The sequence below is a fragment of the Sapajus apella genome, unplaced genomic scaffold (genome assembly GCF_009761245.1).
Source record: "Sapajus apella isolate SASKATOON/1434 unplaced genomic scaffold, GSC_monkey_1.0 scaffold36, whole genome shotgun sequence".
In the NCBI taxonomy this organism is placed as follows: domain Eukaryota; kingdom Metazoa; phylum Chordata; class Mammalia; order Primates; family Cebidae; genus Sapajus; species Sapajus apella.
Window position 1 is genome coordinate 12,791,969 of NW_022436976.1, and position 144,179 is coordinate 12,936,147.

A 144,179-nucleotide genomic window follows, 5' to 3' on the forward strand; every position below is an offset into this window, starting at 1 on the left:
GCTTCATCTCAGCAAGGTATTGTTATCCCAGTGTTATACAGAAGCAAACTGAGTTGCAGAGAAGTTCTCTTCCTCTGAATTTCAAAGATTTTTATCTTCTGCTATGATATACCATGTGGATTTCAAAATCTTTAGCCACAGGTCTTTCCTTTATAACAATGACAAATAAAAACCAAAATCCAACATTAAATTAGATTGTAAAATTATCAGAACATTGTTAAATTCTTTGCATTTACTTTATATCCCAGCATGATAAAAAGAAAATAATTTGAGCATTGGAAAGAAAGTCCATGGTATGAAGATTACACTTGCTAATTGTTATCACTATTAATAATTTTTAGTGTTGCCTTGAGCAAGGTCCTTAATATCTTGATTTTATTTTCTATAACATTGTGCTAATAATATTTTGCAAAGGTGACCTACATATTTTGGAGAACTATGGTGCAATTAAAACACTGACTACATGGTAGACATCATATTCAGCATTCATTCATTACATCTTTAACAAATATTTACTGAGCAGTTCAATATTTCAGCTGCTAGGTGATGAATTTCATATTAGCGAACAAGACAGATAAATGTCTAACACTCAAGAAGCTTATATTTAGTTTGGAAAAAGCTATTTCAATATGAGAAATAAATATGTACAATATCAAGTTGTTTTGAGGGCTAAGGAAGCAATGAAGTATTAAAGACATTTGAAGAGAGGGAAGACACCTCAGAAGGGAGACTATCTGAACAGAGACATGAAGGATTTGAGCAAATGAGAAAATAGGGTACGTGGGCGAAGATGTTTCTAGGTCGAGGGAATAGCAAATGCCAAATTTCTGAGATAAAGGAGTGTGTTCAGGGAATGGGGGGAGGCTCATGTGGGTGGAAACCAGAGCCATGAAAATACAGTGGGAGAAGAGGTCAGAGAGGCAACATAACTAGATGACGTAATGCCTTTGCTATGGACTGAATATGTCCCACAGAATTTTACATGGCAAGGTCCTCATGTTATCCTCAATCCCCAGTGGGATGATAGTTTGAGATGTGAGGCTTTGGGAAGTAATTAGGTCCTTAGGATGGAGCCCTCATGATGGGATTAATGCCCTTATAAGAAAAGAAAAGAGAAATGACATGAGAACACAGCAAGAATATGGTTATCTGCAAGCCAGGAAGGGTACTTTCAAAAAACTGAATCAGCCAGCATCTATTTTTTTTTTTTTTTGAGACAATCTCTCTCTATGACCCAGTCACTATCTCTGGGCTCACTGAAGCCTCTGCTTCCTGGGTTCAAGTGATTCTTATGCCTCAGTCTCCTGAGTAGTTGGGATTACAGGCATGACCCACCACACCCAGCTACTTTTTGTATTTTTAGTAGAGACAGGGTTTCACCATGTCAGCCAGGCTGATCTCAAACTCCTGACCTCAAATGATTCGCCCACCTTTGCCTCCCAAAATGCTGGGATTACAGGCATGAGCCACCATGCCAGCCAGCCAGCATCTTGATTTGTGGCTTCCAAACCTGCATAGCTGTGAGAAATAAATGTCATTTGTTTAAGCCACTTAGTGTGTGGTATTCTTTTCCAACAGCCTGAGCTGACTAAGACAGCCTGATAAACCACCTTAAGGAATTTGACTTTTACTCTGAGATGGAAAATTTTTATAGGGCGTAAAGAGAAGAACGACATGATCAAATTGAACTTTTAAAAGGATAATTCTGGCTATTGTATTGAAAACTAAAATAGGAAGGCAAAGGTAAGGGCAGATAGTTAAGATGTGAATATCCCTTATCCTGGAGTAGAGATGTGAATGTTAAATCCATTGTTTTGAATATTCTTTGTTATTCTCCTAGACTGACTGCCACAAAGATCTGTGAGTATGACTAGAATACATTTACATATACCACACGACCTTCTCTATTGTGGTTCTCAGTAACATGACTCTAACTACTTAGCATTTAATTTAGCAATTGTTTTATTTTATTTTTTATTTTTTAATTTTTTTTTAGAATTTTTTTGAGATGGAGTCTTGCTGTGTTGTCTGGGCTGGAGTGCAGTGGTGTGATCTCTGCTCACTGCAACCTCTGCCTCCTGGGTTCAAGCAATCCTCCTGCCTCAGCCTCCTGAGTAGCTTGGATTACAGGTTCCTGCCACCAAACCCAACTAATTTTTGTACTTTCAGTAGAGACAGGGTTTCACCATGTTGGCCAGGCTGGTCTCAAACTCTTGAACTCAAGTGATCTGTCCGCCCCAGCCTCCCAAAGTGCTGGGATTACAGTTGTGAGCTACCCACCAGATAATTTAGCAATTGTTTATGAAATGTCAGCCTTTGACTACATTGCTATATTAGGTGGTATGGCAGAAAGAACTAAATAAATATCCAAAAAAGCTTTTCTCCTTAAAATGCCTGTACTTTCATTCAAGTTAACAATATTATTGAATGTCTAATATGTATATCTGTGTTCAACATCAGGGTAGATGCAAAAGGCCTGCTCCCAGTCATCAAGCAGCCGTATAAAATGAACTTTATGAAAAAGAAGTAGCATGAAATATATTTCAAATTCAATATGATGTGAAAACTGATCACAACTGTGTAAAACAGCCCTTAGGGAGGAAAAGATACTAGGATGAAAAAAGGAAAAAATAATAATGCTATATTTAAGTAATGGGAACGTGAGAGTATTGGTGGATTCCATTTATCTTTCATTTTTATTTATTTTTGAAAATAAAAATGTCACTCTCTAAATGCATTATTTTAAAATAAAAACACCTATATTGAGGGGAAATATGCTAGGTAACGTTATTCAAATCAAATATTCTGCTGGGAAAAATGAAACTGTAGTACACATTAGGAAAACACAACCTTAAGAATTTTTAAACTTTTCTTTTTTGTGCTGGAAATCTTAAGCAAAGCAGAAAACTGGATACATAATTGAGAATTGAACAGTTAAACACTTATTTTGTTCCGAGAGAATTTTCCAGTTTTAGGTAACATAAAATTTACGTTTGAGGACCTTTCAGGAAAAGAGAAGTAGAAATCAAAGCCCAGTGGCTTTTAAGTTAGGGAATTTAACAAAGTGACTCTTCTAACATTTATTTAGGAAATTCAAGTGGGAAAGACTGAGGTAAAAGATGTCTTCAACTCAATTTTTTTTTTTTCAGGTATGCAAGTCTGATTCAATGTTAGAAAGTCAATCAGAGTAGTACAACTAATCTACTTCTCAGACAGGTAAAAAAGAAGTATCATAATGATACAGAAAAGCTTTTGAAAAAATTCAACACCCTTCCATGATAATAATTCTTAGCAAATTAAGACTCAAAGGGGAAATCTTTAACTTCATAAAGAAAATCTACAAAAAAAAAAAAAAAGGTATACATAATACCATACTTAATCATGAAAGGCTGGATATATTCCCCCTAAGATGAGAAACAAGGCAAAAATACTCTATCTCACCATTCCTATACAAGGAAGTCCTAGCAAGTTCACTAACATTAAAACCAAACTGTATATAGACTGATCCTGAAGAAATAAAATTGTCTTCATTCAGAGATTATATCACTGTCTGCAGAGTCGATCCAAAAGATTCTACAAAAATTTCTGGAGGTAATGAGTGTTTATAGGAAGGTCATAGAAGGTAAAATCAGTTCACTGTAGTCAAATTTTGCCTTATATACAAGCCCAAAATAATCAGAATTTGAAATAAAAATTATTATTTTATAATATTACACAAAAATGTAATACTTAAGTATAAATCTAACAAAATATGTGCAATATCTGTATCAGAAAACTATAAAACATGATTAAAATTTATTTTAAAATTAAATAACTAGAAATATATTTTATGTTCATGAATTGTACAACACTGTTAACATGTCAATTATTCATGTTTGTCTATAGGTTCAACACAATCTCTATCAAAAGCCCAGCAAACTATTTTGTAGATATCAATAAACTGATTTTAAAATTTATATTAAAGAGACAAAAAACTAGGAGAGCCAGCACAATACTGAAGAACAAAGTTAAATGACTGACTCTACTAGATTTCAAGACTTACCATAAAACTGCCGTAAACAGGACAGCATGGTATTGATGAAAGAATAGCCGTTCCTGAAAGAGCAAAAAGCCTGGAAACAGACCCACCAGACCCATACAAATGTAGTCAACTGATTTTTGACAAAGGCTCCGTTGAATTTAAATGTGGAAATGCTAGTCTTGATAAGGTGCTAGAAAATGGTGTTAGAAAAAATCAGACATTTGCATGTAAAGAAGAAGGAGAAATAGAAGGAGGAGGAGGAAGAGAAGTAGAAGGAATAAGAGGAGAAAAAAACAGGAGAAGAAGAAGGGGAAGAAAGCAAAGAAGGAGAGGAAAAGAAGAGGAAGAGAAGAGGAAGAAGAAGAGGAGGAGGAGAAGAGAGAAGGGTAAGAAGGAGAAGAAGAGGACAAAAAACAGCAACAATACACCTACTCACAGAGTTTTCACCCTACACAAAATTTAAGTCAAAATAGAACATACACATAAATGGAAGATACAAAACTACAAGACTCCTCAAAAATAGCATACGGGAAAATCTAAGTGACCTTAATTATGTTGATGACTTTTTAGATACAGCACCAAAAAACCTGGTCCATGACAGAAGAAATTTGATAAATTGGACTTATTTTTAAAACTTCTAATTTCTACCTGGTAGCATGTACCTGTCATCCCAGCTTCTGGGGAGACTGAGGCAGGAGGATCACTTGAGGTCGGGAGTTCCAGGCTGTAATGCACAATGAGCATGCCTATTAATATCAATTGATCTCCAGCCTGGGCAACATGGGGGAACCTATCTCAAAACAAAACAAAACGAAATTTTTTTAAAAAGAGCATAGATTGGGAGAAAAATCTTTGTAAATTAAATATCTGATAAAGGACTAGTATCCAAAATATACAAAGAACCCTTAAACTGCAGTTGAGGAACATTCTACAAAATACAATATGCCTCATAAAACTGTCAAGGTCATCAAAATAACAGATTTCTGAGAAACTGTCAGAGCCAAAAGGAACCTAATGAGTCCTCATGATCAAATTTAATGTGATGTCATGAATGGGATCTTGATATAAGAAAAGAATGTTATATGAAAACTAAATAAATTAATAAATTATGAAGTTTAGTTGATAATGATATAGCAATATTGTAACAAATATATCAATCTAAGTTGTAATAATGTGAGAAATTGGATATAAGGTGCTATGGACTGAATTTTGTTTCCTCAAAATTCATATGTTGATGCTTTAATTTTCAATTCAATGGCATTTGGAGGTCGGGCCTCTACGAGGCAAATAGATTTAAATGAGGTCATGAGGGTGAATTCTCCAGAAGAGAGAAGTAGCACTCCTATAAGAAGAGATCAGGGAGCTTGCCATCCCTTCACATATTGCCACTATGTGAAGATAGAAAAAGAAAGAGGTTATGGCAAACCGAAAGAGGACCCACATCAGAGAGTGATTCTGTGGATACCTTGATCTTAGACTTCTGAGCCTCCAGAACTGTGAGAAATAGATACATATTGGCCATAACAATTCCTTCTTCTCAGACAAAATTCTATGTAAAATTTAATTTCTCTCATACGTTCACTAAATTACTATAAAATGTTGAGTTAAGCTCTAATGATATCTGTTTTTCAAAAATAAACATATGATTCAGTAAAAAGGGCACAGATCTTATGGTTATAGATCTTATAGCTGTAGTTGCAAAATTTAGAATTTGAATTATCAAACACCTGGTTCAAAGATGTCACTCAGAAGAGGCAACCAGGAAAAGCAGAAACCACTTATTGCTTGCTACATGCATGTTTAATCTCATTCAACAATTTGATTGAGTAAGTAAGCAATTAAGTCAAGGATTCTGAAAGAGTGGTACCTACAGCAACAATACCAGCATTACCTGGAAATGTAGAATTGTAAATCCTCAGGCCCCACTCAGACCTACCATATCAGAAACTGGAATTGGGACCCAGAAGATGGTGTTTAAACAAATCCTCCAGGTGATTCTGATACTTGCTCAAGTTTAAGAACTACTGAATTAGAGCAGTAAATGAGCATGTGAACTAACAACAACAAAAAAGGTATTCACTTGCCCTGAAGATTTGGTCAGTCGCTTCCTGTCTCTGCCTTTTGCTGACATTGACTCCAAGCCAAAATGTCTGTTGACCTTTTTCTCACTAATATCCTTTACACTCTAAGAAGATCAAGAAGGTCATAGTAATCATCAGCCCTATGCAGAATGATTTGTAGACACCTCAGTATACTAAAAAAGCACTCTGAGAGATGGATGTTGTTTGCAAATAGACACATCTTACATTCTTTTGGTTTTGTATTGTATCATCCTTATTGGTGAATTTATTCAAAAAATGTCACTTATTTATCAAAAAGTGGACAGATTGGAAGAAACAGAAAAACACAACAGGTAAATGTTTAAATGTTCACGTTATGTTTCACATAAACATGTTTAACACTTCAAGTTATTTAAATAAAGATGATATACACAATGCTGTTTATCTCTAAACAAAACAGCCTGTCTTTGAGCAAAGCAGCACAGTGATCCAGCAAACATATTTAGAAATTTTAGGAAAAAATATGCTTGCCATTGTAGTAGTGTCCCCAATAAATTGAGGATCGGGCTGCTTATTCTCGTGGCCCAATAACAAGATGCAGGTGAACCGGGAAAAAAGGAAGTTTATTTCTGTACCCAGGTACAAGGAGAAGGCATGGAAATTATCACCAGACCAACTCCAAATTACGTTTACCAGAGCATATATACCTACTAAGCTATATGTCTACATATTAAGTGTGCATTCATCTAAATACATAAGTGATTAAATTCTTCTAATTTATAACTAAGATACAGGTCCCGAAGTCCTTCCCCAGTAAATTTGCTTAATCTAAATGGTTCCAGATGCTTGAGTGATTATCCTTATCTTGTCTCCTACAAAATCATGAAGGTCTTGGGAGTTCCTTCAGACCCACAGTAAATGTATTTAATCCCAAACGGGTCCTGTTAAGAATTCCTTCATTATCTTGTAATGCTTCAAGGGCCAGGAAAGGCCTGGGAAAAACTCTTGTTGGGCTTTTGTTACATCCCAGTGTTTGTAAAAGGGGACTGGCTCTATCAACTTTTAACATTTAACTTAACCACTCAGTGCTGAAACAGTTTTTAGGGAGGCCTGTGTTAGTGAGACTTGGCCTGCTACAGCAGGTCACCAAAAAGCACTGAAGCAAAAAACTCAAGGAGATATCCTTTACATGATCTATAAATTACACATGTCATACTATATTTCCAAACTGGTCAGATTGCCTAAGCCAATGTCTCATTCTCCTCATCTGCCAAATGGAAATGTTAATAATTACTCTATTATTTAGCATTGATAAGAGACTTATATATAAAAGTGCTAGATACATTGTAAATAATAAATATTTAAAGGATATAATACCAGTTCCAACTCTACCACCAAATTTCGAAGTGATTATGGAAAATTAGTTAATCTTGTGCTTTAATTGACTTAAAAAATTAGTGGGTGGATGTGATAATCCTTAGGACCATTTCTGTAGAACTTTATTTGTGATACTTCAATTAAATAAATTACAGATGCTCCCTGATTTACAATAGGCTTACATTCAGATAAACACATTGTAAGTTGAAAATATCATGTTGAAAATGTGTCTAATACACCCAGCATACTAAACATCATAGCTTAGCCTAGGCTTTGTAAAACAGGCCTGGAACACTTAACTAGTCTGCAGTTGAACAAAATTATGAAACACAAAAATTTTATAATTGTTAAAAATCTCATGTAATTTACTGATATTTATTGAAAGTGAAAAATAGAATTTTTTTTTTTGGTGCTTGAAATATGGTTCTTACTGAAAGTGCATTGCTTTCACACAATACTAGAGCCAAAAAAATCATAAGCGGAACCAATGGAAGTTGGAGACTGTACTAAAATCATTTCTCCTACATTGCTTTGCATTTTACCAATGGCATGTCTTAAAGAAATACACCAAAATTATTTCTAATCAATATTTGCAGGTTTCAAAGGATGATTAGTGACATCTTAGTTAATGAAGGTGTATATAATGGACAGTAATTTCCAGAAGACAATTCCTAAAACTTTGAAATGTGCAAATTTGAGAGCATTTAAAAGTGTCCGATTATTCAGTTCACCAAGACATTAAAAATAAAGAACAACCTTTTGACATGTTCTATAGAAAGAATTAAGATATCTGTTTCTTCTTGTTTTTTCTTTTTTGTGGCATGAGTCTGTATTGGAAAGGTTTTAGAACATTTGCCATTGAAAACTACATTTAAGAATTTAGGAGGTTTCAGCTCAGAACGCACTGATCAGGCTGTTATTTCAGAGCTGAAAAGCATTTAAGATTTTATACAATCTTCACTATGACACTGACATGTAACAGCTATGTTTATTTTATATTTGAAGTAAGGATGAGGGGCAATGAGGCTATTGTGGTAAGGGTGGACAGATTGGTAGAAAAACACAATGAGTAATATCTACCATGTTCATATTTAATATTTTTTCATTCTGAAAAAGTCATGGTAGAAGACATCTTATTAAATATACATGCTTCTGTCCCAAGATTTTTTAAAATTCATGTTCTGTTCTATTCGTTTGGGTTATTTTGACATAGCAAAGCTGTATAGTTTCCCCAAGTTGACAATTACACTTTAATGAAGTGTAGTCTTCATTATATTTCAAGAGAAAGAATATTGCCTTTACCCTGAGAACTCAACACTTTGTCATGTTGCGTTCTGTTTCTCAGATAGATTTCATAAGCAAATCTTACATGATATCACAGAATGCTAGTATTCAGGAGACAGTGCATAATATTGCTTAAAAGGTCTATTACTACATTTTCAGTTGCTTTATCATATCATTTTTGAACATTTTTATATACTCAAGTTATACTCTGCAGGGGAATTTATTATTGTATAAGGGACTGCAAGAGATTTTAAAGAGACATACAATCAATTCTTTTGCCTTTAGGCAACAAAGCGCCTGGTTGTCTTCTTCCTTTTAAGCTTATATTACTGAGTATTTAAATTTTTCTCCATAATGTTTGTAAAATATTCATTATGTCTTAGAATATATGGCTATATTCCAATAACCCATGTAGAATTTGTTTAAATCTATATTATTTAGGGTTAAAAACTACTATAATGTTATTTTGAATAAATTTCTCCTATATAACTTTATTTAAAAATTACCATTTTTTAAGTTTGTCTGGAAAAATATTCAAAAATAGCAGATATTATCTTAGCTGACACAATCATAAAATAGAAAAAAGTGGTGATATGGTTTGGCTGTGTCCCCCATCCAAATCTCAACTTGAATTGTATCTCTCAGAATGCCCACGTGTTGTAGGAGGGAAGATGCGGGAGGTAACTGAATCATTGGTGCCGGTATTTACCAGGCTATTCTCTTGATAGTGAGATAGTGATAGATCTGATGGGTTTATCAGGGGTTTCCACGTTTGCTTCCTCCTCATTTTTCACTTCCTGCCAACATGTAAGATGTGCCTTTCTCCTCCAACCGTGATTCTGAGGCCTCCTGAGCCATGTGGAACTGTTAAGTCCAATTAAACCTGTTTTTCTTCCCAGTCTCAGGTATGTCTTTATCAGTAGTGTGAAAACGGACTAATAAAGGTAGTTCGTTTGAAAATCTTAAGATTGGAAATCAGCATATTTAGGTTCTAATCTGGATTTTGACAATAAGTAGGGCTTGAACGAGTCACTTTAATAACATGAGGTCACAATATCCTGTGTTAAGTGTGACAGTGGTCCCTTATCAGGGTTTTCCTGAATACAAATTGTTGAGCCCCATTTCATCTTTACATATATTTATAAATAAGATTGGCCTACAGTTTTTAAAAAGATTATTCCATCTTACTGGTTTGATGTTTGTAGCAGTGTTACACTAGCCTCATTAATTAAAATGTAAATAAAAAACAAAGGCATATGAAGCTTCCTTCTCTTTTATCTGGAAAAATTTCTGTTAGATTATAATTTTTTTTTCAATTTTTGATACAAATTGCTGTAGAAACAACCTGTCTGAATCTTCCGTATTATAAAGAAAATGTGGCCTCATAGTTTTGAGTTTATATTTTGTACAGTTAATTTTATTTTGCATGTCCAGTAAGTTCTCCATTAATGTTGTCTTGGAAACTGCCATGTTAAGCAAAACAACTACGATGAAACCAATTCACCATAGGGTAACTGATATAAACAAGAGTTAACTTCCTATGGCATGTATCTGATCACAAATGGTCACCAAACTTTTACATAAGGATAAAAACACTTCTGATATTAAATGTTTGAATAAATGTGAGCTGTACATATATTTAACAAAGATTAATAAAAACAAGCAAGGTATTTACTTACCTAAGCATTCCAGAGTCTCAGATTGCCAAAGCTCATTCCAACAGCTTGGGAAATCAGGTGGGAACACACGCCAGACAAGCTGCCATTCCACCTCAGGGTGTACTCACACACACTCCACGTTCACTCACATTGGGATCCTTTAGACGTGCCAATTCAGCTGTCATTCACAGCTTTGAAGTGCCCCGAGAAAACCCACGTAGACATGAGGTGAATGTGTAAACTCTACACAAGACAGTGGGCCTACTGGGTATCATTTTTTTTCTCATCAACGTTACAAGGAAATGACGTTGAACCAAAACATGGTTATTGAAGATCTGACTGTACAGTAGTTGCCCTTACCCAAGAAAGGTTTCACTTTCTGAGGTTTTGGAATATTACATGAAAAATTCCAGGAATAAACGTTTCATAAGTTTTAAATTATACACACTCTGGATAGCATGATGAAATCTCACCTGGGCCATGCATCATTCCTTTGTCCAGCATCTCCACACTGCCTACAGCTCTCCACGCATTAGTTCTTACTAGCCATATTGGTTATCAGATTCACTGTGGCAGTATTGCAAGGCTTGTGCTCAAGTAACCCTTAATTTACTCAATAATGGTCTCAAAGCTCAAGAGCAGTGATGATGGCAACTCAGATATGCCAAAGAGAAGCCATAAAGTGCTCCTTTAAGTGAAAAGGTGAAAGTTTTCTTAATATAGAAAGAAAAAGAATCGTATACTGAGGTTGCTAAGATTTGCTTCAGGAAGAAATCTTCTCTTTGTGAAATTGCGAAAGGAAAAAGACATTCGTGCTAGTTTTGCTATCACATCACAAACTGAAAAAGTTACTGCCACAGGTGCATCATAAGTGCTTAGTTAAGATGGAAAAATTGTGGGTGGAATACACGAACAAAAACGTGTTCTGATTGACTGCAATTGGTTTGCTACTAGCAGCATTCCTTGGGGATTTTGGAAGATCCTTGTGGATAAGAACTACTGTACAATAAGGTAAAAAACATAAAAAATGTGTCTTTGGCTGGGCACGGTGGCTCATGCCTATAATGCCAGCATTTTGGAAGGCCAAGGTGGGTGGATCACCTGAGGACAGAGGTTCAAGACCTGCCTGGCCAACATGATGAAACCCTGCCTCTACTAAAAATACAAAAATTAGCTGAGTGTGGTGGTGTTTACCTGTAATCCCAGCTATTTGAGAGGCTGAGGTGGAAGAATTGCTTAAACCCTGCGAAACAGAGGTTACAGTGAGCTGAGATCATGCCACTGCACTTCAGCCTGGATGACAGAGTGAGACTTTGTCTGAAAAAAAAAAAAAAACACAAAAAAAAAAAGAAGTGTGTCTTAATTGACACTCTAACATTAGATTTAAATCTACCATTTATATGACTATTTGGACACAGTAACAAAAGCAAAATATGTAGGTAGTTAGTTGTTTATATCATAGAATATTGATGAAGTCTATTTTTACTGTATGCAAGATAAATAAACACTTTTTGGCATCACTGGAACTAAAAAGAGCTAAAACAAGCTCATTTGAATATGCAAAGAATATACCTCTGTCCCCTACATCAATGAACATAGATACACCTCTATCTGTAGGGAGAAAATACCCATTGGTTGATAGTTTCAGTGGCAGGATAAGAAATCACTTAAGTGAGGCTGCATTACTCTCCTCAGTCTCTAAGCTGCTCAACAGCAAGGGAATACCTTGGGTTATGTTAGATTTCAACGGGTCATAGTAATGAATCCCATTATTCATCTCCTGAGCAATTCACTTTCATCCCCAAGGGCACTCCAAAGCTAAAATGTACTTTAGGTTAAATTTTCCAGTTTTCAAAATATATCTGTGTGTATTCAAGTTCCTTTATATAACTACCACTGCTGCTGACAGGAGAAACCCTTGAGATGACAAACAGAACCAAACTTTACCAATAGAATAAAAAGGAATGTTTTTCTCCTATGATGATATCAGTGCCCTTAAAAATAAAAGATTCTTTAAACTCCATCACAATCCTTTGGTACTATCTTGTTGCAATAGAACTCCTATCTTCAACATGTTACCTATTTTTTTCTTGTGGAAAACTCTACCCTCTTCCATTATGTCTTGGTCACCGTGAAAGGCTGTATAAGTTTCCCGGAGTCTGGTCCCAAGCACTTTTCCCAACCTCCTGTTTCTCCAATCTCCACGAAACCAAACTCAGATGCACACCTGATCTCAGTGTTGTACCACCTGGGCAAAGCCATCATTAATGTTTTCTGTGTTCCTCCATCACTTGTAGCCCACAGTCTTTTTCTTTCCTTGTAAAATCCCCACCTGAATGTAAGGTAAGGGTTCTGGAGTCTACTCTTGAATGTTTATTTCCCCATTTCAATGTCACCTTTTATGTGTGGGCTCTGTATGATTTAAATTACTTTCCATGTTTCCCTACATAGTTTTTGGAGTCTGTAAGAGTGGTTCATTTTTCAACAGTTAGCATTATTTTATCAGAGCCTGGGTGGGTTGGAGGCGGGCAAATTTCAAGTCATGCGAACCATAAGAAGTTTTGCATTACAGGAGGGAAACAATCATACTATGAGGTCAGTTATAATTTTGGCTTACTCTGGTCACTATTCACATGGACTCCCCAAAGCATTTATGCCCACAAGCAAATTAACATCAAGGTAAATAATTAGCCTGAATAGTCCCTTTATCTTAGTGCAGGATTTTTGTAATTTTCTATAAGAACATGTAAATTGAACTCAAGGCTTAAGCAAAGCACCTTTTCCCCCATTTTCTTCCAATGTTGCTACAAGTTTGTCACTTGAAGGAAGTGTCACTTGGCACATGTAAGTGAAAAAACAACAACAACAAATACAATCCAGGAGTTATCCAGGGCACACAGGACATGGAAAATAAAAAAGGGAGGACCACGTGTGTGTCAATGATCTTTTAGAATAGTGATTTACATGTGCCATTAGTGTCTTGAAATCTGAGTATTAGTGTTAATTTCTCCACTGATCTGAGGAGGAAAACATAGAAATAGAATATTCCAATAAGAGCATCTACGTCCTCCTCTACAGGCAGTGAAGCATGGCATTTGTCATGCTGAGGTTTCTCAATACTTGTTTGTTAAGTTAACAAAAAAATTAATGAATGGAAAGTAAATGTTGGTAACCTCATACTTCATTTTACCACCTTTTAGAAACATGTATTGAATACCAAAACAATAATTCTCAAGCAGGGTTAATATAACTGTGCTAGTCAGTTTTTGTTCTTGTATAAAGAAGTATCTGAGGCTGAGTAATTGAGAAAGAAGTGAGGTTTAATTGGCTCACAGTTCAGCAGGTTGCGCAGGAAGCATGGTATTTGCTTGTGGTGAAGGCCTCAGGAAGTTTATAATCATGGTGGAAGATGAAGACGGTGTAAGCATATCACATGGTGAGAGAGAGAGCAAGAGAGCAAGGTGGGGATGTCCCAGACCTTTAAAAAGCCAGAACTCACTTGAACTAACTGAGCGAGAAATCACTTATTACCTGGGAGATGGTGCTAAACCATTCATGAGAGATCTGTCCTCATGATCCAATCACCTCCCTCCAGTTCAACCTCCGACATTTGGGAATCACATTTCAACATGAGATTTGGAGGGGACAAACACCCAAACCATATCCATAACCTATTAGCCAACAGTTTCATATGTGTGAACTTGTTTTGGGCTGTCTGGTAACTGGAGACCAGAGATGTTAGGATGTTGTGGTCAAGGACAATACACACTGTGCAGTGTGTGAGACAGTCTTTTACAGGAAAGATTTATCTCACCTAAAATGCCAGAAGTGCTCTCATTAACAGATACTAATACCGACATATAGGGTACGGTCTGTACTGGGAGGCAATGACATTACCAAGACAATAAAATGTATCCTTATTTCAGGGACCAAAAGTATGAAATTAAAGTGTAGTATGCATCATTATCCTGATTTTAACACTGGGACCTCCGAGGACCAAAGGAATTAATTGTGGAAAATGAAAAGCATGAATAAAAGAAAGTTGCTCTTATGCCACTCCTCCCCAGGAGTTAAATTTCTTACAAATCACACCCCTGCCACAAAGGGTGCTTTGAGATTCCTGCCTGTTTATGTCACTAAAGACATTATCTGTTTCAAGTCATACTTCAGAGGGGCATGACTCAGGTCAATATCCTGACTGTAATTATCCCATTTAACATAGCACCATCATACCCTCTGTGGAAGGCAGAATGAAGATCCCCCAAATATATCCTTAGAACTTAATTCTTGGAACTGTTATCCTACACTGCAAAAGGTAGTTTGCATACACAACAATTGAGTAGGGAAATCACTCTGTATTATCCAGGTAGGCATAATCTATATACATACATTCTCAAAGAAAGAGAATCTTCCCAGGTTCTAGTCAGGGAGATGTGAAATGAAAGATAATTTACTTGCCATTACTGATTATGAATAGAGGTTGTGATCACTATCCACAGAATGCAATTGAAACTTAAAACCCAGAATGATGGTGTCTTGAGGATAGGGCTGAATCATTAAGTTTTGGTCAGGTTCTCATCTGAGTGAGAACCTGACCAAAAGGGGATAATTGTTAAGCAAAATTTGTAGGAGGCCATTGTTTCAGGCTAGGCTTCTGCATTGGTTTCCCACAGATCAGATCAAACCAGAATGGAGTCACTCATGCTAGGTGCCACATAATCAAACTAAACTTTGAAATGCTGCTAGTTTTCACAAAAGATGCTGGTGAAGTTGAAGAGAAAATGGAATGCTTTTACACTGTTTGTGGGAATTTAAATTAGTTCAACTATTGTGGAAGACTGTGTGGAGATGCCTCAAAGACCTAGAGGCAGAAATGCCATTTGACCCAGAAATTCCATTGCTGGGTACATACGCAAGGAATGGAAATCATTCCATTATAAGGTTACATGCATGTGTATGTTCACTGCAGCACTATTCACAATAGCAAAGACATGGAATCACCCTAAAGGTCCATCAATGATAGACTGGATCAAGCAAATGTGGTACGTATATACCATGGAATACTCTGCAGCCATAAAAAGGAACAATATCATGTCCTTTGCAGGGACATGGATGGAGCTGGAAGCCATTATCCTCAGCAGACTAACAGAAGAACAGTAAACCAAATACTGTTCTCATTTAAAAGTGAGAGCTGAATACTGAGAGCACATGGACACATGAGGGAATACAATAGACACTAGGGCCTATCAAAGGATGGGGGATGGGAGGGGGATACCATCAAGAAGAATAGCACATGGATGGTAGGCTTAATACCTAAGTGATGGGTTGATCTGTGTAGCAAACCACCATGCCACACATTTACCTATGTAACAAACCTACACATCCTGCGCATGTATGCCTGATTAAAAGTTGGAAATGAAAAAGAAGAAAGAAATGGGACAGTTTTCCAACAAAACAAAACAAGAAAACAAAAACAGGAGTTTCACAGCAACCAGACATAAGGAGACCAGTTTTCCTGAGTTGGCATGATAAGAAAGTCCCCTCTCTTTTAACACTATAAGGAAGGAAAATAACTTTGAAAGGGCCTATCACTTTTTATTCTATTCTACTTTCTTCAGCCTTTTTCTCCCTATGAAGCCAAACTTCTATGCTCAGCTCATTGGAACACCCATTCTATTTTATAGAATGTCACCCAATTCTAGAATCACTAATAAAAGCCAATTAGATCTTTAAACTAAATTTGCTATAATTTTGTCTTTTGACAGTGTAAATTACGCAATAGCTCATAGCCTTCTCAAGGCTAAAAAAACAATGAGACTTTGGGTTATTTGTGTGCCTTAAAACTTTCCATTCTTCCAATTAGATATAGTTATCCAAATTATAAAGTGCTTTTTAGAAGGCTGCACACATTTATACTTGGAATTGGATTGTTGTACCATGTTAAACATAGGGTATAACAATTCCTACTGAATTTGTTTATGTATAAACAGGAAATAAATGCCAATAATAAAAAACAGAGAATGTTGAGAGGCATATATGAGCCTTAACAGCATATGATTCTTATTTGGAGGGCTCTGGCTGCTTATGATTTGAGCTGAGCAAACGCATGTTATATTTTTAGTGTCTGTTATCACCAAGTACTAGCATCATACAGCAAATACTGTGAGAAAATTCCTACTTCCTATAGCTAAAACTACAGATAGGAACAGAGACAATATATTTTGAGAAAGCTTTTCAGCACAGATTGCAGTAGCAGGAGTGTTTTATCTTGTCATTTTATGTAACAAGATATGTTAATGATACCATAAATTAAAAGAAATAAAAATTATTTACATTTTACTGTAAAAATTTAATATAAAGGAAACAAGCTGCTTTTCAATACATAGTAGAGGGCAATTTATTTGTCATTAAGGGATATTTATCAAAATGAATCTCAATTATTCTCATAAAATTGACAGTTTAAAACACTAGTAATTGAGACAATAATCTTTTGATGTTATTTTTAAAAGTTAAGGATTTGAAAAAACTTTCTAGCAAGGTCTTCAAATGAAGAGTATTTTTGGCTCTTCTGCCCGGGAACAATTATCAAATATTATAAATATGCATCTTAATTGCCAATTTAGATAAACTTTGAGATTTGTGAAATGTGATAAAAGCAACATGAAAAAGCATAATCTCTAGTGGAAAGCTACATAATTGTAGTCACTCCAACTAGTCCACCATTAATGCCCACATACACTGGCCAAAGCCAAAGCATTTGGCAGCAAAATGTAACAAAAGTCCAAGAAAGTATGGGCTTAATCCTAAAGGTTACCATTTCTGTCATTAATAGTGACAGGTTACTTACCATCTGATTGATTTTACACCTAGCTCAATTTCTTTCACATCCAGAGGCTGCAGGTTTCTACTAATCTGCATGCTGATTATCAGTCCCTTTAATTCCAATTGAGCGTTATTAGCACTTAGCATTTGTTACTCAATAGTGCTCTCTACCATATCTGTGAATAGTTTTCTATTAAACAATTATGCAAACACCAGTAAATGAGTAAAGATAGGGTTAAGAGAAAGTGAGTGAAAAGGTGAAAGAGAGGAAAATCAGAGAGAAAGGAGCAGAGGAGCAATAAGGAGAAGATATAGGGAAAGCAGTATTATTTGAGGTGAAGGAAGACATTAATTTATTACAATAAGTAGAGTAAATAACACCAAGTTCCATGGAGGAAAGTGTTTGGGTGCATCACTAAATGTTTTCTCTATAACAATATTGTTTTAATGTTTGCTAATTTAACACTTAATATGTGCCAGATATTCAACTATGAATATTATCATAGTTTGCTAATTTAATACTTAATATGTGCCAGATACTCAACTATGAATAATATTTGTTTCTTATCTTAAGAGACTTAGACTTTTCCCTGCACCCAGTGGAAAGCCATTTAAAATATGAAGTTAGTGAGATGATCAGTTCAAATTTATGATTTTAAGAAGATAATTTTTCAATATGGACATTAGATGATTGGAGAACAAAGGCAAATTGGGAGAGATCAAGAAGATTGCTGTCAATACTAACAAAGAAAGAGGTTATTTAAATACATAACTAAATTCCTGCCACCTCTTTCTTTGTCAGTATTGACAGTAGACTTCTTGATCTCTCCAATTTGCCTATGTTCTCCAATAATTTAATGTTCATACTGAAAAATTATCTTCCTAAAATCATAAATTTGAACTGACCATCTGACTAATTTAATATTTCAAGCCAGGTGTGGTGGCTCACCCCTGTAATCCTAGCACTTTGGGAGGCTGAGGTGGGTGGATCACCTGAGATTGGGAGTTGGAGACCAGGATGACCAACAGGGAGAAACCCAGTCTCTACTAAAAATACAAAAAATTAGCCGGACATGGAGGTGCATGCCTGCAATCCCAGCAACTCGGGAGGCTGAGGCAGGAGAATCGCTTAAACCCAGGAGGTGGAGGTTGCAGTGAGCCGAGATGGGGCTATTGCACTCCAGCCTACGCAACAAGAGCAAAACTCCGTCTCGAAAAAAAAAAAAAAAAGAATAGAGAAGAGGCAAATGTAACTGTGGTAGAGAGAGTTAGAGAGAGGATCATAGTAGGATGTAATGTGAGAAAAGAAATAGGGGAGGAGCAGGTTATCTAGGGCAATGTAGGCTAATATAAGGTTTTTGTTTTGTTTGTAACATGGAATGTGATCGATGGTTTTCTGTGGAAGAGTGTTATGATCTGACATATATTTAAAGAGGATTACTAGGTATGATATGAGGATAAAAGTTCGTAGGGTTAATATATTAGTCCATTTTCATGCTGCTGATAAAGACATAGTCGAGAATGGGCAAGTTACAAAAAAAAAAAAAAAAAGAGGCTTAGTAGACTTACACTTCCATGTTTCTGGGAAGGCCTCACAATCAGGATGGAAGGTGAAAGTCACATCTCACATGGCAGCAGACAAGAGAAGAGAGAGAACTTGTGCAGAGGATCTGCCCTTTTTAAAAACCATCAGATCTTGTGAGACTCACTCACCATCTCGAGAACAGCATAAAAAAGACCCACCCCCATGATTCAATTGCCACCCCCAGGTCTCTCCCAGGACATGTGGAAATTGTGGGAGCTACAATTCAAGTTAAGATATGGGTGGGGACACAGCCTGACCATATCAATTAAGGAAAGACAAAAGCCACCTAGGAAGCTATTGCCCTTAAGCCTGGAAAAGAAACTTCTGCGCTGAATTCTACTCTTGCTCCTTTCTCCATGAGAAATCCGTGAAGCATAAAAGATACACCCCCACCAACCCAGGTCCCACCACTCCTCTTCCATTCTCTAGTAAGCTTGAGCCCTGGATCTTGATCCATCATGACTCAGCTCCAGGTTTGCCTCTCCAAGAGCAGAATACATGTAGTATATACCAGGCTGGCTTTATGGGCACACATCCTTGTAGTCACATAGGACCCCAAACTGAGAAGCTAACCCAGTTGGCTTAATGCATTCATCATCATTTTAATAATTTTATATTTGAACTTCTGCCTTGTGATGAAGTTCAGTGAAGTCCAATCAAACTTATGCATAAGCAGAGGAGATATAGGCAAGATGTGTGTAAATCACTTCTTGGTACTCATAGAAAAGTAGTTTGTGATGCCCATGAACATAGAATTTCATACACACACACACACGCATGCGCGCATGCACACACACATATATTTATTTAAATATATTTGTCATTCTGATAAGTGTGTAGAATGGCATTAAATAGCCAATAAAAAACATCATGACAAGGAAAAAGACCACAGAAGAAAGGAAATGTGTTTATATTTAGTAACTTTATAGGTATTCTTTTTTACTTTGTCTTTTAAACAAAGCATTCTGTTTTAATTTTGCACTGGGCTCCACAAATTATTTAACCACCTCTGGGTGTGTGTAGCGAAGTCCAAGGCGTGGTCAAAAACAGGTTGTTGTCAGAGGTTTGGAACTAAACTTGAATGTGCAAGCTAAATGGCATGTAATTGTATGAGAAACCTGATGTATGATGGGGGTAGGGAGTAGTTGGTAAGAGAAGGACACAGGCTACAAACAGACACCTGGTGCCCAAGGTCAACACCTGGCTCTTTCTTTGCTGCCAAATTTTAACCATTTTTGGAATGTTTACATTTTTTCATATTCAGATATTTGGTAAATGGCTTCCATTTCTACTCTTACCATTGCCTGATAAATTTTCAGGATTGGATTAATTGCTATAGTCCAGATAAGAGATGATGGTAGAATAAACTAGAGATGGGAAGAAGAGCCTAGATGTATTTTCAATGTAAAACTATGGCCTTTGTTTAGAAGTCAAATGCATAATGCCCAAGAAAAAATGGTGTCAACCAAGATTTTAGCTTGAAGCATGGAAGTGCAAAGGCCTATGAATATACCAATTTGTTTATAGACATTTAGGCTATTTCAAATTTTTGGTGATTATGATTAATGCTGCTATAACCAGTCACATAATTTTTGTAAATTTTTAAAAAAATTTTATTGGTAAATTAGGAGTGAAATTGCTGGGTTATATAGTAAGTATACTTTTAACTCTATAAGAAATTGCCATATTTCAAATAGAGCTGCATTTTTTTTTTTTTTTGAGACTGAGTCTCACTCTCCCACCCAGACTGGAGTGCAATGGTGCCATCTTGGCTCACTGCAACCTCCACCTCCCAGGTTCAAGCCTATTCTCTTGCTTCAGCCTCCTGAGTAGCTGGGATTGCAGGTGCATGCCACAGCGTCCAGCTAATTATTGTATTTTTAGTAGAGAAGGGGTTTCAACATCTTTTCCAGGCTGGTCTTGAACTCCTGAGCTCATGATCCACCCTCCTTGGCCTCCCAAAGTGCTGGGATCACAGGCGTGAGCCATCGCGCCCGGTGGGGCTGCATTATTTTATAGTCTCACCAGCAAAATATAAGGGTTCTAATTGTTCAACATTATTTGTAGCACTTGGTAATATTCAGCTTTTTATTTTTTTTTAATTGTTTTGTCATTGTAATAGGCATGAAGTGGTACTTCACAACGGTTTTAGTATTCTGTTACCTAATAACTAATATAATTGAGTGTATTTTTATGTGTTTATTATCCAGATATAATATATTATTTGGTAAAATGTCTGCCCAAATATGTTGCCTATGTTTTATTGCTTTTTATTTCTGATACTGACTTCTGTTTGAGAGTCCTTAATATATTTAGAATGCAAATTCATTGTCATAAATAAACAAATGTGATGTTGCTTTATCTTCTATTTTATAGGTTATCGTTTCGTTCTCTCTTATGTGATCTATCAAAGACCAAAAGTTTTAAATTGTGAGGAAGTCTAATTGTTTAACCTGTTCATTTATGGATAGTGTTTTGGTTTCATATGAAAGATTAGAACTGCAGATACTACTTGAGAATAGTGAACATAAAGATTGCTGTAAAACTATAAAATTAGATGAAATTACTTAGGAAATGAGCAGGAATAAAGAGTAGAGATCTGTCATTCCCTAGAATACTACAAATTTTACCATTGAGAAAGATGGGAGGTATCCAGCAGAGAGACTAGAATGGAGCAGCCTGTGAGACAGGAACATAACTAGGAGAACATGATGAAACCCAATTGGTGGGATTATTTCAGAGAGAAGGGAATGATCACCCGTGTCAGATCTCATCAAAAGTCAAGTGAGCTGAAGCCTAAGAGGTGACATTAGAATAGCAATGGGGTGACCACTGGTGAGTTTCAATAAAAGTAAGTTTGTATAATAACTGAAAAAAAAGAAAGTCCTGGTTAAGGATTAATTTAAGAAGGCAGTCCAGAAAGGCAAAGGATAGTCAACACACCTGAATTTTTTTCTTTTATTAAATTGACAAAAATGCTTAGGAAAGAGATTGTAAGTTGAATGGGATTGAAGAAAGTTTTGTTGTTGTTTAGTTTAAGATGGAAGACATTGTATTATGCTCATACGCTGATAGGGATGTTATAGTAGAAAGAGAGAAATACAGTAAATTAGATAAAATTTTGAGGAGATTCTGAAAACAAAGTCAGCAGGAAATAGGATCTATACATAAGTAGAGAGTTTGATTTTTTTTTCCATAAAACAGAACAAGATTATATTTCATATTTCAATATAAGACTTCTGCATAACCAAAAAATAAACCACCACAGTAAAATGAATGAGAAAAAACATATTTGCAATTCTAGACAAAATATTAACACTGTTAATCATAAATGAACTCTTCGGATATCAGTATAAAGAGACTAACATTACAAGGGAAGTGAAAATAAAAGCAACAGAGGAAAATGGAATAGCACAAATGAGTTATAGGCTATATGAAGATGATACAGTTAACAAAACAGCTGAGAAAGTAATGTCATTATAAATTACATTATCGATCCTTACAAATATTGATTACCTGTTGTTTGTACAGCTTTAGGATATGAAGAATTTGCAAATACACAGGAAACTTACTCTAGTCATGGGAAGTTTACTCAAAAATATAGATTTTTGCATAAACTTGGCCCCAGCAATTCCAAACCACAGGAATCACTCCAACAAAGTAGTTAAATACACACCCTCACACATACACATACATGTATACTACATCGAAAATGTGTAAGTAATATATCATCCCCCAAGGAACCACTTATGTATCAACTAGTTTATAAAATAATAGACTGGGGGGTAGAAACAGAAAAAAGGCATTTAAGTAAAAGTACTATATTTCACACAATGACTATGTCCTGTGAATTTTTATAATCTTAGAAATGAGGGGACCAGTTCACTCATTGAAATATGAGAGGAAGCAGAGAATGTGGCCATAGATACACAGATAAATTGGTGGATTTATTGGTAGAGAAGCCTGTGAACAAGTTCATGTAATTTCTAGTTTCTTTTGTTTTTCAGTAAAATGAACAGAAAGTAATACATTAAATACTCTCCTTTTAATGACTACTATTACCATACCATTATGTACCCATGTAGACAAGTCCCCCTTTTTTGATATACTCTTTCTTAAAATCTTCAAATAGATGAGTGTTGTGTTTTTAAATATTTTACTGTTAAGAAAAGTGTCTATCATTTCCATGTGTAGTTTGGGTCTTAAATCATTCCTGAGGCTACTTCAGGGATTATCTGGGTCCTAACTGTGCTTATTTAAAAGTAAAATAACTTAGTTTGCCCAGTCCATTCTCACCCCCCTAGTAGATTCATTGTATGAAACTCATAAAATTCCCCCTCCCTGGTTATATCACTGTTCCTGTTCTAACAACAAAATTGCCACTTTTCAGGAGTTATAAGCAATAGAAAATAGTGGTGCCAATCTTCAATACCATCACTCTGTACTAGTTTTGTCATTGTTCTGACATTGCAGTATACAGAAATCAATCACTGCCACTAGGATGCAGGCAAACCAAATCTGGAACTTCCAGATGGAATTAACTTTCTGTCTATTCCCTGGACCACACCCCTTCAATTGCCTTGGAAGAGTAATGACTAATACAGCAATATAGTACTTATATTTATCTGAATATAAAACAGGTTAAGAAAACTTTTGTTTCATAAAAATTTGTTCAAATAAAAAAAGGTATGACTGTGAAAACAAGATAACGTCACTGAAAATTAATGCTATCTGCCATGCACTTTAGTTCATGGCTACTTGGAATATTGTTGCTATTTAAATAGTTGCTAAATGAAATAAGTTCATCATATGAAAGATGAATTGTTAATACAAAACCCCAAATTTTTATTCGAAATACCTGAGAAGTTTTTTTTTTTTCATTTCTTCTAGCAAAATCATATTATTCTAATGAATTCAATGGAGGACACAAAAAACATAAAAGGTTTGTTTTTTTTTTAAGTTTTAAAAAGTTCAATTTCTCAGTTCTTTGGGATTTGCTTTATGCCATGTCCCTATCTGGGAAATTCACAAGTCTTAGAAATAGATTAAAGTTACCAATAAGCTTTTTAGGAAAGAAACTTATTTGATTTGTTAACTAAGGCCTACTCAAGCTAATTAGACTTTCTTTTTCATACATATATATATATATATATATATATATATATATATATTTATGAATAGGAGATTTTTGGCTACATATTACAGTTGCTGATATAAAATTGCCAATTTTATAGGACCAGTTAAATATTTTAAGTTTAGAACTTTCTATCTATCTTAACAGTATCTTAACTATCTGTTCATATTTAAATGGCCTAAACTGGAAGCAAAACATATAGTCATCATTTACACACAATCCATAGAATCAAAGTTGTCAATCTAAATTAGAGTGCTATTCAACTATATAGCTATGGAAAAGGAAATATTTTTAAAAGCTTTTGAGGAAGTTAATGCATTATAAGAATCTTTAAAGACTAAATGGAGTAAACTTTATAGCTAAAACCAAAACAATACTAGGGCTTTGCCATTTGTGATGAAAATAGACAAAAATAACAAATTGAATTGTCCCATCTAGAACTTGTCAAATATAAAACATGAGGCAGAAAATATAGAGAAGATGTGAAGTGTTTTTTTTACCAATAAACTTGGTGGCACCCCAAAATAGCACCTTTCCCTCTTCAGTGCTGCAGAGCCAGTACATGAAACTGAAAGGGAGCATCAAGCACAGCAAGTTCTGCTCCGTGACCAGGGGTTGGAGAGTGGGAGCATGACTTGCAAATCAACTTTTTGACTAGTGAGAGGTCAGAGAGTTAAAATACAGGGTTTCTCTAATGAAGGGATTGGACATTAAAAGTGAGGGGAGGAATTCTTCAAGTCTTTTCTGGAAATGAGTGGTGAACTCCTCTCAACTGATAGTGCCCCCTTCCTTTTTGTTCTTTAATGATTTCTTCCAGTCAGTATCAGGGCAATTCTTAACTGTCATGGTGCTCATGGGAGTGTCCTCTAGTGTGGAAATGAGATTCTAATGAAGCCTGAGGTTTTTATTAAGCTTTATGTTGGCTATCTTCGTTCTAACCAGTCTCAGCTGGTCTGACTATAAAGGGAAGTTCTTATAGCAGGCATTTTATTTCTTAAAGATAAGCAGAATTCGAGTGGGTAGAAGTTCAGCTATGTCATATAGGCATTACATTTGGTAACATTTTTATAATACGTGATATCATGTGACACAGGGGAAGCAGGCAGTAGAACTGGGTTCATCTCCCACTGCACTTCATAAAGTCTTCCTGGAAAACAAAGACTGTATTTGTGAACCAACACAGTAGTGTCTTGCTCTCCTCTTACTTTAAACTTTTAAGAACCTAATTCTTTGAAATTATCAGAGATTGACATGTTCCTATTAGATGAGGCTCTGGCATATTTTCTGGAAATACATTAAAGTTATACATTGATGCCAAGTTATACAATGATGCCAAAGAAATATACACATAGTAGAACACGATGTCCAAATAATAAGAAGAAAGCTACAGTTGTTGAAGTGTTCCTTTTGAAATAGAACTAACAGTAATCAAGCGATTTGGAACGCTTAATATAAAATGAAAATGAGAACACTGATTGCCTCTCTATATTGAGCGAGTGGTGGGAAAATAAAGAGACAGGAATGAAAGAAGATAAAGCAGCAGAGGCAACAAACTTTTCTTATTTAGAATGTTATCTGGGCCTGATAGGACCCACTCTCCCTTCCATTAAATATACCACTGTTCAATCTGGAATATAATCATAATCTAATAAAACTAAAGTCATCAAACACACATTTGAGAAATGAAGATTGTTTCAAGGCTTTCGAATATCCTTTCTGATTTAAACTTTGAATTTTACTCAGATTGACACTGGATGTGGCATACAAAAGAGAGTAATATTAAGGACAGAAAAGAAATATTGACTTATGTAATCAGAAAAGTAGTGTTCCAATTTATGTAAAAGTAATACAGAACATAATCAAGATTTTCTTTTTGTTTGTGTTTTTTTTAGTCAAAGTAGATTGTGATGAGCAACAAAAATTTTGTAAGTTAACATCTAAAATCTTAACATAGATTTCAGGTCAAATTCCTCTAATTACAGAATGAATTTTTTTGTAAATTAGATGAATAGATTTAATATACTTTTTATAGTTAATATTTTTTACTTCTTTTTATAGATAAAAACACATATTTACAGGCACTACTGAAAACTGTAATATCAATAGAGAAACCAACTTTGCAACAGTGAGAGTCTTCTACAACAGAAGGTAACATCTTCACACAGATGTTAGATCTCTCCTGGTTGTGAGAACTTCAAAACTGAATAAACTCACAAAGAGTGGAATGTGGCATCAGCAAAGTCATTCAACTGCTAGGCATACTGTATATCTTCTTACAAAATAGAGATTATGTACCAGGCAATGCAGCACAAAACCTTGAAGGGCTTCATTATTGCTTTTGATTTTGCTGATTGCTTATTAACTGGCTCTCTTCAGCCACCTGGTTGTTCTAAATGAAAAGAATCCACTTGTATTCTAAATGATTATTGGCATAGTGATTGAAAAAGGGAATCATTCCAAGAACATGTTTAGTATGCCCTTGACCATGTGAGAAGCAACCAATAAAGAAAATAGCTTGCTGAATAGAGCCCATTACACATGATACATCTGCAAATAACTGCAAATTGAAAGATTGCAAACTAATACAATGACTACAAGGACACACTAATGAAGCATTTCTAATGTTAACTTCTCATTGGACATAAATATGGAGAACGCGCTATAGTTGACAGCTGTCACATTTTTTAGATTAAGATTTCTATACCACTTAAAATGATTTCAGCTCTAGTAGAATACAGTTAAGTAATCACTGAAAAACAAAAATATTTTTGCTTCCAGTAACATACCTAAACTTAAACTAGCATGACTAAACTAAGACATTTTAAGTATCCTAGTGTTTCTGACAGAATTCATCCTTTTAATATTTAAATCGTTTTCAAACAAATATTTGGATACAATAAATAATAGTCGAGTGATTTATTGGATATCCTTATTTCAGCAGCACCACTGGGTCCTTCATATGTGCTCTTGCTATTTAGTTAAACACCTGGTTTGTTAAAAATTTCTCCATACCTACCTTTTACCTATGAGGAAATACAGTCAGACTATTGCTAGGGCACCATCAAGTCCATGTATCTTAACTTAAACCACTCAAATGGCTTGCTTCCTGCCAAAATTTTTCATGTAGTGAAGCAGAGAAGAATGCAAGTGTTAAGATAGGAGTTTGTAACATAGTTAATTGCATGGTAATCTCTACATAGTCCATTATAATTGCCCTACCCTCCTCTGGTGAAACAAGTACCTATTTATATGTAGGTCCTCAATCCTCTTTTCTAGGTTCGTGGTCCTTGGTAAATGTTAAAAGTTAATAGTCTCACTATCGAAAACTATATCAATGAATCATCTCAATTTCAATAGGTCAGCTATGACTATATGCTGTTGCATTATCTACAAAAGCAGGTTTAATATTGCCAAAATGGCAGTCTTCCCAAAAGAGTACACTCTGCCTACAGAGAGAAATGCCAAGCCAATGACCATGTTCCCTTTCTTACATAACCTTTAACTTTTAATTTAAGTGTTAGTCATCCTGTTTTCTAGTGAGAAAATGGCCTTAAAATGAAATAAATAAATAAATAAAAGGAAAGATTTAAAGAGGGCAAATGATCTTTAGATTCTTCTTATTTTGTGTTCCTTTCTGTTGTGGAGGCTTGCAATTTTTAACAAGTTGTCAGAGGTGGCACGTAAGTTCTAGTGTAAAATAAAAATCTCAAGAGAAAACGGTAAGGTAAGTTTAACCATATATCTTTCAGAGAGTACAATGTTTAAAATACAGATAGCATTCACTCAAACAGTATTGTTATTTTACAGGCTTGGCAGTAAAAGGCTATAAAAGAATGTAAAACTGCAGGTCTCAAAGTGTGATTGAAGTAAAATATGATGGATTATTTCTACCAGGATACTGGAATCTATATTTATTTTTAGTGAATGCATATTCTTAAAGTCTGGCAATCAGACTTCCATAAACTTCGGTGTTCAAAGGTGGACACAGTTCGGCTGAGAGCAATGATTTCGCATCATCTGTCTTTAGCCACAAAATATTTAAGAGTTATTCTTCAGTTAAGTGACTACAAATGTCAGGGAAACCAAATCTTAGTTGTCTTCAAAGAGTTATGCAAGTGTTGCAATTGGTATGTTAGGGAAATTTGGTCATGTGATATCTTAATTTTCCTCTGGAGTTTCTCATGTTTTACTTGGAATTAAGTGTGATGCTATTAAGATATGATTAAGTTGATGCTATTAACATTTGTAATTTTATCTTTTCAAAGATAGTATAAAACACATGGTTGATCTTTCCTCTTTATTTTCAGTAAACACTACCTTAAAGCTACAGTATAAGAAAAATCAATTGAGTATTTAGGTTCTATACAAAGTAATGGATTGAGAAGGTGGGTTAAGGAACTAATTTGTTATGGAAGATACTTATGTAAGGAAAGAAAGTGAAAGAAGTTTCAAATACATAGATTACAACCTGTCTAGCCAAGAAATGAACATTCAACATGTTTTAATATGGAAATTTAACTATGTTCTCTTTCCACCTTTACCTGTATTGTATAATCATTCATTCATTCATAAATTCAACAAATATTTATTGAGTTACTACTACCTGTCAGAAACTTCTAGGCACTGAGGATTCATTGTAATAGGCATTATAATTAAATGAACAGTTAAACTCATTGTAGAAGGGACATCTTCTCACATAGATTACATTTCCAGCATGGATTGTATCATTATCTCTCATTACCCCAAGGAGGAGTTTGAAGATTCAGCATAACAGAATCACCTGTTTTTCAGGTGCTAATGTTTGGGATTTTTTATAGTGAAAGAAAATGAGAATAGAACCTCTGAGGGGTCAAGGAAAAAAACCTGGGGTAGAAAAATGTAAATGAAAGGAATATTGGAGTCAAGGAAGAAGAAACCCCAGTAAATCAGGGTCAGTTGGAAGTTCCAGGGTGTGACCTTGGCTCCAGGACCTTATTTGCCTACCAGTAACAGCTTTGGCCTATGCCCAGGACTTTCATCTGAAAATGGTGGTAAGACCAGTTATAATATTCTGTGTTGCTAACATGCCCTCATGTGTTATTGGATAGAGCTGGGCAGAATAATTTTATGACTCCTGAGTTGTAACAGTAGTTAATAATGCTTCTATTATACTTTCAATAGAGGATAACTGTTAAGTTGTGAGGCTGAATTTATGGCCCTGGAGATGTTTGCTGAGCTACTTAACATCCCAGTTCTTCAGTTACCAGCTGAGATGTTTGGTGAATTACTTAACATCCTAGTTCTTCAGTTTACTCTAGTGTAAAGTGGAGATAATAAAATTGTCTTGCTATTGGGTTGTCTGTTGCAAAGAATAAACGTGTTGTTGTGTATACAGCACTTCCAATGGCATCGGTGCCATAGTAAAATCCAGTAGATATTAGCATTATCTTCATGCTTTCAAATACGTATACTGATAAAAGCATTGATTTCCAGATGCTAATGTTTTTATTAAAGTTCTTACGTTCATTATGCATTTCTTTCCTCCAAGCTTCTCCATCTAATCCATCACTGAGATTTTAAGTCTTTTTAACATTTCTAACACCAGAATTGGTGATAACAGAACTGTGGAGTGAGCCATTCAGCAGTAAGTTGGAAGTATAATAGAAGGGGCAAAATTATGATTGACCATTCTCACAGATCAAAAAGAACTCCACACTTGTATTAATAGTGTCTTCTTAAAATCTTTTCTGGAATGTTTTCACATAAGGACATAATTTGCAAAGCCCAGTAATTGGGTTATTTTGAGACAGAATTTCCGCATTATGTTTCATTATTCATGCAGATTTTTAGGACTCAAAGACTGATCATTACATGCTACTCTTTATGTATCAGGTGTATGTCCCAGAATACGATAAAACTCTTAATTGATGATAATGCATAGGTGATACAGATGCCATTAAAATTACTTACATTTTAAGTGTTATTTTAATTATTTGCAATTAAAAGTAGAAGTCTAAAATAATAATATTTGCAACCTGCAGTATTTCTCATTTATGTGGCCAGTTCTGTTATTTATGTACATTGGCTTTGGAAGCTATATCTAGATGAAGCTGCACGATTGTATGTGTTCAGAGGTAGCATAAATAAATGTTTACAAAATACATTGCCATCTAATGGTTTTATATTAAAATGCATTCTTCTATTTGTTATTGTAGTCAATCTCCTAAAATATACTGAGCAATGAAATTTGTTATTTTAAAAATGAAAAACTCAATTTGTTACTTATTGGTGGTAATATATGATGAAAGCTGCAATATTATGGTTTATTTCATGAGACTTATTTATTCTATAAAACTGAGGGTCTAAAAAACTTTTATTTTAAATATCTCTTCCAGTCATGAGGAAATAAGATGGTTTAGAATTATCCTCCCACTATAAACAGTTGGACAAGTTGACAAGATACCTAAAATAAGAATTTTCAAACATTAGAAAATAGGCAGAACAGGACTGTGATTCCTGAGGGGGAGTCCTAAAATCTTCCAGGCTTTCTGCCTAGGAGCAATTTCTGGACCACAGTTCAGGGAAGAGACTGCAAATGGAACCAAGAACAGTTCATGGCTTGAGGAGACACAGATCAGAGTTTAGGGAGACGAAGGCACCTAGATTTTGTAGGGCAGACTAAACTAAAGGAGCATACAGAGAAAGAGCCCTAGAAATTTGCATAGATTTTTAGATTTTTCCTAAGGTCTCTGACCAAATACCAATCTGCATAAACATGAAGTGAATATCCAGGAGGCCAGGCAAAAACAATCTTGACTCATCAAGCTTCCCAGAGTAAAAAGACCTAATTGAGGCCAGAAGATACTCAGTAAAGACAACAGAAAGATTCTTGAGGTTCTTGCTTTTGCAGATGTATAGTTTTCACTTGATAAATCTGTATCCATTTTTCATATTTGTTTCTATTCCTCTTCTTTCTCTCTTCCTGGAATTTCAAACATAACTATGTATAAATTGCTTGATGCTGTCACTCTGTTCAATAAGGCCAAGTTTTTTTTTCTTTTTCTTTTTTAGCCATATTTCACTCTGTGCTTCACTTTGCATAATTTTATTTCTATGTAAAATGTAATTTAAAAGAAACAAAAGCAGCCGGGCGCGGTGGCTCACGCCTGTAATCCCAGCACTTTGGGAGGCCGAGGCGGGTGGATCACGAGGTCAAGAGATCGAGACCATCCTGGTCAACATGGTGGAACCCCGTCTCTACTAAAAATACAAAAATTAGCTGGGCATGGTGGCGCATGCCTGTAATCCCAGCTACTCAGGAGGCTGAGGCAGGAGAATTGCCGGGACCCAGGAGGTGGAGGTTGCGGTGAGCCGAGATCGCGCCATTGCACTCCAGCCTGCGGAACAAGAGCGAAACTCCATCTCAAAAAAAAAAAAAAAAAAAAAAAAAAAAAAAAAAAGAAAAGAAACAAAAGCAAAATAATAATATAGCAAAAGAATGAAGATTTTCCCAGGTAATGTATGGTGAAAACAAACATAATTTATTAATATAATTCATGTATTAACCAATTAAAAACCATATAGTCATGGCAATGGCAATCAACATAATGGAAGCATAAAAATGATTTAGTATATATTAGTAAACATTCCATTTTAAATCCTAGCAAGATAGGTAACAAGGGAGCACTTACTATACGCAGGCTTTCATTTACTCACTATTGAACCAAATCGAAAAAGACAGAGCAAGCCAAACGGAAAGAAAAGCAGGAAGACTAAATTAAAAGAAAAAAGTTAAGTAACACACATAAGGAAAGAAAGAAAGAAAGAGAGAGAGAGGGAGGGAGGGAGGGAAAAAGAAATAAAGCAAGAAAGTAAAGCAGAAAAAATGGAGAAGGAAAGAAGTAAAGAAAAAAGGAAAGAAGAGAAAAAATAGACGAATTCTTGATATGAGCAATAATGTGGATAAATCTTAAATTAATCATTTGAGCAAAAAAAGCTAGATCTCCCAGAAATGTACCTACTGCATTTTCAGTATAATTAATTTGAGATTTATCCATGTTGTTGCTCATATCAAGACACTAATATAAACTGGCAGGAAAGAAAATCAGTGGTTGTCCTGAGGATGAGGGGTTAAGTGGGTTGGACAGGGTTACAATAACGAATAAGAAAACTTATTGCTGGGCAACGTTCCATTACAGATTATAGATCTATACTAAAATTTGTTCATGCATTCACCTCTTGACTAATATTTAAGTTGTTTCTAATTTTGTGCTATTGCATGTAAACCTGCGATGAACCTTAATGTGCAACATTTTGTATGCATATTTGCTTTCAGTTCCCTTATGCAGTAAAAACCTAGAAGCAGAATTATTGGGTCATATGGTAGCTACATATTTAATATTTTAAGAATATAAGAGTTTTCAAACCATAGCATTTTATAAGCCCACAAGCAGTTCTTCCACATCCTTGCAACACTTGTTTTTAAATTTTAGACAAACTAATAAGCATGTAGTTGTATAACTTTGTAGTTATAATTTGCATTACTCTAATGAATCATGATGTTTAGCATATGTTCATTGCTTATTTGCCGTCTATATATCTTCTTGGTGAAGCATCCATTAAAATAGTTTGTTCATTTTGGGGAGCTGGATTTTTTAAATAACTGAGTCTTGAGTGTTTTATATATATTCCAGATAGAAATTATTTATTAAACTCTTAGTTTTTCAATATTTTTTCAATTGTAAGCTTGTCTTTTCACTCTTTTAACAGTATCTTTTGCAGATCATAAAATATTAATTTTAACAAATTCTAATTTATCAATTTTTTGTTTTATTTTGCTCTTTGCATCATATCAAAGAGAGCTTTGCCTAACTCAGGTTATAGATAACTTATTTTATATTTTTTCTAGAATTTTTGTGGTTTTAGGTTTTACATTTAGGTCTATGATGTATTTTTTGTTAATATTCTTATATGGTGCGAAGCATAGATTAAGTCTTATATTGCTGGATATTCAACTCAATCACCATCTGTTTAAAAGATTATCATGCTTCCACTGACTTAGCACCTATATTAATCAGAATTCTCCAGAGTTTTCCAAGAAACAAAAACAATAGTGTGTGTGTGTGTGTGTGTGTGTGTGTGTGTGTTTGTGTCTGTGTGTATGTGTGTATGTAGATTTACTATAAAGAATTGGTTCATGTAATTATGAAGGCCAGTAAGTTCAAAATGTTTAGGGTAAGCCAGCAGGCGAGAGACCCAGGAAAGCCAAAGTTTTAGTTTGAGTCTGATAATGCTCTGCTGCAGAATTCTCTCTTCCTCAAGGAAGACTGGTCTTTTTGTTCTATTCACGTCTTCAACTGCTTGAATGAGACCCATCTGCATCAGTGAGAGGAAACTGCTTTACTCAATGTTCATCAATTTAAGTGTTAATCTTATCCCAAAACACCCTTGCAGAAACATCCAGAAGAATGCTTGATCAAATATAGTTTAGTCAAATATTTTGACCAAAATAATATTTGACCAACTTGGGCCCTCAGTGGCAACAGCCAAGTTGAAAGGTAAAATTAACCATCACAACTCCTTTGTTAAAAATCAAATTACCATATATGTGTCTGTCTATTACTAGACTCTCAGTTTTTTTCCATGAGCCTAGTAGTCTATCCCTACTTCATGATGCATGATGGCTTAGCTTTATAGTAATTATTGGTATCCAAGCTTGTTTTTTTTCTTCAAAGTTGTTTTTGGTGATTCTAGGTCCTCTTATTGCCATAATAATTTTAGACTAAGACTTGATAAATTCTACCAAAAAGCATATGAGCTTTTGATTGGTATTATATTGAATACAAAAATATCTTCATGTCAGATTTATTTCTAACTTTTTTTATTTTTAATGTCATTATAAATCATATTTTAATTTAAAATTTAAAATGTTAGTTTATGAGAATTGGCGCTGATACATGGAAATACTTTGATCCTTTTTTGTCTATCTTGAATTCTGCATTCTTGATAAACTAAAAAATATTTGGAAATTTTCCAGAGGGTTTTTTTTTTTTTTTTTTTTTTTGAGACAGAGTCTCCCTTTGTCACCAGACTGGAGTGCAGTGGCAGTGGCGTGATCTTGGCTCACTGCCACCTCTGTCTCCTGGGTTCAAGTGATTCTCCTGCTTCAGCATCCCGAGTAGCTGGGACAAGAGGTAAGCCACCACACCCAGCTAATTTTTTGTATTTTTAGTAGAGACAGAGTTTCACCATGGTAGCCAGGATGTTCTGGATTTTTTGACCTTGTAATCTCCCCACTTCAGTCTCCCAAAATGCTGGATTACAGGTGTGAGCCACAGCGTCAGGCTGAGATTTTCTGTAATTGATTTCCAGAGATCTTGTAGTATTAATTTCTCATTAATTCTAATTTTCTCAGGTAACATAGAGACTTGTTTCATGGCCAAGATGATGATCAATTTTTGCTAAATGTTTTACATGTATCTGAAATAAACACACTGAGACAAAAAATAAAAAACCTGCTATTGGGCAGAATATTCTATAAACATCAATTAGATCAATTTGGTTGGTAGTATAATTCACTTCCCTTATGAGTTCTATCATTTAAAAAAATATTTGCTACTTTTCTATCAATTATTAAGAGGTAAATTTTGAAATTTCATGTGAATTCATCTATTTTTTCATGCAATTCTTTTCTTTGCACTTTATGTATTATAATACTGCACACTCATTGATCCTCTATACGTCTTTTCTCTCATTCGTTTTAGAGATTCTCTTCTAGCTCTTCGCCAACCTTTACTTTTCATTGATGAATCTGCTGTTAATCCCATCCAGTGTATTTTTTATCTCAGACATTGCAGTTATCATCTATGGAAGTTAAATTGTGCCTCTTTTAAAATATCCTCCATGTGTCTACTAACCATGCTCCATATTTCTTCTACTTTTTTAGCCTATTGAGTACCTAATAATGGCTGCTCTTACTAATTGCCTCACTGGTGTCATTTCTGGTTCAGTTTTGATTGGTTGTTTTTCATCCTTATATGGGGTATATTTTTCAGCTTTTTTTCCCATAAGTGGTAACTTTTTATTAGATATAGCCATGCTTGGTTCCTGTTGATTTTTTTTTTTAATTTTTATAAATACTCTTTAGTTATTTTCTTGAGCAGTCTGTTGATTGAAAACATTGATACTTTCAGTTCTTGCTTTTAAATTTTCTCAGGAGAGTTCATAGCAGCCTTTAGTCTATGGAGGATTTTCTTCCATTACTGAGGCAAAATAATTCAGAGTACCTTACTTCATATGTCATGACTTAAGTGGTTTTCCATTCTGGCTGTTGAGATCAGGAATTACTTCTCCTAGCCCTGTGTGAGTTCTAAGAATTGTTTTCACAATTTTTCTCTGTGTTTTTGTTCGTAGACATGGTAGTTTCCTCACATAAATACACTGAACAGAACTCAGCTGAAGGCTTCAGGACTACTTTCTGCATGACACTGGGTATTATCTCTGTCTCTTTTTCTCTCTCACTCAATCTCACTCTCCCTCTCTGTCTCTTTCTCGGTCTCTCTCTGTTTCCCTTGGTAGCACTAATGTCTCTGGTGAATTTCCTATAAACCCTAGCCAACTTGGCCTTTCTCTCCTAGACTCTCAGCCTCATTTTCTCCACTTAGAGAAACTTCTGGGTTCTGTCAAGATTCCCATTCTCCACACCACATTCTGAGAACTCTAACCTGGTGGTAGCTAAGAAAACTATAGAACTTGCCTCTTTCATTTTCAATTTCTCAGGTATCAATGTCCTTCACTACTTGTTGTCTAACATCTTTAAAACTGTGGTTTCATTTTTCATGCTTTATACTTTAGCTGTTTAGGGGGACTGGAAAAATTGTTCCTGTTATTTCATCTTTTTCAAAAGCCAAAATCCTCTAACTTTTCTTAATAATTTTTGATGTAGATATTGATTTTGGCTTTAGATTTGCTCAATAGTATAATGTAGTTTGATTTCTAATGAAATCAAACTATTTTTTAAGGTAAAAGTATAGAGCATTTTAGATGTTCAATCTATGTAGAAATGAAAGTCACTTACTTAGGATGTAAGATAAATGCACATGGAAAACATTAAAACATGACTTTTTTGGGTGAATACTCTGCTCTGCCCTAATGATAGGACTCTCACAAATGTCTACTTAAGCTTTACTCATGTTATACAGGGGAGTGTACAATAGTAGATGGTATGGATTTGAAAAAGAATGACCAAAGGTCTCTAAGCTGCACAAAACAATACTATAGTTCTTCAGCATGACAAAATGTACAGGAGAATAACAAGAAATTGTCCTTTGTCCTTCTAAGGTCTTATTTTACATTTTAGAGAGAGAGAAGGAAACAACTTGTTTCTAGTTGTGAGAAACACACATTCACCTAGCCAAACCCAAAGAATGGACTGGGAGACACAAAGAACAGAGGAAGGGAGACTTTTAATGGCAGTCTTGCAAGATCAAGTGTCTGGTAGGCAGGCACACGTGTGGCAGTTACAGCAGCTAATTTACTTCCTATCACACAAGCCCCTCCCCCAGTTCCTCATTGGTTGAGTACTATGTGGTTACAATCTTCCCGGATGTTGCCTAAGTTTCATTATCTGCCTTATAAGGTTATACCCCGCCCCCTTCCCTGCTTAAGTTTCGATTTCCCAATTAAAAAAAATTTCTTCCCTTTTATGGACTGAGCCCTCCTCTACATTCTGTTCACTTATCATGACTTTCTAGGAGCCTGAGCCCTGTGGTTTGTTACATCTGCAGGTTAGCTGGCTGCCAGTGCTGAGATTTATCATGCCTTGAAGATAGATCATTTAAAATGTTTTCTCACACAGTTAAGATGTAATAAATAAAAATATTCAAGCTCATAGTGAAAGAGATAAAATTGTATCCATCAATATCAGATGGAAAATGAGAGAGACAAGAGTTTTTTTACCTGACTTTATCTATCTGTTTAAAGTCAAGCATGTGATAACCCCTGTGCCCTCTACCGCTGAGTATCTTCCTATATTCATGGAGTCATTCATCCTCCTGTATTATTCACTTAACACAGACTGCCAGCTAAATAAATACTGGGGCAATCGGAGCAATTTATTAGTTTACTATTCATTTTTTATTTTATTCATTCATTGACTTATCTATACAGTATGTATTTATTTAGCACTAATGTGCCAATCATTGTGAGAAAATGCTCCATATATTTCTTAATATATCATAAAATAACCCAAATGAAGAATAATGAATTTATAGGTTTAGAAAGGTTAGGCAATTCCTCCAAACCACCCTCCCCCAACATGATATGTGCTAGAGGTAAACTTTGAATACATTTTTGTCTAATATTAAGCTTGACTACTTAACAACTCAATACTGGCCTTTACAGAAATTGCCTGTGAAAAGTAATCTGAAGTCTAGAACAAGCTTATTAATTAGCACGTGACAATTTACCAAGTGGATGATCCTGGCAAATTCTTCCCCTTTACAAACTATTATACATTGTGTTATGACATCTTTGACTATATGATGGAAACATATTAATTTCCATTACAATTAGAAAGCTGACAAATTTGAATTTGAAGAAATGACACTATATGTAATAAATGTTTTATAAAATTCAGTAAGGTATAATTTATATGCTGTAAAACACATTTTCATTATATGTGAATTTAACAATTGTATACATATATACACCTGTACACCTAACACTACAAAGGAGATATAGAATATTTCCACCACTCCAAAAGTTTTCCTTCTCAATAACCATAACACCCAGAACCAGACAATCACTGCTTTGCTTTATGTCAATATATATTTGCTATATGTTGTCCTTATGGTCTGTTATTAGGTTACATGTATATCATATTGGATTACATATACATCTGAAATCATATCACATATTCTCTGTTTTGTTTGGATTCTTTCACTTAGCATAATGGTTTGAGATGCATTCATGTTATCATATGCATCTATAATTCATCACTTTTTATTGTGAAATAGAACTTTGTTGTATGAATATATCACATTTGTTTACCCACTTTCCTTTTTTTTTCATTATACTTTAAGTTCTAGGGTAAATGTGCAAAATGTGTACGATTGTTACGTAGCTTTTTGGTAAATAAAAGTGTATTTCTCATATTTTATAGTAATCAGACGTTAAAGACTTTAAGAAATTGTCAAACTTTTGCAAATTGGTTGTACCACTTTACATTCCCAAGAGCCACACAGCTGAAAGAGAGTTCAATTACTCCACATTCCCATCAATACTTCAGTATGGTGAAACTTTTAAATTTTAACCATTATAATGAATATGCAATGATATCTTCTTGTGATTTTACTTAGAATCTCCTTGATGACTAACAATGTTGACCATCTTTTCATGCACTTGCTGACGATCTGTATATCGTCATGAAGTATTGTTTTAAATCTCCCATCTTTTTTATATCGTAATGTCATGTTTTTGAGATAACATTATTTTTCATAAACTGTGTTTTTCATTCATGTTTAACCAAACACACAGTAAATGCACACTTTTGTGTACAGTTATTTAAATTTTTTCTAATGCATGCACTCAAATAATTATCACAATCAAGGTATGGAAAAGTCCTATTGTATTAATTTGCTTGGACTACCCTAATCAAGAACCACATACTAGGTGGTTAACCCTAATCCTAACCCTAATACAACAAAAATGTATTATATCATGGCTTTTGAAAATAGAAGTTCAGAATCAAAGTGACAGCAGGATTGATTCCTTCTGAAGCCCCAGGAATAATATGTTCCAGGCCTCTCTCGCTGGCTTGTATCTGGCCATCTCCTCCCTGTGTCTCTGTATCTTGTCTTCCCTCTCTGCATATTCCACTGACCAAATTTCTCTTTTTATCAGATTAGATCCGCAGTTATGTTGTTAATATGGTTTGGCTGTGTCTCTACCCAAATCTCACATTGAATTGTAGCTCCCACAATTCCCACATGTCATGGGAGAGGGAGACCTGATGGGGGGTAACTGAATCATGGGGGCAAGTCTTTCCAATGCTGTTCCTGTGATAGTGATTAAGTCTCATGAGCTCTGATGGTTTTACAAAGGAAAGTTCCACTATACATGCTCTCTTGTCTGCCGCCCTGTAGGATATGACTGTGCTCCTCATTCACTTTCTGCCATGAGAGTGAGGCCTCCCCAGCCGTGTGTAACTGTGAGTCAATTAAACCTCTTTCATTTATAAATTACCCAGTCTTGGGTATGTCTTTATTAGCAATGTGAGAACAGACTAATACGATTGTATTAGAGCCCAACTTAAGGACCATACTTTAACTTGATTACTTCTATAATCAAAAGACCCCATCTCCAAATAAGGTCACAATATAAGTACTGAGGATTAAGACTTGACATATGATTTTTTTTAGTAAGAGGGGCACAATTAAATCTATAACATCTGTTAAATTAAAAAATTTCCTTGTACTGCTACTGTGTAGCCAATACCCTTTACAACCTCCAGCCCTTTCTAACTATTGATTTCTTTCCTTTCCTTAAGGTTTTGTCTTTTTCAGGATGTCATTTATGAGAATCATAAAGTATGTGATCTCTTGAGTTTGGCTCCTTTCATCTATCACAATGCTATGAACATTCATCCATTTTGCTTCATGCATCTGTATATTTTTCCTTTTTATCATTGAATAGTATTGTATAGATAGAACAGTTCATTTATTCAATAAGCAGTTGAAAGGTATTTGGATTTTTTTTACAGGTGTTTTGTGATAAAAATTAAATTATTAAAAATTTAGTAATGTTTGATACTGAGTAAAATATCCCATTCTTATGAGTCTGGTATAATAATAAAATATTTTCTGTTATCTCACTGTAGTTGTTTGTAATTTGATGATGTATTAAGTTCCAATGAAACAATCACTTACATGGAAACTAGATTTTTAAGAAAAACTTCCTTTTGTTGCCTGGCCCTCTACTATTGTATGCTTTGGCTTTCCACAATCCAAAGGCACTACTATATCAGATGATCATCTCCTTGAGTAAACAGAACATTCCAACATTCTGAAGTCATCCCACTACTTACTGCACAAGGCATGTGATTTGCATCCCAAGATACAGCATATGTCAAATGGAATGCCTGCCCCGCTATTGTAAAACAAGACTCATCAACTTTCTAGCCTATAGCGGCAGTGTTCTCATTTCCTAATATACCCTACCCCTTACATTTCCAATTCTACCTTTTAGGTTCTGTTTTGTGCACAATTCCAGGTCCACATAACTTATAAAACTGTGCATTGTATAAGTTAACAGTATACTTGCCTACCAAAATAGAAACACTGAAAAATATTTTAAACACCTAAAGGTTATTTATTTCATGCAATAAAATATCTGCTAGTAGTTTAGGGCTCAAAAATGCCATTAAGAAACCAAGATCCTTATATAATTTATCTTCGTTATCCTTAGAATAAAGTCTTGATGCCAAGATGGTCACTTCTTCAAGATTTCAGTTTATATTGTAAGCCTGAATCAAGAGAAAAAATTGTTTTTGATACACAGCACCAGCATATTTCTGCTAAATCTTATTAATTAGAACCATGTAATACAAACATCATTACCTACTAGAGAAACTAATGAATTGAGTTCTTTGCTCTTATAGCCTCTATGTTTCAGGCAGAAAAATAAGAATGGGTGTGAATGACTTTCATGTAGGCACTCAAGTGATTTCCATAATAATAAATAACTAATAATCTATTCTCTAAATTCTTACATAATCTAAAATAGTTTTCCTTGTTCTTAGCAAGGAATGAATTCTTGACTGAGTGTGGTTTTTGTGTTGCTGTTTAGTGTTCTGCCGAAGGTATTCCACCATCTTCTAGCTTCCAGTGGCACAGATGAAAAGTCCATTATCAATTTGATTATAATCTGAGAGATAACTTGTTCCTTTTGGCTGGAAACATATAAGAACTTTTTGTTTGTCAGAAGAGTTCAATAATTCACCGATGTGTGAGCACAGAAGGGTAGGCATTAGTTTTATCTCATATGACACATGATAAATTAGTTATTTTTCCCTCTGCATACTTTGTCTCCAAATCAACAAGGTATGTTCTATCAGGGTTAAAGTATTACCACTTTTCCTTCTATTTCATTTCTCCCTGGAATAGCTGTTGTTTATGTAATTGGTCTCTTGATCACTCTTCAAAATCTATTATCTTTTGCCTTTGATTCTCCTATATTTATGTTATCCTGTATTTCAAAGTGATTCTCATTCACCAGAGATTTTATAGGTTACAAAACCGAGCCTCAATAGCAACAGTTCTCTTCCTTTAATTCTTCTATAATTATTTTTGTGAATTTTTCTCCTGAATTTCAGAAAATACACATACTATTATTATTTGTTCATAATGTCTTTTCCATTCCTCTGCAGCTTTATTTCACAATTTCCAATTTCTCTTTTTCTCTCTCTCTTTCATCTTTGCTCTTCTCTATGATTGCAGGCTTTGTGCTTTTTTGGATCCAGATTGGTTATTAAAGTATAACAAATGATGAAAAGCAAAACAATATCTGCTATCACAGGCTGGGACATAGTGCCTGGCCCTTAAAACAAGCAACTCTGCTCCAAAATTGTATTTTTCAAGCTTCAGTTGCATGGAAGACTCAATGTATCTTTCTAGCTCTTTCTTAGACTCTAGAAGTCTAGGGAGATGTAAAGTTCATTCACATATTATTCCAGAGCTCCAAACACCTCTGGGTACCAAGTCCTCGAGGACTTGATACTTTCTGATCTTCTCCTAGGCTCATAACTAACTAAGCTGGACTGTAGTCTCCCTCGGAGTGGTTGGAGGTGGTAGAATTAAGTAGGGAATAAGAGGGTAGGAGGGCCAAACGGGAAAATCTGGAGACAAAAACCTTAATTATATTTTTCTATTGGAAACCCATTAGGGATTAGCAACTCTCTTGAACTTACATGCCTATTGTCTCATATCCTACTTGGCTCATAAAGACTGTTAGCTTGGAGTTGTGATAGGAACTGGGAGCTGTGTTTGGATTGACACGTTTCTAGCGCACACCATTTCTACAACATCCTTATTTTAAGACCATTCTTATCTTCTTCTATTGTGCTGATTAGACTGAAATCAGATTACATCTTAAAGTTTTTTGTTGTCATCCTTCTTAGTTTTGGCTTGTCTCTTGCAATTTGAATTTTAATTCATTAATAGTGTAATGTTCAGTGGGAGCTTGTGTTATTTTTGTTATTTTTGTTTGTTTCTTCTTGTTCTCCTTCTCTACACTCCCCCATGCTACTTTCAAGGTGAATGTTCTGTCCTTGAGGCTCCCCTGTCTCCCAGTCCAGAACCAAATATGTGACAGCAACTAAAATTCTTATCCTACAGTGATACTGTTGATCTCATAGATATCCCTCCTAAGAAAAAGTGGTATTTTCTGGATTTCTTTCAAATGTTTTCTACTTACTGTTGTTTACTTCTTTTCAAATAATTGTATGTGTACCAACAGAAAAAAATTCATTTTTTTCATTTCCTAATATGCATATGTATATATTAGGAAAAGAAACCTTTAAGAACAAAACACGTGCAGGTTTACTTGTGATGCACTGTAATATTCTTTATTACATTCTAATTTATTTTTATAAAAAATACTTGTTGTGTCATTCTAGGTGATTTCAAATCTGATAATGGTTGCAACTTGTAGTTTGAAAAATACTGATCCACCTTCTCCGAGTATAAAGCTTTATTAAAACTAAGCTCTTAAGACCAGGCACAGTGGCTCAAACCTGTAATCCCAGCACTTTGGGAGGCTGAGGTGGACAGATCACAAGGTCAGCAGTTGAAGACCACTGGTCAACATGATAAAGCCCGTCTCCACTAAAAATACAAAAATTGCTCGGCATGGTGACAGTCGCCTGTAATCTCATCTATTCAGGAGGCTGAGGCAGGAGAATCATTTGAACCTAGGAGGTGGAAGTTGCAGTGAGCCACAGTCATGCCATTGCTGTCCAGCCTGGGCAACAGGGTGAAATTCCATCTCAAAAAAACAAACAACAACAACAACAACAACAAAACCTTATCTCCTCCTGAGAGTGTTTCGCCAGTTTTAATCAAATTATTTTTATGACAGTAGAACCTTACAAAATTTTCTGATGTCAGTCAATAAATGTGGTTCTGGTACTTTGCTTCTCAAAGGATATATGACTGTATACTAGACACATCTGGAGTCTCAAAAGTTGGAAGCAGCATCACCTGCTACTAGCATATTTTTCTATTCTGCAATGTCCCATAAAAACCTTTGCCTGGTTTTTGAATGTGAACATCTCATTATTTTTTTTTATTTGTGCTGTGTGTTTACAGATCAGAGGGATAGTCACAGTATAAACTTAGGATATCTATCATGATCAGAAATAATGAATACGATTTATTTATAAAGACTTGAGAAGCCCAGATATCAATGATTATAGTATGAAATTTATACATAATTATAAACATGTAAAATGCTGACTACAAAAGCAATGTATTATGGAAAATATATATTTATATAATAGAGCAAGAGGTACATAAACAAAAATTAAACACACAGTTCAGTGCTGGAAAAAAAATCTGCCACCTTAAATTTGTAAAATAATTTTTTACTGTATTTCTAAAGTAAGATAACTATGTTAGTCCTTTTTTGTATTGATAAATATCTTTCTTCTCTTTTGATTATCTGCCTTGCTCCCTTGTCTATATTTTACATCTATTACTGTTACAGGTACTTGTATAACACACAAGAATGTCATCAAAAGATGAATACTATCAGTGTTGTAAAATACTTCCAGCACAGCAGAATAAATGTATTATGTAAATATAGCATATGATTACCTTTAGCTTTATTGTTTTCCATTAGAAGGCCAAATGTACTTTATCTAAAAGCTAGGTAAATGAATGACTCTTTAAAAAGTCGTTTAATGTTTTACTTAGGCAGGCATGAAATAAAGTTGCTCATACATATTTTTTTTAACTATGAAATATGTGAACACCTCAGATTTTTACTTGTCTTTTCTTATCATAAAATGCTTCCATGCTCATTTCTCTCCTTGTATATAATGACCTAATATGTGTATTTATAAGGGTTTTCCTTTATCAAGTGTTGTGCAATCATTTATTTTAAATGTAATGTTTCTTTAACATACACAATCATTTACTCAGTACATGTCAACAAGCTTTATTTGTAAGATAGTGGAATCACAGTCCTTTTCTTAGCTTACTTATAAATATACAAAATCACAAGGAAAATAAGTTAGTTATTGGAGATTGCACAGTTGGCGACAGAGCTGAATTAGCACTCAGATTTCTAGCTTTCATCTTTTGCACCAGTGCTTTTTAAACTTGGAATTTGGAAACCGTGCTGGGAAATTTTTTATGCCTTAGAACTTCAACTTTTGTGGTGGTATTGAGACATAGTCTAAGGTGACAGATCAGAAATAAATTAAATATGAAGATGGTGATCACACTTTCTTCCCTGAAAACCAAAGAAATGCCTCACAGAGTCCTAATGTTCTTTCGAACATGGTTTGAAAATGATTGTTCTAAGCCAGTATATCTGAAAGCGTGCTGTGGGCAAAATTTGAGACTACTTAAAATAAAATTTTATTGGCATGAAGATAAAAAAGAAATTCAGACATATTTTTTAAGTTTTTGTTTGTTTTGTTAAGTGAAGGAAATCACAGAGACTGTGCTATGCTCATTTGCAATAGGACTATGCAGAAGGTGATTTGGGTCTGTGGTATTTCCTCAAAATCTTTTGCCATAGAATTATTTCATCAAAATTACATCTATTTTACACAAATGACTGTCAGAACACAGCTTAAACTAAAGATTGATAAATATCATGTAAAATATTTGTAAGGTACCAAATATATATTTCATTTAGAGTACGTTCTAACATAAAGTTATAAGAAATAAAGTTGCATTTGTCAATTGTTGCATTTATTATTTTAAAAATTAAATATTCACGTTCTCTTATTTTTTTAGAAAAAACAAAGTGAATGTGTTTAGAAGTACGATGGTTTCTGATATCCATGCCCATAATCCATTTAACTGACAGTGATCAGCAAAGATTCAAAGAGAGCAATCCTTTCACACATTATTTAATATCTTATTTGACTGGTTGTTCCCAAACACAGACAGTGCAACAGAATCATCTACAGATCTACTAAAGGTAATATCTTCTGATCTAGTATTAATAGAACCTAGAACAGAACCTAGAAATTTCTTTTTTAAAAAACAAATGCCCAAGTAATTCCATTGAATGTAAAAAAATGCAACATTTAAAATTAAAAAAAAATCTCTGTCAAATATTACCAAGTAGAAAGCCAGACAACAGATGTTCTGCTCTCTTCTTCTGTCCCTTCTCTTCCATCACCCTGAAGTACTTGAAGGTTAGATGCAGAAGCAAGTCAAAGAGTTGGATCATTTTCACTTTTAAAACCAGCTCTTCTTTCTACAACTCTTCATCGATCAGAAAGTCTTTCTTTAACTGTCTGGAAAATACTGCCTATATTATCTCTATTTTTTGTGTGATAGTGTTAGCCCTCCTGTCTCTTTATAGAGTCATAATATAAAAATGGTTGCCAGAAATGTGACTTGCACTACAGAAATGAAAATCTATAAGATTCATGTTTGAAATATTGTTTTCTTTACACCTTAATTTTGTTCCCATATTTCTTGAAAACTTACTAAGTTTTTTGCTTAATTCTAGATACAATGAGGGCAAATAGATCTTCCCTTAAAAATTTAGGTCCAAGAAAATAGTCATAAATCCATTCTAAGGCCTAAAAAATAATTCACTTATCATGAGACTTTGACTTGTTTCAGTAGATCAAATGCAGTTGCCTAGATGTTTCTACTACAATAGAAATCATTTTATTTTTTTTTAAAAAAACTAGGTTTTAAAAGTACTACCCATATTTTATGATGTTCTTTGGGTATTTTTGTACTTTATAACTGAATAAAATATCTAAGAGATGTTGTTTAGATTAAGGTACTAATTTGCATAATAATAGGACCTATGATTATTTTTTGAAGGAAGGAATAAAGAAACTAATATTCAGTATGTTCAGGTTTTAATAACATAAAATTTGGTTATCATTGTATCTCTCTCTTTCCCTCCCTCTTTCTGCACACACACACACACACACACACACACACACTCACACACACATGCGTGTGCATGCACGTCTTTCAATCCTAATTTTAATCAGCTCTTTCACAGAGGATATAGAATTATCTCCTTCTTGATACCTGCTTCCATTTTACAATGCTTGCTTCATACTTTTAGCATGGAATATTACTAACCAAATAAAATTCCAAACATTAAGGAAACATTCCAAACATGGTTTGGAAAACATAGAAAGATGTTTTTCTTCTGATATAATAACAAAAAATAATAGCATGAACTCAGATTTATATACTGTTACCCATGTGCCAAGTGCAGCACTAAAAGTTTTATATTCTTTTTCCATATAACCCTTAAAACAATCCCATAATACAGATGAGGAAACTGTTTTACATAACAATTACAGAACTAGTTCAATGTCTCATACTTACTGTGTTACAAAGCCTGAAGCCTATATTCAAATGAGTTCTATGGGGTCACAGAATCTGCATCTTAAACATGAGACTAAAAGTCTCTTTAAAAAAATCATCAGTTAAATATGCTTTGTTTTTAACTCTTGAAAAAAATAAGGCACTTCAGTTATGCAGAATACACCCTGGTGCCATAAGTGCATGTGTGTGTTTGTACATGCGTGCCTGTGTGTGGGTGTGTGTGTGATTTTCAAACCACAATGTGAAATAAGAAGTTTCTAGAAGAGACCAACAGGGAAATGTATCTTTCTCTGAAAATATAAAATATAATCAGGAAGAGTTATATTTTTCTCCTCCAACTTTTAAAAGAGTAGCCAGTCTTCGCTATAAAACAAATTCAATGTCCTCTGCAAAGCCTTCCATAATCACTCTGGATATGAGTAAGTCTTCATTTCCTTTGGAACCTGATAGCAAGCTGTATTTTGTTTTACCCCACATTTCATCCTCTGTAGCTATGTCACTAAATACATGTTGAGAATCTAATCTGTATCTGTACTTATTTTTTTTACCTAGTTTGATATGATGTATAATAGTTTTTATACATATCAACCACAAGAACAGATGCAAATCATTCTACTTTTAAGTGACAGTGAATGAAATTATAATATCTCTTTTAGTTTGTCTCCTTGTATCTATCCCATCCCATACAACTACAAATAAGTCAACTTTTTGTAGGTCTTTGTGTACCCAGTACTTCAAACCCAACATTGTGTACATTGGTCTGAGCCTTCGCTGAACATCCTGAACAAAGAGAATCAAAATTTTTATTGCGTTTGTTGCCACAGTTTCTCTTATTGAATTCCACTTGGCTTTTCTGCTTAAAGAGATTTTCTGTGTAACATCACAAGACCATGACTGACATGGTTAGAAAGATAGAACATTGAGACTTAACACATATTCAGCTTAATCTCTGACTAATTAATATTAAAGTCTTCACACTCAATCTCAAGATATTGAAATTCAAATAAAAACAATTATGCGGTTTTTAAGTATATGAAGCATCAGCATTTGTAAATGTTGAAAAATATATATTCAAGTAACATGCTAAAAGGAAATGCAATGTAAATTCTTACTTATAACAATATGGTAATTTACTATTTATATATATTTGATTTGCTCCATATTCTGTGTATCTAGCCCTTACATGTATAAGTATAAGTCCTTACATGTCTGCTCTTTACAGGGCTTTAACAGGTACAGAAAGATTCTGGGGTGATAGAGAATGTGGTTTATTGATCTAAAATATACAATGCATGAAATTTTCTTCAGTGAATCTTCATAATAGTTATGATTTATAATTTTATTTTGTGAGAATTTATTTTTTTATGAAGGGAAAAATCCAGTACAAACATTTACTAGGTTCTAAGTTAAAATGACGGTAATTTTCTGTTACATGTTTTTTGTATGTTCCGCTTCTGAAACAGGACTTACCTCATTTTACAAATGAGAAAAGGAGGTAGATAAAACTTTTCAAGTAGACAATTGATGAAAGATTGCAAACTAGGCCAGCCAGGACATAATGCTACCTATGCACTACATTGTTCCATTCAGTGCACGTATTATTTAGTACATGGCCAGCCACGATGCAAAAAGGCCAGCCAGGATACAAAACCTACATACTGCATTGTACCATTCCATGCAGGTACTACTTAATACATGGCCAGCCAGAATACAAAAAAGGCAGCCAGGATACAAAACCTACATGCTGTATTGTACCACCCAGTGCATGGAACTAAAATGTACATGCACTGGATGTTACAAGTACCATTCTAAAAAATTTATGTAATAAAAGATCTATATAATATTTTGATATCTTTCTTTCTCATATATTTACATATTATTTACTCAATCATCTATTCTGCTATTATATCATGAATTCAATCATCCAATGTAGTGGATTCTCTGCTCATGAACTAAATAAATAGGCATTTATCTTTCCATATATTTTTCATGAACCAAGGTTAAAGCAAATTTGCTCAACTGGCAAATTTTCATACCAATGTTTCCTGGGATATTAGAGAGAGCTTGTATCACTTCACATGTAAGAAGGGTGAAAAAGATATCTCTAAAATGGAACATAACAACCACACATGATGCTATTCTTGCACAGTGTTTCAATCAGTGATGCAATTGGTTAGAAGCCATAATGAAAAAAGCTGTAAACTTTTACAAGTTTTTTCTTTTTCTTTTTCTCACATATCAAGCAATTTTAAGAAAATGAGGTCAGGTCTGTGGTAACTCAAATTTATTATAAAACACCAAGACCTCTGCCTGTGTTCTACATGTTTAGGTGTTATCTTTTGACTCATTGTAAAATGGCTTGAAGCTTGTAATACTGAAATTGTTTAAGTCAGGGCTGAAGAAAACAGCAGTCCTATCAAGAGTAATCATCAACTGTATTTCAATTATAAAGTCTAGGCATTTCACAACAATTTATTCGGAAGAAAATCAATGAAATAAGCAAGTTGTGGGTTTGCCCTATGTTTTTTCAGGCTAATACAAAGATGATTTGGGATAATTTTTCTTCAAGACTTATAAATTGCTTTTACTTGTATGCAAAAATCAATTTTTTCTTTATTTGGATTTTTTAATACTTCTAAAATTTGTCCATTTTTTATATGATTACCAAAAATTATAACCTTAGAGGCTTTAATTTAGTTGGTAGTTGCCTTAAATTTTCCTGAAGGCTAGCTTTCCCTATGACTCCTGACCAGTGGTAACAGTCAGCCATTGCTACTTTCCACTCGGCCCCCAATATTGATATTTAAAGACTTGTTCTTTTCTTTCTTTCTTTTATTTTTTAAATGTACTATTAAAGTGTAATTTTTGACTGTCTATCCAGATATAGATATTGAGACGTATGTGCTATAGTAACTTAATTAAACTTTTCATTTTCCTTTAAGTACGGAAGCATGAAGCAGATACTTTGCATATGTTTTCTCAAACTTTTTCCTCAGTGTCTAGTTCTGTGCCTGTCTCTTAGTAGGAGTTTAATAAATATTAATTGAATACATGATTATATTTTTCTTTTGATTTTTTTCTTCATGTACTTTTATAAAAAGCAAATTCCATCCTGAAGCCAAGATGGTTTCCTATGTTTCATTTAATTTATACTTACAAAGAAAATATGCTGTTTTTTTATATCAGTCTTAATTTATTTAAAAACTCACATTTAGGATATGTTTCTGTAAATTTTGAGAAGCATGTAGTTAAATTCCTCTTCCATTTGAAATGAAATACCAGGTTTGCCAGTATCATGAATTAGTACTTAAAAAAAGTGATATTTGTTTGTGTAACTATTTGAATAATAAGATGAACATTTTTGGTTTACTGAAAACAGCTACATCTTCTCAGTTATAGACAAAATACTCACATATTTAGAAACATGAGTGAACGTCTGATATTCACATGCTCTAAAAGTGGGTAACAAGGAAATAACTTGAAATAATGACTAGCTTTTTCTATCTCAGTTTTTATAAGTAATCTTGGTATAATTGATAAAAGTAAATACATTAGGTTAATATAAATGAGATAAATTTTATAAATAAGCTTTGCATGCAATTTGAAATTTTAAAGTTATGTAAGTGGTAGATACTAAAATGTCTGGGTTATTTTCAGATAAGAAAAAACATTGAAACACTAATGAATATGAACATATGTTTGTTTTTGGCTTCTTAAGTTTTACAGAAGAGTAAATATGTTTGGGTCTATTGACACACATAAATCATGGTAGGGCAAATGATGTTTCTAAAAATTAAAAACACCTACAAGATTACCATGTAGAAAATACCAGTTTGTGGTAAATCAGTTTAAAATTTCTTTTTTTCTAGGTTATCACTAGAAAGTAAGGTTACTAAGAGTTAAAAAGCATATAATTCTGTATTAGAAGAGTACCAAAAATTAAGATATACTTTAATAAGAAAAACTATAAGAAAGGCATAAAAATGTGTTCTCTATTAAAATAATTTTTTAAAAATTCTAAATTTGAGATTATTTGTATTAGTCTATTTTCATGCTGCTGATAAAAGCATACCCAAGACTGGGCAATTTACAAAAGAAAGAGGTTTAATTGCACCTACAGTGCCATGTGGCTGAGGAAGCCCATTGATCATTGTGGAAGGCAAGGAAGAGCAGTAACATTTTCATGAACGGTGGCAGGAAAAGAGAGGACCACTTGCGCAGGCCACCTCCACTTTTTATAATCATCATATCTCATGAGACTTATTCACTGTCACGAGAACAGCATGTGAAATACCTGCCCCCATGATTCAATTACCTACCCCAGGTCCCTCTCACAACACATGGGAATTCAAGATCAGATTTGGGTGGGGACACAGAGTCAAACCATGTCATGCATCCCCTGGACCCCTCAAAATCTCATGTCCTCACATTTCATAACCAGTTATGTGTTCCCAAAAGTCCCCCAATGTCTTAGCTGACTTACTCATTTAGCATTAACTCAAAAGTCAACAGTCCAAAGTCTCATTCAAGACATGGCAAGTCCCTTTTGCCTATAAGCCTGATCAAAAGCAGGTTAGTTACTTTGTAGATACAGTTCAGGTATAGGCATTGGGTAAATACAGCCATTCCATATGGGAAAATTTGGCCAAAACAAAGGGGCTTACAGGCCCCGTCCAAGTCTAAAGTCTAACAGGGCAGTCATATCCTAAAGTTCCAAAATGATCTCCTTTGACTCCATGTCTCAAATCCAGGTCATGCTGATACAAGAGATAGTTTCCCATGGTCTTGGACAGCTATGCCCCTATGGGTTTGCAGAGTAGAGCCTCCCTCCTGGCTGCTTTCACAGGCTGGCGTTTAGTGTCTGTGACTTTTCCAGGTGCATGGTGCAACGTGTCAGTGGATCTACCATTTGGAAGTCTGGAGGATGATGGCTCTCTTCTCACAGCTTCACTACATCATGCCCCAGTAGGGACTCTTTTGGGGTTCTGACCCTATATTTCCCTCTGCCGTAGCAGAGGTTCTCCATGAGAGCCCACCCTTGCAGCAAACTTCTGCCTGGACATCCAGGCATTTCCATACGTCCTCTGAAATCTTGGCAGAGGTTCCCAAACCTCAATTATTGACTCTGTATACCTTCAGATTCAATCACATTTGGAAGCTTTTGAGGCTTGAGGCTTGTATCCTCTGAAGTCATGGCTCAAGCTCTATGTTGCCCCCTTTCAGACATGGCTGGAGTGGCTGGGAGGCAGAGCACCAAGTCCCTAGGGTGCACACAGCAGGGGGGCCCTGGGCCTGACCTACAAAAATACGTTTTCCTCCTAGGTGTCTGTGCCTGTGATGGGAGGGGCTACCATGAAGACCTTTGAGGTGTCTTGGAGACATTTTTCCCATTGTCTTTGGTATTAACATTCAGTTCCCCATTACTTATGCAAATTTCTGTCACTGGCTTGAATTTCTCAGAAAATGGGATTTTTTTTCAATTCCATTGTCAGGCTGCAAATTTTCCAAACTTTTACGCGATGCTTCCCTCTAAATCTGAATTCCTTTAACAGTACAAAAGTCACCTCTTGAATACTTTGCTGCTTAGAAATTTCTTCTGCCAGATATCCTAAATCATCTCTCTCAAGTTCAAAGTTCCACAAATCTCTAGAGAAAGAGCAAAATGCCTCCAGCCTCTTTGGCAAAATATAACAAGAGTCACCTGTGTTTCAGTTCCCAGCAAGTCCTTCATTTCCATCTAAGACAACCTCAACCTGGACTTTATTGTCCATATTGCTATCAGGCTTTTGGTTAAAGCCATTCAACAAGTCTCTAGGAAGTTCCAAACTTTCCCATATTTTCCTATCTTCTTCTGAGCCCTCCAAAATGTTCCAACCTCTGCTTGCTACCCACTTCTAAAATTACCTTCACATATTTGGGTATCTTTTCAGCAGTGCCCCACTGTATTGGTAACAATTTATTTCACTGGTCCATTTTCATGCTGCTGATAACAACACACCTGAGCTTGGGCAATTTGCAAAAGGAAGAAATTTAATTGGACTTACAGCTTCACTTGGATGGGGAAGCCTCAAAATCATGGTAGAAGGCAAGGAGGAGAAAGTCACATCTTACATGGATGGCAGCAGGCAAAAAGAGAAGCACTTGTGCAGGCAAACTCCCTTTTTTATAACCATTATGTCTCCTGAGACTTATTCACTATCACAAGAATAGCATGGGAGAGGCCTGCCCCCATGATTCAGTTACCTCCCACTGGGTCCCTACCACAACATGAGAGAAAATCAAGATGAAATTTCAGTGGGGACACACCTAAAGCATATCATTATTTAAAAGCCATTTCAAAAAGTAAACTTATAAAATAAATAGAAACAAGATAGAAATAACTTACTTTATATATAACTTTCTCTCTCTCTCTCTCTCTCTCTCTCTCGAGAGAAAGTTATAAGTATGAAGATGCATTTGGTTTAATGAAAGTTAAAAAGGAAAGAGCAAAAAGTAAAAAGTAAAATCTATTTTCCTTTTTTCTTGAAATGATAAGGGAAAAAGAAAGTACATTTTGTTCAAATGCAAAATGACTGGTTATTAAAGAAAGAGGAAATATAGGACAAAGCATAAGATCCAAGTATGTTGTGAAAGGATAAATTTCGGAAAAAATGTTGTGTTTGATCAAGTTGAATATGATTAGAAGGGAAGTCTATAAGTTTTTTTTTAAATATTGAGCTTTAATGTTAGGAATACGCTAATATAAAACTGGAGTTTTGTGTTAGAACAACAAGGTTTCCTTGAGTTATAGATTTGCTCTTAGTAAATTTTGCAAGAGGTTTTGATTTAATTCTGAAATCAGTTTCTTTAATTGTTCAACCATCTTCTAAACCAGCATTATTTTTTCTTCTCTTTTACAGTCTCCATTTAGTCTCCCCAATTCCTGGTCAGAAGTGTTATTTTCTTCATTTAGAATGATGATTTTGTTTATCAAGGTAAGGTTTTGCTCTTGAAACTTCTCAGCTTCATATCTTAGAAGTTCAACCTTTGTCATGTCTCACAGCATGTAACTTGTCAGTCATCATTGTCTCAAGTCCTCCTCTCCTCAAGGGTATACATATTTTCTTCATTTGGAGTGATGTTTTAACTTTTTGGTTTTTGTTTTATTGTCAGCTACTGTAACTATTTTCTTTAGTTCCAACTCTGTAGTTAGGACCTGACACTAAAATGTTCTTTTTCAATGTACTGGAAAAAATTTTTCCTTCAGGATAATTTAATTTTTTACTCTTGACTTTTCTTGATTTGTTGTTCCATGTAACTAGAAATCTTCCTCTGGTGTTATAAAAGCTATGTATTCCTCTGTTCAAGGTACTAGTTTTTGTGTTTACATTCATTCTTCTATTATATTATGGACACTCATAATGTTGGACACAAACTGTTCCTGGGTCTTGATTAAATTCAAGTACATTTCGTCAAGTTTGACTTCCAGGTGATCTAAATGGACTTTTCATTAGGAGAAACAATTACACTTCCGAAAGTTTTCCTTTACATTTTTTGTAACTAGTCAAGGATACAGATATTTTACATTTTATACAGGTAATTTCTTCTTTTCTTTATTAGAATTTTTGATTACTTAGAAAAAAAATAAGCTTTTAAAGAAGTAAACTTTGTAGGGACATGGATGAACCTGGAAACCATCATTCTCAGCAAACTGACACAAGAACAGAAAATCAAACACCACATATTCTCACTCATAGGTGGGTGTTGAACAGTTAGAACATATGGACACAGGGAGGGGAGCATCACACACTGCAGTCTGTTCGGGGGATATAAGGGAGGGACAGCAGGGGGTGGGGAGTTGGGGAGAGATAGCATGGAGAGAAATGCCAGATATAGGTGATGGGAAGGAAGGCAGCAAATCGCACTGCCATGTGTATACCTATGCAATAATCTTGCATGTTCTTCTCATGTACCCACAAACCTAAAATGCAATTAAAAAGAAAAAGAAAAAAAACCTATAAATCCTTAAAAAAAAAGAATTAAACTTTTGTGTTTTTTTGTTTGTTTGTTACATCTATGTAGCATATTATTCTTTTTGAAGTCTTTGATTATCACTCTGGTTAACAGTATAACTATTATATCACAGTGACCTGTGATCCTATTTTGATCATGTGTTTTGAACTCTTTGACATATTTAGTGAAATTCCTCAGAATAAAATTCTCAATTAAGTATTCTTGACCTTAAAGTAACTTTGGGATTTTTTTCCCAAAAGGAAAATCCAGGAAGCCTTGGACCTTCTCAAAGTTTTCTAAAATAGAGCTACTCTGCTAAAATAGGCTTATTTTAGGCTGGCGTGGTGGCTCACACCTTTAATCTCAGCACTTTGTGAGGCCAAAGCAGGCGGATTACGAGGTCAGGAGTTCAAGATGAGCCTGGCCAACAGGGTGAAAACCCATCCCTCCTAAAAATACAAAACTTAGCCCAGTATGGTGGTGGGCACCTGTAATCTCAGCTACTCAGGAGGCTGAGGTAGGAGAATAGCTTGCACCTGGGAGGCGGAGGTTGCAGTGAGCTGAGATCTTGCAACTACACTCCAGCCTGGTGACAGAGCAAGACTCCCTTCAGAAAAACAAAACAAAACAAAACAAAAATGGCTTATTTTAGATGTTGAGTAATATGTAAATCATTGTCAAGTAATAGATGATGTTAGGTCTTTCACTTACATTTATGGGTAAGTTAAAAATGAATGTTCAAAAATTGCATAAAATTTCTAAAAATCTTATAGTTACCAGTCATAGTTTTGTTCACTATTTTTTATGGCACAAAAATAGTCAAATTTCCTTGTCAGTTTTTGGATATAATAAACTTTTATCGCATTCTTAACTATGACTATTCTGTCTCTGTCACATACTCTTTTGATAGTTCTTTTAAAGCACTTGCAACCAAATTCATGGAAAAAGACTCTAAGAAGTGCTCTTAAAAATGCAGGTTTCTACAACTTTAATATTAATGAACTAAATAAACATGTTTCAGGACTCTAATGATGAAACCGATGAATTCATTAAATTACTAATCAAGATAGAACAGGGCAAAAATTAATCACAAGATATTAAGTATCTAATAAAAACAATGTTTCATGACTTTCATTAGAAAAATTATGGTTGTTCACTTAGATGCTTTATTTTCCACATTTAGGAAATAAGAGACATTTTCTTTTAAGCTTTCCATAGCTTAGCAATTTGGTAAACTAAACTTTTATGAGCAAATGGGAAAACATGTACATTTTACTTTATTTCTCCCCAATCTGGAAACTATTCATGAGTATTCTTTATTTTAATGGCAATTTAGTTGTTTGCATATGTTCAATAAAAATTTACCTTTCTTTATGATAGAATAAAATTGAAAACATTGGTTATATTACCAAAGCTTCGATACGTATATCACATTTGAGAATGTTCATAGAAACACTTTTATATTTCACAGCCTTATAGTAAGCAATTATCACTTCCTAGCAGGTACAGAATCCCCACAATGGTGGGCAAAATCTGAATCCTGTCTTGGTGTTGCTGCCTATCCTCCAGGAGATTTTAACTAAAATTATGATGTGGCGAATTGCTATTCTGGCTGCACTTATGTAAATAATAGGAAAAAAACTGATGAGACTAAACTAATTTTACAAACAAATTTGTCTTACTCTGATTATCTCTGGTAGCAATCAGGACGACTATGGAGAAAAAAATATGTTTCTAAAGAAAAGTTATAACACCTGTTATCTGCCTGCCAACTGGATTAGATCCTGAATTCTTCTACATTCCACCAATCCAAGTTTCTTTCATGAAATTACTAAGAATGGGAACCTCTCTGTTCCTAAAGATATATATGCTAAAACTAGATAAATTTATATTATATAAATTCATATTTATATTTTGTTAAATTTATACTACTATATTTCCTGTCTAGTCTGCAGACCAGTGAACCAATTAAACTATTTTTAATATAAATTACTGAGTTTCAGTTATTTCTTTATAGCAACACAAGAACAGCCTATCATAGGAACTGAAAAATCTCAATAGCAAGAAAAAAATTTGAAAAATGGCAAAAAATCTGAACAGACATTTTTCAAAAGAAGGCAAATAGTTACATAAAAAAGTGCTCTGCATCAGTAATCATTCGGGAAATGCAAACTAAATTCACAAGATATAACTTCATACCTGTTAGAATGGCGGTTATCCAAAAGATGAAAGATAACAAATATTGGAGAGGATATGAGAAAAACTCTCATATATTGTTGGTGACAATATAAATGAATACAGTCATTATGAAAAATGATATGAAGCATTCTAAAAAAAGTGAAAACAAAAGTACCCTAAGACCCAGTAATCCCATTTTTGAACACCTATCTAAAGGAACTGAAATCTTACATTGAAGGTATATCTGATTTCCCATGTTCATTACAGAATTATTCACATGACACAAAATATAGAATCAACTTAAGTGTCCATCAATGAATAAATGGATTAAAAATGTGATGCATGGATCAGATGCAGTGGCTCACACCTGTAATCCCAGCACTTTGGGAGGCCGAGGCAGGCAGATCACGAGGTCAAGAGATGGAGACCATCCTGACCAACACGGTGAAACCCCGTCACTACTAAAATACAGAAATTAGCTGGATGTGGTGGCGCATGCCTGTAGTTCCAGCTACTCAGGAGGCTGAGGCAGGAGAATTGCTTGAACCCAGGAAGCGGAGGTTGCAGTGAGCCGAGATTGCACCACTGCACTCCAGCCTGGTGCCTGGCGACAGACCAAGACTGTCTCAAAAAAAAAAAAAAAAAAATACATGATGCATATACATGCTAGGATACTATTCAGCCTTAAGAAAGGGAAATATTCTAACATTTGGGATGAAATGAAAGAATCTAGAGGACATTATGCTAAGTGTAAGATAAGAAGAGAAAGACAAATATTGCATAAACTCATTTATTTGTGGAATCAAGTTAAACTCATACAAGTATAAAGTAGAATGATTGTTAGCCAAGGCTGGGGGATTATCGATAAAGGAAGAGAAGTTGTTGAAAAAAAGGTGTAACAGGTGAAACAGATTTTGAGATACATTTCACAGCAGAGTACTATAGTGTACTATAATAATGTACTATATATTTCAAAATAACCCAGAGTAAATTTCAAATGTCTCACCATAAATAAGTCAAAGGTAAACAAAGTGACATATGTGTTGGCTAGCTTGATTTATTCATTCCATGTTGCATACATGTAGTAAAATCACATTTTATCCCATTAATGTATATAATCATAATTTGTCAGTCAAAAACAATTTTTTTTGAGACAGAGTTTTGCTCTTGTTGCCCAGGCTGGAGTGTAATGGCACGATCTTGGCTCACCACAATCTCCGCCTCCCGGGGTCAAGGGATTCTCCTACCTTAGCCTCTTAGCAGCTGGGATTACAGGCAGGTGCCACCACTCCCAGCTAATTTTTTGTATTTTTAGTAGAGATGGGGTTTCTCCATGTTGGTCAGGCTGGTCTCAAACTCCTGACCTCAGGTGATATGCCGGTCTCAGCCTCCCAGAGTGCTGGGATTACAGGCATGAGATACCACACCCTGCCAAAAAATATTATTTCTAATTATTTAAAAGAAATAATATGCATCACTTGGAATTATTTAAAAATAAAGTAATTTAATTTTAGAAATTATTGGCAATTTGATAAACATCTGCTAATGTACACATTTCAATTTAGACTTTCTTTTAATATCTTTCTTTACCATCACATTAAATCTGTTAGTAAAAACTGATGGTATATTCAAATTAGTGTGAAGAGCAGGACTTTTTTTTTTTTTTTTTTTTAGATGGAATTTTGCTCTTGTTACCCAGGCTAGAGTGCAGTGCCATGATCTTTGCTCACCACAACCTGCACCTCCTGGGTTCAAGCAATTCTCCTGCCTCAACCTCCTGAGTAGCTGGGACCAAAGGTGTAAGCCACCATGCCCAGCTAATTTTTCTATTTTTAGTAGAGACAGGGTTTCACCGTGTTGACCAGGATGGTCTCAATCTCTTGACCTCGTGATCCACCCACCTCAACCTCCCAAAGTGCTGGGATTACAGGCATGAGCAGGACATTTTTAAGCAGGTTTCCTACCATTTATTTGATCTCAATTTTGCTATAGACAAAATAGTTTGTATAGACAAATGATTGCTAACATGCTTTATTGTCTTTAAATGGCCAAAATCTAAAAGACGTCTATTTAAATTTCAGATTTGTGATCATCATAGATTGTAAGAGAGCATAAAAATATTGATTCCCAGAATACAGTACATTTATTTAAAACACAGGAAAGCGAAGGGAAAATACTCAATATTAGAAAATTAACACTAGTACTGAATGTGTTATATCGTGTATAAAATGTAGTATATTCAGTAACAAAAACACAAGACTAGCCAGTAAGATGTCGAAAATAGAGAATTTATATCTTGTTAGTGAAGCTTTCAAAAGGGAGTGGGAAAAATTTATTCAGAGCCAACCACGTAGAGCAACTCTTTATCACATAAAGTTTCCTTGAGCCTTTTCCAAAATCATCGATATTGTTGGCAAAGTTGAAATGGAAAGGCAATAGTGTTAATTGGCACTTAAAAATATATAAATAAGAGTGTATTTTAATCACAGAAGTGGTGTTTTGTTAAAAATTTAGCTGCAGTTTTACTACATTTTTTTCTGATTTTTCACTGTATTTAGAAAAAGAAATGGGATACAAATTGAAACAGGACTGAAAAAAGAAAAAATATAACAGGACTGAAAACCTTCAGGAAAAGAGTAATTGAGAATATAGTCATTTCAGAACCATTAAAACTAAGATTATGGCATTATTGAATATACAGTTTTAACCGTATATGTATTAAAATTATTCTGCACTTAAAACAATGCATATTGATGATTCATTCTGTTTTCATTTTTTCTTTATGTATCTCTTTTTAGGGACTAATGTGGAGCATACCTAAGGATGTATACATTAAAAGTTTTTAGTTGATATATTTCTACAAAGTCAACATTTATTTACATAATACCCAGCTCAAGAAATAGAACATTATCAGCATTTCAAAAGCCCCACTAAATTTCTTTTCCAGTAATCCCTTCCACTCACCAAATGTAACCATCATCCTAACTTTCTGTATCCATTTTTTTATTTCTGTGCAATAAATTACAATAAACTAATTGATGTTAAGTAAGACAAGTTTATGATCTCATAATCACTGTATGTTTGGAGTTTGGATATACTTTGATCTGCTACTGTCAATCTCACCAGGCTACAATCAAGATTTTAATCATACTGAATTCCATCTGCAGATCAGAGTCACCTTTCATGTGTTTGTAGGACTAAAGTTATGTTTATTGACTGGCTGACCAATGGATATCACTCTTACTTTCTGGAGGCCTCCTTCAGGTCCTTTTACCATGGCCTCTGTCATAGGGAGTTCACAATATTGTTACTTGTTTCTTCTAGGGCATCTGAAGAAACTCTACTTTCAAATCTTTCTCTACAGGAAATGTCTGGATTTTGTTTTAAAGGGCTCATCTGATTAAGTTTACCCAGTATAATCTCCTTTTTGATGAATTCAAACACAATCTATTAGGAACATTAATTTCATTTTAAAAAGACTTTACTGTTACCATTTGATGTAACCTAATCACTGGAGAGAAATCAAATCATAGTCCCAAGTCCCAGTCACATTCAAAGGGTAAGGATTACTCAAGCACACAAATCTAAACTAGTGAAACCCTTAAACTAGTACAACACTTATTGTTCTGCAGAAGCCAGAGGTGATCCCCAGGCAAGCAGGGTCTGGAGTGGACCTCCAGCAGTCCTATAGCAGAGGATCCAGACTGTTAGAAGGAAAACTAAAAAACAGAAAGAAATAATTTCAACATCAACAAAAAGGATGTCTACTCAGAGACCCCATCTGAAAGTCCCCAACTACAAAGACCACAGGTAGATAAATCCACAAAAATGGGAAGAAACCAGCACAAAAAGGATAAAAACATCTAAAACCAGAACCCCTCTCCTCCTGAAAGAATCACAACTCCACACCAGCAAGATAACAAAGCTGGATGGAGAATAAGTCTGATGAATTGACAGAAACAGGCTTCAGAAAGCAGGTAATAACAAACTTCCCTGAGCTAAAAGAACATGTTCTAACCCAATGCAAAGAAACTAAGAACCTTGAAAAAAGGTTAGACAAAATAGTAATGAGAATAAACAGCTTAAAGAAGAATATAAATGACTTGACAGAGCTGAAAAACACAACACGAAAACTTTGTGAAGCATATACAAGTTTCAATAGCCAAATCAACCAAGCAGAAGAGAGGATATCAGAGATTGATGATCAACTCAATGAAATAAAATGAGAAGGGAAGAATAGAGAAAAAAGAGTGAAAAGAAATGAACAAAGCCTCCAAGAAATATAGGATTACATGAAAAGACCTAATCTACGTTTGATAGCTGTGGCTAAATATGATAGAGATAATGAATTCAAGCTGGAAAACACTCTTCAGGATATTATCCAGGAAAACTTCCCCAATCTAGCAAGGCACGCCAACATTCAACTACAGAAAATACAAAGAACACCACAAAGATATTCCTCCAGAAGGCCAAACCTAAGACACATAATCGTGAGATTTCACCAGCGTTGAAATGAAGGAAAAAATGCTAAGGGCAGACAGAGAGAAAGGTGGAGTTACCCACAAAGGGAAACCCATCAGACTCACAGTGGACCTCTTGGCAGAAACCCTACAAGTCAGAAGAGGGTGGGGGCCAATGATCAATATCCTAAAAGAAAAGAACTTTCAATCCAGAATTTCGTATCCAGCCAAACTAAGCCTCATAAGTGAAGGAGAAAGAAAATCCTTTACAAACAAGCATTTGCTGAGATATTTCATCACCACCAGGCCTACGTTATAAGAGCTTCTGAAAGAAGCACTAAACATAGAAAGAAACAACCAGTACCAGCCACTCCAAAAACATACCAAGTGGTAAAGACCATTGACACAATGAAGAAACTGTGTCAACTAATGGCCAAAACAACCAGCTAGCATCAAACTGGCAGGATCAAATTCACACATAACAATATTAATCTTAAATAATTTGTCTAAGTTATTTGTAGATTCTGGATATTAGCCCTTTGTCAAATGGGTAGATTGCAGACATTTTCTCCCATTCTGTAGGTTGCCTGTTCACTCTGATGATAGTTTCTTTTGCTGTGCAAAAGCTCTTTAGTTTAATTAGATCCCATTTGTCAATTTTGGCTTTTGTTGTCATTGCTTTTGGTGTTTTAGTCATGAAGTCTTTGCCCATGCCCATGTGCTGAATGGTATTGCCTAGGTTTTCTTCCAGGGTTTTTATGGTTTTAGGTCTTATGTTTAAATCTTTAATCCATCTTGAGTTAATTTTTGTATAAGGTGTAAGGAAGGGGTCCAGTTTCTGCTTTCTGGACATTGCTAGCTAGTTTTCCAACACCATTTATTAAATAGGGAATCCTTTTCCCATTGCTTGTTTTTGTCAGGTTTGCCTAAGACCAAATGGTTGTACCAGTACCATGCTGTTTTAATCAACCAGCATCATTTTTTATAGATTAGAAAAAAAAATTCTGAAATTCATATGGAACCAAAAGAAAAAAATAATAGACCAGACAGCCAAAGCACTCATAAGCAAAAAGAACCAATTCAGTGACATCACATTGCCTGACTTCAAATTTTACTACAAATTTATAGTAATTAAAACAACATGGTACTGGTACAAAAATAGACAAATACATCAATGGAATAGAATAGAGAACCCAGAAATAAAACCACATACATACAGCCACCAGTCAATCTTTAATAAAGTTAAAAAATGTGGAAAGAACACCCTATTCTATAAATGGTGCCCAGAAAACTGGCTAACCCTATCAAGAAGAATGAAACTGGACCTCTGCCCCTCACCACATACCAAAATTACCTGAAGATAAATAAAAGCCTAAAAATCAGAGCTGAAACTGTAAAAGTCCTAGGAGAAAACCTAAGGAAAACACTTCTGGATTTTGACCTAGGCAAATAATTTATAACAAACACCCCAAAAGCAAATGCAACAAAACCAAAAATAGATAAATGAGACTTAATTAAAATAAAAATGACAGCAAAAGGAATAATCAAAAGAATAAGCAAACAACGTAAAGAAGGAGAGAAAATATTTTCAAATTATGCCTCCAACAGTTGACAGATATTCAGAAGGAGCTCAAACTAACAGGAAAAAAATGAGCAACTCCATTAAAAATTGGGGAAAGGACATAATCAGATTTTTTTTTTTCTCAGTAAAAGAAATACATGTGGCCAGGAAAAAATGTAAACAAAAATGCTCACCATAACTAATCATTACAGAAATGCAAATGTAAACCACAATGAGATAGCATTTTACAGCAGTCAGAATGGCTTTTATTAAAAAGGCAAAAAACAACAGATATTGGCATGGATGTGGAGTAAATAGAATGCTCATAAGCTGTTGGTGAGAATGTAAATTAGTTCAATGCTGGTGGCAAATAGCATAAAGATATCTCAAAGAACTAAAAACAGAATTTCCATTCAACCTAGCATTCTCATTACTGGGTTTGCACCCAAAGAAAAATAAATCATTATGTATAAAAAAGACACCTGTTAGCAGGATGTGGTGGCATCCTCCTGTAGTTTCAGCTGCAAGAGGTTAGCTTACACCCTGGGATTGAGGCTGCAGCTTGATGATCATGCCACTGCACTCTAGCCTAGGTAACAGGGTGAGACGCTGTCTTAAAAAAATAAAAAAGAAAAGAAAAAATTCTATTAAAAAGTTACTTGGATTGGCATGCTTATTGAAGCGCTGTTTATAATAGCAAAGTTGTGAAACCAACCTAAGTGCCCACAAGTAGGTAATTGGATAAAGAAATGTTAGTGTATATCCACACCACAGAATACTATGTAGCCATAAAAAGAATGAAATCATATCCTTTGCAGCAATATGGATGGAGCTGGATGCCATTATCCTAAGTGAGTTAATTCAGAAACAGAAATCAAATATTGCATGTTCTCATTTATAGGTAGGAGCTAAGCAATGGTTACACGTGGACATAAAGATGGAGAGAGTAGACTCTGGAGACTAAAACTGGGGGAAAGTGGGAGGGGAAATAAGAGTTTAAAAATGTACCTATTGGGTACAATGTTCAATATTTGGTTGATGGGTACAGTAGAAACCCAATCCCTATCATTACACATGTAATCCCTATGTAACAACAACCAAAAATCACATATACCCCCTGAATCTAAAATGTAAAAGATGGTAAATAAAAACAACAAAAATAAAACATTGTTGAGAGAAATTGAAGAGGATAAATGGTTCTGGTTTATTTTTCCTTTTTTTTCTCACTTTATCTCTTTCCTGTCACATTTTATTGTAAGCAACAAAGAGAAACCAGGCCATGCCTTCCACTTTTAGATTGGAAACCTCCTCAGTTAATTATTTAAGCTTATGACTTAGAAGTTCTACTTTGCATCACTGAACAGGAAACACAATTTAGTCAAGTTCTATGCTACTTTATAATAAGAATAGCTCTTTCATTTTCATGCAACATGTTCCTCATTTCCATCTGAGACTTCTTCAGAAGTACCTTTGACATTCATAATTAAAGCTAGTCTGTTCCTGTATTCTCTAAGATGATAGAAGCTTTCTCTGCAACTGCCCTACTTCCTACTTCTTTCTGAGCCATCACCAGAATTAACTATAAAGACCATATTTCTTCCAGCAATAGCTTCAAGGCTTTTCTATCAAACATCCCCAAATTCTTTCAGCCTCTATCCAATATCCAGTTCCAAAGACACTTCCTCATTTTTAGCTATTAATGACACTAGAACTTCAAATCCAGTACCAAAATATGTATCCAACTTCGATGGCTGCTCTAAAAATGTACCACAAATTGTTTAGCTTAAAACAATATAAAATGTGTTGTCTACAAGTTCTGAAAGCAAGAAATCAGAAATCAAGGTGCTAGCACATCCATACTTCCTCTGAGATTATGAATTAAATTATTCTTTGCATATTACTACCTTCTGGTAATGGCAAAGAATATTTTGAAATATTTGGCTTGAAACTGCATCACTCTGTTCTCTGTTTCTGTCATCACATGTCATGCTCTCTGGGTGTCTTTAGCTTCAAATGAGATTTTCTTTGTTTTATAAGGACTCTGATTTATTGGATTTAGGATTTGCTCTAACTAATTGCTTTTGAAATGACCCTCTTTTCAGGAAAGATCACATTCTTAAGTACTTGGGTTAAGGCTTCAATATAGCTTTTTTGAGGACCTGTAACAGAGCTATTCATCGTACCATACACAAATATTAACTTGAAACTGATTGTAGACTTACATCTGAGAGCTAAATCTATAAAACATTTTGATAAAACATAGAAGTTAATTTTGGTAACTTTGAATTAGGCAAAGCCAGTCTAGATATGAAACTAAAAGCAGAAGTGACAAAATAAAAAAGTGTATAAATAGTACATCATCAACATGAAAACATTTGTTCTTTAAAAGATATCAACAAGGAAGTGAAAAGACAGCATACAGAAACAGAGAACATATTGCAAATCATATAGCTCATAAGGGACATATCTAAACTACATAAAGAAAAAGTACAAATCAATAACAACAAGACAAATCAATTACAATGGTTAATGAAAATAGATGTTTCTCCAAATAAAAAGTATTAATGAGGAATAAGCACATGAAATAATTTTCAACATCGCTAGTCATCAGGAGAATGCAAGTAAAAACCGCAATGAGACATCACTTCAGACACGCACTAGACTATCTTTTATTTGAAAAATGATAACAGGTTTTGGCAAGAATGTGGAGAGAACATGACTCTCATACATGGCTGGTGAAAATGGACAATGGTACAGTGCTTTGGAAGATAGTCCAGAAGCTCCACAGAAAGTTAAACATATAATTACCAAGTAACCCTTCAGTTATATTCCAAGGAATACACCTAAGAGAAATGAAAACATGTCCACAAAATATTATTCATAGCAGAATATTTTATAATAGCTAAAAAGTAGAAACAAGAAAAATGTCCATTGATTGTAAAAGGATTTTAAAGATGAGGTTGATCTATACAGCATCATATTTTTCAATTATAAAAGGGAATGGCATATTGATGCATATGTAATACCAGGATAAACCTTGAAAACAGTGTAAGTGAAAAAAGCCAGTTAAAAAAGAATACATATTATTGATTCCATTTATATAAAGTGCACAGAATAGCAAGTTTAAAGAGATCTAAAATAGATCATTGGCTTCCTAGGACTAGGGAGGTTGGGGAAAAAAATGGGAAGTAATTGCTTCTACATGCTGGGTTTCTTGTTGTGGTAATTAAAATGTTCTCAAATTGATCCAATGATGGTTGCAAAATTCTGTGGATGTACTAAAATCCATTGTGTTGTATACTTTAAATGGATAAATTGTATGTTATATAAATTATATCTAACATACTTGAACACTTTCTATTAACTGAGTTGTCTGTATAATTTTATTAAGCCTTCCCATGTCTATAAATTGGGAATATATTATGATTTCCTTCATTTCTCAGGTAGAAAAGCTAAGATTTGTGTTATTTTTCTTAAATTTGAGGTGTAACATAAAGCAAAATAAGTAATTTTAAGGACAGCTGAAGTTCTAAAGCATACTTTAATAAAAAATATCCACTAAAGATGCATTAGCCTGAGAAACACAACTGATACATTAAATAATTGAAAACAATGGAAATCATCTGCATGAAGTTTTTCCAGCTATTCTACTTATCATTACTGATATCACTGTTGATAAACTGAATAACCTGGGAAGATCTCCGAAAAGAACACTTGCCACAAATTCAGGAAACTAGGTTATTCATTCTCAGTTTACTAGTCAGGTACATTTAGGCATGCAATTTAATGTTCCTTTGCTGTAGTTTCATCATAATTTTAAGTTTCTTTCTTTAAAAATACTTTAAGTTCTGGGCTACATGCACAGAACGTGCAGGTTTGTTACATAGGTATACATATACCATGGTGGTTTGCTGCATTCATCACCTCCTTATCTACATTAGGTATTTCTGCTAACGTTGTCCCTCCCCTAGCCCCTCACCCCCTGACTGGCCCTGGTGTGTGATAATCCCCTCCCTGTGTCCATGTGTTCTCATTGTTCAACATCCACTTATGAGTGAGAACATGTGGTATTTAGCTTTCTGTTCTTGTGTCATTTTGCTGAGAATGATGATTTCCAGCTTTATCCATGTCCATGCAAAAGACATGAATTCATCTTTTTTATGGCTGCATAGTATTTCATGGTGTATATGTGCCATATTTTCTTTATCCAGTCTATCATTGTTGGGCATTTGGGTTGGTTCCAAGTCTTTGCTATTGTGAACAGTGCAGCAATAAATATACATGTGCATGTGTCTTTATAAAAGAAAAATTTATAATCTTTTGGGTGTATACCCAGTAATGGGATTGCTGGGTCAAATGATATTCCTATTTCTATATCCTTGAGGAATCACGACACTGTCTTCCACAATGGTTGAACTAATATACACTCCCACCAACAGTGTAGAAGCATTCCTATGGCTCCACATCTACTTCAGCTTCCGTTGTCTCCAGATTATTCATGTTTATTGGCTTCATTAAAGTCTTCTTTTGAAAAGTGTCTGTTTATATCCTTTGCCCACATTTTGATGTGGTTGTTTTTTTCTTGTAAATTTGTTTAAGTTCTTTGAAGTTTCTGGATATTAGCCTTTTGTCAGATGGGTATATTGCAAAAATTTTTTCCAAATCTGTTGGTTGCCCGTTCACTCTAATGATAGTTTCTTTTGCTGTGCAGAAGCTCTTTAAGTAGATTCCATTTTGTCTTTTCTGGCTTTTGTTGCCATTTCATTTTGTGTTTTAGGCATGAAATCCTTGCCCATGCCTATGTCTTGAGGGTATTGCTTAGATTTTCTTCTAGGGTTTTTATAGTGTTAGTTCTTATGTTTAAATTTTTAATCCATCTGGAGTCAATTTTTATATAAGGTGTAAGGAAGGGATCCAGTTTCAGCTTTCTGCATATGGCTAGCCAGTTTTCCCAACACCAAACAAAATACCTAGGAATACAATTAACGAGGGATGTGAAGAACCTCTTCAAGGAGAACTACAAGCCACTGCTCAAAGAAATAAGAGAGGACACAAACAGATGGAAAAACCTTCCATGCTCATGATTAGGAAGAATCAATATCATAAAAATGGGCATACTTCCCAAAGTAATTTATAGATTCACTGGTATCCCCATCAAGCTACCATTGACTTTCTTCACAGAATTGAAAAAAACGACCTTAAATTTTGTATGGAACCAAAAAGAAGTCCACAGAGCCAAGACAATCCTAAGGAAGAAAAAAAAAAAAAAAAAAAAGCTGGAGGCATCACACTAACTGACTTCAAACTATGCTACAAGGCTACAATCAAAATAGCATGGTACTGGTATCTTCAGTTTATTTCTATATATTGATCCTAAAAACCCTGTTAATTGCTTCCAAAGTATTATTTTAATTAAGGTGAATGGTCACCATGCTTTTTGTTAGGGATTAAATAGTGTCCTCTATAAAGGTATGTTTAAATAGAAATTCCAGTATCTCAGTAAAAGACCTTGCTTGGAAATAGGGTCTCTGCAGATGTGATTTTGTATGGAATTTTGGGCTAAGTGCTCATCCTACTGTAGTAGGATGAGCACTTAGCCCAATATGACTGGTGTTCTTGTAAGATGTGTAGAGAAGACACAGACAAACAAGAGGTGAATACCGTGTCACAATGGAGAAAGAAACTGAAGTGAGGCAGCTGCAAAGGATTGCTGGTAACCACTAGAAGCTAACAATAGGCAAAGACAGATTCACTTTTACAGGCTTTAGAGGAAGCACTGCCCTGCTAACACTTTTATTTTGAGTTTTTACCTTTCAGAACTGTGACATAACGTATTTCTGTTGCTTTAAGCCACCCAATTTGTAATATTTTGCTATGGCAGCCCAAGGAAACTAATGTACTCTCAAACCTACCTTGTCTAAGTAGCCCTTATAAATTAAAACATGTATGTATGACATGCTTACTAACTTCTATGACCAAAGCTTTGCATATTCCATGCATTCTCATCTATAGAACATTAACATTTAAAAATCTCAACAAAGTAAACAAGCATACAAAATCCTTGAAAATATGACACAATATTTATCACTATTGTCAGATTGTCAGGGAAGAAACTGAGGTTAAGAAATTGACCCCGGATTAAAAATATTGTAAGAGTGACAATTTAGATCCAGTGCTGTATCTCACTATAATCCAGTCCTTATCCTAGGTATGTGTAATAAATCGCTATGCAGTTTAGTTTGCAATCAAATTTGTAATCCTTGGGATGTTTTTTAATTCTTATAAATGTGAATTGTATATTTTCCCCATTTCTACTTAATCTCCATTAAACAAAAAGCTAGCTCCAGAAATAGCCTATGAAATAATGAAACCGTTTTCAAATTGCCTAGTAATCAGCACTTTTACTGGAATACAAAACACTAAAGTTTACAATCAATTTAAAGAGTTAAACCCTGTCTTTAATTTCATAGAATTTTTTTCTCTTTTACTGAAGGTACTCTATTTCTGTGTTCGAATAAAGATAAATCAATAAAGAAGTTTCTTTATATATTGAAGGCTAATGCTTTCAATATATAAACACAAAGTGTTTGGGAAATACTGCTATTTTTTTACTTCATCATGAATGTTTCCAAGATGACTTATGAAAGTCATATGGTTCTATTTGTCTTTTTTTTTTTCACATCTGAAAATGTTGCATAGTAATACTAAGAGATTAAGAAATTGGCCGCAGATGAAAAATGTTTTAAGACTGGTAAGTTAGATCAATGTTTTAGAGGATCTTAAAGAATTATAATGAGTACAAACACTGTAATAGTACCAATTGTAATGAGTACAATCTATATGATAGACTGTTTTAATTTTTTTAACAATACATCTATGTTATTAATTAGTAGGCTCTTCAAGTTTAGAATTATTTCCACAAAATTAATGATGTGTGAATGCTGTAAAAAATTAATGCAAAGTTTGATTATAATTTCTTAATTACTTAACATTTTGTTAAAAAGATTTTAACAAACATCTTTTATCTTTTCCATGGATTTTGCTATTTTTTTGTGTGTTTTTCTCATTTAACAGCACAATGACACATAATATTGATTTACTCCTAAATATGTGTCCTAAGAGAGATGAGCTGGGAGATTTTACCTTATTTGCTGCGTGGAATAGTTTTTTGTTTTATAATCTTGACACTTATTTTGACATGTTAGGGTTTACATTGTACAATCACTGAATCATATATTATGTTACAGTGTAATTTTTAGTGGTACATATAGTTGGTGCCCACAGACAAAATATGTACAGGGAAAAGGAAGTATTTTTTGTTTGTTTTACAAGTTGAGTTTTATAAGCCAGTTCAATTTTTCAGAGAATCTTAAATAATTGTCATGAGTACAAATATAATATCCTCATTACACTTATCTATTTTATTATGTATCTTTCTATCACATCATTGCATCATTGTATCACATCATTAAGACCCGTACTTCTTAGGTCCTATGAAGACTCATTCTAGTTTCTACTGAGAGAATTGGAGCTAGAAAACATATTGTCAGAATAATGTCTAAGAAATTGTTTATGGAGTTAATTGATTGTAAGTACCAGGAAAAGCAATAAAAACATTCATTCATTATTTATCCTTCTGGCATTGTAAATTGCTTTCCTTTGAATTTCAGTCCTCCAATTGTAATTTTTTATTATTATAAACAAATTTAATTATTTTAGATTGATATATCACCAAATATCCTGGTAATTTCACTTTAAGTAACGTGTTTTTATTGATCTAAAAAAAATCTTATCATGATATTTTATTTTTGGTCTAAACAAAGAAAAATACATATACATGGATATGCACATACATACATATAAAAATGTATATAACACACACACACACACATATATATATATATATATGTTTATATATTTTTTTAATGGGAGCAGAAAAAAAATTGGTGAAGTGAAGGACTAACTGATTTGATCACTGTAAGGTTGCTCTTAAAATCAATTATAAAACATTATTAAATTAAACTAATTATGTATATATAAACACAGATATATATATTCATTTATATGTGCTTATGTTTCTATGTAAAGCTATAAATATTTCTATAGATATATGTTTATCTGTAACTTTTCATCTATCTCTAGATAGACAGCATAATAAACTAATTAATGTTAGGGATTCTGGATCCAACTGCCTGAGTTTGATTACCAATCCTACTGTTTACCTCAGTGTGATGAGCATGATTTTTTTTTTTTTCTTTTAGTCTCTGGGCCTCAGGTTTCTCAAATAAAATGAAAATAACCATAATAACGATATCATTTTGTTACTATGAAAAGTAAAAAAGTCAATTCCTGTAAATTCTGTAGAAAAAATGAGTTTCATAGCAAAACAACTGTATTTGTTAAAATGTTATGGGGCTTACTTGGGGAAAAATGGTGATTACTTCAATATTTAATATTTCAGTCTCTATGTTTCTTATCTTTTATTCAAATCTTCTTTCTCTCAAAAATACTATATTGTTTTCTGGCTAAAATTACTGGCTATCTTTTCTTAAAATTCTTAAATATTTGATGTTTTAAATGTTACTGAGAATATTTTAAATTTTCTTTTCATTTGTTTCTACCAGATAGATACATATATTTTTATGTTGACCTTATATAAAACACCCCTTCTAAGTTGATTGATTAATTCCAATAGTATATAGAATGATTTATTAAATTTTCAATGTACTAAATCATGGGTCTCTAAAGAATTACATTTTCGTTTCTTTCCAGTAATTGTTTTATTCTACTATTGTAGATATGCTGATTACCAATTCTTTTCTTTTTTTTTTTTTCAAAAATATCTTTATTTCACTTTCATTTCAAAATAATAGCTTAGCTAGGCATACAATTATATTACTGGAAGTCATTTTCTTTTAGCATCATAAAAAAGTCCTTTCATTATCTACTGTTTTTTATTACTTCTTTGGGGAAAATAGCTATCAGTCTTGTTTTTCTTTAAAGCATGATACATCTTTTACTATGATTTCTTTTAAGGTTTGCATTTGTTAACTTTTTGAAATACATTGTGCCTAGTTACTTTTTAAATTGATCTTATTTGTCCTTTATATTCAGTTTCTTTAGCTATGTTATTAAATGTCTTTCATCATTTTTGAATAATTTTATTTCTAAATGCAGCTTTTGTCCATTCTTTTTTTGAAACACTTTGCTGTGTTTTATATTCTTTTGTCTTTTGGTGATATATTTAGGATATATTTTTCCCTACTTCCCACTTTCTACCTATCTTCTTATCATTCATGTCTAATCAGTTCTTAATTCCATCTGGAGTCTTTAATTTTAATTATAATTTTGGTTCTACAATTTCTATTTAAAAGTTTCTAGTTTTCTGAAAATTAAAATGTGTGCTTTTCTATTACTGCACATACAAAGTATACACATCTTGAAGTTTGTATCTGATAACTCTTAATTAGCTTTCAATTTCTATTTTTAATTTATTTTTGTTATATTGCTATGTGTATGTCTATTTTTATTTAATTGCTTGATATTTTATAGGACAAAAGTACATAAATTCTTTGTAACACTGGATACAGTTTGGTTAATATTTTCTCTGGCTAGTAGCTGAACATGAGCACTCCAAAATTCGTAAATTCTATCTGGATTTACAAAGTTTTGAAACTGTGTGTGGCTGGGCATAATCCAACTATTTGGGAATTCAAGAAGAAGGATCACTTGAGCCTAGGAACTTATGACCAACCAGGGAATCATGGTGAAACCCTGTCTCTACATTAAAACAAACAAACAAACATACATACATATATATAAAATTAGCTAGTCCCAGCTGCTGGGCAGGGTAAGGTAGGAGGATTTCTTCTTTTTTTTTTTAAATTTTACTTTTTTATTATACTTTAGGTTCTGGGGTACATGTGCAGATCATGCAGGATTGTTGCATAGGGACATACATGGCAAGGTGGTTTGCTGCCTCCATCTCCCGTCACCTACATCTGTCATTTCTCCCCATGTTATCTATCCCTCACCAACCTCCCCACCCCCATGCTGTCCCTCACCTAGCCTCCTCCACCTGACCCAAGTGTGTGATTTTCCCCTCCCTGTGTCCATGTGTCCTTATTGTTCAACACGCACCTATGAGTGACAACATGCTGTGTTTGATGTTCTGTTCCTGTGTCAGTTTGCTGAGAATGATGGTTTCCAGATTCATCAATGTCCTAAAAGGACACAAACTCATTGTTTTTTATGGCTGCATAGTATTCCATGGTGTATATGTGCCACATTTTCCTTGTCCAGTCTATCATTGATGTGCATTTGGGTTGGTTCCAGGCCTTTGCTAATGTAAACAGTGCTGCAATGACATATGTGTTCATGTGTCTTTAGAATAGAATGATTTATAATCCTTTGGATATATACCCAGTAATGGGATTGCTCAGTCAAATGGAATTTCTATTTCTAGGTCCTTGAGGAATTACCACACTGTCTTCCACAATGGTCGAACTAATTTACACTCTCACCAACAGTGTAAAATGTTCCTATTGCTCCACATACTCTACAGCATCTGTTGTCTCCAGATTTTTTAATGATTGCCATTCTAACCGGCATGAGATGGTATCTCAGTGTGGTTTTGATTTGCATTTCTCTAATGACCAGTGATGATGAGCATTTTTTCATATGTTTGTTGACCTCGTATATCTCTTCTTTTGAAAAGTGTCTGTTCATATCTTTCACCCACTTTTGAATGTGTTTTTGGGGGTTTCTTGTTTGTTTGTTTTTTGTTTTTTTGTAAATCTGTTTTAGTTCTTTGTAGATTCTGGATATTAGCCCTTTGTCAGATGGGTAGATTGCAAATTTTTTTTCCCATTCTGTTGGTTGCAGGTTCACTCTAATTATAGTTTCTTTTGCTGTACAGAAGCTCTGGAGTTTAATTAGATTCCCATTTGTCTATTTTGGCTTTTGTTGCCAATGCTTTTGGTGTTTTAGTCATGAAGTCCTTGCCTGTGCCTATGTCCTGAATGGTATTGCCTAGGTTTTCTTCTAGGGTTTTTAGGATGTTAGGTCTTATGTTTAAGCCTTTAATCCATCTGGAGTTAACTTTTGTATAAGGTGTAAGGAAGGGGTCCAGTTTCTGCTTTCTGGACACTGCTGGCTTGTTTTAGCAACACCATTTATTAAACAGGGAATGCTTTCCCTATTGCTTGTTTTTGTTAGGTTTGTGAAAGATCAGATGGTTGTAGGTGTGTGGCATTGCCTCTGAGGCCTCTGTTCTGTTCCATTGATCTATCTCTCTGTTTTGATACTAGTACCATGCTGTTTTGTTTAGGAGGATTTCTGGAGCCCAGGAGGCTGAGGTTGCAATGAGCTGAGATTGAGCCAGGGCAATTCAACCTAGATGACAGAGTCAGTTAGTGTCTCAAACACAAATAAATAAATAAATAAATAAATAAATAGCTGTTTTTTTTTTTTTTTTTTTTTCCCCTTTGTGAGTACTGGGCCCTGATTGGTTTACTCTTACTTTGCAAATGTAGTTGTTTAGTGCTCCAATCTATAGCTGGGAGACATTATTCTATCTAGTAATGTAAGTTTCCTAATTTGTTAGAATATAGATTGGATATCCTAACAAATTAGGGAACTTACATTACAAGAAACAAAATACATTTTTTCTCTCTGCCTTCATGACTGCATTAAATTTTTTTTCTACTTCTCAGCCTTTCAACTGCTGCATATAGATACTTGTAATTCCTTGAAGGTGAAATAATGCTGAGCTCATTTTATGTTTCTGTTCTTGAAAGGATTTCAAGGCATTTCTTAAAAGCAGCACTGCTTATCCTTACAACCTTGAAAAGTTCCTAGATTTTTCAAACACACTTTGTTATGATTTTGCCCAAATTTGCTCACTTATTTTTAGCAGATTAACTGTTTTTTACCAGCGATTCCACAAATTGATCAATGTTTATTCTCAATTGAGATGACAATATCTTTATCAATTCTGAATTTTGTAACATCCATAGGAATTCTCAAGATGTTAAAAATTATCCTAATTTTAATATAGGATTCTAAGTCTCTCTCCTTCCTTCTTTTTTTTTTTCTCTCTCTCTCTCATACACATATACCTCACACACACTGACTTATATTTTTGCATGTTTTAACATTTCAAAATATAGAGGACATTGCACTTAATGAATATTTACATTTGAAAAATTTATTTCCTCAATATAAAACACAAGAAATGTTTAAAATGTGAGTGAATTTCTTCCTCATAGTTCCACCCAACTCCAAGATCATCATTAGCCTACAATTAATGTATATTCTTTCCATAGACATTATTATACTGGAATATTATTGTATTAGTCGGTTCTCACACTACTACTAAAGACATAAGTGAGACTGGGTTGTTTATAAAGGAAAGAGGTTTAATTGACTCACAGTTCCACATGACTATGGAGGCCTCAAAATCACGGCATAAAGCAAAGGGGAAGCAAGACACATCTTACATGGCAAACGGCAAGAGAGCCTATGAAGGGAAACTTCCTTTTATAAAGCCATCAGACCTCATGAGACTTATTCACTACCAGGAGAACAGTATGGGATAAACTGTTTCCATTCAATTATCTCCACCTGGTCCTGCCCTTGACATTTGGGGATTACTACAATTCCAGGTGAGATTTGGGAGGGGACACAGCCAAACAGTATCAGTTATATAAAAATCTATACAGAGTTTACAGAGTGGTTTTTATGTGGTGTTCTTTTAATGTCTTACACTCAATAAACCATTTTTTGAGCACTTTATATTCTTACACTCAATAAGCTACTTTTTGAACACTTTATGTTTTGAAAATTCATTCATATTCATACCAATATAATTACCCTAATCACTGAATTTAAAAATATGTTTTATTAAAAATATTAAACAATGAATTTCTTTTTATCAACTCCAGATAGGTTATTTCAGCTTTCCACTATTGTCATGTAGTACATGTAACTTCTAATAAATGTTCCCTTATCAGAATGCATGTGAAGGGATTCCTTTAGGGAATCAGTTCTCAAACGTTTGGTCTCTAGACCCATTTACATTCTTAAAAAGTATTGAGCCTCCCAAAGATCATCTGTTTATGGGGATTATAACTATTAAGCATTGAATATATTAAAAATCAAAACTGAGAATGGTATAAAATAGTAGTTTATTTCAAACATAACAAAATATTTATTTTATGATAAAATAAAATCCTGTTTAAAATGTTACTATTTTTCTAAGAAAATGACATGGTTTTACATTTTTGCAAGAGCTACATGCAGTTTTAATTTGGTTATATACTGCCAAAATCTCTCCAATGTGGTATGACTTATTTATTGGTTCATTCTCAGGATCCAAGAGCTTCCACATTCCCATCAACATTTGCTAATTGCTTAATTTGCTAAGCCTATGGATATGCAATGGACTCTATTTTAACATGCATTTCTCTGATTAGCAGTGAATTTGAGCCTTTTAATATTTTATTAGGTATTAGAGCATTCTTTTCTCAAAATTGCTTATTCAAATTCCCTTTCAAAATAGGATTTAAGTAATTTGCATAGCAATCTTTCCTAGTTACAAATGCGATAAATATCTTTTCCAAATGTTGTAACTTTCTATGGGATATATTTTGTTAAATAGATTTTTGAAATATTGTCAAATCTTTCAATGTTCTTAAATAAACTTTTTATTTTGGGTTGGTTTTAGATGTAAAGAAATGTCACAATAACCAGCTCAAGTCTGGCTTTTTGCCCCTCAGAGATGGAAAACATCAGAAGTGAGGTGTGAGTAAAAGGAAAGAGATTTTATTCAAATGCTAGCAGTTGGGGAATCTCAGGCTCTTTCCTTTAAAGCACCATATCAACCTTTGGGCTGAGTGGAGTTTCAGAAGAAAAACTTGGTGTGGGAAACATGGACGCAGTATAGGAAGGTGCAGGTCTGTGTGTCTTGTTTCCATAATTATCCTGAGAAATTCCCTGTTTTGAGGCCCAGTTTGCATCATTCTGGCTTCAGTCCAGCAGTGGTGGGCTAACTCTTCCTAACATCCTTCAGCCTGCAGGATTCTGCAGCTGGGTCTCTCTGCCTAGCTTGTTTCAAAATAGGCCCCTGGAATTTTCTAAGAAAGCACATAATTAGCTAAGTGATCATTATTCACAGAGATGGCTGGAGAAAAGAGGGGAACAAAGAGTTTTGAAGTATGTTTCAAGGCTGAGATACAGAGAGGAAAAAACCACCTAAGTGTCTTCTGAGGCTGAGATATGCGGTTATGTCACAATGATTCTACAGAGTTTCCACATATATCATGCCCAGTTTCTCCTACAACTGCCATATTATGCTGGAATATTTGTCACCATTAATGAATTAATATGTTTAATATGTTATGAGTATTTCATGTCTATACTTTATTCAGATTTTCTTTTTTTCCTTTGCTTTGAGAGCTTTTTAATTTTTTAAGAATTGCTCAATTCTTTTCTTACGGTGATTTTCCCGAGGATTTTTTTTTTTTTTTTTTTTTTTGCCATTTCAACTTTCAATTGGCAAAATCATAACTAAGGTTGCCACTTGCTATTTTTTTATTGTATTCAGATTTTCTTAGTTTTTTATGTAGTTAAGTTCCTTTTCAGAATATAAAATTTTCGGAATATAAAGTTACATTTATTTATGGCTCCTTAGGGTCTTTTTGGCTGCAGCAGTTTCGCAGACATTTCTTGCTTTTTATAACCTTGATAGATTTGAGCAATACTGCTCAGATATTTTGTAAAGTTTTCCTAGATTGAGGTTTATCTAATTTTAATCTATGATGGAGCTGGGACAATGAACTTTTTAGCAGAACACCAAAGAGGTAAAATGCCATTCTTACCAAGTCATTTGAAAGATACATACTATCAACATAATATATAACTGCTGTTAACTTTGATACCTGGCTGAAGTAGTAGTGATCAGATTTCCAACTGTTAAGTTACTCTTGTCTCCTCTCTCTATACACTAGTTTTGGAAAAGAAGTCACATACTGCATGTCACACCAAAAAAAAAAAAAAAAAAAAAAAAAGGTATATTTTCCCTGCTTGAGGACTAAGCATCTACATAAATTATGTGGAATTCGTCTGCATGGGATATTTGCCTCATTTTCTACAATTATTTATTTATTTAATTACTTTTTCAAATCAGTATAAACTCATGAATATTCACTTTATACTTTGGTTTATAACTCAATGCAACTTATTTATCAAGTTGCTCAAAGTATTCCTGCTTGGTCATTGGTAACTCATTTAGTTGGCTCCTGTGTTCCTTTGATATACCCCATCATTGTAGCTATTTTAGTACCTTTTTCCTTTATGGTAGTATAAGAAGCTCCACTTCGATATTTTTTGTCCTGAACCTAGATGCAGATATTTCTTCAAAGAGACCTTGTTACTTTTATTGAAGAATGATTTTGGAAACCAAGATCTGGGCACTAGGCCTGTTACAACTCCGGTGGTGGCATTGTTTTGAGGATCACTAAGCTGTAGAACAAGACAATGCATTTGTACATATTAATCAGCATATATACAGACAAGTATAAATATTTCTATATGTATATAACACTACATATTTCAAGCTAAAAATGAGTTTGCACTGATGTTGTCAAGTTTAATATATTGCACAAAGATCATTCAAGACTTCTTCTTTATTTATCTGTAACCACAATCCAAAAGTGAAAACAAGGCCTCTGCCACCTGCCATTTATGTACTTAACTATCTGATTCTGTTACACATGTGTTATGGTTTCAGCATTGTTATCATAGGAAACAAACAGCTTTATCAAGTAGAGTACTTTTTTTCCCTTTAACATTGTACTCCCCAGTTATTTCCAAAATTATCAAGTTCGGAGCCTTTTATTCTCATTCCTCTTATTGAGATTATTTCATACATTTGTAATGCATTTGTACTTTTTTCACAGCTTGTCTTCCAACTAGGGATACTCAGGTATCCTAAATGATTTATTTTGCATAAATTAAGGTTTATTATTTATGTTGGAAAGGTCCATGAGTTTTGACAAATTCAGTGTCATGTATCCACTGTTAACATATCAGTAAAAATATCCTCCCTAAAAAATCCCCTATGTTTTAGTTCCCGCACACTTTCCCCACCATTAACACCAGGGAACTCTTACTGTGTGTACAGTTTTGCCATTTCAAAAATGTCATGTAAATGGAATCATACATTATGTAATATTTTCAAACTTGTTTTGTTTACTTAGCAATATGTATGTAAAATTCATCAATGTTTTGACATGGCTCATTCCTTTTAATATCTAAATAGTATTCCATCATATTAGAAGTATCACAGCTTGTTTATTCATTCATATATTTAAAGGACAACTTGATTGCTTCTAGGTTTTGTTGACTATGAATAAAGTTCTACAAACTTTTAAATGTTGGTTTTTGTATGAACATTCTTTCGAATCAGCTGGGTAAATACCTAGGAGGGAATTGCTGAATAATATGATAAAACTATGCTTTGAAAGAAACTGATAACTTGTCTTCCAAAGTAGATGTATAATTTTGTATTCCTACTAGTAGTTATTGAGAGTTCCTTTTCTCCATATTCTTGCCAAATATTTTCATTGTCAGGTTTTTTTTGTTATTTTTTTAAAATTTTTCCCATTCTAATTGTAATATGCCATTCTTGTGTTAGCTTACAATTTCTTAGTCTCAAATGATATTTACTTTCTTTTCATGTATTACCACTGAATATCTTAGATGATATGTTTCCTCAGATTTTTTGCCCGTGTTTTGAGTGGATTGTTTTCTTATAATTGAGTTTTTAAAGCTCTCTGTATATTATGATAAAGGTTCTTTATCAGATACATGTTGCTTTTTCAATTTGTGGTTTAGTTATTTATTCTATTAATGATATCTTTCACAGAACACAAGTCCCACAAAAGTCACTGATGTATAGTGTGTCTACCTTTTTCTTTTAATTGAAATCCATAGAGTGAGGACTTACTAGCACTTTGCATGTCAGAACTGTAACTCTAAATGATTTTTAAATTTTTTATTTTAATGATAATTATATATACTAAATAATTTTATCAAGTCTTTTTTCAAAAATTTTTTGAGTGATATATGTTCTGTGTATAGTATGAGACAGAAACTAAGTTATACTTTTATACTAATTAGAAAATATAATTGCTTAGAAAGTGCCTTCTATTATTCCCTGCTTCAGAATATAAGCTAAATAAGGACAGCTTTTGATCTTTCGTTCCCTAATGTTTTCATAGCCTAAAAACCAGTCTCTGACTTAGCAGTACCTATATATTTGTTGAATAAGTACATATTGTTGAATGAGTGATTGTGAACAAGGACCTATGTCTGAGTTCTTAGGAATTTGATTTACTGCTACTTTGGTTTATTTTCTTTCCCTATGTCAATATAATGTTGTTTACTATAATGATTTCATATTATGTTAATAATGTTTAAGAAAACATTTCTACATACATTTTAGAATCAGAATAAAATTTAAGGGGAAACAATATATCAAGTCATTTTAAAAGCACCTATATCCTTATAATAGTGAACTTTTTCTGTAAGAGCATATTTCCTACTTTATTTGAATCTTTATTTACGTCTTTGTTATGTTAACAGTAAAGTTTTAGAAAACATAAAACATTCAAACTATTTTAAACAGAACACTATTTAATTGCTAACAAAGTATGGGAAGAGTTGGAGGAGCAATGTTTATGCTAGATCTCTAGAAATGGCTCCTTGGACAAAAATTGCATTGCTGACCTGGTGAACTTCTATCATTGCCAAAATCATAAAACTTGGTACAGAGGAAGTACAATCCCAGCCGCTGGCTTTATGATCACGCTACTTTTGCCATTTTGCCTGGATCAGTGAGATGATATCATACATGTTGGCTTCAGGAGAACACCAGCTTTACTGGATTCCAGCGATCAGAAAGCTCTTTGAAGAATTATTGGCTCCAGAGCCAAAATGGGTCTAAAAGAAATGCAACAGCAAAAATAAATGCCTTGCACATTGGCAAAATCCCCAATGGAACTTGACTCCAAATTCAAGTCTAAGTTCAGCTCGGGACAATACTCAAATCGAAATTTGATTGATAGAGCTTAAATATTTTCTGGAATCTAAACTGCAAAGGAATGTGAGAAATGTGGTTTTCAGTTTTGTTTTTTTTTTAATTGATGCAATAAAATAGTGCACATTTAGAAGAAAATTTAAAAAGTGGTGGTTGACCTAATTTTCTGCAACACTCTATCAAAGACTTTTCTAATTATCTCTATAAATGTGTTATCTTTTGTTAGTTATCCTTCTTACATTTTTTACTGTTTTGTTTCTATTCTAAAATTGAACAAAATTAAAATAACATTTTCTAGTTTATTATAATTTGTTATTAGTTATATAATTATTAATATCTGAAAATGGGAGAAATTATTGGTTCTAACTGCTATAAATCACACTTAAATATTTGTGTAGGTAACTGTGTACAAATGATGGCATTTTTTACTATTTTTATATTATTTATTATTTATTTATGCATTTATTTATTTGTGGGTTTTTTTGCACTGGTTCCGTGTGTAAGACCTAAAATTAAAGATCTATATTTTGAGCTGCTTTGACATCTGATAAAATCAATGGAGACTTATTACTGCCTAATTGCCAGTTCTCTTCCTTATTATTACTTTTTTTTTTTTTTTTTTTTTTTTTTACCGTGGGTAAGCTCCCAAACTCAAAAAATCCACCTTTTCAAAGGGAACAGGCATAGTTTTTGCCTATTCCTGAATAGTAGGTTCAGTTCCCACCAAGCCTGAAGAATTATTAAACAAGATAATCTCATCCTTACCAGGAACCAGAAAACATCCCAACTAACCCTCTTAATAGTAAAAGCTTGCCTCCCACATATTCTAGTTGTTCACTTGTTTCTGAGTGTAGCATCCATGCATCCCACTGTGGTATGCAGTGTCTTTTTCTCCCAGGCTCTGAGTGCAGGTGACCAACAAACTGTCAGTCCACATCTGTATAGTGTCCACTGGTTTGTGTCCAAGTCATCCCCCCAGCACTATGGCAGAAATATCTCTCTCAATAATAAGGAAAATAGAAGACCGTTAAAATACATTTTGGCTTTCAATTCAACTTGAAAAAAATAAGATTAATGTGGTCTTTTTACTGAATCAAATTTCATTTTGAGAATCTCCTCCTTTTAATCTTAACCATTTGTTTCATTACTCATAATTTACCTGAGTGCATGTTTTATTATCTTTATTTCTTAAATTGGATGTCTATCTTGAATTTTCAAAAATTTTTGTAATAATTGACATTGTAAATTTTAATTTTATTATATCCCATGAAGTTGATATTTGGTGATTATATTATCATTTGATTCTAAGTGTACTCAAAAGTCCATTTTGATAACTTCTTTGACTCATGAGTTACATGGAAATATATTGTGCTTTTTAAACCTTCTTTTATGTTTAAATCCAATCAAAATTCTACAATGGACAGAATACATTGTATTTATAATACTGAATCTTTTAAATTTTTTGAGACTTGCTTTAAGGCTTTGTGATTGTTTATATTTTGTAATTATTTTATGTAAGTTTTGAACATGTTTCTTCAAATTATTGTACACAGATTCTATATCTGCTTCTTAAATAATATATTAATTATGTTTTTCAAATTTCTTATACATTTCCCAATTATTTCTACTTTGTTGGCCAATACTTTAGAGAGATAGCTTGAATTGTTTTATGATATATAGTTTCTTCTTATAATTCTAATCATTTGTCTTTATATATCTAGACCATAGTATTAACTGAAATTAAATGTAAAATTATTAAATCTATCTGAATAATTGAAGCTTTCTGATGACTATACCAGTATCTATTTCTGAAAACATTATTGAGTTTAATGTCTACTTTGTGATATTTATATAGCTATTCTAGCTTTATTTTGGTGAATATACATTAAATGTATTTTTTTCCAAATAGTTTTATATAAGCTTTACAAGTTTTTACATTACAGATATTTCTCCTGTAAATGACATAATTCCTATGGTAATTTGTTTCATTTCAAACTAATGACCTCTTCCTTTCAGTGGATAAATTTTGTACTTTAACATTTATTATCCTGATTGGAAAATATGGTATTTTTAAGAATCATCTTACTTCATGGCTTTTTCTCTAATGATTATCCTAAGCTTTTTTCTCCCTTTTTAAAAAAATTATTAATTGAGTTTTACTCTGTTTACTGATTTTTTTTTCTTACATTCAATCTCTATAATTGTTGAAAAGTGCAACCATTTACATTTAATTTAAATATTGATTCTGGAAATTTTATATGGCTTATTTAATTAGTGTAGATCAAGGTTAATCTATGTTTTAATCCTGCCATTCCTGTTTCCAAATAGGGGACTTACAATACTTTTATTTTGTGATTAATTGCCACTGCTCTAATGTCTTCCACACACTATGCCAAGTGTTACTGGTATAAAAAATATGTATATTTCACCTGATAATTGACTTGTTTAAAAATTTCTAATAATTTCCAAAATTTCTTTAACTTATCTAAGCAGCTGCGAGTTGATAATACTCCTGATAAGATACAGCAAGACATTATTGTAATATACAATCAATTTTATTGTGTTACACATCAACTCGCAGGTGTAATATTAATATATATTTGCTTAGTCAAATTTTCTGTAAAGGTTGTCTCAGATATCTCAAGAATTAACAATCACACAATACTAGACGATGTTCTGCACTAGGTAATACTAAGACTTTTTTTTTCTTACAAATGTGGAGCTGGTGTTTAGAGTGCAAATTAAATGTGTATAAATTTTAAGTGTATCAGTTTGTGTTTAAAATAACATTGTGATAAAATAAAGGCAAGACGTCCCTGAAGTCATTGTAGAAGTTATAATTGCTGAAAAATCAACACGTCAGTGAAATAAAAATGTTCACTTTAGCTGAATTTAAAATAGAGACAATTTCATATCCTTATTCTCATCATATGTTAAAAATAAGAATATCTGAATTCACCTAAAATACTGTCCAGACAAAAAAAGCCACTGTTCTAATTTTCTAACTCCTTGCAAATGCAAAGTCAATGTTGCCTAGGACTTTATTTTCATGGTTGGAAAAGTTGGACAATTATAGGGTTAATTTAATGTTTAAGTTAATCAATTTTGATTATATGTCCTAAAAATTAACAACTGAAAGAAATCAAGTCTTTGAGAATGAAAAGTACTTTAAAGCCCAGATTTGTCAACCATTTCTCCATTCTATATATAAGACTATTTATATTCAAAAGAAGCAATCACTATTAGTAATTAATAGTTCTCAATTTGTCTTTAACTCTGTGGTTCTCCTAGATTATTAAATGTTGGCCACTAGCTGAATAAAATATTTTAGGATTAATTTAATTAGCATGAAGCAGTGAATCATAACCACCTCACTTATTCTATATATTATTTATAATATACACACACATACGTACACACATATATAAATCCAAAAATATACTATTCATTTTTGGAATATATATACTATTATATATGATATATTATTATCATCTGATATAGTATATATAATAGCATATTATATATAATAGTATATATGAGTATATATGATAATAGTATATATGATCATCTGATAATATAATCTTTTTTGGTCACAAAGTTCCAGGCAACTATCAGCTATTTCTGTCCTCCATACACAAAACATATATTCTGTGTGTGACACAGTTGGTTTTAGAGTCTCAAGTCGAGACTTCACATCAATTCCTCTTTGCCCTCTTTATTATAACAAGCTATTGAATTCATTTCTTAAGGTATCTTTGCATTATGCCTTTGAAATTGAACATATTCACAGTACTTTTGCTTTTAATGCCAAAGTTTAGAAGCACATAAAAGGGATAATATTAGTTTCCACAGAGTGTGTTATTTCTTGTAGTGATTTAAAAGTCTGACTCTGAGCTCCAGTCTGTCTGAAGCTAAAATGTTAATCTGGATGCTTTGGGCCAAATTAGCTCAATTCTGGTGATTTATCAGTCACTTCAATTTAGTATTTCATCAGTTCAAGGAGCTGCCCATTTGCCTCATATATTGGGATTATGTCTGGATTCAGGGTAAGTTTAGCGCCATTGTGGAGGGATGCAACTGGTCTGTGCTCATGCTGATAAAAATATATCTACAGTTGTTTGGCACAATCTGAAGTTATTGCTCCAGCAAGCATTTACAGTCTTTTTCTGTTAATTCAGTTCTATCTTGGCTTTTGCTGGCGCTAATTCCCTGAGGTCTCGTTGGGATTTGATGTCTGCTTGGTATTCTTCCTATTTGATGTCTGCTTGGGATTATTCCCTACTAGCTTCTACAGTGACTTTGTCTCATGCTGGGAAATGCTCTGTATCCAACTCTGCTCCACCCTATTAGACTGGAATTGTTTACTTTCAGCCACACTCTGTCTTGCTGAGGACACATTTCCCTCCACTAAATATCCTCTTTAGAGCATTGAGAGTATATTTTTTAACCCTCAAGAGTCCTTTATCTTCCATTTCTTTGGCCCTCTGCTGCTGGGATACATCTGAAGTCCACTTCCACTGATTTTCATATTTATATTGACAGCATAAGCATATTTATATGTAAAGCATTGTGGCTGCCTTCAGAGTCTTGGGCAAGAAAAAAGATATAGCCTATTTATTCCCAGTTCTCCTAATTCAACTTTATATTTGCTCATTGCCTTGAAAAGCAGGGCAACTATCATGTGATTGAAGGAGGTTGGCCTTACGTTGAAATATGAAACTTGCCAGTGGATGTTTTAGTTTATTGAAGTAATTGAAGTTTAATGAAGTAAATTGTTATTTCATAGGATATCCTGCTATTCATACCTTTTCTTTATCAAAAATATTCCTATTACTTCTTTCAGTAGATTTCCCTTCAGTGGCAGATTGGTGACATGATTTCCTCTTTCTCAGAATGTTCTCTGTACAATGGAGGTAAGCACTGTAGCAATATCTAGCTATATTGACAGTGCCTCCCCTGTCATAGCTGAATTATCCAAAAGGAGAAAACAGACCTGAGCTGAGACAATTGGATTCTCTCTCTTCAGAACGTGATATCTGAAAAAAGAGAAATCGAAATATACAGGGAGATGAGTCATACAATTGAGCTGGTACCATAAAGAGAATCTTGTTCATTCTTTTACCAAGATTTGTATGTTTTATCTTCTTTCACTTTTTAAAAGGTATCAGTTTTATTCTCTTTAATTCCCATTTTCTGTGTAACCTTAATTAATTTGAATTTCCCTCAATTACAATGTGGTTTGTTCTGGCTAATGAATTATGAGCAGAACTGACAATGAAACCTTCTGGACTTAGGCAAAGAAAATTCTCCACATGACCCTCCTGTTCTCTCTTTCTAGGCTGCAGCACCCTGGAAGGAATTGTTGATAAGTCTGAACCATAATATCTCTGAGTTGCTGCATGGGAGGGAGTTGCCATCAAGTACTATTGAAAACGCCACTGACTTGGCATATGTGAAAAATAAACCTCCGATGTATTAAATCATTAGGAATTCTTAGTTTGTTACTGCATCATAACCTACTATATAATTACTAATAAAACCACTTTCAATACTTAAAACAGTGTATTTCTCCTGCCTTTCTGTTGTTATATATGTAATACGCTTTACAAAAATTCTCTCTTTGACCACATTTTAGCCAGGCTCCTCTGAACCTTCTTCTCAATTAGGCCTCAGCCTTGACATGAAAAGACCTGAACAAAACACAAACATTGTTTCTGACAGCTAAAGGCTACACCCCTAGAATGACCCTCAGACCCCTTAAAGTGCCTGCCTGAGGAAACTGGAGACTGCCAATGCACTTCAGTGTTTGTCAGTCAACACCTAAAGATAGAGACCCTGTCTCCCAGACTGTATGAGAAGGTAGGAGCCTAACTTTGATAACACTCAGTAAACAAACCCATATGGGATTTGCATGGACTACACCCCGACTCCTTTTTTAAATAAGGTTTTATTTCCCTGACTCTAGTTAGCCCATGTCCATTCCCCTTATTCCCTCGTATATTCTAAAATGCCTAGTTACTTGTATGAAAATCAAGTTGAATTCAGTTCATGCTGGACTCTTAGTCCTACTACACTAGTATATTGCTGATTACAGTCCTTCCTTACCACTTTAATGTTCAGCGTTATCTTTGACAATTTCTTACTGGAATGTCCTTTTCTTTATCTTGCCCTTATCCTCACATCAGTAATCTGGCTAACTATCTATGCATTAACTAGCATTGACCCTTGAACTACATGGGGGTTGGGGTGTTGACTCCCACACAGTTAAAAATCCATGTATAAATTTTAACTTCTCAAATCTTAACTATAAATAACCTACTTTTACCAAAAGCCTTGTCAATAACATATACAGTAGATTAACACATATTATATATGTTATATGCATTATATACTGTATTCTTACAAGAAAGTAAAAAAGAGAACATAAAATGTTATTAAGGAGATATCACCACTGATTCCACAGAAATGCCAAGTACCATCAGAGATTACTACAAACACCTCTATGCACATAAATAGGTAAATCTAGAAGAAATGGATAAATTCCTGGACACTTACACTCTCCCAAGACTAAACCAGGAAGAAGTTGAATTTCTGAATATACCAATAACAAGGTCTGAAGTTGAGGCAGCAATTAAGAGCCTACCAACCCAAAAAAAGTCCAGGACAAGATGGGTTCACAGCCAAATCCCAGCAGACATACAAAGAGGAGCTGGTACCATTCCTTCTGAAATTATTCCAAACAATATAAAAAGAGGGAATTCTCCCTAACTCATTTTATGAGACCAACATCATCCTGATACCAAAACCTGGCAGAGACACAACAGAAAAGGAAATTTCAGGCCAATATCCGTGATGAACATTGATGCAAAAATCTTCAGTAAAACACTGGCAAATCATATCCAACAACACATCAAAAAGCTTATCCATCACGATCAAGTCGGCTTCATCCCTGGGATGTAAAGCTGGTTCAACATTTGCAAATCTATAAACGTAATCCATCACATACATAAGCAGAACCAAAGACAAAAACCACATGATTATCTCAATAGATGCAGAGAAGGCCTTCGACATAATTTAATAGCCCTTTATGCTAAAAACTCTCAATAAGCTTGATATTGACAGAACGTATTTCAAAATAATAAAAGCTATTTACGAGAAACCCACAGCCAATATCATACTGAATGGGGAAAAACTGGAAGCATTCCCTTTGAAATGTGGCACTAGACAAGGATGCCCTCTGTCACCACTCCTATTCAATATAGTATTGGAAGTTCCAGCCACAGCAATCAGGCAAGTAAAAGAAATAAAATGTATTCAGTTAGGAAAGGAGGAAGCCAAATTATCTCTATTTGCAGATGACATGATTGTATATTTAGAAGACCCCATCGTCTCAGCCCAAAATCTCCTGAAACTGATAAGCAACTTCAGCAAAGTCTCAGGATACAAAATCAATGTGCAAAAATCACATGCATTCCTATACACCAATAACAGACAGAGAGCCAAATCATGAGTGAAAACCCATTCATAATTGCTACAAAGAGAATAAAATTCCTAGGAATACAACTAACAAGGGATGTGAAGGACCACTTCAAGGAGAACTACAAACTACTGCTCAAGGAAATAAGAGAGGACACAAACAGATGGAAAAGCATTCCATGCTCACTGTTAGGAAGGATCAATATCATTAAAAAGGCCACACTCCCCAAAGTAATTTATAGATTCAATGATATCCCCATCAAGCTATGATTCATCTACTTCACAGAACTAGAAAAAAACACTTTAACCTTTATTTGGAACCAAAAGAGAGCTTGCATAGCCAAGACAATCCTAAGCCAAAGCAACAAAGCTGGAGGCATCATGATACCTGACTTCAAACTATGCTACAAGGCTACAGTAACCAAAGCAGCATAGTACTGGTACCAAAACAGAGATGTAGACCAATGGAGCAGAACCGAGGCTTTGGAAGTAATGCCACATATCTACAACCATCTGATCTTTGGCAAACCTGACAAAAACAAGGAATGGGGAAAGGATTCCCTATTTAATAAATGGTTGGGAAAACTGGCTAGCCAAGTGCAGAAAGCTGAAACTGGACCCTTTCCTTACACCTTATACAAAAATTAACTCCAGGTGAATTAAAGATTTAAACATAAGACCTAACACCCTAAAAACCCTAGAAGAAAATCTAGGCAATACCATTCAGGACATAGGCATAGGCAAGGACTTCATGACTAAAATAACAAAAGCAATGGCAACAAAAGCCAAAATAGACAAATGGAATCTAATTAAACTTAAGAGCTTGCAAAATCACAAGCATTCCTATACACCAATAACAGACAGAGAGCCAAATCATGAGTGAAAACCCATTGATAATTGCTACAAAGAGAATAAAATTCCTAGGAATACAACTAACAAGGGATGTGAAGGACCACTTAGTAAAAGAAACTATCATTAGATTGAACCGACAATCAACAGAATTGGAAAAACTTTTGCAATCCACCCATCTGACAAAGAGCTTATATCCAGAATCTACCAAGAACTTAAACAAATTTACAAGAATAAAACAAACAACCCCATCAAAAAGTGGGCAAAGGATATGAACAGACACTTATCAAAAGAAGACATTTATGCAGCCAACAAATATGAAAAAATGCTCATCATCACTGGTCATTAGCACAATGCAAATCAAAACCACATTGAGATAACATCTCATGCCAGTTAGAATGGCAAATATTAAAAAATCTGGAGACAACAGATGCTAGAGATGATGTGGAGAAATTGGAATTCTGTTGGTGGGAGTGTAAATTAGTTCAACCATTGTGGAAGATAATGTGAAAATTCCTCAAGGATCTAGAAACAGAAATACCATTTAACTCAGCAATCCCATTAATGGGTATACACCCAAAGGATTCTAAATCATTCTACTATAAAGACACATTCACACATACATGTTCCTTTCGGCACTGTTTATAATAGCAAAGACTTGGAACCAACCCAAATTCCCATCTGTGATAGACTGGATAAAGAAAATGTGGCACATATATACCATGGAATACTATGCAGCCATTAAAAGGATGATTTCATGCCCTTTGAAGGGACATGGATGAACCTGGAAACCATCATTTTCAGCAAACTGACACAAGAACAGAAAACCAAACACAGCATGTTCTCACTAAGAGGGTGTTGAATGATGAGCACACATGGACACAGGGAGGGGAACATCACACACTGGGGTCTATTGGGGAATCAGGGAGCTAGGAGAGGGTGAACAGGTGGTGGAGTGATTGGGGAGGGATAAGATTAGGAGAAATAACTAACGTAGGTGATGCTGGGATGGATACAGCAAACCACCATGGCATGTGTATAATTATGTAACAATCCTGCATGATCTGCACATGTACCCCAGAACTTAAAAGTGTAATAATAACAATAAAAATGAAAATCATAAGGAGAGAAAGTATATTTACCCTTAATTAAGTGGAAGTGGATTATCAAAAATTCTTCATCCTCATTATGTCATCTTCATATTGAGTAGGTTGAGGAGGTGGAAGAAAGGTAGGGATTGGTGTTGCTTTTTCAGGGGTGGCAGAGTTGACAGAAACTTTCCTTATACGTGGACTTGGGCAGTTAATTCCTGTGTTGTTCAAGAGTTAACTGTTTATCTAAGGTCATGACTTTGAAGCTACTCTTTGACAAAGCTATTCCTGTCTCCCTACTCACCCAGGATAGGCTAGGTGACTTCTTATATTTCCTCTAAAGTGAATATTTGCCCCAATTGCTATTGTTTGAATGTATGTGTCCAACCAAAATTCATATATTGCCTCATATACCCCAAGTTAATGGCATTAAGAGGTGGAACCTTTTGGGAAATGATTAAGTCATTAGGTTTCCACCATCATGAATTGGGTTTATGCCCTTATAAAAGAGGCTTCAGAGAACTGCTTCTCTCTTCTATTTCTTCTACCGCATAAGGACACAACATTTGTCCCTACTTTGTTTGTCTTTTTTTGCTGTTTGAGGAGGACAAGAAGATACCATCACTAGACACCAATTCTTCTGGTGTTCTAATTTCAGCCTCCAGAACTGTGAGAAATAAATTTCTATTGTTTACAAATTATGAAGCCTATGGTATTACCTGCAGCAGCAGAAATGAACTAAGGCAACTTTTGTTGCACTAATTACACAATATTGCAATTTTTTCATTTCTTGACTCCACTAAGAAATCATGAACTCTATGCCACAAAGCATTTATGATTCTGAGAAACTAGCATAGAGCTTGGTGATTAGTGAATAGCTCTTAAACAAGCATAGGGTTGTAGCTAGTCATAAACGAAATAATGATTAAAACACTTAGAGCATTAAACAAAATTGCTGAATGAATAAAAATATAATATTACAAATTAGTGCTACACTAGGCTGTCAACCTCCTCTAACATTTACCAAAATTCCATTATTAGATGGAAATAAAATTATCTAAATGAACAAAGATGCTTTCAGATATACCTCTGAGAGCCCTTACATAATTAAAAGTATAGTAAAATTTTACTGAAAAAAAAAATTTAAATGGCAAAGCATGCTGCCGTAAAGGGGATGGGAAGATTTTAAGTAGTTTTATTCAGGAAAGGAGAATCATGTTGTATTTGCTTCAAGAAGAAGATCCTTTTTTCTTTCTTTCTTTTTTTTTTTTTTTTTTGAGACAGAGTCTTGCTTTGTTTCCCATGCTGGAGTGCAGTGGCATGATCTCTCCTCACTGTAACCTCTGCCTCCCAGATTCAAGTGCTCATCCTGCCTCAGCCTCCTAAGCAGCTGGGATTACAGGCACCTGCCACCACATCTGGCTAATTTTTGTATTTTTAGTAGAGACGGGGTTTCACTATATTGTCCAGGCTGGTCTCAAGCTCCTGACTTCAAGGGATCTGCCCTTCTTGGTCTCCCAAAATGCTAGGATTAGAGGAGTGAGCCACTGAGCCTGGCCAGAAGTTGCTCTTAACTGAAAATTAATTAAGAAATAAGTGTTCTTCTTACATCACTTCAGAATGTTGGTCTTCTCTTCTTAAAATTATTATGCAACTACTGTGTTCCAAGCACTGATTGATTCTAGATTTCGTAGGGAACAGAGAGAAAAATATGGCTTTAGGTAAATGATGTGATTTAGCACTGTGTCCCCACCCAAATCTCATCTTGAATTGTACTTCTGTAATTCCCACATGTTGTAGGAGGGAGCCAGTGAGAGATAATTTGAATCATGAGAGCAGTTTCCCCTATACTATTCTTACAGTAGTGAATAAGTCCCATGAGATCTGATGGTTTTATCAGGGATTTCTGCTTTTGCATCTTCCTCATTTTCTCTTGCTGCTGACAGGTAAGAGGTGTCTTTTGCCTCCTTCCATGATTCTGAGACCTCCCCAGCCCTGTGGAACTGTAAATCCAATAAAACCTCTTTCATTTCCAAGTTTCTAGTATGTCTTCAGTAGCAGTGTGAAAACAGACTGATACAGTAAAGCAAGTGGTTCCTTAATTAATAATCACTAAACAAAGGGAAAGAAGCCTTTCTTAGCAAGTTAAGGGCAGGGAGCAGTATTTGCAGCATACTTAACGGATGCATCCCCTTCAAAAGTTGAGTAATAATAATAAAGCTTATATAAAAAGCAATTAGAGGAGAAAGTGTGATAGTATTTCACTACATTATAGATTCCTAATATTACAGAGTGGGTTCAAGAAAAATGTAGAGCACGCGTGTTCACATGTAAAGATTAGTACTATCTGGGAGAGAAAAACATGGATTGGAATGAAGTATTCCACTGGCAAAGAGTTTTTATTATTGGAAATAAGTTGATTTTAAATATTTTCAATTATAAACACATTCATTCACACTTGCAAGAATTTCCAGGTATGCTTAAATTAATGGTCCGTGTATACTAAAGTACACATAGTTCTCATTATATAGTGTGTACTACCTTTTAAAAATTATTTTGTAAATAAGATCATAATGCTTTTGATAGAGCTTGGTAGATAAAGCCAAGTTTATGTCTGCTTCAATATACTATAATATTTGAAATACACGTAAACCCCTCCCCACACAAACATATACATTATATATATTATATATATATATATTATATAAAATAGGGTTTTAAATATTATTAAGGATATTTGCATTTATGAGGAATATAGTATAGAGTTGCAGTTTTCTTGTTGGGTATTATTTTCATGGTGTATAATGACTTCTAAAAGTAACTTGGAGACTGTTTTCTTTGTCATATAATGACTGACATACTTTTCTGTGTTTTCTGCCTCTAAAACACCCTGGTATTTTTTATATGAGGTGATTCTGACTCATATATTTCACTAAACTGTTTGGCTGCTAGAATGAAATGTTCAATATTTATGTTCAGAAAGTTCATGTTTAATTGAAGTATAGTCAAACCAAACCATTATGACAAATTCTCACATAAAGATTCTTGAAAAAGAAGAAAAAAGATACATTATTAAAACATTTTAATAAATAAGATATTGCATTTAAGATACTCACATCTTTGAAGAGTCTCCAACCAGCAATTTAGGTCCCTTAGCATGAGTTTATTGCCATATCATTTCTTGAACTTAAAATGTCAAATTTCTAAGTAATCTCATACACCTTTCTTATTCAGACCTAAACTGTTCTACTACATATTCTAAGTTGCCATGTACATTTTAAAGTCCTATAAAATGAAAATCTGTACTTAACTAGTTTACATATGCCATTTTATATAATTCTCATTCATCTCTCTTCCAAGAGGTTATTAGTTCTATAAATTCAAGTGTGAGAAATTAAGGTGGTTCACTTTTATAACTTCAATAATTAACAATGAAGAATACTGCCAACCCAATGTCTTATTTAAGTTTTTATGAAAACAAACTTTAAGAGAAAGTCTTATGTGCAGGTCTTGGGAGTTGACACAGGAGGAACATGAGAGGCAATGGGAGATATGAAAGAGGGAGGGAAAAAGCCAATAAAATGTGCATTAATGATTGGGTTGTTTTTCCTTAAATGGGCTTAGAATTGTCCCACCAGAATATGGTGAATCTGGCTTAGTCACATCTTGTCCTTCAGGAGCTGAGGATTACGTTGAAGTCATTAATTCCTTCTTACATCTGTTTTTTTACAAGCAAGCTGCAATGTTTCTGGAAAAAGTCCTTAGCGGAGTGGTGGGAAACTAACTATAAGCATGAAAACTACACTGGCTGCAGGCAAACTCAGAGCTGGAAATGAATGTAATCTTCTACATTTTATACAAATCCTGAGAGTTTCAATAGGTGAATGACATGAAAATATAGGGATGCATATCAAATCCAAATCAATACTATAGCTTTTAAGTTGCATTAAAGGCTAATCAAAATTATCTTGAATCACAATTTTCAACCAATATCACATTGATTTGTTATAGTCTTTCTCAATATTATTAAGCACTTAGTAAGTACTACTTAGTTCAACTAAGTGGCCATGGTGTAATCCCTAAGTAAAGTAGTTCAGGACTGAATATTTAAATGTAAAGAAGCACAAGTTATTATTTGCAGATGAATCAGTAAAAGTTGTGATTAACATTGAAGAACCCCTATATCAGTCTGCTCTTGACAAGATTTAATTTATCCTCTGTTAGTTCAAAATAAATTGACTTTTCAAAAGATAATGTCATTTAGCAGAAAACACTCAATAGGTACTCAAGAATCTGATTTATCTTCCAGATTTTAAACTACATGCACAGTTTATAAATCACAAATGGGTGTGTGATTGGGGGTTAGAGGAAAGTGGGATTATTTTTCCTCCCCTGTGAAATGATAAAAAGTTGAATCAGAAAAACTAAGGTTTGTTTCCAACTCTCTCTTATGTTTATGAATGAATGTTTGCAAAATAATACATTCCTCTGTTTCTGCAAATGAGTAGATATCCTCTTCATTTCTTACTTTATAATATCATTGTGAACTTTAAAGAGAAGGTCTGCATCTGAAGCAAATTTCCAGCAGTACAAAAAACTGTCCTTGGTAGATACTGTTTAAGTAAGTAGGAGAAGATACCTAAGCAATTATATTGCTTCTTTATGACTTGTTTCTGTTAAAATAAAAATTTTAAATGCACTATTTCTGATTTATTTTTACTTGGCTAGATTAGAGTTAAAAGTAAGTAGTTTACTAGTTAAGATTCCAAAAGAATCCCACTATGTTACATAGACAAAAGCATATAAAAATTTGGTTTCTAAAAAGATAGAAAGTGAAATTTGATTAACAATAAAATAATAACTTTTAGCATCATTTCAGTAAATCAGCACTTAGTTTTGTTGTTGATTGCATAAAAAAGATTCACACAGTAGGATATAATTTTGAAAGTGTTAAAATTTACATTCATTAGAGTTGCAGTGGCTAATCAAGGAATTTCCAATTAAACACCACTTCAACTGCATTTTCATCAACTATGAGAACTGTCTACATAGTTAATGATAAAATTTCATACTGCAGCAAACTATTCTTGATCTGCTCTGTTCTGAATATTTCTATCATAATTTTGTTATCTGTCTTTGAGGTTAGGATTGTGCCTTTCATATTTTTGAATAATTGCTATATCTTCACATATAAACAAGAAACTTCAGAAATTATATATTTTTGTTTCAAAGAAATTTATAGTATAAATTTCCTTATATTTGACAAGCAAATTGTGTTGACTGAAATGACTGTTAAGGATGACCTAGCCAAATTTTCATTTCCCATTAAGAAACTTGAGACCTGGGATGGTGAAATTATTTTTCAAGAAAGAAGAGCTGAACTAGAACCTAGCTCTCCTTAATATCATTCAATTTTCAGTTTAGTACACTAAATTTCAGTTGTAGTCATTAGTCAATAGATATATGTTGTCTACATTCTCCTAAATGGCGAAATAGATGCCAATAAATTGTGTTTAAAGAGAAATTACAATGAATTTGTATAAATAAATGGTAACTCTGCCTTATTCTCAGTATTAATCTACTCATGTCCCAACTATTAGCCCAATTGCTTTGGAATTTTTGTTAATGATCTTAATTTCTTATTCCTATATCTTAAATTGGTACACACTTAACATTTAGAAATGTACGCTCTAGTCTATATCAGATTTAATTAATGACAAAATTGTGAAGTAGGAAAATGTTTTGTTCAATTAGTGCTTTTTGAGTAGCTCTGTGTCATCCTTTAAGTTAGACTTCCAGATGGCTAGGAACCTGCAGTGCTTCTTTATCCATGGGACAGGGATGTCTAAAGCATTATATTCCATATGAGGAACATAAGTATTATTATGACCATGGTCATGAACTCCACAATAAGACTGCCCCATCCTAGCCTTGACTCTCTCACTTCGTAAATATGGACTTTGCTCAAATTATCTATTTTGTTTGTGCCTCACTTTACTCTTTCGGCTTCAATTTCCTTATGCAGCTGCTATAAGCAATAAGTTAGTTAATTTGTACAAAGATGATACTATGTACTAAACATTATTTAGCAAGTAACCCATAAAAATAAACTTTTCAATCCTGATCTGTGGATTAAGACTGCATTCCAATTTTTAACTGCAATAATGTGAATCCAAAAGCTTGTCAAAACATTAAACTTTTGAAAGCTGTCTTTAAGTATTTTATTGTTAGACTAAGTTGGCTTCCCATTCTCCAGCTATGGGTTGTATTTACTGCTTAGTAGAGCACAATTTTATGATATAAAGTTTCCCGCTACTATAATGGTGTTGTAAGAATGCCGAAAAACTAGCTTTTTAATAAAAACTATGAGATCCCCTTGAGAGTTGTCATTATCAACTTTTTCAGAACTTGATAGATTAATTTCTGTCATCCAAAATGATTGAATTAAAGAAAAATGACTGAATACTGATAAATACAGAGTTTTTAGTGTTTTAATTTGCCTTAATCCTATTTTCTTCTGATCACTCAATCATAGTCTTGCAAACCAGGAATTTCACAAGTATGATAACTATTAAAACTAGTATCTTAGTAGCATCTGGAGGGGGTAGATGGATTTCGAGCTCTCCAGGAACCCCATTCTTAGAGAATTATCATTTTCTAACTTTGCAACTTGTTGAAGATCACTATTCTTAGAGCTTGTTGTTACTTTTATCTAACTTTGAGTTCACTTTGTTCAAATAGCCTTATCGTCGGGGAATTTGTCAAAACTAATAAACAAGAATTATTTAATATAAGAACTGTCTGTGACACTGTTACCAGTTAATTGAAGAAGACATTGACCAGAAAAAAAGGTTGGAAATGGCTGTACCTGGGAAATTTTTATACACTCAATCTATTCCTGGGAACATAAAAGGCCATGAACATTTGAAGTGTTGTGTACAGCCAAGAAAATACTGCAGAAGGCCTTAATTTCTCAATTCTGGCTGACCTTAAAGTATTTCTCAAGTGGGAAATAGAGGCCAAAACAGAGTGATAAACTGCCTTTTAGAGTACAGAGACTAGTCTCAGCAAAGATACAGTATCACTCACTCAGCTGTCTAAAAAACATATCGGTTTAAAATATTTAACAGGAATCTGTGTCCAATAATTTAACAATTACTAGGCAAATTAAGCAAAGACATCAGTGGTTGCACCTGAAAAACTATGTAGATATTACAGTATTAACTCAATAAATTCACTGAGCCACAAACACACACAATAACGAAAAAGCTCTATAATCAATCACAAGAAGAAACCCTGTGAGGAAATTTGATTTAGAGAGTTATTCATTAGATTATTAAAATGGCAACTTTTACAAAAAATAACAAAAAATTAAAATATAGAAAAGTTTGTCTTATACACATTATAGAAAGCAGTTAAGAGAATTATCCCTGAGGAAGCCCAAATGTTGAATGAACCAAACAAAGATTTTAAAACAGCCTTAAAACAGCAATCAGGCAAATTAATAAAAGTATAACCATAATTTCTCACTCAAAAAGAATATGAATACAGAAATAGAATTATAAAAAATAACGAAACATAAATTCTGGAGCTGAAAATATAGTAACTGAAATAAAAAATTTTCTGGAATGTCTCAACAGAAAAACAACAGAAAAGTTTGAAGTTAGTTGAGGTTGATTTATGAAGTTTAAATAAAGAAGCCATATCCTTACCAGCAAGTGCCTATCTTAATGTTGCAGCAAGTTATCTAGATCTACCTAAAATAACTGACGTAGGTGGCTGCACTGACAACAGTTTTGGAGATTCACTTTTGAGTTTTTTCTCATTTACTAATATGGTCATCAAAGGCATTCTTTACTTCTATTATAGTGTTTTTGATCTCTAGCATTTTTGTTTACTTCTTTCTTAAGATCTTTATCTCTCTACTTGTATTTTCTACCTATTTTTGCATTTAAAAAATCTACAATGCCTTTATGACAAAAGCACTCAGCAAACCAAGCAATAAGTAAACACTTGTTCAACCTAATAAAGGCAAAGTTATTAACTAATATAGTTACTGGTGAAGCATTCACAGCTTACCAAGTGATCAGTAAAAAAACTTTATGTCAACATTTTACTGGAGGTTATATTCAGGGAAATTAGGCATAAAAATGAAATAATAGGCATACAGATTAGAAAAAAAAATAAAACTATATTTATTTCCAGATGGTATGATTCCATATATGAAAAATCTGAAGATATCCACTAAAGTGCTTACTATTAAACAAGTTCATCAAGATTAAAAGTCGTAGGATAAATATACAAAAATCTGTTGGAAGATTCTGCATATAAGAAGCTTGAAGTTTACTACTCTCATCCTAACAAATAAGAAGCTGAACAGACTGGAAAAATCAACTTCTTTTTGGATCTACAAGAGAGAGACAGACAAAAGGCAAACTGCTGTTTCCACGATTGAAGAAAAAGACAGACAAACAAATAGAGTCATGGCCAATGAGAGTAGAGAATCACAAGCAAAAGCAACCAAAGGAACTAGTGCCAGTGTAGGAAAACCTGAATTGTAATTAAGATATTGTTGGAGGATCTTTGGAGAATCTGAGTGATAAACCCTTTAAGAGAACCACTCTTAGTGGGGCTACTGCACTTTTGTGAGTTCTACCTTCAGGATCACAACCAGGTTCTCACAGTAAATACTGGACAAAAACCCCCAGTTGTTTCTGGCAGCAGGAATTGGGTTGGAGGAGGTTTCATTTTGAAACATGCTAGATCATTCCGTTCTTTTTAATAAGACCTACTATTAAGAGAAACTGTTTAACCAGAGCCAAACTTGTGGGGCTTTTTATCAGAACCTGACTTGGGGGAAGAGAAATACCTACTCCAGCCAGCAATAACCTTTTATGTGGGAGAAGAGGCACCCAACTTCAGCCTACGCTAGCCTTCCACTTGGCAGTGAAAAATATCCAACTGTAGTCCACACTAACCATCCTGTTCCACCTCATAAGGAAAACCCAGAAGACATGTGAAGTACTTCATAGTCAAGAGGCATAGGCTTACCAAAAGACTGGGACCTAATCATAGGACTCCACTCATTGCACAGCTTACCATCACATTACTAGGGGTATACTAGCAGCAATTTCTTTTACACAGTATATTAAATTCAGCTATCAGGAAAAATTTGCAAGGCATACAACAAGAGAAAACAACATACAATTTGAAGAGACAGGGCAAGCATCAGACAAGATATGGTGCAAACGTTGACATCAGATGCAGAATTTAAAATAGCTATAATTAATATGCTAATGGCTCCAGTGGATGAAATAGACAGCATGCAAAAACAGGTAGAAAATATAAGTAGAGAGATTAAAATCATAAGAAAGCAAACAGATGGAAAAAGATTCCATGCTCATGGTTAGGAAGAATAAAAATTGTGAAAATGGCCATACTGCCCAAAGTAATTTATAGATTCAATGATATCCCCATCAAGCTACCATTGACCTTCTTCACAGGACAGGAAAAAAAAAAAAAAAAAAAACACCTTAACTTCATATGGATCCAAAAAAAAGAGCTCACATAGACAAGGCAATCCTAAGTAAAAAAACAAAGCTGGAGGCATCACACTCCTGACTTCAAAGTATCTGGTCCCAAAACAGAGATATAGACCAATGGAACAGAACAGAGGCCTCAGAGGCAACACCACACATCTGCTACCATCTGATCTTTGACAAACCTGAAAAAAGCAAGCAATGGTGAAAAGATTCCTTATTTAATAAGTGGTGTTAGAAAAACTGGTTAGCCATATACAGAAAACAGAAACTGGCACCTTCATGACACCTTACACTAAAATTAACTCCAGATGGATTAAAGATTTAAACATAATACCTAACACTCTAAAAACCCTAGAAGAAAATCTAGGCAATACCATTAAGGGCATAGGCATAGGCAAGGACTTCACCACTAAAACATAAAAGCAATGGCAACGAAAGCCAAAATAGACAAATGGGATCTAATTAAACTAAAGAGCTCCTGCACAGCAAAAGAAACAATCATTAGAGTGAATCGGCAACCAAAATAATGGGAAAAAAATTTTGCAACCTACCCATCTGACAAAGGTCTAATATCCAGAACCTACAAAGAACTTAAACAAAATTACAAGAAAAAAAAAAAACATCGAAAATTGTGCCAAGGATATAAACAGACACTTTTCAAAAAAAGACATTTATGCAGCCAAAAACATTTAAAAAAGCTCATCATCACTGGTCCTTAGAGAAATGCAAATCAAAACCACATTGAGATACCATCTCATGCCAGTTAGAATGGCAATCATTAAAAAATCTGGAGACAACAGATGCTGGGAGAATGAGGAGAAATAGGAACACCTGAACATTACTGGAGAGAGTGTAAATTAGTTTGACCATTGTGGAAGACAGTGTGGCCATTTCTCAAGGATCTAGAAATAGAAATACCATTTGACTCAGCAATCCCATTACTGGGTATATACCCATAGGATTATATATCATTCTACATAAAGACACATACACACATATATGTTCCTTTCAGCACTGTTTACAATAGCAAAGACTTGGAATCAACCCAAATGCCCATCAATGATAGACTGGATAAAGAAAATGTGGCACATATACATCACGGAATACTATGCATCCATTAAAAAGGATGAGTTCCTGTCCTTTGCTGGGACAAGCATGAAGCTGAAAACCATCATTCTCAGCAAACTGACACAAGAACAGAAAAGCAAACATCTCATGTTCTCACTCATAAGTGGATGTTGAACAATGAGAACACATGGAAAATAGAGGGGAACATCATGAACTAGGGCCTTTTGGAGGGTAGGGGAATTGGAGATGGATAATATTAGGAGAAATACCTAATGTAGGTGATGGAGGGATGGATGCAGCAAACCACCATGGCATGTGTATACCTATGTAACAATCCTGCACCATCTGCACATGTACCCCAGAACTTAAAGTATATATTAAAACACACACACACACACACACACACACACACAATACCCACAAAAAAGAAAGAAAACAAAAGGAATTACCTGGTTTCAGGCAGTTACCATGAATCGTAGGCTTTCTTGCTAGTATTAAAAACAATTATTTTGCTGGACAAAAAACAAACTGATCTAATAAAAATTGGTGATCCATTTCCAAGGAGAAAGTCTTAAGAAAAAACAAGCTGGTGGAAAATTAGAAGACAAAAGAAGTAAACAGAAATGCTTGAGATCAAAAACACTATAACAGAAATTTTAAAAAAAAATGCCTTTGAAGAAAATTAGTAAACAGAAAAAAATCTAAGGAGTGAATCTCCAAAACTGAGCCTCTTTTAATAGAAATTTGAGGGTAATTTACACAAAATAAAGATACTAGAAGGGGAATAAAACAGCAAAATAGAAGAAATATTTGAAACAATAATGGCTGAGAATATACCTAAATTAATATCAATAAAGATACAGAAAGTTCAGAAAACACCAAGCAGAATAAATTAACCAAAATAAAACACACAAACAAGAACTTCTGCACCCAGACATGGCATTTTCAAGATAAAAATTTCTAAAAGAAGTCAGAGTGAACAAAAAAAACCCTTATCTATAATGTAACAAAGACAAGAATTATATACGACTTTTCTTTAGAAACCATTCAAGGAAGAAGAGAATGGGGTGAAAAACTCAAAAGTATTGAGTGAAAACCCCACTAACTTAGAATTCTGTGACTTCTGCAATTATTCTTTAAAAATGTGGGAAAAATAATTCCTCAGACAAACAAAGATTGAGGAAATTTGTTGCTACTATATCTGCCTTGCAGATAATGTGAGTAGAAGTTACTTTGAGATACGGAAAATAATATAGGTGAGAAACTATGATCTACATAAAGAAAGGAAGAGCATCAAAGAAGAAACAAGTAAAGTGAAACTGAAAACTTTTTTTTGTTTTTAATTTAACAGATAACAGACCAAAATAATAATAAAAGGGTATTTGATTATGTATGCATATGTATACATCATTTGCATATCATATGCATTGTTCATAAGCTTACCAAATTGAAATGAATGACAGTAATGATAAAAGGGTAGAGAAGGGAGAAATTAGGATTATTTTTGTTTTAAATCATTCATTCTACCTGTGAAGCAATATAGAGTAACTTAAAGTATACTTGGATGAGGTTTGCCATAAATGTATATGGCAAACTCTAGGGCAACTACTAAAAAAATAAAAAATAAAAAGCATAACTAAGGAATCTCTTTTATCATTTTTTATTGCATCTATTTCATTCTTCTCTCTTTTCTTCTTTATTAATCTGGCTAGCAGTCTATCTGTTTTGTTAATCTTTTCAAAATCCAGTTCCTGGATTTATTGATTTTTTAAAGGGTTTTTTGTGTCTCTACCTCCTTCAGTTCTGCTCTGATCTTAGTTATTTATTGTCCTCTGCTCACTTTTGAGTTTTTCTGATCTTGCTTTTCTAGCTCTTTCAATTTTGATAATAGGGTGCTGATTTTAGCTCTGTCCTTGCTTCTCATGTGGGCATTTATTGCTATAAATATCCCTCTATACACTGCTTTAAATATGTCCCAGAGATTCTGGTACCTTGTGTATTTGTTCTCATTGGTTTTGAAGAACATCTTTATTTCTGCCTTCATTTCATTGTTTATCCAGTCAACATTCAAGAGCCAGTTGTTCACTTTCCATGAAGTTATGCAGCTCTGAGATAGCTTCTTAATCCTGAGTTCCAATTTGATTGCACTGTGGTCTGAGAGACTGTTTGTTATGATTTCCATTCTTTTGCATTTGCTGAGGAGTGATTTACTTCCAATTATGTGGTCAGTTTTAGAGTAGTTGCAATGTGGTGCTGAAAAGAACGTATATTCTGTGGATTTAGAGTGGAGCATTCTGTAGATGTCTATTAGATCCTCTTGATCCAAATCTGAGTTCAAGTCCTGAATATCCTTGTTAATTTTCTGTCTTCTTAATCTGTCTAATATTGACAGTGGAGTGTTAAAGTCTCCCACTATTATTGTGTGGGAGTCTAAGTCTGTTTGTAGGTCATTAAGAACTTGCTTTATGTATCTGGGTGCTCCTGTATTGGGTGTGTATATATTTAGAATCATTAGTTCTTCTTGCTGCATTGATCCTTTTACCACTATGTAATGCCCTTCTTTGTCTCTTTTGACCTTTGTTGGTTTAAAGTCCATTTTATCAGAGACTAGGATTGCAACTCCAGCTTTTTTTTTGCTCTCCATTTGCTTGGTAAATCTTTCTACATCCCTTTACTTTGAGCCTGTGTGTGTCCTTGCACATGAGATGGGTTTCCTGAATACAGCACACCAATGAGTCTTGATTTTGTATCCAATTTGTCAGTCTGTGTCTTTTGATTGGGGCATTTAGTCCATTTACATTTAAGGTTAATATTGTTATGTCTGAATTGGATCCTGCCATTTTGATCCTAACTGGTTGTTTTGCCCATTAGTTGACACAATTTCTTCATTGTGTCAATGGTCTTTACCATTGATGTGGTTTTGGAGTAGCTGGTACTGGTTGTTCATTTCCATGTTTAGTTCTCCTTTCTGGAGCTCTTGTAAAGCAGGCCTGGTGGTGATGAAATATCTCAGCTATTGATTGTTCATAAAGGATTTTATTTCTCCTTCACTTATGAAGCTTAGTTTGGCTGGATATGAAATTCTAGGTTGCAAGTTCTTTTCCTTAACAATATTGAATATTGGCCCCGACTCACTTCTGGTTTGTAGGGTTTCTATCTGCTGAGAGTCTGATGGGCTTCCCTTTGTGGGTAACCCAACCTTTCTCTCTGGCTGCCTTTAGCATTTTTTTCCTCATTTCAACCCTGGTGAATCTGACAATTATGTGGCTTGGGATTGCTCCTCTTGAGGCATATCTTTGTGGTGTTCTCTGTATTTCCTGGACTTGAATGTTGACCTGCCTTGCTAGGTTGGAGAATACATTTATAATAATTAAATTAACTTTAAAAATATACAACCTTGGAAAAGACCTTATTTAAGACATTTATCCAAATCCTATCCAGGTTTTAAGATAATAAAGTATTAGCCTTGAAACTGGCTGACTAGAAAAATTTTGAACTTTGTCTGGGAGTGTATTGTGTCCTCATTTCTAGATTCCTTGAAAAATATGAATTATCTCCCCATGTGATAACAAAATCTGGATTATGTGCAAGTGTTGAGTCTAGAAATAGGAAATATAACTTTAACAGTGAAAAGTCAAATGGGCCCAATTTAGTGGCAGAATTCTAGATGCTGTCACATGGATACAATGCCATAAATTAGAAGAGCAATAGTTTTCTCATGTTCATTTAAATACTTGGCCAATACTTTGAACACTTGACCAAATAAAATAGGTACATAAAAGAAACATAAACATTCAATAAGAGGTAATTTTACTCAGATTTCTTCTCGGGATCAAAGAAAATGATTTTGGGATCAAAGTAAAACTCATATATATTACCCATTCCACATTACATTTTTTCAAAGACATTCACAAGCTATAAATTACATAAAATATATAGGTAATATAGTAGACAATTCTGGCAATGTTTGACATTTGATTAATTATAGAATATTAATCAGCTGGCATAGTATGATTATTTTGTTGTTTTAATATGCTAATTGAAGATTTCATGTAGTTACCATATAGTGGAATCAAATATGAATTTGAAATAGGACATATGTCATTAAAGCGAACATAATTTATGACTATTTACATTAAAAAGTATACATCAATAGTTTATTTAATATTATGAGATAAATACTAGATATTATATTTTAAAATTTGTAAGCCAGATTTCTTTTGACTATTATATTTTTAAAAACTTCAAGATTTCCTTTTTGAATATTGATTTTCAATTCTACTGTGTAGGGATTATTTTGCAGATATCTGTTTCATTCTCACTTTCTTCATTTCCAATCAAAGACATTTATACTATTAATAGACAATTATTTTCCATGGGAAACAATTTATAAAAATTGAAGTGGCAAGCAGTTGTCAAAATATAATTTATATATAGTTTTCCTTATTGAAAACTGTGAATTATTATTATTAAACCTCAAAATATAGATTTCTTAGTATCCTCTAAGAAGCGATATAGCTTTAATTTTGAAATGTCTTCGGAACTGAACATTTAGTGCTTGCTTATCTCATGTGAGCACTGATATTTTCAGTAAGTGAAATTGAGCATATTAAGATCACACATATGCACACACATGTGCTCATGCTCACAAACACACAAGGAAAAATAGCATTTGTTTAAGTTTTGTTCACTTATAAAATCTATACAATCTTTCATATTTAAAATTTATATTTTTTTCTTGGTTTTACAGGCAAAATATTACCACTCAAGTGTTAAGATATTAGATCTTAATCTCTGAATTTTTTTCATATCTATCTGAAAACTCTGTTGGAGTCCTTTTTACAAAAAATTATCATATTTAGGATTGCTAGATTTAGCAAACGAAACTACAAGGCATTCCATTAAATTTGAATTTCATATTAACAATGGACTTTTTTAGTATAAATATTCCCCCCCAATACTGCATGGACTATCCAGATTAATGTATTAATAATTTGGGGACACACATATTAAAAATTATAAATTGTTTATCTGAAATTTAAATTTAACTGGGTGCTCTGCATTTTATCTGGTAGCCTAATAATAATAGAACATATATGTTGAAATCATTAAGACTGTCATGTATGCCTAATGATCAGTAGCTAATCTCTTGTGGCTGAGAAAGACCACAGTTTAAATTCAGAGGGCTGGATTCTGTTTATCTAAGGGCCTGTCAAGAGAAGAGGATTGTTATTATCTGAGCACCTCTCCAAATTTATCTCCTACACTGTAATTCAAATCCTATCCATCCCAAAGTTTACATTCTACTACTATATAAAACATTTTTCTGCAGTGGAATTAGTCCTGGAATACAGATGTCCTGTTTACACAGCCAATTCTACTCATAGGACAATGTATAGGATATTTATGCCATAGGATGTAAAGACTCCAAAATGCTCAGCTGCCCCAAGCTGTCATCTTAATTAGGCTATTACATGTATAAAATTAATAGCACTAGAGTTAGATCTCTAAATAGGAAATAGAAATAAGACATTATCAATAATCAGTGTTTCCCAAATCTGGTGTTCATTGAAACTTCAGGGATTTCCTTTTACAATAGTTATTCTTGATTTTACTTCTAGTAAATATGATTCAGTAGGCTTGGGGTCATAATGTCTTATTCTGTTTTGTTTTAGTAAGTTCTCCTATAAATGGCATTTGACAATACTTACACTTCAACCCCTTAATGTTGGGGAGAAAACAACATGAAGATGAGAGGCCAAAGTTATTCTCCCAATACCTTAGAAACTATGCTGATTGGGAACAAATCTTGGGATTTTGTGTTTCTTTTTTTCAGGATCACCAGGTGATATTTGATGTACTGAGGAAACAATGTAAAGTGAACATTTTTGTAGGCAAGTTAAATCCAGTGTTATGCTATTACCACCAGTTTATCACATTATTTATTTTATTTATTTATTTTTTTTGAGACAGGGTCTTGCTCTGTCACTCAGGCTGGAAAGCAATGGTGCGATCTTGGTTCACTGAAGCCTTCACCTCCCGAGTTCAAGCAATTCTCATTCCTCAGCCTCCCAAGAAGCTAGTATTACAGGCATGTGCCACCATACCCAGCTAATTTTTGTGTTTTTAGTAGAGAAGTTGTTTCGGCAGGTTGGCCAGGCTTATCTTGAACTCTAGGCCTCAACCAATCTGCCTGCCTTGGCTTCCCAAAGTTCTGGGATTACAGACATGAGCCACCTTGCCCAGTCTATTACCTTATTTCTGTACTTAAATTTTTAACTATCTGCCTTGTTGTACATTAAGCTGGAATCACCAATCTTTTTGTCATTCTGGAAAATTAAAAATTGCCAGGGAAATGGCAATTGTCTTCAGGAAAATAAGAGAGAAATGAATTAGATATAAAGTGCAGGTGTAACAAACTGTTACCTATGGTCCTTTACAAGATTATCACAGTGGAGATTCTTAAAAATTCACTTTATCCTATTACAGGAGAGGACACAGACAATCAGAATGGGAACCAATGAAGTAAAATACTGGATGGTGGGACAGAGGGGAAAGAAGACTAATTTTAGGCCAATTTTACCTAGTTTATCCTCTTCTGAGCTTGACAACACTAATTTTTAATGTCATGGTAGGAGAGTTTAATAATTACTTTATTATCATTGTCAGAAGAATCTTATAATTTTTGGCAAACTTTGATGAGAATGATTGAAACTGATGTGCATTAATGACTGACACAAAATTTTTAGTTGAACATTTTAAAAATTATCTGTTGGAGTTTAAGAAACACTAATATAAAATTATGATATTTGTGAAAGAAAAGATAAAGCAGAAAGAAAGCTAGAGAAGAGAGTGTTATCTATCCATATCACCAGGCTTCACTGTTTTAGGATAAATGACTGGGGAGAATATTTTCTATGTAATCTCTGGTCAGAAGAGAATATTTGCGTAATTACTTTATTATTAACATGGTATAAAAGCTGTATTTAATAACATCTGAAAGCTTAAAAATCAGAGTATACAAAAGATTTACTCAAATTTCAAAATAGAGAGAAATAAAATGAATTAGGTACCTTTCAGCTTCTGAATATGAAATAACAGTATGGGTGTTGTAATACAGCAGAACACATTGGTAATTTTTTTAAAGCACAGCCATTGTCTTCTTTGAATCTCTCAAAACAAAAACCATTTTGTGGGGGTGAGAATCACTGTCATCTTTGTCAGGTAATTATCCAACATCTGGTAAAATGGATATTATCCTTTCTAGTTTTAGAAATAAAATTAAAATATTCCTGCCTTTGAAAGAAGTGCTTTCTCTCGTCACAAGATAGAAATTATTCCAATATGCTTTCTGCAGTATATTTTTAAACAAATATCTTAGAATGAAGCAAGCATTTGACTCCACCCATTTTGAGGTCCACTACTTTGTGTAAGGGAATTTACTTGATTCTATGAGAAATGATGGATCTAATTTAAGTGCCTACTATGTGCCAGGAATTAAACAAAATACTAGAAATTAATAGAACTGAGTATAAATTCAACCTAGTTACACATGAGCTTAATATAGGCCCCAATGTTTTTCTGCTTCTTAAGAATTTAGAAAATTATTTATCCCCTTTGTTACTGAAGCTGCTAATCTTTAAACAGATTTTAATAACTGATACCTCACAGAGGTATTAAAAGGATTTTATAAGTATACATACATAAATATGAGCATATATATTATAAGAATAGAAGAACATTCTATACTTATACAGAAGTACTGCATTTGGCAGACCATATGTCACGTCGAAAGTACTCAATAGTTGCAGCTATTACTAAATGGGAGATATTTATTTCTGATATATGCACTATGTAGTAAGTATTGTAATAGCTTTAAGGCTTGTCAAAGCAAACATGATTGAGCAGATTGAAAATGCCCAATTAAAGCTAAATGTTAGGCAAGATCTTAGAAATCCCTAAGTCCCTGCTCCATCTGGGGGCAAAAAAAAAGGTGGCTAAATTATGTAAGTAATATAATTGGGAAGATTAATGGAATATATCATGTGAAAATTCTTAACACACTGAATTCACACATTTTGCGTGGTACAAAATAGAAAATATATATATATTTTGTCATATATATATATATATGACAAAAAGCAACTTAAAGATTTTTAGCTCTATATTGGTTATAGAGAATTTAGATCTAAACCAAGAGGATTCCTCTGAGAAAGGTCATTCATTCACTTTGACAAAAACATAGTAAAATAAATAAATAAATGAATAAATAAGGAAAAATGAAAGAAGGAAGGAAGAGAGAAAGAAAAGAAGGAAGGAAAAGGAAGGGGAGAAAAGGAAGCAAAGAAAGAAGGAGAAAAATGTTGTATTACTAAGGTGGATCTGGAATTGAACATTTTCCTCTGATTAGCTGACATTTTTAGGGGCTTTACTTTCCTAAATATAAAATAACAGTTAAAGAGACAGTTAAGTGATAAAACAAAACAAAATATAACTTTTGGGGTAGGATAATGAAGCAGTGATTAGGTTTTTAAATTTGCTAGCAAAAAGCACCTACTTCAAGAATAATGTTGCTTTTGGGCCATTCTGCAATTAAAGCTTGAAACCTATATTTGTTTTGTCTGAGTTTTTTCTTTGGGGAAGAAACCCCCAGGCCTCTCACAGTAAGTATCAAAAAACTAAAACCAGATCACCATATCAGATGCTGGACCCCTCATTCACCTTGATTGCTTCCTTGCCCCTCCCAAGCTCCTGTTTCCTTACACATTGTTATATTTCTTGCCTGCTACATAAACCCCTGGTTCTAGTCAGTCAGGGAGATGGATTTGAGACAGAGCTCTCATCTCCTTAGCTGCAGCACCCTAAAGCAGCCTTCTTTCTTGGCAATATTTGTTATCTTAGTGATTGGCTGTCTGTACAGTGAGCAGCAGGACCTAGACCAAACCCCTGGTGTTTCAGTAACAGTGTCAGTTTTAAATACTCTAACATTCTTGCTTGTTTAGACTAAAGACCACCTAAAAAGTCTGATGAATAATAAATATTTAATAAATTTAAATTAAATGAAAGAACTCTGAGCCTTTCTCTAGGCCTGGTTTTGGTTTTCAGTGGATTTTAGATTTTGTCATATTATTTGACTAATATTTAATATTACAGCAGCAAAGTCATACTCCATTCTATCCTAAAGAGACCAGGATGCCAAAGGCCTAATATCTCCCTCTTTTGTATGGGAATTTTCCTTCTTGATCAATTCTTCTCTAAATTACGAGGACACTTACAAAGAAAACTTGCATTATGTATATCAAGAGCCAAAACTTTACGTGATACATTTATTTTTAATAGACCACTATAATCAATAGTAAATTGTCTCAACTTTAGTACCCTATGAATGATAATATTTAGTAATAAATGTTCTGAAAAGGGAGTGCCTTTTGGAAAATTTTACAAGCTCTATTCACAGGATAATAGAGTAATAATATTTTTCTCTTAATAGGAGGAAAACAATATAGCAAAAATCTATTGGCAGAATCTATCACTTTCTTCGAGCAATCTGAATTTGGCTTGATTTTCTCCATTTAACTTAGTATTATTTAATTCGAATGACCAAATAAATTTCCTGAATGGGCATTTATTACAGCAGGACACATCACTTATAGGAAATAGATGATTCATATTAACTGAAATAAAATGCTGTATATTTATCTTCAAGTACGTGAGATTAACCTTTGTAGTAGATTCACAGATACTTACAGAGTGGTGTCAATTATATTTCAAGTTCAGATACTGTTGTTAATGCAGAGTTAAGAAAAAAATTTATTTCTGTGGAAACAGCACAAATGTACAGTCAGGAAAACATATTTTATGCATTTAAAAGCGAATTTTTTGTTCTTTATTAAAATAAGTCAACAGTCCAGTTTTAGAAATGGTTGGTGAGTGACCGAAAGAATGTTCTGGAATAGTCTCGAATTAAAAGAAAAATACACATTATCACTTGCTGCACATATTTTATCAAACTCATTTTTTCTTAGTTTGTAACTTATTTTGCTATGTGTACATGTTACTGAAGTTGCAGTAGAAAAACACATGTAGTTTTTCTGTGTTTTCTAAAATCATGCACAATGTTATTTGTCCTTTTTAATCGCTCACTGTATTTTTAAATGACATGAACTGAAGTTGTAAAGACATCTTGCAATAATGTGTTTCAGCTTTATTCTCTTCCATGTTCCCTCACATCCTTCCTGGGAAATGGTATCTCTATTTATTGCTGCTGTCTCAAAGCAAAATTTAATATTTTTTATTGCTCTGTTATATATAGAAAATACTCTTGATAAATTATGGCATTTGAAACATGCAAATTGTGAATAATATGTAATCTCAATAATCTGACATTAATAGTAAGAAAACAATCTATCTCAAATGCTTTAACCACTATGAAAAACATAATATACCTTTTAATAAATTTTCTGACCTACCAGAGTTTTGCATGGATCATAAATATATATATATATATATATATATATATATCAACTTTTATTTTGCTTTTTTACCTTCCTAATCAGTTTCTTAATTACTCAAGTCTCCTTGCTTTAGCCTAGAAATAAGTGGTTAAACTATAAATATAAATACGTCACATATTATGCAATTACAAGATAAATAAATATCTCCCTAACTTTCTAACATATTTGTAGACTAAAAATTATACTACTTTAACATAATATCATGATTAGAAAAAAGAGTATTTTCAAGTTTAAATAAAAGCTTCACGGGAAGTTATGTCTATATCTTTATAAATATGCAAGAGGTCTAAAAACAATATTGGACAAGGTTTTCTTAAAGAAAGATTAACATTATGAAAGACAAAGGGTAGAAACAACAGCTTATACGTCTACTGATTGCTGAGTGAATAAACAAAATATAACATATACATGCAATGGAATATAAAAGGTAATAAAGTACAATATTACAACATGGAGAAACCTTGAAATTATTATAAATGAAAGAAGCCAGGTTCAAGGGTTACATATCATTTATATAAAATATCCAGAATAGACAAATCTATAGAGAAAGCATATTAGTGGTTGCCAGAACTTGGAAGAGTGGTGAATAAGAAATGGTTTTTTAGTGGGCATGAGGCTTCATTTTCAGGTGGTAAAATGTTCTGTTAATAGATGTGTGTGATAGCCATACAACCATGTGAATGTACTAAAAGGTACTGAATTGTATGCTATAAAATGGTCAAAATGGTAAATTATATATTATGTGAATTTTACCCCAATTAAGAAAAGCATGGCATAGAAGTGTGAGATAATGTGACACAGTTTAGGTTACTATAATAAGTAAATGGCATAAAATAATTATATTGCCTAGCATATTAAATATCAAAACATTTTTTGAAAAACCTAATAAGTAAGGTAAAGAAAAATTCTTGGAAGACTTTGCCAATAGTATTAAAAAACGTAACTATGTGCCATTGAAGTTCTGGAATCTAGAAAGTGGTCTTTTTAATGTAATACTTTAGTATATTTACTGTCATTTAAAATATCGCAGCAAATATTACCAGTTTAGTCAAGAAATAATGAAGCCTTAAACTAGAACAGAGATCACTAGGTTGTAGAGGAGAGAGAAATTTACATTGCAAGAAGGCATTTCAAAAACTAGTGTTTTTTCAAATATTACATGAAGATAGACTTTGGGTCATAATCAGTCCCTGTCTTCAAAGAAGCTGCTGCTAATGAAAGTATGTTTATTTTGATATTGCAAAATATACAGCAAAAATAATATTATTGACATTTGTAGAATTTTATATATTTGTATATTTATACAGAGTATATACTAGAGTATATCATATATTATTTTATATATATAACATTTATGTATAGATAAATTTATATACAAACATGTATGTCTATATATGTATCTACAAATACATATGTAAAATGTGACTAACAGAAATTATCAACTTTCAATGACTGTGAAAATTACAGTCCAAGATGGTTAATTCATTTTTACCAGTTCAGGCTGTCAGAAAGATAATTAATATCACCTTTATTTCTATTCTTATTTCAGGTGTTCTTCTGTTTTTTCAATGCATTTTCATTTGAATTTTCTGGCAAACATAAATAGGAGAATAACTAAATTTGAAAATATTTGGCCTTCCCTAAGTTAACAGAAAAAGGAAGAATGAGAAGAAAATCATATTAAATCAACTCTGATATTCGGAAAGAATTGTTGCACCTCTCAGTGTTAGCAAAATACATCTCTTGCAGTGGGAAAATCAGAGTTACTGTCTGAAAAAAATTAAATAACCATCCAGAATTATAATATGGTGTCTGCCTGGGCATAAGCACGCAAATGGAAAGCTAAAAAAGTCTTATTCAACTTTATTAGATACATATTTTATCCAAGATGAAGTCTCTATGGCCCTCTATACTGTAATTCACATTTGAGACAGCTGCACTTTGGCTTTTTCACAAAACAAACCACCAGATGACGGTGATAACAAAATAAGAGATGGTGAATACATCATCTTCCACAAAACAGAGTCAATTACTCCTGGCTTCATATATGAAAAAATATGAATATGATAACATCTTTCACCACATCATTCCAAACAAGCTGAGGAAAAACAATTGCTTGAGAAACCTATGCTGTTTTGAGAAACAGAAAGTGAAGTTTGCAATCAAGATTCTGGATTAGATATTTACTAAATGCATTTTCACTTGCAGGACCAGGCATAAAGTTTATAACAAAAATCTATTTAACTTACTAAAATATATGAATAATATTACAAAAAACTTCCATACAAATGTTCATGTGTAATTAAGTGATAGTGATTTTAAATTGAATGTATGAAATCTTCTATATGATTTGTGGGTTTTTTCATTATTAAATAAGGCACAGACTAATTTCTGAAACCTTATGCCCACAGCATGACTTAAGAGATTATACAGTTATTGACTGAGACAATTTTAGACTGGCTAATATACCATTTTGTTATATTTTACTGTACGTGATAGAAATCTGTTGAACAATGTTTAGTCAGCTAAGCTTTCTATTTCACCAGTGCATTTTATATGCTAATGAGTTAATTCGTTGCTCATTACCAAAATCTATTTGAAGCCCTGTTGTTCACTACTTAATCTGCAGTACCACACTAAAATGTTGGTTTATTGGTAGGTTTATATACAGACACGCACACAAACACACACACATACACATTTATATATGCCTTTATATATATATATATATATATATATATATATATACCATGAATGTACATATATATGTACATATAAAACCTAACAATACACCAACATTTTAGTGACTGTGATGCATATATATACACACACACAAAGTCATGCATCACTTAATGATAAGGATACATTCTGAGAAATACACGGTCCTTAGACCATCATTGTGTGAACATCATGTATACTTACACAAACCTAGACAGTATAGCCTACTACACACCTAAGCTATGTGGTATAGACTATTTCTCCTAGGTTGCACATTCGTACTGCATGCTACTGTACTGAATATTGCAGGCCTTGGTAGCACAAGTATTCGTGTATCTTAACATATCTAAACATAGAGAAAGTACAGTAAAAACATGGTATTATAAACTAAGGGACCACCATTTGATGTGTGATTTATCATTGACCAAAACATCATTATGCAGCACATGATAGCTTGTGTGTGTGTTTATGTGTGTTTTACATGCTTGCTATGTATACATTTTATAGGCAATATGTATGTTATAGGCAATATACTTATTGCTATGTATACATTTTATAGGCAATATGTATATTTATAGGCAACATATTTATTGCCTATAAAAATGTAGACATGAAAATCATATATTTATCATATATTTATCAACAAATATAGAAGTTAATAGTCAATTTGAGTAAAGCTTTAATAGTTACAAATCATAAACTAATGTTAATTGTGTAAATAGAATATTATTTGCATATATGAGCAACCAGTAGCCAAGAGTAAAAGAAGGATGTACCCACTATGTAAAAAAAAACCACTGGATTTTATTATTTGAATGACATTCTTGTTAATCTATTGATGGTAAGTCACAAACCATAATTTTTTAAATAATAGTATATGTGCTTTATAAAATCTTTGATTTAGACATATTACAAACAGCTTTTATGAAGTTGTTTAGTGATATTGAAAAAAAGAGATACGTTATGTGCTGGGATCCAATTATGCAGATACATGTAGTTTTTTGAGTCTTTTTTGTAGTAGAATATATATTAAAATTCTTACAAATTTTGAAATTATCTTAGTTTATATATGTACATGTCTCAACTTTTAATTAGGCTAGAAAGGGCTATGTTTAGCCAATAATTTAAAAATTTAGTTCTGAGGCAAGAATATTCTTTTGGATATGAAGGAACTACTTGACATACCAACAGATGTTTCTTCTACTTAAGATAAGGAAAATATTTTTCCTCCTATAGAAATGAAATCAGAAAGTTGAGTAGGAGCTCAAATTTATATAAAATCCCTATGAATACATGGTATGGAGATATTTGAAGCAGGTAAGACAGTATTTAAAACTACAAATTCAGCCAAAAAATCGAGTTCATTCTATGCAGGTACAAGAAATAATTCATGTTCAGAAAAAGCACATTTATTCTAATAAGTACTGTGTTTTATATCATTTTACTAAAGCTGTTCACATTTTAAAATGCCTCTTTTATATTAAAACAGTTGGAATAATATTAGACAGTTCTTACATCGACAGCCATATAGCACACAAAAGGCAAAGCAAACTGAGAGCTCAGAAAGGATGAAATTTATAACCCTTAATTGAGAATTATTTAATAGTTTGAAGTGATTGAGAAAGACTTTTTAAAAACAATTAATTTTAGCCTTAATTCACAATACTTAATAAGAAAAATTACTATATATTGTAAATAAATAGAGGATATTTTCTATAAAATTTGCTGTAGCATATATTCAATTAGGGATCTGGTCTGGTAAAATCAAAGAATATTAACACTGAGTGGATTAAAAATATACAGCTAAGAAATGTACATTATTCTTTTTGCACAGCTTCACAATTAAATTAAATAGGACATTCTGTGCTTAGAAACCTAGAAAAACTTCTTAAAATTTTAGCTACTTTTATTTCATAACTAGCTATGATTAGTTATGAAATAACAAATGGAGGAAACTCAGAAAATTCATAATGGCATTTGTAGGAACAAGATGCCAATTTAAAAATAAACAGAAAAGCATGTTTCATGGATAACATGTAAGAAAATTGGAAGCGATGTATTTAAAATTGTCCCATGTCATAAGTTAAAGAGAACAGACAGGGTTCACAACCTTTTGTTTTATCAAAAAAAAAAATGAGATTTAGATGATATGTATCTTCTCTCATTTTAGTATGTGAAATCTTTATTGTGGTACAAATTGGCTGTGTGTGAGAACACAGAAGTGTGTCATTCTCAGAAGTATAAAATTGTCAGGAACTAGGCAAGAAAATGAAGATAAGTAAATACAGGATTCGTTATAGAGCTTCTAGTTGTTTGTTTATTGCGTTTAATGAAAAACACCAAAGATAACTCTTTTTTCTCAAGAAGATAAAAGGAATACAACTAAAAAGGGACATGAAGGACCTTTTCAAGGAAGAGCTAAAAACCACTGCTTAAGGAAATAAGAAAGGACACAAACAGTTGGAAAAACATTGAACGCTCATGGTTAGGAAGAATCAATATTGTGAAAATGGTCATACTGCCCAAAATTCTTTATAGATTCAATGCTATCCCCATCAAGCTACCACTGACCTTCTTCATACACTGGAAAAAGCAACCTTAAACTTCATATGGAACCAAAAAGAGCCCACAAAGCCAAGACAATCCTAACGAAAAAAAAAAAAGCTGGAGGCATCATGCTACCTGACTTCAAACTATACTGCAAGGCTACAGTAATCAAAACAGCATGGTACTAGTACCGAAACAGAGATATAGAACAATGGAACTGAACAGAGGCTTCAGAAGTAATGCCACACATCTAAAACAATCTGATTTTGACAAACCTGACAAAAACAAGCAATGGGGAAAGCATTCCCTGTTTAATAAATAGTGTTGGGAAAACTGGCTAGCCATGAGCAGAAAGCTGAAACTGGACCCATTCCTTAATCTTATGCAAAAATTAACTCCAGATGGATTAATGATTTAAAAATAAGACCTAACACCCTAAAAACCCTAGAAGAAAACCTAGGCAATACCATTCAGGACACAGGCATAAGCAAGGACTTCATGACTAAAACACCAAAAGCATTGGCAACAAAAGCCAAAATAGACAAATGGGATCTAATTAAACTTAAGAGCTTCTGCACAGCAAAAGAAACAATCATTAGAGTCAACAGGCAACCAACAGAATGATGGTTTCCAGGTTCATCCATGTCCTTGCAAAGGACATGAACTCATCCTTTTTAATGGATGTATAGTATTCCATGGTGTATATGTACCACATTTTCTTTATCCAGTCTATCATTGATGGGCATTTGGGTTGGTTCCAAGTCTTTGCCATTGTAAACAGTGCCATAATGAACATATGTGTGCATGTGTCTGTATAATAGAACTATTTATAATCCCTTGGGTATATACCCAGTAATGGGACTGCTGGGTCAAATCGTCATTTTATTTCTAGATCCTTGAGAGATCACCACATTGTCATCCACAATCGTTGAACTAATTTACACTCCCACCAACAACATAAAAGCATTCCTATTTCTCCACATCCTTTCCAGTACCTGTTGTCTCCAGATTTTTTAATAATTGCCATGCTAACTGGTGTGAGATAGTATTTCAATGTGGTTATGATTTGCATTTTTCAAATGATCAGTGACTATAAGCATTTTTTCATATGTTTGTTGGCTGCATAAATGTCTTCTTTTGAAAAGTGTCCATTCACAACCTTTGACCACTTTTTTTTTTTAAGGGGTTGTTTTTTTCTTGTAAATTTGTTTAGTTCTTTGTAGATTCTGGATATTAGCCCTTTGTCAGATGGGTAGCTTGCAAAAATGTTTTCCCATTCTGTTGGTTGTCTGTTAACTCTAATGATTGTTTCTTTTGCTGTGCAGAAGCTCTTAAGTTTAATTAGATCCCATTTGTCTATTTTGGCTTTTGTTGCCAATGCTTTTGGTGTTTTAGTCATGATGTCCTTGCCTATGTCTATGTCCTGAATGGTTTTGCCCAAGTTTTCTTCTAGGGTTTTTGGGGTGTTAGGTCTTATGTTTAAATCTTTAATCCACCTGGAGTTAATTTTTGTGTAAGGTGTAAGGAATGGGTCCAGTATCAGCTTTCTGCTCATGGCTAGCCAGTTTTTCTAATACCATTTATTAAACAGAGAATGCTTTCCCCATTGCTTGTTTTTGTCAGGTTTGTCAAAGATCAGATTGTTGCAGAAATGTGACATTCCTTCCAAGGCCTCTGTTCTGTTCCATTGTTTTATATCTTTGTTTTGGTACTAGTATCATGCTGTTTTGATTACTGTAGCCTTGTAGTATAGTATATATTTAGTACCTGTCAGCTACATGGTAGTACAAAGAAAAAACCTGCCAAAGTAATTTATCCTAGCTCTTGTTATAGGAGGAATGCCTATTAGCTAGGTCATCAAAGACAAATGTAATGTAATTAGTTAGTAAAGCTTTGATGTGCAAAAATTATATAAAATTATGTTTTCAATTTACATTTTATATTTTGGAATTTTTAATACAATCTATTTTTTATTATTATTATACATCACTATCCTTATTATACATTTTACAGAACAGGCCAATGATATTCACGATGTCTCAACAAATTTTTAATAAGTAATATTGTAAGCTAGAGTTGGAGCAAAGAGTCAAACATTATTTGTGAAATTCCCATATTCTTCCCACTGTACCACATTTACACTCATTATAAATGTGGCTGTACCATACAGGCCAAAGTGCTTCCTAAGTTGTCTTATATTAGATATTTTCTTCTGTCACTACTGATAATTCACTAAAGAAATATTATAAATAAGAATAAATTTTATGAAATATAATAAATTATAATAGTATTACTAATTTATACCAGTTACCATTTTAATTTAATAGTATTACTAATTTATACTGATTACCATTTAATTTTTCTAAGGAAAAATTAAAATTTTCCTTAGAAATGTCTAGGTATTTGGCAGCAGCATAAATCACAATTCTAAACTACTCAAAAGAAGTGACGAAGAATATTACTCTTCCCTTTGACTACAATACCACCTTTAAAATAGTCTTATTATTGAGAAAATATTTTCCATGATAAATGTTCTTCAAGAAAGTACTTTATATCAGTGACAAAGCAAAATAAAATGGCATTTAAAATATATGTATTCAATAGGTATGTGAAAATGTTCAACATTACTAATCATCAGAAAAATTCACTTTACAATCATAATGAGTAAAATCATATCTATTAGAATGGTCATTATCAAAAAGACAAAAGATAGGTGTTGGCTAGAAGGTGGAAAAGCAGAACCCTTGTACACTGTTGATGATTTGCACAGATGTTCTGGAAGAGAATAGTGGTTCCTCAAAAACTTAAAAATAAGATTACTATGTGGCCCAGCAATCTCACTTCACTTTAAATGTATCATTGTATACATTTAAAGGAACTAAAATTGGTATGTTGAAGAGATGCCTGCACTGTTGTGTCATTGCTGCGTTCTTTATAATAGACAAGATTTGGACTCAGCCTAAGTGCTAGTCATCAGATTAATGTATGAAGAAAGCATATTATGGATATACAACAGAGTACTTTTCAGCCTTAAGAAGGAAGGAAATTCTCTCATTTGCAATGACATGAATGAACCTAGAAGACCTTATGTTAAGTGAAATAAGTCAGGCACAGAAAGGCAGATACTGCATAATCTTGTATATGCAATCTAAAAAAGTTGAACTCATGGAAGCAGAAAGTAAAATGGTGGTTATTAGGGTCTGGGGCCTTGCGGGTAGGGAGATGTTGATAAAAGGGTATAGAGCATCAGTTAGGAAGAATAAGTTCTAGAGATCTTGTGCAGCATGGTGAGTACAGTTAATAACAAATGTATACCTGAAAATTGTGACGAGTAGATCTTAAATTTCTCACCATGAAAAATTGATAAGTATGTGAAGTGATGGTTATATCAAATATCTTGATTTAATCATTTCATGATGTATGCATATGTCAAAACAACACATTGTAACCCATATATATACATAATTTTTATTTGTCAATTATACCTTGATAAAGCTGGGGAAAATAAAAATATAAGTTAATTAATCAGTGATAAAACAAAAAATATATGTTGATGAAAGACAAAATTTTTATGTCTTGTTATGTTCATCTTATTGTACCCCAAAGGGATGGCATTTAATGAAAGAAACACAGTTTGAAAGTGATTTGTTATTTCAATACATTTACTTTTTCTAAATACTTTTATGAGCTTTTGAGAGAATCGCAAATGGAAATGTACTGAAAGTTTGTGAAAGGATTCTGAAGAAGTCATGAAACAGACAAATTTTCCTGAGCTACATGTGCCTAACACTGTGCTAGATTGTGAGTGTAACAATAGTGGGATCAACATGTAATGTCTGACCAGAGTTATTTGATGTGTATAGAAAATGCTTGGGGGCTGGAAGATTGTTCATATGTGTGAGGTAATTTAATTCATTTGTATGCAATGAAAATGTAAGTACATGCATAAACAGGCATATATACATGCATGCCTACCTATACACATAAACATAAAATTTCAACATTTCTGGAAAGATTTTCTCATTTCATCTCGTTACAAAAATGCCATGTCTAGAAAATCAGTTGTTTTTTGTGTTATGTATACAATAAGATCTGAATAAATTAATAAATTTTATAGTTCAAACTTTCACTTATTCTGTTCCTTCAATGCAGTTCCCTTGATCACATTCTCAGGCTGAATTTCTCCCTCTTCAGTTTCCATAGGATTTAGAATATACCTTACTATTTTATTTTTTATAGCTTCATAATAAGTAATAGCATCTCTTTATAATAACAAATTAGAAAGAGTGACAATGATGGAAAGTATATAAAGCAGTCAAAGAGATCGTATCTTAATTTTCTTTATCAATTTGCTCTGGTTAAGTGTTCTATTATCTTTTCACATCCAGAAATTTATTTTTATTAAGTTTCTAAGGTTAAAGTACATTTTTAAAAGTTGGCTTCTAATAACTCATCTTACAGAAGATTGATATATAAATTACATCATCCAATTAATTCATGTGTAGTATAAAGATAAATGTAATTATCTGGAACAGAAATATTCAAGATGAGTCACAACTATTGTTGTTTGGTGAGTTCAAAATTAATCAGAAAAGTGATTCTCAGCTTCCAAGGTTCAGTAATGTAATAATAGAATAATAATAGGGATATTTTAGCTGGTGTGATGGTGTCAAGTCATGGGTTCCCCTCTCAGATTTTCATGCTGAACATTTTTTCTTTATATAAGATTCTTAGTTGCACTTCATAAACCTCTCTCTGCTTTCTTCCATTTAATCTGATTTGAAAAGTCCTAGGCCTTAAGTTTCATTTGCATTATATAATCCATGCTGTGTTGACTTTATCTTTTGAATTTTGCACACCACTTTTGTATCTGGTATCATTTACAATGGAGTTCCAATGTCTTCAGTGCATGTTGGCTGGGTTTTGACCACTGCATATTCCTGTGTAACCCAAATACCTATAATGACAAAAAACATTTCCATCATTCCATAAAATCATTTTCTTTTCTTTTCCAATCAATCCTCTCATCACAAGTAGCATTATTACAATTTTTCTTCAACATAACATTTTTCCTGTTCTAAAAATTCAAAAATTATGCATTATATATTATTATGTGTAATGCTTCTGTCACTCAGCCTAATGTTTCTGAGATTCATCCTTGTTGTTGGACATATTAGTAGCATATTCTTACATTTGCAGAGTATGATTTCCTTGGTATGAATATATGACAGTTTGCCGGTTCTTTCTGCTACTGGTGGACATGCAGGGTCTATTATCAATAAAGCTGTTATGGATAGTCCAATATTGTTCTTTTCAGGAACATATGTTTTCATTTATTTTTGGCAAACTGCAGTTAGGAATAAGAGTGCCAGGTTTTAGGATATTTAATTTTATAAAACATCGTCAGGAGACTTCTGTTTTGAACTCTAACAAGAAGTTGTCAGCTCTTCTCTGAAGTTTTGTACAATTTTACAATTTCATGAACAATTTGTTACAAAGCATCAATAAAATTTGGTGATGTAGTTCTTTTAAATTTAGACATTATGGTAGATGTTTACTGTTTTCTCATTGGTTTTAATTTACCTTTTCTTGATGATTAGTGATCTTCAGAACTTTTCCATGAGCATATTACCTATTAATATATATATATATATATATATATATTTTAGTGTCTGTTTTGTTTTCCATTTTATTGGGTTGATTATTCCATTTATGATTCAGCTGTAAGAGGTCTCTATATGTCATGGGCATTGTACTTTTGCTTGATGTATGTTTTGAAAATATTTTTTCCAGTCTGTGCCTTCCAGATTTATTTGCTTAGTATTTTTTTTTTTAATGAACAGAACTTTAATTTCTGGTTAAGTCTAACTTACCACTTTTTAAAAATTTAATTGTTACTGCTTTCTGTGAACTATGAAATCTTTACCTCTAAGTCACATACAGATCATTTCAGGTATAAAAGTTTTCTTGTAAAAGTTTTATGATTTCAATAACTGAAGCATACATGAGTTTGATTCTGTTTGTCAACTTCCTGCCTCTTTTCATATCTAGTAATTATTTTGAATTTTATTTGTAGAGTGATTTTAAGTTAACAGAAAATTGAGCATAAGTTAGAGTTCCCATATGCCTCCTGCCCCAACACATGCATGGCCACCCCCTATTTCAGCATCTCCTCTCTGAGTAGCATATTTGTAAAAACTGAGAGCCTACAATAATACATCATTATTATTCACAGTCCATAGTTAAATAAGATTTGTTCTTGGTATACATTCTATAGGCTTGGACAAACATGTAATGACAGGTATCCACCACTGTGACACTATACAGTACAGTTTCACTGTGACACTACACAGTACAGTTTCACTGTTCTAAAGCTCCTCTCTACTCCACCAATTCATCCCTCCTCACTCTGAAGTTCTGGCAACCACTGCTCTTTTATTGTTTCCATACCTCTGCCTTTCCCAGAATGTCAGACAGTATGTGTAGCCTTTTGAGTTTTTTTTTTTTTCTCACTTAGCAATATAATTTAGGGATATTCCATGTCTTTCGATGGCTTTATAGCTTTTTAAGTTTTGAGTAATATTCAATTTTCTGGAGTTACCACTGTTTATTTTTTCACTCACCTACTGATGGGCATCTTGGTTACTTTCATGTTTTAGCAATTATTAATAAAGTGACTATAAAGATTTATGGGCAGGTTTTTGTGTGGACACAAATTTTAAACTCCTTTGAGTAAATTCCAAGAAACGTGATTGCTGCATCATATGGTAAAAGTATGTTTAGTTTTATAAGAAACTGCCAAACTCTCTTTCAAAGTTCCTGTACCATTTTGCAATCCCACCTGCCACCAATGAAAGTTCCTCTTCCTCCACATCCTCACCAGCATTTGGTGCCAGTGTTCTGGAATTTGGCCATTTTAATGGGTGTGTGGTGGTAACTCATTGTCGTTTTCATTTACAATTCCCTGATGACATAAAATGTGGAGCATCTTTTTGTCTGCATATCTTCTTTGATGAAGTATCTGTTAAGGTATTTGGCCCCTTCTGTTATCAAGTTGTTGGGATTTTTATTGTTCAATTTTAAAAGTTCTTTGTATATTTTTGGATAACAGTTTTTTTTTTTTTTGTCGTTGTTATTGTTTCTTTGTTTTGTTTTGAGGCTGAGTCTCGTTGTTGTTGGCCCAGGCTGGAGTGCAATGGCATGATCTCAGCTCACTGCAACCTCCACCTCCCAGATTCCAGCAATTCTCCTCCCTCAGCCTCCCATGTAGCTAAGATTACAGATGTCCCCCACCATGCCCAGAAAATTTTCACATTTTTAGTAAGACAGGGTTTCAACATGTTGGCCAGGCTGTTTTCGAGCTCCTGACCTCAGGTGATCCAGCTGCCTCAGCCTCCCATTGCTGGGATTACAGGTGTGAGCCACTGCACTCGGCCTGGGTAACAGTTCTTTAACAGAAGTCTCATTTGCAAATATTTTCTTCCAGTCTGTCCCTTGTCTCTTCATCCTCTAGATAGTGTCTTTCACAAATCAGAAATATTTAATTTCCATCAGACCCCAATTATCTAATAATTTTTAATTTTATGCTTAGCATTACATATAAAAGACCGTGGAAACTTCACATGTCTTCCACTAGCCAGGGTCCTCCTTTTCCTGTGTCAAACTACATAACAAAGTTTCTACCATTTGAATTCATTCAGGGCTTGAGCTGAGTTGATACTTAATTGCAGTTTTAGTTCACCTCTGATTTATTACCACTCCTTGGCCCTGACTTTTTTGGAATTGTGATTGAGAGCCTGGCAGTTCCCTAATGCATCAGCTCTGAAATACAGTTGTGCAGACTGATTTTTGGAGCTAAGGTCTTTATTTTTTCGGTCCATGCTATTATAAATTGTGGGTAAGAATCTGAGGCCCACTGTGTTTTTGTTTGTAGCAGGATTTTTCTAGCAGGGTTTTGTCTCTAAGCACCTCCAGGCACAGATACTCCACCTTTTAACTTTTGTTCTCACTTCTGCCCACCACCTACACTGCCCAAGATGTATTATGGATAGAAGTGGTTTTACATTTGGGACTCTTCTGGTTTTCAGTCAGTCATGCCAATGTCACAGGCCACAGATCTGCCAATTCTCTGCTGGTTTCTCTTTTCCTCAGTTGAGTCTAATTCAGCTGGCCCCAGCAAAATCCTCTGCCCACCATCTCCTTTGGAAGCAGATAAACGCACGCCGTTCTTGAGAATTTTCCTAACTAGAGGGGTTTTCCTTGCTAAAATTTTAGTTCCTCTAGTGTTTGTTGCTTCTGAAGCTAGCCATTGTTTATAAAATATAATATTTGTAAGTTTTCTATTTGCAGAAATATTCAACTGCCATAATATATTTGAGTTTAATCAGATGTAGAAGTTAATGGCACAACTTGAAAATTTCTTATTATTTTTGCTGGTATTTTCGGCAATTTTTAATTGATAGTTAAATAGGTTATATTTTAAAAACTGTCAAGGCCCTAAATGATATTAACTTTCAGCGTAGATTCACCTTTGCTTCTGACAAATAGTTAGAATATGGGCAAATTTGTCCATGTTGGCTTGAGCTAATTTGAACCTGAGTTCAATTTTTGAGAGCAGATCTATTCCCAATTTATACTTACTGCAACAGAATAACTAGGAGATATAAATGACTGTTTTTTTAGAGCCTCTTCTTTTTAGCCATCTGTGGATTCTGATTTGTTATATTACTGCTGAAAGTTCTTCTTGGCGTCTCAGTCTTTAACCACCATTTACTGCTGAGTTTCTCAGCCTGTCACCTGCTTCTTACAAATTAGCAAGTGCTTCACGAGGAAAAACAATAAATGTTTGACTGACTTCTCTAAGTTTATCTTCCTCTGGGACCTTTGTCTCTCAATCCCAGTTGTCTTAATAGGTCTTTTGTTTTTCAGTTTTGCATTTTGTCCTTCTCTTATTATTGTCCTTGGTGGAAGAATTTGTCTACTTTGTCATAACCAAAGGTGGACGCTTGCACCTGACTTTTTGCAACCCAAACACTCTTTCCAAATCCATACCTTTACCCTAAATTTGAATGTGTTAAGATATTGAGTATGAGTAAATTTATTTGGGCCTTTCATATCCAGATTATAGCCTTTCTCAAATTTCATGTGCTTCAACTATGTTGGAAAAGTTAGTTGGCCATACAAACAGTCTTAATAGTAACTAAGCTTCATACCTTCTTCATAATCAATTTCTCACCATACTGTTTCAATCCAGAACCTGACTACATTATAAATCTTGCTATCACATGGAATTTTAGTACTTTACAATTTTTTAAATTTCATCTTAAAATCCAATAATCAACTTTGCTTTTATATCTACAACTTGTTCACATTTTCAATTTTGCTACATCTTCTTACGAATTTCAAAAAATTTCTTAATTATCCAACTCCTAGTAAGCATCTTGTCTTCTTCCAAATCTGATTCCCATAATGATATGCTTGTACAACTTGGTTATTGATGTTTTAAAAGTTCTTCATAGTAGTTCTGAATGTCCTATCATAAATAAATTCCATGGAAATTTAGTCTCTGCTCAAGGATATTGATTATTTACTAAGAAAATCTCACCATCATGCTGATTGTTATTATACATTTTCCATCTGTAGCAATTTCCAGTTTCACAAAGCTTTGGCTTACATTTTAAAACACTTTTATTAATATATAATACTTGTACACATCTTCGGGGACAGGTAATATTTTGATACGTGCGTAGAATATGTAATGCTCAAATCAGGGTAAATGAGGTATCCATCTCCTCAAACATTTATCTTTTCTTTGTGTTGGGAAAATTCTAATTCTTCTCTTCAAGCTTTTTTGAAATATACAATAAATTATTGTTAACTATTATCTTCCGTGGCACTATAGAACTTATTACTTCTATCTAACTGTATTTTTGCACTCATTAACAGATGCTCAACATCACAAATCAGTGAAATGGAAATCAAAACAAGAATGAGATATCCTCTGACCCCAGTTCAAATGACTATTACCCAAAATATTTAAAAATAGCAGATGCTGATGAGGATGTGGAGAAAGAGTAATTTCATACACTGTTAGTGTGAATGTAAAGTAGTACAACCATAATGAAAAACATTATGGAGTTTTCTTAAAAAACTAAAAATAGGGACAGGTGCAGTGGCTCATGCCTATAATCCCAGCACTTTGGGAGATGGAGACATGTGGATCACAAGGTCAGGAGATCAAGATTGGCCTGGTCAAGATGGTGAAACCCCATCTCTACTAAAAATACCAGGAACCTGCAATGCCAGCTACTCAGAAGGCTGAGGCAGGAGAATCAGTTGAACCCAGGGGGTGGAGGTTGCAGTAAGCTGAGATCACGCCACTGCACTCCAGCCTGGGTGGCAGAGCAAGACTTCATCTCAAAAAAGAAACCACAAAAAAAACTAAAAATGTAACTACTAGATGATCCAGCAATCCCACTGATGGGTATGTACTCAAAATAAAGGAAATTAGTGTATTAAAGAGATATCTGCACTCCCATGTTTATTGCAATGCTATTCACAATAGCCAAAATAAATAATCAACATGTGTTCATCATTGGATGAATGATGAAAGCAAATGTAATATAGATACAGAGTGGAATGTCATTCTGCCATAAAATATAATAAAATTTTATCATTTTCAGCAACATGGATGATATTGGTGGTCATTGTGTTAAGTAAAATAAACCAGGCTCAGACAAACAAACTTTGTGTGTTCTTACTCACATGAAGGAGTTATAAATGTGGACCTTACGGAGGTAGAGAATAGAATCATGGTTCCCAGAGGTTGGGAAAGGTAGTGGAAAGTGAGGGATGAAAAGAAGTATGTTTACATATTAAACAAGTTTACCTAGATGCTACATGCCAGTTCAAATTCCAGGAGTCTAATGATTTTGTATGTGTGCGGGGAATGGAGGAGCAGTTGAGAGTCTTACTGTGCTGTAAAATGCAGGTAAAATCAGGCATTATAAAAATGCAAACAGGTAACATTGAGAGAGAATTGATCAGATTTTAGACAATGAAATATAGACTGCATATAGAGGATAATCAACAAAGATGGTAAGAAAGGATAAAATGGAACTTGTAGATAGTCTAAGAGATTATAATATGATCATGAAATTTTGAAGTCAAAGAGCTCTATCCTTGAAGTAAACACATTGTACTTATGGTATATTAAGATTAAATATCTTCATATCAGTTCTTTAAGAATATCATGATGTTGTTGAAAGAACAAAGTCTGTTTTGTTTATTTGTCTGTTTCTGTGTCCAACGAAATGCTCCAATCCTGTGTGGCACTCAGCATATATTGATTCTATTAAAATAAAAAACAATTCAGCTATATACAAGTAATACAGTCTACAATTTTATATTCAAGTTGAGGTTCAAAAGGTTACATTTCATGATTTGTACTATATTTTTACAAATATCCAAGATGGATAAATATATAAACTGAGAAGAATATTTTAGCAAAATTTAATTGCTTCACATTACCAAAGCTAAATATGTAAATTACGTTTTCACATAAAAAATATAGGCACATGTTCTTCCTTGCTAAGAAAAATTATAATGATATTTGAATGCAGAAACAGGTCCTTCACCCCTTTTAGCAATGGAATATTAGACATATACTAAGCAGGTGTGAAAAGTAATGTAACGTGTTTGTGGATCAGGGTCGATTTGTGGCTATGGAACATATGATGTGAATAATAATGAAAAGCTTTTTTTTAGTTTTTTTTAATAAAGAAAAATAAATTGTTATTTGGATGCATATAAAATGTTCTTCATTAGGAACAAAAATTTGAAAATCTGAAATAAGAACCTCTCTCTTACAGTTTACTACCTGTATGACATCAGGAACTCTTGATCTCATAGTATCTCAATTTTCTCTATTTCTAAAATGAACAAAATAACATCAGTGATTGTGAGAATTAATTTATGTGGTAATATGATTTGTGTAGTACCATATTTGGCACACATTAGATATATAAGAAAAAATTATGAAAGGATGTTCCCAAAAGTATTAAATATATGATTACTATTAGCAAGTAAGTATTAAAAATTGGAAATAAGAACTACCTGGGGACATACTGAATAAGACATTTGATATATTCATAGCCACAAACAATTGCTATGTTTACAGCAAATAACATCTCAGATGTTAATTTCTAGAACTATTTAGAGTACTAAAAAATGAGTTCTGTTAATATTTTAACAAAAAGAATAAGCTCCCCACATTTTATTTTTCTCAATTTTGTCAAAAGAAATTTTAAAAATTAAGAAAAGTATTGATTATATTGTCTGACTAAAACATGCTGAAATTATTCTATTATACATAATCTTAATAGTTTTATTTGAAGAGACATTTGGTCCTGACAAATATTATGTTTTTAATATTGGATAAATTTCACCTTATCCAATCGACATATGTTCCAAGACCCCCAATGGAAGCCTAAATCAAAGATAGCACCCAATTCTATTAATGACATTTTATTTTTCCTATACATACGTATTTATGACAGAGTGTAACTTACGAATTAGGTACAGTAACAGATTAACAACAGTAATAATGAAATGAACAACTTTAACAGTATACTGTAATAAAATTATGCCAATGTCATCTCTTTCTTTCAAAATATATTACACTGCATTCAGCTATGTGTAGGCTGTGGTTGACCATAGGTAGCTAAAACCATGGAAAGCAAAACTGTGGACAGGAACTACTGCACTACAAAATGGAGATGCCAACAGTGGCCTTATATACAGTGAAGTGGCCTTAAATTTTAACAATCTGCTTTCTGACAGCGTGGTGGTTGGGGGTGGAAGGATTTTTATAGCACTTGCTAAGTTCTGTGTTGTAAATACTTCCACCATGCTAATTTCTAGCTACTAATGTTGTGTCACCTAGATCACAGGAGTTCTGGCAATTTACCTAACGGCTCTCTTGAAGTAACACAAACCAATTCCAGTACATCACTGCTATATGTATCATGATAAAATGTCTACCAGTACATACTTATATCCTTTGAACCCTGCCATTCTCCCAATTTTAGTCTTTCTCACAACCATCTTAGGCTTTTATTTATTTGCAGTTTATAGCTTAATGATTATTTGATAATGTAGATTACCCTGAGAGATTAGCAATAAGTTAGAAAAAAATACTTTTCTACAGAAAAGAGTTGAGGTCTTCCTATTCTAAGACTAACATTAAAAGTCAGTTTAGGTTGAGATATGGGGTTTGAATTACTATCATTGTTGTCATTGCTATTAAGACAGGATCTCTGTCACCCAGGCTGGAGTGCAGTGGTGCAATTTTGACTCAAGGCAGCCTCAACCTCCTAGGCTCAGGTGATTCTCTCACCTCAGCTTCCCAAGTAACTTGGACTACAGGCATGCACCACAACGCCCAGCTAATTTTTGTATTTTTCATAGAGACGGGTTTTCATCATGTTCCCTAGGCTGATCTAGAACTCTTGGGCTCAAGGGTTCCACCCATCTCAGCTTCCCAAACTGCTAGGATTACAGGTATGAGCCACCAACCCTGGCCAGGATTTGAAATATTTTGTTAAAATTACCAATTTGGTTACATCATCAGGAGATAGCAACTATGCAGGAATGGTCTTTGAAACTAAAAAAAAAAAAAAAAAAAAAAAGAAAAAGAAATTTTTTTTCTTAAATTTTATATTTTTGGTTGAAAATATAGAATATAGTTAAAAGAAGGATGATGAGACACTTATTAAAATAATAAACTGCTAATGTTATACAAGAGGAGTTTCTACCACATGATTTTACTAAAATAGAAAAGAAATTGAAATATGAAAAGTTCTAGAATATCTATCCAGTCCAGTTTCTCTGTTTCTAACAGAGGTTTTCAGGAACATGCCATGAGTAGCTTTTGCTTTTTGCCATGATATTTGTTTGATGGTCCAACTTCCTAATTTGAATGCAAAAAGCCACTAAAACAGAAGGCAGATCTCAAAGGGGTAGCTTGAGGGTGCTTGAGAATTGATAACAGAAGGAGTTCAATTTTGCACTTGGATTTTGTATCTTGGCAAAGGATGCTGTTTGTTCCTCTGGCCCTTTACAAAGCTTGTATTTTTAATGTTCAATATCACTTTTTTTAAAAGTGGCACACTGGGACAACTATGAAGCAGGCCTTCTGTTCTTTAATAATGAAAACCTAATCTTTCCAAGAGATGAAAGTTTCCAGAGTAACTCAGAAGACTGACCAAAAAGTCAAGCAGCTCTGTGGCCTTAGACAAATGATCTTGTATCATGCCTCTCCCTCATGGTTAACATGAATTTATAGTGTGTATGTTGCTTCCCAAAGGGGTTTGCATTGTTTTTCTTTAATTCTTATAATTCATTAGGGTGGCATAACTGAATAGGACAATATTATTCTAAAATTACTTTCCAGTCAATCAGAAATATGGATGCACTATAGAAATGCAGATTTATACCAAATTCAATGTATATGCATTATGAACATTATTCTATAAATTTCCTTGAGTAACAAATATTCATTCTTATATGTTTTAGCTCAAATTTAATCTGACCTTGAATTACTATTAGGCTTTTATGAAAGAAGCTTCTGGAAATTGAGTTATTCTTATTAGCTGAAAATTAGAGATTTGCTAATTGCTAAGATGAGTCACACTGGACTTCCCAATCAAATCAGAAGTGATTCCTTGGAATTTGATAGTATCATTATCCTCTATTCATATAAGATAAGAAAAACCTTATTAGACCTGAGTATTATTTTGGTGACAAGAACCTCCATACCCTATGCTTACTATAGAACTATCTCCTATAACTATCTTTCCATTCCTTTGAGTCACAGTTTCAATTCCTGAAGTAATAAGTCTTCAAGAACTAAGGTCATTACTTGCTACAGATGCTGAGATGGTTTGGCTGAGTCCCCACATAAATCTCATCTTGAATTCCTATGTGTTGTAGGAGTAACCTAGGGAGAGGTGACTGAATCATGGGGTCAGGTCTTTCTAGTGCTTTTCTCATGATAGTGAGTAAGTCTCATAAGATCTGACTCTTTTTTTTTTTTTTTTTTTTTGGTATTGAGTCTTGCTCTGATGCTCAGGCTGGAGTACAATGGCACAATCTTGGATCGCTGCAACTTCTACCTCCTGGGTTCAAGTTAATCTCCTGCCTCAGCTCCTTTGTGGTTGGGATTACAGGCATGCATCACCACACCAGGCTAATTTTTGTATTTTTAGTAGAGATGGTGTTTAACCATGTTGGTCAGGCTGGTCTCAAACTCCTGACCTCGTGATCCCCCCGAGCCTGAGCCTCCCAAAGTGCTGGGATTACAGGAATGAGCCACCACATCCAGCAGATCTGATGGTTTTTATAAGGGGGAGTTTTCCTGCACAAACTTTTTTGCTTGCTGGCATCCATGTAAGATGTGACTTGCTCTACCTTGCCTTCTGCCATGATTGTGAGGCTTCCCCAGATATGTGGAACTATAAGTCCAATTGAACCTCTTTCCTTTGTAACTTGCCCAGCCTCAGATGTATCTTTATCAGTAGGATGAAAACCGATTAATACAATAAGTTGGGAGCAGGAATGGGGTGCCGTTGAAAAGATACCCAAAAATGTGGAAGCAACTTTGGAACTAGGTAACAGGAAGAGACTGGAACAGTCTGGAGGGCTCAGAAGAAGACAGGAAAATGGGGGAAAGTTTGGAACTTCATAGAGATTTATTGAATGACTTTTACCAAAAGCTTGATAGCAATATAGACAATAAGTTTCAGGTTAAGGTGGTCTTAGATGGAGATGATGAACTTTTTGGGAAGTGGAGAAAAGGCAATTCTGATTATGTTTTAGCAAGGAGACTGATGGCATTTTGCCCCAGCTTTAGAGATTTGTGAAACTTTGAACTGGAAAGAGATGATTTAGGGTATCTAGCAGAAGAAATTTCTAAGCAGCAAAGCAATCATGATGTGACTTGGGTGCTGTGAAAGGCATTCAGTTTTATAAAGGAAGCAGATCATAACAGTTTGGAAAATTTGCAGTCTGACAATGTGATAGGAAAGAAAAAAACATTTTCTGCGAAGACATTAAAGCTGGCTGCAGAAATTTTCATAAGAAACCAGGAGCAGAACGTTAATCCCAAGACAAAGGGGAAAGTGTCTCCAGCATGCCAGAGGTCTTCACAGTAGCCCCTCCCATCACAGTCCTGGAGACCTAAGTAGAAAATGGTTTAGTGGGCCAGGGCCAGGGTCCCCATGATGTGTGCAGTCTAGGGACTTGGTGGCCTCTCTCCCAGCCACTCCAGCTGTAACTAAAAGGGGCCAAGGTACACTTCGAGCTGTTGTTTCACAGGGTGGAAATTTGTAGGCTTGGCAGCTTCTACATGATGTTGAGCCTGCAGGTGCACAGAAGTCAAGAATTGAGGTTTTGGAACCTCCACCTAGATTTCAGAGGATGTATAGAAACGCCTGGATGCCCAGGCAAAAGTTTGCTACAGGAGCAGGACCCTCATGAAGAATCTCTGCTAGGGCAGTGCAAAAGGGAAATGTGGGGTCGGATGCCCTTACACAGAGTCCCTAATGGGGCACTACCTAGTGGAGTGTGAGAAAAAGGTCATCATCCTCCAGACCCCAGAATGGTAGATCCACCAACAGTTTGCACTGTGTGCCTGGAAAAGCTGCAGACACTCAATGCCAGCACATGTAAGTAGCCAGGAGTGGGGCTATACCCTGCAAAGCCATAGGAACAGAGCAACCCAAGACCTTGGGAACCCAGCTCTTGCATCGTTGTGACCTGGATGTGAGATCTGGAGTCAAAGGAGATCATTTTGGAACTTTAATATTTGACTGCCACCCCCTGGAGTTTGGACTTGCATGGGATCCATAGCCCCTTTGTTTTGGCCAATTTCTCCCATTTGAAATGGCTGTATTTACCCAACACCTGTATCCCCATTGTATCTAGAAAGTAACCAACTTGCTTTGGATTTTACAAGCTGATATGTGGAAGAGAATTAACTTGTCTCAGAGTAGACTTTGGACTGTGGACTTTTGAGTTAACGCTGAAATGAGTTAAGACTTTGGAGGACTATTTATAAGGCATTACTGGTTTTGAAATGTGAGGACACGAGACTTCGGAGGGGCCAGGGATGGAATGATACAGTTTTCCTATGTCCCCAAACTGATCTCATCTTTAATTCTAACGTATCATGGGAGGTGACTGAATCATGGAGGCAGGTCTGTTCAATGCTATTCTTGGGATAGTGATTGAGTCTCATGATATCTGATGGTTATTTAAAGGGGGAGTTTCCCTGCACAAGATTTATTTTGCCTGCTGCCATTCTCTTAAGATGTGACTTGCTCCTCCTTGCCTTCCCATGATTGTCAGGCTTCCCCAGCAATGTGGAAGTGTAAGTCCAATTAAACCTCTTTCCATTATAAATTGCCCAGTCTTGGGTATGTCTTTATCAGCAGTGTGAAAATGGACTAATACAGACCCCAAGTTGCTAACCTTGATTAATCTCTCTTCCAATCTCATTCTCTCTCTCTGTCTCTGTCTCTTTCTCACTTTTTCTCTTTTTTCTTTAGATCCTATTTTGCTGTCTTCAGATATACTTCCTTCTTGCCCTCTGTGCCTTTGCACAATTCCTACCATTAGCTAAGGCTATGAAAAGCATGTGCTAGGAAAAGAACTTGCTTAGAAGCAATTTTTGCTTTTGACTTCTAATAAAATTAATCCTAAGGCAAAAGAGTAAAGACAAATAAGAAGGGGTTCAAGGGAGTGTAGATATATTTGTGGGTGATACACTTGAATGTATAGGTGTATAGTTGAGTGGCTGGGCGTACAGATATTAAAACAGTATTAACAAATCATTAAATTTTCTTACCTCAATCTACTTTTCAGTCATTATCCACTGTATTCTGAGATATGGGATAGGCAGATATTAAAGAAGTAATTCCTGTGGAGCGGAATGGTAGTTATGAAAAGAGATATGGGAGAACACTTCACAAACCTGTTTCCCAGAGTAAATAATACTTATGTGATATAACATAAGGCATGTAATTACCTAAGCAAAAAAATAGAAAAGCAATATGAAGTTAAGGAGTCTCTCAAAACATTTCAAATTCCTTAGATTAGAAGTTCTCAAATTTTTTGGTCTCAGGACTCCTTACATTTTTAAAAATTTTTGAGAATCACAAAAGGTTTTCAATCTTGTTTATGTGAGTTGTATCTGTTGATATTTACATATTAAACACTAAACATCAGAAATATTTTAAATATTTTAATTTGCTTAAAAACAATAAAATCTCATTGCACGTTAATATAACATATTCTTTGGAAAAATAACTGTATTTTGTAAAAAGCAAGATAAAAGTGGCATTCTATTAATTGTTTCTCATCTTTTCAATGTCTGGCTTCACAGAAGACAACTGGATTCTCAGATTCCCCAGAGAATAAATCAAAGACAACATAGCTTCTGTATTTAATCTTTTGCAATATTATATATTACACAGACTTCTAAAAATTTTACACTTGTGAATAAGAGTAAAAAAGGCAAGAAAAATTTTAATATTGCTATGGAAAAAGTTTTGACCACAGGGACCTTCAGAAAACAGTTCATGGAAGCCCAGGCATCCTAATGCTATGATTTGAAAAACCCCTCAAAGTGGTAGCAAATATAAGGAGATGGTTAGCTTTGCATGATTGCTCTACAGGTTGCACGAAATTAAAGACTCACAGCTAAAACATTCCGTTACTCATCCTGGGAAGAATCAGAAGAATCAGCCTTCCAAAAGAAAACACATTCTTCTTTCACATTCTTCACAAAATTTCACACTTCCCTCCACCTAGCTTTTACTGTCAAGTCTTCTCCCTTGAAATAAATCCATGTCTATTATAAGCAGAAGGATTTAAATGCTTCCACACTTACAAATAGCATTATATCACTGACACCATTCATTTCTTTGAGCTTCACTAGATTTCCAATCTTGACAGCAAGCCATCATAGAGCATTCACAATCAGTATTGCTACCTAAACTGTGACAGAAAATTTAAGGATAGTTTAGTAGGAACACTTAAGGGAAGTGTGAGGATTTGATGAGAAGATTAAATGGCTTCTACTGAGATTTGAATAGATGATTTTACTAAAAATAATTATTCACAGTGAAATTGTAAAAGATAGTACTTATCTTTAACAGTGTGGAATGAATACAAAGGCATCAGCTTGGTATATCTAGCTTGGTATTTAAAGCACAAGTTATAAAAATTATGGAAAAGTTGCAAACCTTTTAAGAAATAACTATGTGCCACCAAGACCTGTCTAATTCCAAGAGTTGGAAGAAAAGTCACTGTTTTATGTAAATATATATATTCCAATAATTTTGTTAATGGGGAAATAAACTAAATTAAAGCTGAATGATTGAAAGTGTTTCAATCTATATCAGTCTCAACTCCCAAATAGATGTAAGAATTGAGAAATAATCAGGAGCAATTGACAAATAATTTTCTATCCTCATAATTTCTGAAAATAATAGTTTCCAAGCAACATCCTTGACTGTCATTTATGTCTTCAATGAACATTGATTCTTATTTGATATCAACAATTGTTTTAATCAAGAGATAAGATCTCCACTGCATTCTCAGCACCAAGTAAAGATATTTAACAGGTAATTAATAAAATAGTTTTTTTTTTAATTTTTGAGATGGAGTTTTGCTATTGTGGTGCAGGCTGGAGTACAGTGGTGTGATGAGATCTCTGCTCATTGCAACCTCCTTCCCCTGGGTTCTAGCAATTCTCCTGCCTCTGGCCTCCTGAGAAGCTGGGATTGCAGGCACCACGATACCCAGCTAATTTTTGTACTTTTAGTAGAGATGGGGTTTCACCCTGTTGGCCAGGTTCAAACTCCTGACCTCAGGTGATTCACCCATCTCGGCCTTTCAAATTGTTGGGATCAGAGGCATGAGCTACCACTCCTAGCCAGTAAAAGTATTTTTAATGATTGGAGAACAAATCAAATACAACATAGCTCATCATCTCAGAAAGTTCACAATCTACAAGAAGAAACAAATGTATATATATACTTGCAGAAACGGTATAAATAAGAGTATATAGAAGCAAAGAAAACAGAATAGGTAATTCTGTGTTAGAGAAAAGTAGTACAGAAAGGTTTCAAAGAGGAGGTGATACATTTTTAAAAACTTGAATAATACATGGTTAAAATTATTTTTCCAATTTAACAAGGGGATGTGGAATAAAATGAGAACCAAAGTTATAAAAAATATATGGCATAAATAGAAAATTTTGATATTTAGTGTTGCATGTTTGCATGATACAGAAAGTTTAGTGAAGCTAGAAAGTTGAAAAAAGCCAGTTGGGACCAGCATAAATTCCACTGTGGACACTGAACACACTGAATATTAAGTAGGTAATGGGAATCCACTGAAATCTTTTAAGCAAGGAAGTGACAAGATTGGATATATGTGCTAGGAAGATGACTCAGATAACCTTGAATGTTGTATGGGAGTTGAGATCAAAAACAATTGTAGTTGGCATTAATTAGTTTAATTTTGCTCCCAAATGCCTGAAATAACTATGATTATAATTCAAACGAAGGCCAGAGAGATAGTCTTTCTCTCTATGGTCTGAAATCTAGAATGAGCATCCATCTCCTAGTTTGGAAAATCAGAAGTTTCTACTAGAGTAAGTAATATGCAGGTAAATGTTCACAACAGGGCACTAAGTATAGTCAGTTTCCAGTGGTAATGGTGGCCTTTTGACAGCAGTGGCTATAGATCCAGGTATCAGATTTCCAATGTGTCCGTAGGATGAATTTGCTTATGATTTCTATGGCTTAGCTTTCCTTGGTTCCTGGACGTTTGCTGAGACTTTCTCTAATCTTCCCGTTTAGTCTGTGAAGTATCCCAGATTTTTTCAATTTATTTTTTTTTGCCTGTTTTGTTTTATTTTGCCAGGATAGTTTTCGACTGCTTGGAACCAAGAATACTTTCTCACTGTTAACAGGTGGGCAATTCATTTAAATAATCAAGCTCAATACTTCAAAACCTCTTAGTTCACTTATTGCTATAACTAACATCCTTCCAGATGAACTCTATTTCATTGACCTGTTTTAACCTTGTCTCTCACTGTCACTAGAAATAATGTTCCCTACCATGGCTACTTCACGTGTGATGTAAGTACCTTCAGCATTAGCACTCCCTAGGATCTTGAAAATTCAGAACTCAGGCAATTTATAGCCTCAGAAGTATACTGACATAGGAAGATTATTAGCCAATGATACTCAAAAATATATTACAAACAGGTTAAACCCTATGTAGAGACCGTAAGTATGAGATCTTGTGGGAAAATGATATATTTAAACTTGTGTAATTTGAATGCTTGGGACTGAAGTTCTATATACCAGAAAAGAAGGAAGTCTTGAGTAAAAAGGTAAACACCCAGTAATTTCATCTGAGATGGTTAACAACTTAATAGACATCAACGTATTTACCTAAATTAGTTTTCAAGAGTGCTTTTAATAAAATGGAGTACCAAATTTAAAAATTGTGATGAACAAAGTCTACTTCCAAAAATCAGCTTCTGATTAATCTTTGAAAAAATTTTCAAGGTCATATTTCATACAATATCATAATTATGTATTTATGTACCTCTCTCCTAGTAGACATTCAAGGTTTGGGAAATAGAGATGTTGTCTTACTTATATTTTAATACTTTAGCCCAGAATTTTCAGGGATCTAGAGATTTTGCAATCAGAATTAATTGAAGGAAATCACTATTTTTCCCTCATTTATTGTTTTTGTGATAATGTTTCAATAACAATGCATAAAAAGACTTGAGGAGATGATACCCCTGCTTCTCAGCATCTAAAACTCTCATAATTTTGTATCAACTACCATCAAACAAGTACAGTGTATGAAAATTGGTATGTTATTTCTTTTTCTGGATTTAGTTTTTCAGAGTTGGTGAGTTCCTCACTCACAGAAAGCCCAGTGCTATGGTTTCAATGTCCCCTTAAAATTCATGTTGAAAATTAATAAACATCCCTAATGTGGGCATACTGAGAGGTAGAGCCTTTAGGAGGTGATTTAATTATGATTACTCTGCCTTCATTAATAGATTAATTAATTCATGGATTGATGGGTTCATGGATTGATGGGTTCATGAATTGATTAATGGGTCATCATGGGAGGAACCAGTGCTTTTTTGTTTTGTTTTGCTTTTGAACTAGAGTCTCTCTCTGTCACCCAGGCTGGAGTGCAGTGGCATGATCTCGGTTCACTGCAAACTCTGCCTCCCAGATTCAAGCTATTCTCCTGCCTTAGCCTCTGGAGTAGCTGGGATTACAGATATGCACCACCATGCCTGGCTAATTTTTGTATTTTTAGTAGACATGGGGTTTCACCATGTTGGTCAGGCTGGTCTCGAACGCCTGACCTCGTGATCCACCCACCTCGGCCTTCCAAAGTGCTGGGATTACGTATGTGAGCCACCACTCCCAGCCAGAACAGGTGGTTTTATAAGAAGACAGAGAGAATTGAGATTCCATGTGACTACGTTGAGCCTCCTTGCCATTTAACATCCTGCACCAACTTGGGACTTTGCACTGGGTACTCAACAGCAAGAAGGCTCCCACAAGATATAGCCCTGAATGTTAGACTTCTCAGTTTCCATACTGTTATGAAATAATTTTTTTAAAAAATTACACAGATTCTAGTATTCTGTTATAAGCAACATAAAATGGACTAAGACACCCAATATGGTTCATATAAAAATAATTCTCCAGTTTTCTTTTAAAAGAGTTAAAAACTAAAGGGTAAAGTCAGTCTAATAAACTATTCAGTAATGCCTTGATTTTCAAGAATCAGAAGTCTGTATTAGTTTTACTATAATAGTGATGAATAACTCAGAATTTTTATTTTATTAAAAAAGGGTTACACACATATTAATGGGTTTATATGTTATGAGGAACACATATTATATCTTAATATATACATATAAACCTAATTTAACTAGAACCATAATCAAATGTTCACTAGCATGTCCTTCTAAATTGGGATTTTACTATATTAATGTTTTTATTTGCATTTATAGATATCCCAACATTTTACAATGTGGTTTACTTTATTTTCATTATAATAAATTTTTTTGCCAACAATAAGATATTATATACAGTTTATGTTTGCATTTATAAATAATGATTTAGTTTATAAACATAAAAGTTTAGGGCTTGAAGCTCATTAAACCTGAATATGAGCATTCGGACGGAACAGCTTAATAATTAGTTTTTGAAGGAACTAAACTAGACAATGTATACTAAGACTTTATGTGCATTTTGTATCTTTTCATAGTAAGTGTAAAGTTTGCCTTGAAAAGTTAGCAATTTATATTGTGGAAAAATACACGGTAAGCAAAATGCTGTAAAAATAATGCACTGTTTCGTCTTTTTGGCAATATATTTTAAAACTAATACTGTCATTGCATTACATATCAATGCATTAGGCAGACTGATTCTTTGCATGAAGATGTTTAATTTAGGAAGTAGATGGCACTTACCTTGTACAGTTTTCGGTGGGAGCACAGCATTGCTTTATTGGTAAACACATTTGGACAAGAAGATGTTTGCAGGGTAAAGTTTCTTTCACTTACGTTTTAATAGAATGTTATGCTTTAAATCCATATTGACATTGCTAACATCGAAGAAGTATTAAATAACTTACGAGCTTGTTTATATAAGTTAAGTTATTAACCTTCTTTTCCAGAAAGTAAATTTACAATTAAAAATGACTCGCGTATTTTTTTGTTCCTGAAAACATTCAAGAGAAATTGCAAAGATCCACACCAAAAAGAGAAACAAATTGTATAGGCTCATGTTTCTACAAATATTACTAGAGTATCTGTGGTATCATGGAAATGATACTGGTTCTGCCATCTCACAAGCCTTTGCTGATAATCTCTTTGTGTCACTTTGTAATTTTAGCAAACAGTACAATCTCTTTGAAGTTTTGATTGTTCAGTAAATACGATGGAATTAATAGTACTTATTTTGTAGGATTCTTCTGCTGGTCATGAGTATAACATCCTCCATGTTTTGGATACTAATTTAAAAAACTTAGGAGAGACCCAATTTACCTTGACTACTCCTGTGCAGTTTTTTTGTTAAGGGTAATCAGTTGTGGAATTATGTTTATTCTAAGAAAATAATAGTAAATAAGTAAACAAATAAAGCATATTTTCTAATCATACAATTTCTCCCACCATGACATTTTTATCTCTGAATTATAGCACTAAGTTTCATAGCAGTTTATTTCCATGTAAGCCTCTCTCTTTATATTATAAGCATAATGACTGAAGGTTAAGGCATAATTTTATTGTTATGACACACATTCTCAACACAAGATAGTGTTTCAGTAAATGTTATTGCCTTTAAAGAAAATTGTTATTTATTTATTTTTTTACTTTCTATCACTAGGGTTTAGCAAAATATTTAAGACATAAGAAAGGAAAAACAAAAACAAAAAATTCTGGAAAAAAACCTGAATAGCTAATTTTTTAATTGCTAAAAGTTTCCTCAGAACTTTTCATTTAAATGCTGTATTTATAAAATGAAAAGCATTCTTGAAAGGAAGTACAAGCATAGCACACAAGACAGATTTATTGCTTCAGCTGAAATTTTCACAAGTTCAATATGAGAAAAGAAAAAATCCATTTTTCACTATTATGTATAAATCTTATCAGTTACTGATATATTATGAGTTGCAAACTGTATTTTCAAAAAGAGGTGGGAGACTTGTTTGTTAGAAATATACATAGAAAAGAAAGTGATGACAATTTACTATGAGATTTTGTGGATTAGAGAATGTTTATTGTGTACAAAATGTCCTTAAGTAGCTGATATATATTCAACAAAATCACATTGCCTCCTAATATAGTTTGGATCTGTGTCTCCATCCAAATGTCATTTTCAGTTATAGTCCTCAATGTTGTAGGTGGGGGCTGGTGGGGGTTGACTGGACCATGAGGATTTCTCATGAATGCTTTAGTACCATCCTCTTGATACTGTCCTTGCAATAGTGCCTGAGTTGTTCGGAAACCTGATCATTTAAATGTGTTTATCACCTCCTCCATCTCTCTCTTGCTCCTCTGCTTATGTGACATGTCTATTTCCTCTTAAGCTTCTGCCATGATGGTAAGTTTCCTGAGGACTCCACAGAAGATAAGCAGTTGCCAGCATATGCTCTGTGTACAGCCTGCAGAACTGTGAGCCAATTAAACCTCTTTACTTTATAGATTACCCAGTCTCATGTTGATATGCTTTGACTGAGTTCCCACCAAAATCTCATCTTGAATTGTAGCTCCATAATCCCCGCATGTCATGGGAGGGACTCAGTGGGAGGAACTGAGTGGGAGATGGGTTTTCCCCTTCTGTTCTCATGAGAATGAGTGTCACAAGATCTGACGGTTTTATAAAGAACAGTTCCTCTGCACACACCCTCTTGCCTGACGCAATGTAAGATGTGCCTTTACTCCTCCTTTGCCTTCCACCATAATTGTGAGGCCTCCCCAGTCATGTGGAACTGTGAGTCCATTAAACCTCTTTTTCTTTACAAATTATCTAGTCTCAGGATTTATTTATAGCAGTATGAAAAGGGACAGATACACCATACACCAGTGTTTATGCAATGTGAGAATGGACCTTCCCTGTAATATACCCTTCCTGGAAGAAGCTAATAAAGGACTACAAAATTCCAGGTGATCTAGGTACGACTACCTCTCATTCAGCATTCAGAACTTCAGCATTGAAGCTCTAGTGTGGTCCCAGAGCTAGGAGGGAGCATCAGGCATGCCAGTATTTTGAATCAGATCAATTTTCTAGATTCTATACCACATAAGGAGTTAAACAACAGTTCCAGAATTCTGCATACTTTTAACAAGGTCTACACCACTCCTCCCCTAAAACAATATCAAGCAATTATCTCTGAAACTATCTGTAAGAATAAAATTTAATCGTTTGATCACTGTGTCAATTCTACCGAACATCCTGGATTACCACTGTTGTCTATTCTCCAAAGGTGCTGACCCCATCTATTGCAGTTTTTTTACTCCTAATATTCATTCAATGTACTTTCTGGAACTCTTGAAATCTTCAGCTTTCAAACTCAATTCTTTTTCTATATCTTCTTGCTCTAACACAAATTGAGTGGGTCCTTTTGCACCCTGACCTTCATATCATGAGGCTTGAGTGACATATGTAGGTACAGTTCTTGCATTTCACTAATATTTCCTGAATTTTCTCCCTCATTCCACCCTAAAAATATAAATGTTTTCAACAAATTAATCCTTGCAATCCTCCAACTCTTCAACTACAAATTTGGATTCCTTGAAGATGTCAAATCCTGGCTCACTGCTACTCTGTGTAATCACTCCTGTCATAATTTTCAGAAATTCAAATATCCGTATAAATTATATCTCCAAAAATTTAATATCTCAATTACTTGATCTCTTTGCCTTCAATGATCTCATCTACCTCCCTTCCTAAGCCATGCATTCCTATGTTCATCCTACAGAACTACCATAATTTCATTCTTACTGTAAATTCATTTTCAAACCCCTTAATCTCTAACCACAGATTCTTAATAGCTCACTGTTTTAAATACTTCAACTCCAATAATATTTTCATATCACAAATCCTAATTCACTGCCTTTCAAACCTCTGATCTCTTACTTCCCTCATTTTTTAGCTTGAAGCAAAATTAATTATTATAATTACTTCCTTTGACACTTTAGTTCCCTTGGTCCTTTTTTGCTATTTCTTATTCACTCGTAAAAACCATAAATTTAAAAAAACATAATCATGCTGACTGTTACTACTTTGAAATGATAACCACTAACCTCAAGTTGATCTTTAATAATGTCAGCAATCTTTTTATTTTTAAGTGGCTATAAATGTATTTAATTCTGTTTTCTAATGTCATTTTTCTATCTGACCTCAATAACAGCAGGTTGTAAAGAAAGATTTGACTTTTCTGTCTTTTATGAAATGATTTACTTCAATTTGGCTAAGAAAATCAAGTGAAACTATTATTCTTTAGAATTTTAAGATATATGAGTTATCTTCTTTTTAATTTCAATTTTAATTTTAGATATAAGGGGTACATGTGAAGACTCATTACATGGGAATATTGCATGACGTTGAGTTTTGGTGTACTAATCCTGTCTCCCTGGTAATGAGTGTTGTTTGAATGGGTAGTTTTTTAACTCAAGCCCCTGCTTCTACTCTCCAGTAGTCCACAGTGTCTGTTGTTCCCATATTTATGTCCATGATGTGCTGCTCAGTGCTTAGCTCTCACTTATAAATGAGCACATGACTATTTGGTTGGGTTTCCGTGCCTACATTAATTTTCTTAGAATTATGACCTCCAGTACTATCTATATTGCTGCAAAGATGTGATTTCATTCTTTTTTATAGCTGTGCAGTTTTCCATGGTGTATATCTACCACATTTTCTTTATCCAATCTGTCTTCAGTGGC